We start from the raw sequence: 144,179 nt of genomic DNA, 5'->3' as shown, positions 1-144,179 counted from the left end.
GTAGGATGGTCTAATGCACTGGTCAGGGAAACGTTTTGGTTCTTACCTCTCTGGCTTTGATGAAGTGTAATTGGCAGATTCCCTTAACTGATGACTCTGAGGCATAAACTGCATTTTGTACTATTCTAGTATACCAACCTACCCTTTAGTTTCCATTGTATTTGACCACAATCCAAAAGCTGGTGGAATGGGTGCTGCAGCCCACATGTCCAGCAACACACCTTATTTTGATGATAAGGTAATTCACTTATAAGATGGGATTCTTACTTTCCGAATATACAAGCAGTTCAGTCTACTTTAAGGCAGGCTGTACTTCATATTAGCTCTCAGAAATGTAAATTAGAATCACCAAGATAAGGTATCAATGATGAATCATTTAAAGAGGGTTAATTAGACCCTAAAAGAAAGACGTAGAGGCTGAGAAAAATAGGCAGTTCCCCAGACAAAAAGTCAGGTAAGATCTTTCGTGGGTCTGAAGTGGTACTATAGAAAATTCATTCCACAATTTGCTTCCATGTACCTTTATGAATCTGGCCAATGGGAAAGATGCCAGAATGAGACCGACAGTTGATGAGACATTTTAGAGGCTAAAATGAAGTCTTTGCACTAAACAGCTCTGGTGTCCCCTGACTTTTCCAGACCTTTCACTGTCTAGACAGATGCCTCAGACACTGGATTAGGGGCAGTGCTCACCCAAAAGCTTTGAAATGAAGAACATTCAGTCTGTTGTTCCTACAGAAACATGAGCAAATATAAAGCCATATAATCCACCACTGGAATGGACTGTTGGCTATAAAATAGGCTTTAGGATCTGTTAGGCATACAGTTCTCAATGGTAAGAGATCACTCACTCCCATTCAGCAGAAGGAAGATAATATCAAGCACTGATTATGGGTCCTATTGCTACAGCTGTTCCTTTTCCATATTCAGTACCACCTCACTGTGCACCATCACAATGTGCTAGTCTAGCTAGGGTACAAAGAACTTCCTGTGGTCTTGAAGTTGGTGGGGTCAAATTACGGATGGGTGTCATCTGTACAAAAAATAATGATTCTATCAGGAAAATGGCTGAAAGAGAGAGAGTGATTAGGAAGAGGCATGTAGTAAACCAGTGCTGTAATTAGAGTGAAATGGAGTACCTCATAGAAAGCGGTATGGAATGTCTTTGGTATGGGATAATGCAGAGATGCAAAGAATAGCTACTGGTCCCTTTACAGAAAGATATATGCAGCCCAGGTAATGGGAAGCAACTGTACATCTGTTCTTTTTTTTCTAAGGCCAAAATAACTGCAGTATAGCAAAAAGTAGCTAGTTTGAAAATCTACAAGAGTCTGGAGCATTTTATGAAAAGATTTGCATACTGGGGTCAGAGCAGTCAACTCTCAGATGGTAGTCCTAGTTGGACGTGAATACAGCTACTGATATACTCTCCTGAGTAGTAATGATTTGTGAAATACTGGGAACGGATTGAAATTATGGGCCATTTGTAAGCTTATGAGATAAATATCCGGAGTATTTTGGTGCTGATGAGGAGCTGGTGGAAGGATATGAGGTTATGATACGGACAGTAAATAGGGGTAATATGTGAATGTGAACCCAAACTTGTCATAAATCCTTAGTTTTGTACAGTGGTGTGCACCTTAAAAGATGAATTAAGTCAAGTAATGCTCAATGCCAGCCATGAAATCAAAATTTGATATAAACAGGAGAAAATGATGTACTTAAAATCCATTTTAGAAGTTCTGCAGTGATTTATGGTAGTTACTTGTACTGTAGTACTGCCAGCATTACTGAGCTAAAACTGCCCACATCACACTTCTCTTGTTTTCAGTCTCTATACATTAATTTTGCTAGTGAATACATATTATCCATGCTTTGTGAAATTTCTTTGGGAAGCATTGCAAAGCTGCTATGATATGTGTTATGTGAGGGCAGTTAGAAATGGGGTTATTTGCTCTTCTAAGTATTAATTCACTGTGATCTGAAATTGTTAAACAACATCCCTCAGAAAAATGTAATTTACATTGCAGCTGCTTTCATGTTTTCATGCTATTTATCTGGTTCTTAATGGTTGTATGATTACTACTTTAGAATTTTTAAGATCTTGTTATATAAAAGTGGTTGTGAAACTCTCAGCAAATGGAGAAACTTTCAGCAATACAATTAGTGTAATTTTGGTTTCAATATTTACAATAGTACATTGTTTTTTTTTCATTTTTGTAGTAAATAAAATGTAATCACGTACTTTTGTAAGGTACTATTTTATGATTAACATTTGACCTGTTTGTTCATTAGCCATTGCCCTAAAACATCTGCAGTTGGACACTGGATTTTAAGAAAGATGAGTATATTTATGCTGTGCAAAGTCTATATTGTATACATCAAAGAAACGTACTCCACAATAACATATCAGAAAGTTCACTCAGCCTCAGTATTGCAGAGAACTGACTCAACCACAGAAGTACAAACTAGCTCACTCAGCCAAAATAGTGAAGAGAAAATACAGCTGTGTTAAATCTTACCATAACAGTGATGTACTTCTCTTCACTATTGCAGTATTCCTTACAAAAAGGATGTCCTGCCCTGGGCAGTGCATTGCTCAGCCATGGATAAGCTTGAAAAGGATCTTGTTTGCACCAAACGTCACTTTTGTGCTTGTTGTACAAAACATAGGGCATAAAAGGAATGTACTTACACAACTACCCAGAACTGATTGCCCCAGAAGAGAACAATCGTCATAGGGCCAAGAAGTCCATGCACATCCAGAAGGAAAAAAAAAAATGCAGAATAAACTAGAGGGGTTTGGAGGGTGGGAGAGAATACTGCAACTTGGAGGAGAAGGACATCTACTGTTATGGTAAGATTTTTATAAAACTGTACTATGTCCTTCTATATCACTGTTGCAGTATTCCTTACAGAAGAGAGAGTAAAAAGCTCAAGAAACAAATGGGAGGTGGAAGGCTGAGAAGAGCCCTCAACAAATCCACATAAAATGGTTTCAGCAAAATGTGCTCTGGCCCTAGAAACCATATCCAACTTATAATGCTTAGTAAAGATATGCACTGAAGACCAAGTAGCAGCTTCAGGGATGGAACTGGTGTCCAGCCCCCTGAAGAAAGCACCAGAAGAGGCAACAGCCCTAGTAGGATGAACTCTAACTGAAGCAGACAGATACTTACCATGAAAAGAATAACAAAAATAAAAGGCCTTAGATATCCAGGAGGAGATGGTTTGCTTAGAAACAGCCAAACCCAAAGACCTAGGAATAAAAGGAAACAAAAATTTGATCACACTTACGAATATTCCTAGTTTTATCCAAATTGTATCTGAGCTGTCTGTGCAAATCCAAGGTATGCAGGACCCTCTCAGCAGCAGACTGAGGAGAGGGGAAAAGGACGAGAGTTGTACCAACTGATTAAAGGACAACTCATTTACCACCCTGAGCATAAAAAAAGGACTAGTATGAAGGTTCCTGTGAAAAAATAAAAAAGGATAAATAACTATAAGGGCGTGGAGCTCAGAAACCTTCTGAGCAAAAGTAACAGCCAGCAATAAAACAGTCTTCTAGGTAAAACGTTGCAAAGAAGCAGACACAGCAGGCTCAAAAGGAGCCTGAGTAAATTTCTCTAAAACAAAATTAAGGTCCCAAGGAGGAGGAATAGGTTGGAGGCATAATATACAGGACACCTTTAAGAAATCATTTGACCTCAAAATGAGAAATCAAAGGAGGAATCAAGGGCAGACAAGTAGAAATGGGCTTTCACAGAAGAAGAGGCCAAGCCAGACTGGAGAAACTCGCACAAATAAGAGACAACCGAGGTATCCCCACTAAAAAGGGGTCTTGGTTATGAGCATGTCACCAGACCAAAAATATTTTCCATTTGGGCATATAAGATTTTCTGGTTGAGGGTTTCCTTGCCTCCTGTAACACCCTGAGCATGTCCTCAGAAAAGAGGTGCCTGAAAGGGATCAAAACCTTATCACTCACAATGTCAGTTGCAGAGTGGACAAGTGGGGTTGGATGAGATCCCCCTTGCCCCGTGTGTGGAGATCCAGCAAGTGAAGATACTTGTGAAGATTGCCCCAGGGCAGATCCATTAAGAGGGAGAACCAGTGCTATTTCAGACAAAAGGGAGTCACTAGCAAGGTTTTTGGAGAGTCCAGCTGAATCTTCTGCTGGAATCTTGGAAGTAGAGGAAGAGGAAGGAAAGCATAAAGAAACATCCCCTTTCACGGAAAGGCTAGGGAATCTGTCTTCCAGGCCAGATGGTGTGGCACTCTGGAACAGAAGAGATGAAACTGCCTGATAACAGGGCAGGAAAAATGATCTACCCAAAGAATGCCCCACCAATGGACAATCTGTAGAAACACATTTCTGTGAAGCATCCATTCATGAGCCTGTGTTTTGGATCTGCTCAGAGAATCTGCCACAAGACTATGCTCTGAAGGAATATATACTGCCTGAAGATTTAATTCATAACTAAAAGCTATAGCCTAAGCTTGAAGCACCATCCTGCAGAGGAAGTAAGATTTCATGCCCCCGTGCTTGTTGACATACCACATCACTATAATGTTGTCTGTTTACACCTTCAATGGGCCCAGAGAGAACATGGGGTGAAAAACCTGAAGGGCCAGAATCAGTGCCCTCATCTCATTGATGTCAGTATGGTCTGACTTCTGATGGGGAGGGCAAAGAGTCTGAACTTTCCGGTGACCAAGAGATGCCACCCCCCCATGTCTTTAGCATCGGTGAACAGCTCTTGATAAGGGACTGGAGGGTTAAAGGGCCAGCCTGAGTTGAGAGTGAACTGTCAAATCCACCACTCAAATTCCTTCTTGAGACAATGAAGGGGAGGCACACTTAAAGTCGGAGGGTGATGATGCTGCAGCCAAACCAACTTGAGGTACCACTGAAGTTTCTGCTTGTGCAGTCTGGCAAGAGAAAGCATTGGAATAGAAGAGGCCATGAAATCTAGGGCCTGTAGAAACTCCCTGGCTGGCATGGTAGTCGGGGGAAGAAAAGACTGAAAGAAGGCTGTCAACGACAATACCTTTAGAGACAAAAGAGAGGCCAACATCTGCTCCATCAGAATCCTGCAACCCAGATACACATAATCCTGAATTGGAGTCAGGACAGACTTCTAGAAGTTGATAGTAAACCTTGGACTTTGCAGTAGAGAGATGGTGAACTGCAGATCCTGCAACAATCAGCTAGGAGAAGGTGCCTGAAGCAACAGTTCATCCAGATAAGGAAACATCTGAATGCATTGGAGCCTGCAGAAGGCAATCACAGGAAATAGGCATTTGTGAATACCTTTGGTGCATTAGAGAGACCAAAGGGCAAAGCAAAGCAAAGAACTGAAAATGAGAGAAAAACACAAAGAAATGTCACAACTTCCTGAAGACAGGTTGACTAGGGATATGATGGCAAGCATCTTTAAGATCCATAGATACCAAAAAAGCCTGGGGTAATAAAAGAGGAAGCAGAGTATGAAGAGTAAGCATCCAAAAAGAAGGGATCTTGAGAAAGGTGTGAGGCAGGAGAGATCCAAAATATGTCTCCAGGTGCCCTCCTTTTGAGGAACCAGGAACATCCTGGAATAAAAAACCCATTCCAATTGGGAAGGGGGGACAGGTCAAAGGGTCCCTTGGTTGAACAGGGACTCAAGAACCTCCAGGAAATGAGGAAGTTGCTCTAGAGGGGGTTGAGGAATCCCAGAAAAAAGGAGGGAGAGATTTCCATACCATGAAGTAACCCTGACAAATGATAGAAACAACCCAAGAGTCTGAAGTAATGAAACACCAATTTGGAAGATGAAGGGAGAGCCAAATGGACAAAGGAACCTAGTCTAAAAGTGGGGTGGTGTGAATTTTCAAAGAGAAGCAAGCTTATCAAATAAAGGAGGCTTCTGGGCCACAGAAATCTGAGAAGCCTTAGCAGAGGGTGCCTGCCTCCTACCCTTCCTGCCCTTAGAGCCCCTTTGTGGTTGCCTGAGAACAAAAGCTGATAATTCCTCTGGAACTTAGGGATAGGAGAGACTAAAATATGTTTAAGGTCTTGCAAGGATTTGACTTTCTCCTGAAGAGACTTAAAGAAGTTAGCAGTCTCAAAAAGATGAGTATTAACCAAAGGACTATCCCACAACTTGACCTTAATATCCTCAGGAAAAGACTGGAGATGAAGCAAAGAATAACGCCTCATGATGGACCAAAAAGCCACAGCCCTAGAAAAGGTGTCATCAGCATCATAGCTACATTTAATAGAGTGGCAAGCCAGTTGAGAAGCAGAACCTAAAAAGATGAGACAGAGTATTTGCCATCAGAATCAGGGAGACAGAGATAACCTAACAATTCTGAGCACTCGAGGTCAGAGCATACCTGGTCATGTGGGTCTGATAATTAATAGCCATAAAGGCCAAAGTAGTGGCAGTATAAACTTTTTTCTAATCCTCTCTATCACCCTGATATCCTTATTAGAAGGCAAAAGCTTAGAAGGTTTGTCAGAAGAAGACTGACAGCACAGTAGGATAAGCAGAAGGACATTCAAATAACAATTGACGATCCTCATGAACCTTATGAAACCTATCAGGTTCCTTAGGAGCTGGAGGCTGAGAATCAGGAGACTTGGAAGCAGCAAAGAAAATATATAACAAGGCAGCCAACACTTGAGGAACTGACAATGGTTTAGGAGTATCCACCTGAAGCAACTCATAATATCTTCTCTGAACATCCGATACTTGAGGAGAATCCCACTTAAAGAATTCCATTATCCTAGCAATTGTGTCCCCAAAGGACAATTCCTCAAAAGGAGACTCAGGGTTAATAGACTCTTCATCAGAACTATAAGCCAAATGTGAAGGCATCTGTGAAGAATAGGACAAAGACCACTCACCAAACAGGGAATCCTCATCCGAGGAATTTGATTCCCTAAAAATTTAGGAAGGGTAGTGGTCCAAGGAAGACAAGGTGCTGAAACCCCTTGAGAAGGCTTTAGGGCCATTAAGGCAGAGAACAAGCCCTGAGTAAACTCCTGCCATTCACTTTGAAGATCCATAGGACAGGCTGAAACATGCTTCAGTTTTTGTCTTTTCTTAGAAGAGACATCAGCCCTAACAAATACTGGAGGATCTGACCCTTGGCTAGATTTGAGAAGAGAACCCAGAACTTCCTCTAGGATGAATATCTGCAGACTCTCTCTAGGACCCTCTGAGATAATCAACCATGGCTCCTCCTTGACATCTGGAGCAGATGCCTGCACAGCCACAGAGGACATGTGAAAATACAGATCTATGCTGGCCTCCAGCAGGGTCATGATGGATGAATCCGATGTAAACACTGAATGACCTACAGAGCAATTACCTGCTTCCAAAGGGGTGTTTGGTGGAGGCTGAACAGCTAAAGAATCTGAGGATCTTGGGATTAAAGGATTCCTTCATGGAACCCTGGTCTAAATGTCTAAGCCATTGGTTTTCAAGATAAATGACCAGGGAAGACAAATGGCTTTTGAATGTTTTAGGCGCAAATGCCTTACAGATACTACAAGAGGTATGGTCAAATTTAGCAAAGCAACAAACAGTGCACTCATGAATCCTTTCTTGCTACATTTGCTTAGCATGATGCAGCAGTTTAAATGTGTGCAGTGCATCAGTTATAGCAATGGCACTCGGTCATTTTACTGGCTCCTCCTTTTCAGCAAATGCCTTCAAAATACAAATATCAAACGTGTGTGTAAATCATTTAATAAAATAGCCATTCTCCTTATTCTGTCCAGTGGCATGAGGTGCAAGTTATCCAGCCACTCCGTTAGTAAAAATTAATTAGTGGCCAAATCACTGAAGGGGCATTTCAAGAGAAGTGAACCACTCATTACTGTTTCATTTTTTCTGGGGTGGCTAATGACCACTCAGTGTCACAATAACCCCCCCCAGGAGAACTTATGGAAAGGTCTGGGACACAAGTCACACAAGACTATTAACCTTATCTATTTTGAAAGTATGTGATTTTTTTCAAGCATAATTTTGCTGAGCTGCAATTCTTATACCATTTTGTTGAAAAAGTTGCAGTGTCTTATTTCAGAACATGTTTGTAGCAGACTGCAGTTAAAGCATGAGCATCCTTGGTCAGACTTGAATAAGTGGAGGAACATAAGCCCATTTATGGAACTCTTGTCTCAAAAGACAGTAAATTGATGTTACTGACCAACTGGTGATCTCAATGAAGGTCACAACTCAGTAGATGGAAACCAAAAAAGGTCTGGTGCAAATAGCTTTTTTAATTTCAAGGCACAGTTAATCATATTTCTAACCACAAAACATTTTTAAACTAAAAATAACTAAAATGCATTTTTGAAGGGAGCAAATTCGCTCCTAGGTCACACCACTTCAGAGAAGAGGACTATCCTGTCAGGCTAAATATGTTTAATAGTCCATGTTACTGTAACTAGAGACTTGTCCTGAATAAAACAAGCTCAGAAATGCACTAGAACCTCAGACTCCTGTGACAAAGAAAAATTCTAATTCCCAAACTCAAATATGCACTCCTTATGGCTGCTGCTAACTACCAAAATACCTTATCCTTGCAAAAAGCTTTCCTTGCATTTTGTGGATTCATTTCATTGCAGTATTTGACTACTTTATCTATTACTGTCTCCATCCTATCAATAGAGGAGCCTCCCTTCTTCTGTCTTCCACAGTCTATAAGCTTCTATTCCTCACCATCTGCCTTCCTTTAACTATCAAGCTGCAAACTCTTACAGCCTCTTTTTCACTTAGATCACATGACTCAAGAACTCATTTATTTACCCATATTTCTATTTTTCTATATCCAAAAGAACTTTTTATTAACTTGTTCCTGCAATGTCGAATGCTAAATCTTCCAGCATTTAGATTTATTACATTCTGGAAAACTTTTGGAAATGTCTTGTTGTACTATAAGGGCTCAACTTAGACTTCCTGTTCCATTATCCTACTCCCCTCCCATACACACACAATTGTTTCTGTCCTCACTAGCTTGGTTAGTTCCCTGTCTTGTGCTATCCTTCTAAACCTTTCAGGCATTCTTACTCCCCCTTAATTTTATAACGTTTTATAGTTGTTCTGCTTCTACAGGTTAGACCAAGGCATTTGAAGACACTGTGTGTCTAATCTGCCTACCTACTGTAAAGCTTTTGTTTGCTAAGCCTATCAGTTTTACACTGTCTATGTTTTCATAGTTTTTCTTCTATTTACTGAGGAGAATATGTAAGCAACAAATTTAACTCTTCCTCTCTTCCAGGTCACTTCTCCTTCGACCATATGCACTGCCTTTCTGATTAAGTATTACTAAATGTGTAAGCTATAGATATGTAAACTATCTGTTGGCAGGCTATGCTATGTATCTTGCTTTACTTTGTATTCTCAGCTGTCTCTGAGCAGTGTTGTGGCCAAAAATAGTCATTTCATCAATTTACTTACCTAATTATTAAATGTTAAAGAAGGAAAATCAGTTACACATGCAATTAGATAAAAACAAATGTAAGATGCTTATATGTGTGCAGGATAGATAGCCAACTAAAAAAATACCAAACAAAAAGAAATGGTTTCTCTTAATATTCTTGTAGGTAGAATTATTTTTCATTATTTATTTTTATTATTTATTATTGCACTTTTGAAATTGTGAACATTGGCTGTAGATGATTGTCACTGTTGAAGTGACACCCAAAACCCATGTGCAGAAATGTGAAAAGGGGTTGTTAATGCATGGATGGATTTGTTCCAGGTATCTCTCTCTCCCTCTCTCTTTGTTCTCTTCTTCTCTTACTCTTTCTGTTTTATGTGCACATACATAAATATGTGCACATAATGTACATATGTACAGTATATGTACACAGATGGCAAACATACACATTGCATTCATCTTCTAGCTGTAGGAGCAGGTAAAGGTTTGCACTCTCTCATAAGCATTTGCTTTTGCATTAAAATGCAGTCAAGAGCAATGAAGTCATAATATGTCCTCCTTTACTGTTAACTTTGCTGTTAATGTTTGTATTTCATTAAAATTACTGAACGAAGAACGACCTCATATTATGCTGCCCTAATTTCAGATAGTTTGTCAATGTCATGATAAGCCCATCTACATGTTGTACATAAAAATATCATGCAACTTACTTTGCAGTGAGGTAGAAATAAATATATACACACCAAAAATATAGTAAATTAGAGGCAGTGTGTACATAAAGGTTCAGCTAGTATACCAATAATGCATCCTGAGTTCAGAAAGAAAGCAGGAGATCTTTAGCTATGCATTCAAACTAGATCATTTGAGATGTGAGGCCTAACTCTAAAATAAAATGTATTATAATGCCCAATTATTGTGCAGGCCTCCAGCCAGCACAGAATAAAATAATATTGTGATACTGAATTAAACAGTGCATAATTCAGAAAAGGGAATGCTGTAACAGTGGGTGATATAAGCATTTCAGATATGGTATGGCATAAAATGTGGTCAAACAATAAATTATAGTAGTAATTTTGTGATATACTCCACATTCAAAGGTCGAAACAATTAATTAAGGAACCAAGCAGTGAGAACAAAGAACATTGCACACTGTATTAATTGACACACCTGACAAACTATTAGAGCCACTGTTATCTATTGTGGGAGAGTAATCACAAGCCGCAAATGTGACGATGCAGACAAACTGACCAACAAATAAAGGTTTGTTAGTGGCAATTAATTTCAAAAGGGCAAATGCTGAAATAATAAATTAGGAGGCAAGGAATTAGAAATGTGCATTTGATTTCAGTAAATTAACTCTGCATGAGTGCCAGAGAAAGGCTTTTCCTGAAGTCAAATAACAGAACTAGAAAGGAAATCAAATTAACACAGGTACAAGTACAAATAAATGTCGGTTTATCACATACATGAAAATAATGCTAATAAAAATAATGCAAATCCATTAGCATACACAAACCACAAATAGGAAGGTGATAAACTGTTTAGGAAAATGCAGGAAGTAAAGTGGTATTCTGCATGTCACATAGCCCAAGTAATACAGAGTTCTTATTTTCTACTTGACAGTAGGATGAGAATATAGCTAGGATTCATAGATGACTAGCACAGTAAATATTAGTGCTGTTAGTAGCAACAGACAATGTGTGGGGATATAAAGACCCACACAGGGTGGTCATACCTGGAGCAAAGCAGCATATGTGACATGGTAATAAGGGCATAATGACATGGATACATGAAACTCCATGCAAATGAGGCACACAACAAATGATGACAATTAAAACAGTGGACTGATTCTGAACTTATACAATGAATGTGCTGTACTGCTGTGCATACATGTTTTGAACACCATCGCTGATAGTATACATGATTGAAGCAGAGCTACAATTAGCAAGAGCAGTAAATCAGCAGCATGTGTTAGAAGTTGCCATCAGAACCAAAGCCTACAGTGCTGCATGCCACTGTCATTTGCTCCAGTGGAGGAGGTGCAAAGAGTACCTACTGTACCACCATCTCACAGACCAACAATGGACTATGTTCATTTAGCCAGACAGTATGTAAAATAGCTAATCTAAAACTGTGTCACCCACACATGAAATCAAGGGCGTGAATGATAAATCCATTTCTATAGATAATAAGGTACGAGTAGCCTTAACTATCTTAACAACAAGAACTTTCAGCATCCTGGAGCCACAGATTAGGTATATATTCATGAAGCCTAAACAAGACTGTCAACATTAATGCCACAATATGTGTAGGAGCATATTTGGTTCCCGGGACTGTAGAGGAAAGAACCAGCATCATGTGGGCATTTTACAACACAGCCCCTTTCCCCTGAGGTCCTGGGTGTCATAGATTACAAACACATTGTTATCAAGGTCCCACCTAGTTCAAATAGCTTACAAATCATCAGCAGGAATGGTCTGCATTTGCTAAAGTGCAAGATCATTTGTAATGATGCCTAGGGCTTTATTTATAATTCATCTGTGTGGCACTGAGGTAATTCCCACAATTCAAATATATGGCACTTGACCAACCTACACCAAATGTTCCATTGAGTAGATTTCCCACATGGTCATCTGGCTGATAGGTACACACTCACACACACACACCAGATAAACAAGTCTAAATGCACAGATACTTTGAAAGTACAAAACAGATCACATATACATTGTGTGTTACAAGCAATGCTGAATATGTCATAGACTACTGGATGATGACTTTCATCTACAGTCCCCCAGACAATGCAGGAAATGGCTTATAATGTAGCCAATGCAGAAACAAAATATAGTGGACTGTATATCTGGCTAGTTGAAGGGATGTTTATTTTGTTTAGACATGTCATGAGGGGCATTGCATTACAGTTTAGACATCTGCAGCTAAATTTATGTTTTGTGTACCTTACTTCACAACTCAGCACTGTCAGATGGAGCAGCAAGCAAACATCATGGCAGGGCCTTCCATGCCAGTCAGAGTAGTAGCAGATCAGTAGGGTGGGAGTGTGAGGGAAGGAGCATGCACCTGCAGTACCATAGCCAAGGCAGAGGTGGGTACAGTACATTACAAGAAGCAAAAAAAAAAAAAGTGGCATCTGGTCCACAACAATGAGCCATAACACAGAACACAATGCTGCATACGTACCACAACCAGGGTCTGGAGGTCATGGTATGTATTAGACACCATAATTGTGCAGGGTAAGATGTGGGGAGGGCATTATCATTATCAGAGGTTTAGGAACATGGTGACAAGTGGGTGCAACATTAGGAGATGGGAAGTGAACTCTCTGGAAGGTTGTGGGTAGTCAAGGACCACATCTTTCATATGTGAAGAGAAACTCCTGTAATCAGTCCACCAGTGACATTGGCTTATGGTGTTGTGACTTTCCCTGGCTGGGAAGCTGCAGAACCATGAGACCATGTATGTTTACCCTGAAAGGACACACTGCATGCTGATCCTGATGAATGTACAGCCTCTGCCTGTGTATGTACTATAGTCGTGGTCATATCCCCTCCGATTTATGCACCTGACCATACCTCTTAACCTGCAGACATTAAAAATAAGTACAGAGGCACTTGAAAATGGAGCATCAAGCCAAAAAAGTTCACATCTAATTAGCATAAAATTTGAATACCAAATAGTACAAACGTCTTTCCCCTTCCAATAGGAATGTGGCATACTAAGAAGGAACACGTTTAAAAAAACAGTGTATGACATTTATAGAAACATGTAAGCATATTATCAAATAGAAATATGTAGACTTTAATGAGCTGTACTGAAAAAGTGATCAGTTTCAGCATCAGAGGTGGGAAGGTGAGTGATACTGCAAGCACTACCTATTCTGGTGAGCAGTTCCAGCATCTGCACAGTGGCTTCAGGTGCAATGATGAGTGATAGCACAAGCACTATAATGACATGAGGGGAGTGGTGAGTGATGTGTTTAGCACTTCCCATTCTGGTGATCAGTTTCAGCATCAGTACAGTGACATGAGGGGGTGGTGAGTGAAACTTTTAGCTCCTCCCATTCTGGTGAACAGTTCCAGCATCAGTACATAAATATTATGTCATCTAGCCTGGTCTGTGTTAGCCATGTGGTGCATAGGGATAAAGCATTTACTGTGTGGCAGATGATCCACATTTGATGAGAAGCACTGGCACACACCTGTGAGGGGTGGATTCTAAAGGCCCACTGCAATTTGCTTCATATGGGCCTGGCCAGCTCCATGTCTCATCAAGGGTGAGCTTTTCAGCTAAGAGATGGCACATGTGTGGAAGCACACGTACACCTTCCAAGAGCAGCGATCATCATTAGCATACCTGGGGTGGGGCACATGGTATTAGGGTCTGGGATCTGAAGTAGTGCAGTAGAATCATTATTTCCATACCAGCATTTCTAAATATTGGTACAGATGAGAAATTAGAAGTCGGGACAGTTTTTAAAAGTAGAAAATACTTTTTTGTGAATAAAGAGTTAAGCAGCATGCAGGAACAGAACCTGTCTTGCCTCAGGAGAAATTAAGCAATGAAATTTTTAAGCATCAGCTTGAGGGGAGCTAGATCAGGCACTATAATAATAAGCTACAGCTCTGTCAACTGTGGAGCTGCCAAGGCTAGCAAAGTAAAGGGAGTTCAAACACACTGCTATCACACTCCGGTGTGACTCTTTACCACCACCCTTGATTTCCATCTCCCTCCTTGACAAGGGTTATATTGAGCTACAGAGGCTGAAGGGGGTCTGGGAGACCCAGTGAATGAAGAGAGGAACTTGAGCAGCTAATGATTTGCTGCAAGGGATGAAAACAGGAAATGACTAACCTAATCTTAAAATGCTTTAACTTGTTTTTAGTGTCAGTTTGGGCCAGTTTTCTATTACTTCTGTTTTGTCAGCTTTTTGGCAACTTGATACAGTGCATTTAAAATGGCTTAAACTTTAGGGAGATTAATTTCTCATTCTTCAGAAAATATTAGTATATTATCTGAGTAGGCTGCTGCATATCTGGTACAAGATGTAAGTATTTTGTAAATAAGCCTCTTTGATGAATGAATGAATGAATGAATGAATGAATGAATGAATGAATGAATGAATAAGTAAATAAATGTTTCAAGGGTTTTATGGGGACCAAAAGACAGGGTCCTGTAAGGGAAGAGTCCATCTGCTGTAGAAAATGCCATGTTTCACTTACCTTCTGTGGCTAATGGAATTCGCCAATGGCATTTGGTTATTTCCAAAATGGTCAGAAACCTAGCTTTGCCCAGTATTTCAGAGTTCATTAACTAGTGATTTGTCTGAAGTCACTGCAAACTGTAACTAGCACAGTCAGGCTATTCCACTCATTTTGACTTTATTCCATGACTGCAAGTTTAGGGATTTTTTGTACAACTTTCTTAACTATTTAGCATTTGGATTCTTGTGTTAGTTATGGTTTCAAATTTAACTTTCTGAATGTGTTGCAAAACCTTATAGGCCCAGCCAGCCTTAAGACCAGTAAAACTGGGATGTTCCACATGCTTTGATGCTGCTTTTGACACAGTGTACCATGGCATCTTAGCATGATTACAATCTTACTGTGGAATTTCTTCTACAGTTCTTAACTGGTTTACTTCTGAACTGTCTAACCATATCCATATAGTCTGCTCTGGACTCAACATTTCCTCTTTCTATCATTTTGAATGTTGGTTTCCACAAAGTTCTATTCTGGGTTCTTTACTATTTACAATGTGCATGCTCTGCTTAGGTGATCTACCGAAGGAAAGTGATTTTCCATGCCAGAGCTACTCTATTGACTTCACTTTTTCCCCATGATGCAATGGCATGTATCTACTTGTGACAAACAACCTTGAAGCCATACATACATGGCTATCTGTGGCGTTAGCTGCTTATTCAATACTGTGAAAGTCTTCTTACCTCCTTTGTCAAATTATATGTTGTACAGGAGTGATAAGCTTGACTTTGTCTTGACATATTGCTTGCATACATATCAGAACCAGGATTTAGCTGTAGTGATGTCATCACTTTCTCATCTGAAAATATTTCCAGAATTAAAAGCACTTAATGGAGAAGCTACTATCATTAATAAAAGGCACTTGGTTACAACCCAGAAAATGATAGAATGATCTCAATCAGATTATAGGGCAACCCATTCAATATTGTAGTGATACAAGTTTATATTGCGACAACAGAGATGTTTATAACTTGTTCATTTTTCATGGGAAGTTAAGAGCTTGTGTAAACCATTCTAGACCAGTATCATATGGTATGGTAGAAAATAAATATTTCATGTCGATAGTAAGAAAATTGGATATTGCCAAATTGGATATCACTAACCAATTGTAAGAAATTCCATGAATCCTGAAGGAAATGTATTTTGTCATCAAAAAAAGTGCTTTGACTTAAAACTGATATATTTAGCCAAGGGTTCCATCTTGATTTTTACATCTCATTTCATGGAGAATATTAAATTCTATTCTAGGTTTTTGGATGAAATATTTTTAATCTGGAATGACTCTGTGGACAGGCTACATCAGTTTTTATTATTTATTAATTCATCAAATTAATTTTTAAGTTTTACATATAGTTGGCATGCTGTTAGTATGAACAATTTGGATATATTATTATATAAAAATAAAGAAAATATGAAATATGAATCAATTATTTATTGTAAACCCATGTTTTCCAACTCTTATTTATTCAATAGTATTCACCACCCTTTCAGGCAAAAATATAGTTTAGTGAAAGGTCAGATGGTAAAACTATCGTGGATGGTATCTAAACCAAATACATTTTTGGAAGAATTAAATGGATTAAAACAGATGTTATTTCATAGAGGGTATCCTGCAAAAGTTTATGAGGATATAGAGAAGGAAATAATTTCTGAATGGGACACCAATTTTAACCAATTTTGGAAGAGGAAAACTGAGAAATGATGGTGCTGCTACCCCCACTGCTGTTTTTGATAAAGGTCTTACCATTTAATAACAAAAATAATAAAGCTAAGGAGATTATAATTCATAATTGGAAGGCAAAGGTTTATAATCATAAACAAAAATGAGATTTATATATAACAGAGTTAAAAATAGTAAAAATATTTTGGAAGGAAATGTTAGTGATGCTAATATGAATTGGACTATGGAAATATGTTGTAGATGTTCATACTGAAGCTTTTATTTATGTGGGTGATAAAATTAATATAACTAATTACCCCAAGTATATTTACTGTAAAGGTAAATATAATTGTAATACAGCAAGTTAATCTACTTGGCCTGTTGTAAATCTTGTCAGGCATTTCACGTGGGTAAAACTGAAAGACCGCTTATATGTAGAATTTATGAGCCCTTGTATATTATATGAAAGGGTGATGCTAATAATGCCCTATTTATGCATTCCTTATTATGTATTAATTTTGAAGCCTTCAGTTTTTTTAAAACTTGAAAAGGTTCTCCCTTCTTTAAAAGGGGGTGACTGGCAGACTTTTTTTAGAATATAGATATTATAGTGGCAACTCCTATTGGCAGCAACATTATTCCCTGGCTTGAATGATAATGTTTCAGTTAGCAGTGTGTTGAAATTGTGGTCTCTGAAATTATGATTTTTTTTATTTAATTTTTATTTTTATTTCAGGTATTTTTAAATTGTTAGTGTTTTTAATTTTGGACAATTTACTTATTTATTGTTATAACTTGTTAAGATAATATATGTATTAATTGATTAATTAAGCTGATTTAATGATGATGTCATTAAGGTTTTGTTACATATATGTGGGATGTTAGAAGTGTTGGTTATTCTGAAGAAGTCTTTCTACTTGGACAAAAGCACTTACTATTAAAGTTTGAACTTTTGACCTCACCATTCCGTTTTTCAGTGCTGGTTTTCTCCACTATTCAGAGTGTAGGAGAGTACTATTGACTGTAACTCTGAAAGTACTTGTTCACTGAGGTAATTATGGATCCATGGAAAGGCTACTGAAATGGGTGGTGCAAAGGAACTCTGTAAATGCATTTATAAAGGTTTGGGACAAGTGGAGGAGAGGGAGATGGGAGATGTACTGATTTTATGAACTGGCTAACACTGTACAGAAATCACACAGGAAACTAAAGCCCTTAGCAAAATGACAGCCTTTGGTATGCAGTAAGACAGAATGATTGTTTAATTTCTGGTGATTCTATGCCATATTGATTCTAATGGAGAAACCCAGCTTGTTGTAGATGAAATTTCAGTTTGCTTGGAGCTACTTTAACTTCAAAGTGAAAAGGCCACTGCTATGCCATGGCACATCCAAACACATTGTTCATACACATAAAAAGACACTAGTTTGTGACAGAATGAGACGTGTTAGTAAAAAGTCTGCAGGTGTAAGCCCTGTAAGCCCTTTGTATTTAACTGTGTAGGAGTATAAATTTATCTTTGTCACAGACTACAAGCCACATGAAGTTGTAGACTACAGCCCCAGATCAGAGCCATCTTTGAGGAAAGAAGGACTGTTCTTTAGCCTCTACTTGATTGACAACATCCCCACCCCGAACACCTTCAACAAACAGCTGTGGGACTAAAAACTTAAAAATGTGGTCATTAAAATAATTTATATGTGAGGCAAGGGCATTATAGGTTCATAGGTTCATAGGTTCATACTAGGCTATCTGCCCTAGGGCATTTATAAGCCTAGCCAGAATGTGTTTGGCTTTCGCCACCCATTTTAAATTTATTTTGCTATGCCCTTTTTCGAGGTTAGTATACTGTGCCTCTGTCTAACAGTGACACAGAAGTGATACCCGGGGTAAACCTATGATCTCCCATCCACTCATCAAGATTCCTCTTGAAGAGAGTCAATGAGGGACTCTGCCTAACCTGGACTGGGATTTTATTCCAGAGTGAAAGGAGCCTCTGGGTTATGAATCTGTCCCTCCAGCATGCCCTATTTATTTCAGTGCTGAGGTTCAAGTCTCTTGAGCGCGTAGCTCGATGGGATTTGGATTTTTTGAGGTGCAGCATGTCCATTAATTCCGGGTTGGACATGGCTTTATACGTCAGGCACAGATCGCCTCTGAACAGGTGGTATGCCACTGAGTTGAGCTGGAGTTTCTTTAACCGGGCAGCATATGGCATCTGTTTGAGCCCTTTGATCCTCTTGGTGAGGTACATTTGGGGCCTTTCCAGTTGCTGCAGGTGTCTGGTAAGGTACTTCCCAAAAGGGGCATTGTACTCAATTATGGGCCTGATGAGGGATGAGTAAAGAGGCACAATGACCTCCCCTGATCTAGATGTGAATCCCTTCATGATTAGGTGGGCTATATAAAATGTTTTTCTAACCACTTTGGCCACGTGGTTGTCAAATGAGAGATTGCTATCAACTTGGGTCCCCAGGTCCTTAATTACTTCTTCTGTACTTAATGGATTACCACCTATGTGGTAATATGTGGGCACTTTGTTTTTGCCAAAGGGGATGACTATACACTTTTTGGCATTTAGCTTGAGGCCATGGCTCTGGCACCAGTTGTCTGTTTCTATGAGGCCCTTTTGGAGGATGCTTGTGTGGTTAAACAATAGTTCCTAATCTCACCCAAATTCTCTAAAATCCATTCCTTAAAAGGATGGTTGGTCATCCCAGCAGAAGAAACTAGAGCACTGTTGACATATAGCCAAATACACCAAATTAGAAGATCTACAATCAGTATAACACTTAGGTACAAAAACATTCTTAGTCACGGGATGAGTAAAACATTTTTTCTTCAGAAATAGAGCAACATGCTTTACATGATCAGCAGGGAGACATCCGTAGCCTATCAGAGTGTACATAGTCACTTCTGTTACCATTAAACATAGCATAGGTTCATAGATTCATAGGTGTGTACTAGACTAATGGCCCTGGTGCCTTTACAAGCCTAGCTCATAGGATCACCCTGGCATATTGCCATCTGACTTTAGTTCCCAGTGCCTCTGTCGAGTAGAGCTACTGGAATGATCCCCAGGGTGAAGTTTCTATTTCCCATCCACTCAAGATTTCTGTTGAAGAAAGTCAGTGAGGTGCTCTGTTTGACATGTATGGGAAGTCTGTTTCAGAGCATGGGCAGTCTGTGGGTTATGAACCTGTCCCTCCATCTTGTTCTGTTGATTGTGGTAATGAGGTCGAGGTCTCTGGTGCATGTGGTGCGGAGGGATTGGGATTTCTTTAGATGTAGCATTTCTAACAGAGCTGGATCAGACATGGCTTTGTATGCCAAGCGGAGATTGCCTCTAAGCAGGCGATAAGAGATAGAGAATAGACAGAGTTATTTTGAGTCTGTCCATATAGGACAAGTGTTTAAGGACTAGGATCTTCTTCTTTGTGAGATACTTTTGCAGCCTGTTCAGTTGTTGCAGGTGTCTAGTGAGGTACATGCCAAATGGGGCATTGTACTCGATGATTGGCCTAATGAGGGAAGAGTAGAGGGAGACAATGACCTCTTTCCTCCTGGATGCAAAACCCTTAGTAATAAGAAGTGCCACATAGAAGGACTTTCTGGCCACAGTGGCAATGTGGTGGTGAAAAGAGAGGTTCCTGTCAACCTGTGTTCCTAGATCTCTTATAACACCTCTTGTGTTCATAACAAAGAAACCTTTTTAATGGATTGTTCCTATATGCATAGGTCAGACTATCACCCACAACATTCCTGACCTTAGCATCAGTTAAAAGTACAGGCCAGTGCTTGTTGATAATACCATGCACATTATGAATGTCACTAGAATAGGTCAAATTAATCCTGGTATTACCATTACGCCTCCTTAAGTGTGTATCAGATCTCCTATTCTTTGAATAGTATGGATGTACAACATTCTCTCTATCAACATGCTCAGTATTTATTTCTTTACTTATTTGCATTTGTTTACTGGGATGGTCCAGCTGGCCCAGAGGTGCCCATTTTCAGTGGAGTCCCGGGGAGAAAAGCTCCACATACAAGACATTTCACATATAATACAGAATTTACATTAATAAAGACATTTAGTACATATTATTTTCAGTTTATACAATTGGTGAAAAAAGACAGTGCATAAGTAATCATTCTCAAATCAAAGATATACAAGCAATACAGTGTATATACATGTGAACATTCCATAGAGTAGTTTTCAGCTAGCAGAATTTATATAGGACACTTCATGCAGTGGGTGCAAAGCAGATAAAGAAATTAATTAGAGACTGGGTACTTAAATTTTTCACATGTATAGGAAGTGTAATAGCTGAGCAATAGGCTGAGTCCTGTTGCGGGAATCAGCAAAGTCGGTAGATATTGTTGCAGATATAAGTGGTGATATGATATTAAGGTAGGCTGCGAGAGTACCTGAATGTCTCGCCTGGTTCAGTGGTAGTTTACATATTCTTTAACAATGTAATTTACATATTCTTTCACCTCAAACAATGAATAACCTCTCTCAGCAAACCTGGAGCAGAGGTCATCAGTGGCCTCCCTGTAAGCAGCATCTTCAGTATGCAGCGTAGACATCCTGCATACTTGTCCTTTCACTACATTCGAAAGACAATGTTGAGGGTGCATACTGCTAATAAATATCTATATATATATATATATATATATATATATATATATATATATATATATGTATATACATATATATAGCTGCCTGTCAGGTGCCAGGATCCGCCACATAATGCACGCATTCAGGTCACTCCACAACAAGTACAAATATGACTCTGTCATTGTCCATGTTGGTGTGAATGACCTGAGATGTACCTCCCTGGACTACATGAAAAGTGACATAGAGGAGCTCTCCGATCTTATAGCCCAGGCAGGTATGACCCTAGCCCTGAGTAGCATCCTGCCATCACCCAGAATGGTACCACAGTACAAGGAGAAAATGATTGACTTCAACAATTAGCTAAGCTTCTGGTGTCATTCTAAGGGGATCCAGTATCTGTCTGCCTGGGATGACAAGATCGACAGACCACAATGCTTTGCCAGTGATGGCCTGCACTTGTCGCCCTTGGGATTCCGGATACTGACTAAGGCTCTTGCTACCCCTATAGTGCCTTTTTTTAGGCAAGGTTCAAATGACAAATTCACCACCGTAACAGGTACAAGCAAGCAAAATCTGAGGGTAATGCTACTTAATGCTAGAAGTCAAAATGCACTCACTCAAGGCACTCCTTAAAATGGAGAACATCGACATCTGTGTAGTGTCAGAGACCTGGTTCAAGGCTCCAGAGAGCACCCCTGCATTACCAGGCTGTAATTCATACCACACCTTTCGGCCACCTAACCTGGACCGAAACACTAAAGGTGGAGGCGTGTCCATATTTATTAAGGATACCTACACCTCCAGGCTAGTTGCTCAGCATAATGCATCCAAGATTATCCAAGTGCAACTAACTCTGGGCAAGACCACAATCCCCAGGATTCCCAATTTCTAGATGCACTTGAAAATATTAGGGTACAACCCAACACCCTAATAATGGGCGATTTCAAGTACCCCACCATTAACTTGGAAAACTACTCATGTACCAACTCTTTTGCTCAACATTTTCTGGATATCATAAATTCCAATGCCTTGGATCAACTTATCCACACTCCCGCCAGGGGCAGCAAAATCCTAGACCTGGTCATTACCAACATGGGTGACCGGTGTTCCACAGCAAAGGTCAATTCCTCATTGGTCAGATCCGACCACAAGCTAATAATCCTAGACATCCACATCCTGTTCCCACCCCCCATTAGGGAAACTACCATAAAAATTTTTTCCAAAGCCAACTTCATGCTTCTTAAGACAGAAGTGGCAAACTTCATGACACCCATGCAGACGGACAATAGAGGTACGACTGCTGAATCCTACACAATTGCACTTTATAAGCACTTATATGAGTGCATGGATCATGCTATCCCTAACAGAACTAAGATGCTATCCTCCAAAAAAATGAAGCCAATCTGGTGGTCCTCTGCCATAAACAAACTCTACAACAGAAGAAAGAAACTGTTGCAAAAAAAGAGTAAAATCCCATGATTGGAGGAACACCCTGGCCAGCCTCAGTAAGAAGCTGAGATCCCTCATAAAATCCTCCAAAGCTAGTTATGAAAACAAAATTGCCACTGATTCTAAAGACAACCACAAAGCATTCTATAACTATGTCAAGAATCTCAATGGCAACACTCAGATCTGCTCTGAGTTACAGCACAATAGCACTAAATATACAGAACCAACTGATATTGCCAACATCTTGGCAGATAGGTTCAGTGCTAACTTTACCCCCCCTCACTCCCTAAAGGGCCCATCTCTATACCAGAAGAATGCAAAGTTCGTGTAATCACGGCTGCACAGGTAAAAAACACACTCTCCAAAGCCAAGAACACAGCATCCATGGGACCTGACAACATCCCAGGTTGCATTCTACATGAACTACAGAGCGAACTGGCACCCCACCTAAGTACCATGTTTAATCATAGCCTCACCTCATGCTTTGTGCCCACTGAATGGTGGACAGCAACAGTTATCCCACTCCACAAAGGGGGAGCCACCATGGACCCCGGGAACTACCGGCCCATTAGCCTGACGAGCCTAGTCTGCAAGGCCATGGAATGTATCATCATGGAACTTATAAACAAAGACATTAGTAATCTCCAAACTCTCGACCCTGCCCAGTTCAGGTTTGTAAAATGCAGATCATGTCTCCTAAACCTGATAGAATTCTTTGAAGCAGTCTCCAAAGCCATAGACGAGGGCAAGGTGGTTCACACAGATGATCTAGATCTTGCCAGTACTTTCGACACCATCCCCCACTCTGAAATTATAGATAAACTCACTAAACTAGGTATAAATCCCTATGTCAAAAGATGGGTTGCCAACTAGCTCACCTGCAGAACTCACACTGTAAAAGTAGCAGACACCAAATCCGACTTCAGACCAGTGACAAGTGGAGTACTACAGGGCTCAGTCCTGGGTCATCTCCTGTTTGGTATCTACTTCTCTGAAGTACATGCTAACAAAGATGGTCTTTGGCTAATGAAGTTCACATATGACTGCAAACTAGAAGCCATAATCAAAACTCCTAACAATGTGCACATCTTACAAACGGGCCTCACTGAGACAGATGCCTGGTGTCAAAGCCATGGCCTCAACCTCAGTGCCAAAAAGTGCATTGTCATCCCCTTTGGTAAAGACTCGGTACCCATGAACTACCACACAGGCGGTAGTCTACTTAACACCGAAAATGTGATAAGAAACCTTGGGACCAAGGTGGACAGTAGTCTTTCCTTTGATAATCACATCGCCACAGTAGTCAGTAAATCCTTCTACATGGTGCACCTCATCACAAAAGGTTTCTCATCCAGGAAAAAAAGAGGTAATTGTTCCCCTCTACTCATCACTCATTAGACCCATTATAGAGTACAATGCCCCTTTTGGTATGTACCTCACAAGACATCTACAACAACTGGAAAGGCCGCAGAGATAACTCACAAAGAGGATTACCAGCCTCAAACAGATGCCCTACGCAGACTGTCTCTAAAAACTGCAGCTTTACTCTGTCGCATATCGCCTACTCAAAGGCGATCTCTGCCTAACACACAAAGCTATGTCAAACCAAGAGCTTTTAGACATGCTCCACTTAAAGAAATCCCAATCCCTACTCGCTACACGCTCTAGGGACCTAAATCTTGTCACCACAATAAACATAACATGCTGGAGGGATAGATTCCTGTCCCAGAGACTTCCCATACCCTGGAACAAACTGCCTATCTATATCAAACAAAGCTCCTCATTTGTACTCTTCAAGAAAAATCTTGATGATTGGATGGGAGATAGGAAATTCACCCCGGGGATCATTTCTGTGGCTCTGCTCGACAGGGGCACAGGAAAATAATTTTCTTGGGTGGCAAAAGCCAGGGTACATTTTAGCTAGGCTTATATAGGCCCTAGGGCCAATAGCCTAGTACCTACCTATGAATCTATGAACCTATAGGTTCATAGGTAGGTACTAGGCTATCTGCCCAAAGGCATTTATAAGCCTAGCTGGAATGTTTTGGCTTTCGCCGCCCCCTTTGATTAGTTCCCTGTGCCTCTGTCCAGCAGAGCCATTGAAGTGATCCCCAGGGTAAACTTTCTGCTTCCCATCCACTCATCAAGGTTTCTCTTAAAGAGAGTTAGTGAGGAGCTCTGCCTAATGTAGATTGGAATCTGCATCTACATCTAGAAGGTTTTGAAAAAGAACGTATTGCTCGTAAGAAGGATAAACTGCAGAGGGATATACGTGATTATGAACGGAAGTCTGTATTCAGTGTTTCAACTAGCCAGTCAAAGTAATGGCAGAGGGTGAGATTTCAGCAAGAAGCAGGAAGGAAAGTAAACAATGGCGACATTACATCAGCAGGCAGTGAGTCTTCGTTTGTGAATGATAACAGCGATGAAGAGAACAAGTTCCCAGGACTTCGTGAACCAGCTAACATGGGCTATATGGTCAAGAATTGTCGTGAACCAGGGAGGAATTATGGTAAAAAGAGGTCCAGAAACTATGAACATGGACAGGACAGTTATGGGGAATATAACCCCAACTTCCAGACATATAAAAAAGGCAAGCGGTACTGAGTTAAATGTTGTAAATAATGATTATGTAGTAAATTTGTCTGGATGTACTTTATCAGATACTGATGTAGTACTGTTAAACAGAGGTTTAAAGTTCATTCCCATGGCTTTTCCTAGAGGGTATGAACTGAAAATTAAAGTGTTTAAATTTATTAGAAAATTGTACTTAAAATCTTTTTTTGCACAAGATACACGTGTAATTCATGAAAACAATGTGGACAGTGAAGATGATCTAAGTGAAATGAGCTTTCATTCACGAATGTGACACAAAAGTGATTTTATTCCTGTGTGTAGGGTATACAGCAATTTTCTTCTTTCAACAGATAAAGAGCTTGAAAAGTGAATAAAAACAAGAAAGAAGGCAAATATAATTTAAGTAGAGAAGAATGGAAAGGTCTATTAAAGTTAAGTGAAAATAGGGAATTGGTGTTTAAACCATCAGATAAATGGGGTAAACTAGTGGTGCTTCATTATAATCAGTATCTGAATATGCGTTATGCTCATTTAAAGAATGTTAATGTTTATGCCTTGGTAGAGCTGGGATGTTATCAAGAAGCAGTAATTAAATACAACGAACTGCTAATGAAGGGGTTAAGACTAAAATATTGCTCAATATTGCTCACAAGAGGATGTATATAAAACATTTGCAATTAACGATAACACTATGGTATACTTCTTTTGTGTCCCTAAAATACATAAAAGTTTAGTGCATCCACCAGGACATCCCATAGTCTCTGCATGCAGTTATTTTACACATAACTTAGCTCTTTTTTTACATTCCTACTTGGAAGAAGAAGCAGAAAAGCTAAGGTCTTACATCAAATATTCCTTTGATTTTTTAAGTAAAATCAGAAATGTAAAGTGGAAGAAGGACATGTTTTTCTTTGTTATGGATGTTACCAGTTTATATACAAATATTGAACATGTACATGGCTTACAAGCAATATTATTTTTTATAAGGGCTTGCCTAAAACACATTTTATTATTGAACTAATACATTTTTGTTTAAACAATAACATCTTTGAGTTCAATGGGGAACTTTATAGGCAGCTTCGTGGAACAATCATGGGAGCAGGTTTTGCCCCCATGTATGCATATCTTTCATGGGTATGTTTGAAAACAAATATATATACAGTAATTAATTTTTTAGGAAATATGCCATAAGTTATTATCGATTTATAGATGATTTAATATTCATTTGTGAAGGGGAGTGGGAAGAAGTGAATACATTTGTTCAAAAAATTCAGATAAATCCCTATAATATCAAGTTTTATGGGATACATACAGGTGTTAAAGTAAACTTTCTTGATATAACTTTGCAAGGTATTAATGATGGTAGAATACAAACAAGTTTATATAGAAAATTTGAAGGGAGTGGTCATATAGTGCATGGGGAAAGCTGGCACCCCCCACACTATTAAATCTATCCCCTATGGGAAATTTCTTAGAATAAAAAGAATATGTAGTGATAAAAAAGAGTGTGAGAAGGAAATAGAAAAAACAGCACACATGTTTGTAACTAGAGGTTACAAGGAAACAGTGGTGGAAGAAAATAAAAGGAGGGTAGTACAACAAAATAATACTAAAAGCTGGTATAGCATGCAAGGCAGAGTGCATCAACAGGATAAACAAAAATTATGTTATGTGACCAAATATACAGTGTTTACAGAAGTTTTAATAAATTTGGTAAAATGTAATTGGGATATTTTAGAAAAAAAATACATTTCTTAATATAAGAGCAAATGAGTATCCCATGTTTTCTTATTTGAAAGGTAGAAGTATAAGAGATTTCTTGGTGCTTGGCATGTTTCAGATGCCTGTAAGTCATAAGAGTTTGGGGTAGGTGCAACAGGTACTTTCCCTAGTGGAAAGTGCAGTTGTTGCCAGTATGTAGTAAAAAGTTTTGATAAAATTAATGAAAATTATTTTACTTGCAAAGGGAGATTTTCCTGTGACAGTACTGGAATAGTTTATGGTTTGAAATGTTCCTGCGGTAAGGTATACATGGGGAAAGTAAAAGAAGTTTCAAAAAAGGTTGAAGAAACATGTTAGGGATGTTAAGAAGGGCAAAGAAGAAAGTCCTGTTGCATCACATTTTAAAGAATGCCACAGTGGAAATATACAAGGCTTACAAGCTACAATCTGGGGGTAAGTACAACAAATGTATGACTTTGATATTAAAAGACAAATTTGGAAGTTAGAATCTACTTTAATTCTAAAGTTTAACACTGGTTCTATACGGAATGAATCAAGAATGCCATTGGAAATGTTTTCTTTAATTAATTTAAGTCCATGATTGGTTACTTGTTTGTAATCATGCTATTTAAAGATAGAATATGTGAAGTAGGGATTTATTCTGTAAAGGCTGAAGAGCCGAGGTGCTAGAGGAGTCTACATTTTATGCTCTGTATTTGCTGCTAACCAGATTTTATTGGATCCAGTGTGTGCTTATTTTACCTGTTTTGTGGGACTGCATTGTGGATCTACTACTGGACTGGACTATAATTTTAATAAAATATAAAGGTAATCACTGGCTTCTTTCCTTGTGTGGTGGTGAGCTGTTCTGTTTCCAGTTCGTAGTGAAGTAGAAAAATAGACAAAGGTTCGATCAACCACCCACAACCAGAAACAATTGATCACATTGGTGGTTGTGTCAAGTTTTTATGAATTTTAAGTACCCCATATAAAGTTGGTAAAACAGGTTTTTTCACTAGCAAATATTTATATAACTCATAATCAATAAGTCCATCCATAAGCAAATCATATATTCCCAGGATTAGTGCATAATATAATAAGTGATTACTCTTTACTGAAGGGTTAAGGAGTAATATCATCTTACTTCAGGATTAATGAGTAATGTACTCCATCACTGATTACTGCAGGATTAATGAGTAATATAATTTGTGATTAAGGCACAGTTAATGAGTAATACCATTGGTGATTATTCCACAACACTGGATTAGTGTGTAGTATAATCAGTGATTACTCTTTACTGAAGGGTTAAGGGGTAATATCATCTTACTTCAGGATTAATGAGTAATGTACTTCATCACTGATTACTGCAGGATTAATGAGTAATATAATCTGTGATTAAGGCACAGTTAATGAGTAATACCATTGGTGATTATTCCACAGCACTGGATTAGTGTGTAATATAATCAGTGATTACTCTTTACTGAAGGGTTAAGGAGTAATATCATCTTACTTCAGGATTAATGAGTAATGTACTCCATTACTGATTACTGCAGGATTAATGAGTAATATAATCTGTGATTAAGGTACAGTTAATGAGTAATACCACTGGTGATTATTCCGCAGCACTGGATTAGTGTGTAATATAATCAGTGATTACTCTTTAGTGAAGGGTTAAAGAGTAATATTCTCTTACTGCAGATTAATGAGTAATGTACTCAATGATTACTGCAGGATTAATGAGTAATATAATCTGTGATTAGTGCACAGTTAAGGAGTAATGTAATTGGTGATTATGCCATAGCACAGAATTAGTGTGTAATATAACCAGTGATTACAATTTGATGCGGGTTTCATAAGTAATATCATCTTTCTGTAGGATTAATGAGTAATGTACTCCATCATTGCTGCAGGATTAATGAGTAATATCATCTGTGATTAGTGCACAGTTAATGAGTAATATAATTGGTGATTATGCCATAGCACAGAATTAATGTGTAATATAACCAGTGATTACTATTTGATGCAGGATTCATAAGTAAGATAACTATTCAGTGCAGCGTTAATATTTTTTATAATCATGATCACTCCGTACCACAGGATCAGTGTGCATATACTCATGATTGCGGTTTCCTCCTGGGTTAATGTGTATTATAATCAGTGATTACTTTACTCCTTACCACAGTATTAGTGTGTAATATAATCAGTGATTACATCAGTAACTTCATAACTCCTCTTGAAGGGCTCATCCTAGCTCAGAAGCTCGAGTAATTGCAAAACCTATGTTGGTCCAATATTTCATGACCTTTTTTTTTTTTTTTTTTTTTTTTTTTGCAAACAGTGCTAAATATTACCTTATACCAAGGTAAATCATCATTTGGAAGCAATATCTTAAAATTATATATGGAGCTAGTAAGATCTAGGTATAGTATAACAAATACAACTTTCTTGATTGTTGCCAAATATAAACTCTTCCACACTCCAAAATTTAGAAAAACATCTTTCGGCACAAAAAAGCAACTTCATTAGAAACCAGGAACAGTAATAATATAATAACAGATTCCAAACCTAAGACCTCTTCTGGACAAAAACTGTATAGCTATTTACCAGCCCTCTCATGGAACAAACTTCCAATGTCCCTATGAAAAATAAACCAGACTCTTGACTTCAATAAAAGCTCTAAAAGATTATCTAATTCCTACGTGAACATGTCATTGTAAATATCTTACTTGAACTCTCTAACCTCTTCTGTAATCCAGCTCTCACTCTCTTCTTACTATGTTTTTATACATTCTCTTACATATCATCCCATCTGCTTCTTCTTAGCCCAGCTGTCCCTGTATTCTTCTCCACTATACTCTTTAGCCAACCTTCTCGCTAACTTTATCTTCTCTTCCACTTATTATTTACCTAACTCCTATTTCCCCTACCTTATCTCCCATCAAAATTACTTACATGCTTAATCTCCAGCTCCATAAGCTGTTGTCCTCTCCTAATTAACTCTCTACTAACAGTACCTCTTCCTTGCACTCTGCATAACAAATGCTGTTCACTTCTACTCTTTGAACCTCTGTTTTTACCAAAGATCACTGCAAAATTGTTGTGTGTAATAGTGTTATATCTGTAAAATTCAGCATATAGTATTAATGTTTTCTACTATTATATCATACCAGTAACTGTGATTTCTGTACGAAGGTATTGTATCTGTTATGCCTGCATATAGTATTTATGCATTCTACTATTGTACCTTACTAGATATTGTTACGTAATAATTTGTTGTACTGTGGAGCTTTTCTCACCAGGCCTGAGCTGAAAAACGGCTTTTGCACAGTCGGGCTATCCTGGTTAACAAATGTCAGATAAATAAATAAATAATAATATAATCACAATCTTCTCATTACCACAAGGCAGAAGACTTTACTCTGAAATGTAAACATGGTGGAAAGGTGTTTAGGAATTATAAAGGGGAACGGGAGGATATCTATTTTGTGACTCGTTATGCTTCATTTGTTGAAAGTGTATCACGTATCTTGAGGAAATATTGGTATATTATTACATTGGATGTGATATATAAGAATTTGAAATTGAATATTTCACATAGCAATTCACCTAGCATAGCAAGTAGAATTGTACATACACATATGGGTAGTGAGGTTTTGGAGTCTCAGTGTAAGGGTTGCACTACTTGGAGTCACATGGATCAGGGAACTACCCACATCATTAATGGGAAGCTGTTCAAAGTTCAAGAAGTATTTAATATTTATCAAAAAATGGCGATTTATGGGTTACTTTGCCTTTGTAATAAGTTTTACATTGGTAAGACCATATGTCAATTTGGATAAGGATACATGAACACACCTGAGATATCAAAATAATTGTCCTACCAGCCCTGCAATGTCACATTTTTTCAAATATCATAATACTGATTCAGATTTATTGACGTTCTTTATAATGTGTGTGTTGACATGTTTTGATGTATATTTAGATTCTTCTGATATGTTTTTACATAAGGAGGCTTAGTTTACTTTCACTTATGATACTTTGCAACCAATGAGCCATAACAATGAATTACTTATGAAATATTTAATATAACAATTTTGAAAGTATCTTGGAGACTCATTTCATAGAAGTTAGGATATGCGTATTTTTGTATTCGGCTGGCTTATTGTTATTATTATTTTTGTTATAATTATTGTTATTGTATGAACTCATTTGTTTCAACTGAATTATTTTTGTTTATACACATTCTGGTGCGTTCTGTTGTTCTACTGTCCTATTTAGTAATGGTCTAATTGATGAACTATTTAAGTGCTTTACTTTGTTTAAAACTTTTGAACCTTGAAGGCATATGCCGAGCCACTAGTTCATTTTTGGTTTATACACATTGTGCCTGGTTTCTAATAAAGTTGCTTTTTGTGCCAAATGATTTTTTTCTAAATATCTAGGCATAGGTATTATTTTTCATCAGTAAGGATACATATGCTGTGAAATAAACTACTTGTGAGGAAAAAAATGTCAAAAAGCCTCAATATTTTCAAATCTAATATTGATGTATGGATAGGAGATGGTATTTGATCCAGGCATGGTAGAATCAATGTTATTAGCTATTGCTTATTCCTACACTGCTACTTTTCTTATAAACTAAAATATTAAACACATCATAAAGAAGGTAAAACAAAGCTATGAGAATCATTACTCCTTTGAGACATTCAAAATGCAACAAACCAAGCCAGAATAAAAGCAATTACGTATGACTACGTTCTAGAGCAAGACTGATTTAAAAATGCTAAGCAGTTTATAAACTTTTTCCATTTTAATCCATTCACCCCTTGATCAAGATTTATATATACAAATATTTAGCTACTAGTCTAACAAAACTAAATATTTGCAAGAAAAGAAATTCTGAAGTGAGTTTAAGACTGATGCACTGGAGAAAATAGTATCATTGCTAAGTTTTTATTTTCTAATCCTGGTAATTCATATTAACATGAGTTTTTTAGTTAAAAGTAATTTATTATTTTTCCTTTTCTCTAATCAAGGAGATCAGAAATCCTTCCCATATGTATCCAATTATAGATTAATCATCAGAATTTGTCATGCTTTGCCATGTTCATTCAAACACAGAAAGCCATCTAATAGCAGGAAGTGTGTTTCAAGATTAGCACAATTTATCACTTATTTTACTATTTATTTTATAAAATAACTTTTTTCCTACTCTGTTCCATGTTCTTACTTACTTCTTAATCTTTCCTAATGACACATTCTGTTAAAGGTTAATAGCTAGTCTAGCAACTTCATTTGGGCTCTTATATTACACCCCCCCCCCCACAAAAAATATCCTGAAAGACAACTTATCCCCAAACAGCTCATTTCTCCTCATTCTTCCTTATCCAGTATATATTTATAATCTTCCATTACATTTTCAGAGGCTGTCCCATTATGCAAGGTTAATGCTAAGCCGTTTCTAGGAGAGCTGGTAATTCTGTAGAGTAGATATCCCTAAAGAGATACTTACTGATGAAAGCACACCCCTTATGACAATTGTACCATTCCCTAAAGAGATACCAACTGAAAAAAATTGCATCTGTTATGTCAGTGTTATCCCTAAAGAGATAGTCACTAAAAATGTCCTACCCTTTATGTCAGTGGTACCATTTGAAGACTGATGATTTAGCAGAGAGGTTCAGTAAAATACTAAAACTGATGTTAAGAAAAGGAATTATGCAGTTGGTAAGAACTGGGATCAGTTGTTACCATACTTGCTGTTTGTGATAAGTGAGGTGTCATGAGCTTCAACTATGTATACCCAGTTTGAACTCTTGCACTGCGGGCATCACAGAGGTCTCTTTTATATTGCTAAAGAGATCTGGTAGGAAGAGAAGATACCATGTAAAACGTGGTAGAATATTATACTGGTTTTTATGATAGACCAAAATTGGCTTTGCCCATAAAAAAGGCACCCATGTCGAAAGTCCAATAGAAGTAACATAGAAAAGTCACCCATGTCGAAAGTCCGATAGTGGTAACATAGAAAAGGCACCCATGTCGAATGTCCAATAGAGGTAACATAAAAAAAAACACCCATTTGGAAAGTCCAATAGAGGCAACACTGACTGTATAAGAATGTGTAAGAATATCTGTCTTGGACAGTTAAGTGCTGTGCAGAACGTTATCAACCTCCTTGGAGAAGAAGCACTGAATGTAGTGAGATGCATAAACAACAAGAAAAGAGAAAAGTGGAGGAAATTGATCACCTTAATGTATTGAAAGCCACAGACTAATGTAGAATGCTCTATGATTATCCTGCAAGCTGTAATTCATAAAAGAGAAAGCACAGAAAGTCTTCCTGAAGTACATCTAGAGGGAAACATATTCAGAAGTACAAAATCAGGCAATGTAATTGTTTTTATTAGGAAATAAAGAAGCATTCTAATAAATGTAAACAGAAAAGAACAAGCCTTAGTCCGGAGCTACCCTTTGCAGATGAAGATATAGCAGATGTTCCAGTGCCATTTTTTTCATTGGGGGGGGGGGGGACCTTCCACATCAAGGCAACATAATGAACTTAGAGAGACAAGATTAGCTTGAAACCTCAGAAAGTACCAAAGTCAAAGAAATGACTAGCAAAAGAATTTGCTCAAAAGATGCTCAAATTAGGCCTGCTAAAAGAACCACAGAATGAATAGAGAAGCCCAACAGGGCTAGTTCCTAAACCTGATGAAAGTGTAATATCTTTTTGTAAACTAAACTGAACAGCATTTCAAAGTCTGATAATTTTCTCATGGCTGGAACTGTTGAAGTGATAGAAATCCTAGTAAAAGGTAGAAACACAGCAGCTTTGGACCTGTCAAAGGGGTATTGGCAAATATCACTTCACCCCTCTGCTAAAGAAAAAACAGGCTTTATAACCATTGAATATTCATTTTATTAAACAGTACAGCCATTTGGCCTTCATGGAGCTTCAGACATTTTTTTTCAAAACAGACAGCTAAACTCCAGAAGTCCTGCTGTCAATGTGCTACTGTATAGCTGGTCTTTGAGTTCAAGACCAGCTATACAGTAGCACATTGACAGCAGGACTTCTGGAGTTTAGCTATCTGTTTTGAAAAAAATGTCTGAAGCTCCATGAAGGCCAAATGGCTGTACTGTTTAATAAAATGAATATTCAATGGTTATAAAAACGACTATGTTCTGAATCAGTGTTAATGACTCCAGATTGTACTAATGGCTTTTCTTTGTAAACAAATGCATAGGAAATAGGTTTAAGAGCGGTATTGTCCCAGGATATTCAAAATAAGGAGCAGCCTTGGTGCTACATCAGTCAAACGTTTAGGAATATTATTGAAAAGTGGACTGAGATTTTGAAAACAAATGCTTGGTTGTAAAGAAGGCCTTGTCTTCTCAAAAGTGCTACCTGTTAAGTATTTTAATAAGGGATTTATCAGGGCCCATTACAAGGACTGACTAAACAGCAGGATGGCAAAGTAAAGCTGTGCATTATATATTTATTAATTATTTGCATTTCTATTATACATAGTACCCCACCAGCCAAAAACCCCTTTTCGATCACCTACATCCCCCGGAGTCTTTTTAAAGTCCTTGTCTATTCCTTCTAGCATGTTGAGGGATCAGTTGCTAGTGTCCTCTCCTGCTCAGCTGGTGAATCTGGGAATATTGAGGCAATGTTACAATTGTCTCATGTACACGGACAGCCCTCTCCTTCTCCCACAAAACACAAATACATGCGAGAGATGCAACTATATAGCCAAACTGGAGGCTGAGCTCTCTCAACATAGGACTGGCAAGACCAGACAGGAGGAGAAGGTAACCACACACACCACAAACCCAGTCTCACATAGTACTATCACAACTTCAAATCATACACATAAATACACAAAGACATACTCGGAGGCTCTGATCAAAAATCTACCAAAACAGCAGAGGCCACCAAAGCAGACACCCAAACAACTGCCACCTCAGGACACAACACATGCAACACATAGACCACATAGTCAGTGTGCCAAACAGTCACAGCCCTTAAGGCCAAATGCAATGCCAGACACACTCATCATTGGTGACTCCATAGTCAGACACACTGACGTCCCGCTCACCAGATTGAGTAAGGAGAAGGTCACAGTAAGCTGCCTGTCGGGCGCTAGAATCCACCACATAACGCAAGCACTCAGGTCTCTCAACAGCAGGTACAAGTACGACTCAGTCATTGTCCATGCTGGTGTGAACGACCTAAGACGTACCTCCCTGGACTACATGAAAAGAGACATAGAGGAGCTCTCTGATTATATAGCCCAGGCAGGTATGACCCTGACCTTGAGCAGTATCCTACCTTCACCAAGAATGATGCCACAATACAGAGACAAGATGATCAGCTTTAATAATAGGCTTAAACTCTGGTGTCATTCAAAGGGGATCCAATGTCTGTCTGCCTGGGATGGCATGCTGGACAAGCCACGCTGCTTCGCAAGGGACGGCTTGCACCTGTCACCCCTGGGCTTCTGGATATTGGCAATGGCTCTTGCCACCCCCATAGTGCCTTTTTTAGGCAAGGCTCAAATTATAAACCTACCACCCTAGAACAATAAAAAGGAAAAAAACTAAGGGTAGTGCTGCTCAATGCAAGAAGTCTCAACCTCAAGATGCACGCACTCGAGGCCCTTCTCAGTATGGAGAACATCGATGTCTGTGCTGTGACAGAAACCTGGTTCAAGGCTCCTGAGAGCACCCCGGCACTGTCAGGTTTTACCTCATATCATGCGTTCCGGCCCCAAAATCCGGACAACACCAAGAAAGGAGGGGGGGGTGTCCATATTCATCAAGGACACCCACACCTCAAGGTTGGTGGCAACACACGATGCATCGGAGATCATCCAGGTGCAATTAACCATAAGCAAGACTGCTCTGCAACAAGCCACCCTCTCAAACTCAGGAACCTCACATAGCTTTCCTGAAAACACTGGAGGGGATAAATGTATCTCCAAACACCATCATACTAGGTGATTTCAACTACCCGAATATAGACTGGGATCACTACTCAAGCCCCAACACTCTAGCCCAAAGGTTCCTAGAGTTCATAAACTCAGATGCCATGGAACAACTAGTCACCATCCCCACAAGAGGAGAAAACATACTAGATCTCATCATCACGAACATGGGGTCACAATGTTCAACACCGGAAGTATACCCCTCACTGGTGAGATCAGACCATAAACTAATCTCACTGGAAGTCCACATCCCGCCCCCACCCAAGATAAAAAAGACCACAGTGAAGAACTTCTCAAAAGCCGACTTCACACTTCTAAAGACTGGTGTGGTCTCTTTTAAGGCCCCCGAGCCTGCGGAAACCATTACTCAAGCCGCTGAATCACTTACAAATGCCTTCTACCAGCAGCTACAGGACTGCATGGATCAGGCAATCCCAAACAAAACAAAGACTCTTTGTACCAAAGGCAAGCGTCCAGTCTGGTGGACCCCAGCCATAAACAAGCTATACAACAAAAGAAGGAAGCTACTACAAGATAGAGCAAAATCCTTAAAAGGAAGACACCTTTGATCATTTTAAGTAAAAAACTAAGATCTCTCATAAAATCATCCAAGGCAAATTTTGCGAGAAAAGTCGCTAAGGACTCAAAAGACAATCATAAGGCCTTCTTTAGCTATGTTAGAAACCTGGGAGGAAACTCCCAGATATGCTCAGAATTAGTTCAAAATGATGTAAAAATTACTGAACCTACAGACATTGCCAACATACTGGCTGACAGGTTCAGTGCAAACTTCTCCCCCCCAAAAGGTGAGATATCTATACCAGAGGATTGTAGCCCCCCAAACATCTCTAATGCTCAGGTGAGAACTGCTCTCTCCAAGGCAAAAAACACAGCATCCATGGGACCAGATGGTGTCCTCGGTTGTGTGCTCCATGAACTCAATGAGGAATTAAACCCGCAGTTAGGGCAGCTGTTTAATCTTAGCCTCACCTCAGGATACGTGCCCAAGGAGTGGCGTATGGCAACAGTGGCCCCACCGTGGACCGTGGAAATTACCGTCCCATCAGCTTGACAAGCCTGATCTGCAAAGCTATGGAGAGGATCATAATGGAACTCATAAATAAAGACATAGGGGACTTGCAGACTTTGGATCCGACCCAGTTTGGCTTTGTCAAAGGCAGATCATGCCTTTTAAACTTGGTTGACTTTTTCGAAACAGTCACCAAGGCCATTGATGAGGGAAAGGCAGTCCACACAGCCTACCTTGACCTGGCAAAGGCTTTCGACACAATACCCCACTCAGGTATCATTGAAAAACTCATCAGCTTAAATGTAAACCCATACGTCACAAGATGGGTTGCAAACTGACTAAGTGACAGAACCCATAGGGTCAGAGCCTGTCACAAGTGGTGTCCCACAGGGCTCAGTCCTGGGCCCACTCCTGTTCGGCATCTACTTTTCAGAAGTACAAGCAAACACAGGAGGATTATGGCTAACAAAATTTGCAGATGACTGCAAACTAGGCGCCATAGTTGATAACACATCTGACACAGATATCCTTCAGAAGGGTCTTATAGAAATGGATAACTGGTGCCAGAGCCATGGCCTAAAGTTAAACGCCAAAAAATGCATAGTCATACCCTTCGGGAAAAACAAGGTTACCCCTAGCTACCATATAGGCGGCAACCCACTAAGCACAGAAGAGGTTATCAGGGATCTGGGGACCCAGGTTGACAGTAACCTTTTGTTCGACACTCACGTTGCCAAAGTAGTTAGGAAGACCTTCTACATTGCCCACCTGATCATGAAGGGATTCACATCTAGATCAAGGGAGGTCATCGTCCCCCTGTACTCATCACTCATCAGACCAATGATTGAGTACAATGCCCCATTCAGAATGTATCTGACACGACACCTGCAGCAACTGGAAAGGCCCCAAAAGTTCCTCACCAAAAGGATAAAGGGTCTCAAAAATATGTCCTATGCTGCCTGAATGAAGGAACTCCAGCTCTATTCAGTCGCTTACTGTCTGCTCAGAGGTGACCTGTGCCTGAAATACAAGGCCATGTCCAACCCAGAATTGATGAACATGCTTCACCTCAAAAAATCTAGATCCCTCAGAACTACAAGGGCGGGAGACTTAAACCTGGACACGGTTATTAATAGGACATGCTGGAGGGACATATTCATCACCCAGAGACTCCCTATGCTGTGGAACAAAATCCCGGTACATGTGAGGCAGAGCACCTCGCTGGCTTTGTTCAAGAGAAATCTTGACCAATGGATGGGAGATTGCAGATATACCCCGGGGATTATCTCAGTGTCACTGCTTGACAGAGGCACAGCAAAATAATGGGTATAGTATCCTCCAAACTAAAGGGGTGGCGAAAGCCACAAAACTCTGGGCTAGGCTTATAAATGCCCTTGGGCAGATAGCCTAGTATGAACCTATGAACCTATGAACCTATAAGAGGGTAAGTGAGATGGGATGGTTAGTGGCCCTTTTCAGGGACAATCCAGGATCAAAGAGCAAAACATAAAAATACAATGCATGCTATTAAAGTTTATAAAGAACAGTACAGAAAATATAAAGCTCTAAACAATTAAAATAACACAACAAATAGGGTTAAATATGTAAGAATTATACTAATGTGAATACATTCAGAATAGCAATAGCAACTGATTTGTTAAAAATAGATCTACGTCTTCTTCTTCTTTCGGTTGCTCCTGTTAGGGGTTGCCGCAGCAGATCAACTGTTTTCATTTCTTTCTGTCCTTGACATCTTGCTCTGTCACACCAACCACCTGCATGTCCTCTCTCACCACATCCATAAACCTTATCTTAGGCCTCCCTTTTTTCCTGTTACCTTGCAGCTTCATCCTTAGCATCTTTTTCCCAATATACTCTGCATCCCTCCCCAGCACAAGTCTAAACCAATGTAATCTTGCCTCTCTGGCTTTGTCTCCAAACCATCCAACCTGGGCTGACCCTCTAATATACTTATTCCTAATCCTGTCCATCCTCATCACACCCAGTGCAAATCTTAACATCTTCAGCTCTGCCACGTCAAGCTCTGACTCCTGCCTTTTTGTCAGTGCCACTGTCTCCAACCCATATAACATAGCTGGTCTCACTACCCTCTTGTAGACCTTCCCTTTCACTCTTACTGGTACTCGTCTGTCACAAATCACTCCTAACACTCTTCTCCACCCACTACATCCTGCCTGTACTCTCTTCTTCACCTCTCTTCCACACTCACCATTACTCTGAACTGTTGATCCCAAGTACATAAACTCATCCACCTTCGCCACCTCTACTCCCTGAATCTTCACCATTCCTTTATCCTCCCTCTCATTCACACACATATATTCTGTCTTAGCCCTGCTGACCTTCATTCCTCTTCTCTCTAGAGCATATCTCCACCTCTCAAGGGTCTCCTCCACCTGTTCCCTACTCTCACTACAGATCACAATGTCATCTGCAAACATCATAGTCCACTGGGACTCCTGTCTGATCTCGTTTGTCAACCTGTCCATCACCATTGCAAATAAGAAAGGGCTCAGAGCTAATCCTTGATGTAATCCCACCTCTACCTTAAATGCATCTGTCACTCCCACTGCAGACCTCACTGCTGTCACACTACCCTTGTACATATCCTGTACCACACTTACATACTTCTCTGACACTCCTGATTTACTCATACAATACCACAACTCCTGTCTAGGCACCCTGTCATATGCTTTCTCTAAATCCACAAAGACACAAGGCAACTCCTTCTGACCTTCTCTATACTTCTCCATCAACACTCTCAGAGCAAACATTGCATCTGTAGTGCTCTTTCCTGGCATGAAACAATACTGCTGATCACTAATCATCACCTCCCTTCTTAACCTAGCTTCCACTACTCTTTCCCATAACTTCATGCTGTGACTGATCAGTTTAATCCCTCTGTAGTTACTACAGCTCTGCACATCACCCTTATTCTTAAAAATCGGTACCAAGACACGTTTTCTCCATTAAACAATCTAGTTAAAAACTCCACTGCCATTTCACATAAACACCTCCATGCTTCCACAGGTATGTCATCTGGACCAACAGCCTTTTCATTCTTCATCCTCTTCATAGCTATCCTTACTTCCTCCTTGCTAATCCACTGCACTTCATGATTCACTATCTGCACATCATCCAATCTTCTCTCCCTCTCATTCTCTTCATTCATCAACCCCTCAAAGTACTCTTTTCATCTGCATAACACACTCTCCTCACATGTGAGTACATTTCCCTCATTAACTTTTATCACCCTTACCTGCTGCACATCTTTACCAGCTCAGTCCCACTGTCTAGCCAATCAGTACAGGTCCTTTTCTCCCTCCTTAGTGTCCAACCTTTTATACAACTCTTCATATGCCTTATCCTTAGCCACCTCTCTCTTTGCCATGCACCTCATCTCCTTATACTCTTGTCTACTTTCTTCATCTCTTTGACAATCCCACTTCTTCGCCAACCTCTTTTTCTGTATACTCTCCTGTACTTCTTCATTCCACCACCAGGTCCCCTTGTCCTCCTTCCTCTTTCCAGATGTCACACCAAGCACCTTTCTAGCCATCTCTCTTACTAGCTCTGCTGTAGTTACCCAGCTATTCGGTAACTCTTCACTGCCACCCAGTGCCTGTCTTAACTCTTCCCTGAACATCACCTCACAATTACCCTTTTTCAATTTCCATCATTTGATCCTTGGTGCTGCCCTCACACTCATCCTCTTCTTGATCACCAATGTCATCCTACAAACCACCATCCTATGCTGCCTAACTACACTTTCCCCTGCCACCACTTTACAGTCTCCAATCTCCTTCAGACTGGCCCTACTACATAAGATATAATCCACCTGTGTGCATCTTCTTCCACTCTTGTATGTCACCCTATGCTTCCCCCATCTTGTTGAAATATGTATTTATCACAGCCATGTCCATCCTTTTTGCAAAATCCACTACCATCTGACCTTCTGCATTCCTTTGCTTAACACCATACCTACCCAGCACTTCCTCATCCCCTCTGTTCCTTTACCAACATGCCCATTGAAATCTGCTGCAATCACCAGGCTCTCAGCCTTGGGTACAGTCATCACCACTTGATCCAACTCACTCCAAAATGTTTCTTTCTCATCCATTGCACACCCAACTTGTGAAGCATATGCACTAACAACATTCTTCATTACACCATCAATTTCCAGCTTCATAAACATCACTCTATCCGACACTCTTTTCACCTCCAAATCACTCTTAGCATATGGCTTCTTTAAGGAGGTAGTCTTTCAGTGATGCTTTAAAGGCCTCCATTATTTGCTGTCTTTTAAAATCAGTTGGAAGGTAGTCCCAAGTGGCTACACCTAACCTGGAAAAGACTGTATCACCTATGACTGTTTTGAAATGTGGCTGCAAGGTTTTCATTGACTACCTCTGAGCAAACAGCCTTGCTTTTGAAAAGTCAGTTGTACCATTAATGGGTGATAGTATCCAGGCTTAATAATTTTGAATAACAGTATGTAAAGAAGGAGTGATTTCCTATTTTAAACTGGAAGCCAGTTATAGCCTTTTAGTATGTCACAGTGGTGCAGTTGGTAATCTGCTAACAATACAGTTTTACATATTGTTTTTTGACTATCTGAAGCCTTTGAGTATTGAAGGATTAGTGAAGATAATGTAATGAAGATAAGAAGTGTAAATAATAGAAGTTCATGTTATAACTTGGGATGAACAACATTGTTTACAATATATATGTATACATCTGTTAAGAGGAGCTGTGAATTCCTATAGCATAACTTCAGCTAGGATAGAACTTGATAAGCAATGTTGTCAGTATGTGCTGTGAAGGTTAAGGAAGGATCAATGATAAGGACCAGATATTTTTCTTTATTGACATTAGATATAAAAATGCCTTGATTACCAGTAGATAGAATTGGTTGCAGACTGGATAATTCTAGAGATATTGAAAGCAGCATAGCATTTGCCTTTTTAAGACTTATAAGCTCTGAGCACTGGACGATGTGCACATGTTAGAGAAATTGGTTTGTAGATATATTACTACATCTGAATGTGCTTTACTACATTCAGTAAATGGTAAGTCATCAAGATACTATCAATATTCAGTGAAGGAAGGTCATAAGTCAGGTTGTGTAATAAGAAGGGAGAAGAGTAGGAGGCTTAATATAGAGCTTTTGTGAAGTTCCATGTTGTGAAACTACCACTGAGAAGATGGTTTCAGTATATAGCTGAGATGTTATCATTCCACAGTTGATATATATAAGTAGCAGGGGGTGTGGGTGGCGCAGCCCCCCACATGGGGGGTGCATGGGGGCTTGCCCTCCTGCTTACACTTGGTGGAAAGTGTTATGATTTATGTTGTTTAAACTCAGTATATGTATGATATGGGTTTTCAGTGTTTTGAGTTTAAGTGTTTTGAGTTTTCAGTGTTTTGGTCTTATATATGTATATGTGTGTATATAGATATATATATATGTATATGTGTGTATATAGATATATATATATATATATATATATATATATATATATATATATATATATATATATATGTGTGTGTGTGTGTGTGTGTGTGTGTCTGTATATATATATATATATATATATATATATATATATATATATATATATATATATATATATATATATATATATATATATATATATATATAAATAAATACATGTACACACACATATATAAATAAGGGGTTTCCAATATTTTTCAGTTGCCACCAAATACTGGTCCTTAGGAAACATTTGTCGAGTACTCAACAAATTATCGTGTTTTTTGGGGCTACAGTGTATTAAAGTACTGAAAGTGTGGAGCTTCTTGTCTGTGGCTGTTTCCTAAGGACCAGTATTTGGTGGAAGTTTGTTTACTTTGTTGGTTCCTAGTTTTTGTGTTTATCAGTTGCCACCCTAAGAAGTATGATGTAGTTTGTTGAACTTGATACCTGATGATTTTTAGCTTCAATAATAAAGATGTTAATGTTTTTAACAATTATTTTGGAGAAATAGTAGACAATAGCATATGATACAAGAAAGTAAAGTTGTAAGGTCACATTATCATCAATACTTAAAGGGACAGCTGATGGTAAATTAAATGTATCTATTATTTTTGCATTGCTGAGTGACTAAAGTGCTTGCAGTCTGTTAGAAAGTTAAGATTATCTTTGATGAAACTGTTAGCAGAAGTGTGCATTAGATGTATAATATGCCTTGTTAGTTGTTTAATTTATGCCCTATTAGTTGTTGCCTTTGCAATAATGCTATGCATTTCTTCCTTTGTAACAGTACACAGCCAATATATGATGTTCCAGGCATATGTTCCCCCTCAATGAACATATCCTAGGCCAAAGTTCTGTCTTTTAGAACATCACAAATCATGTGCTGCGTATCAATTAACTTACTAATATAGCATGCAAATATGTTGACATAATTTATTTAAAAGCAACAGTTCTATTTACACAGTGCAGAGACATAATGCAGATTCACAATGCTTTGAACCAAAAGAACTTAAAATACAGCCTTTCTCCTTATTCATAGCTATTTATAATGTCTCCATCAGCCTTATTCACCATTTTGTTTAGAATCACTACACTGTGTTATAAGGAAATGTTACTGTCTAGTTCCAGAGAACTGTAGTTTACTATGCCTACATAATAAAGGCACTGAAATGGTCCCTTAGTTTAAATATTTTAACTTATGGTTTGATTCCTTTTCCTAATATCTAGGAATGACACACAAAAAGAATCTGCATCTAAATAAAAGCAGTCAAAATTATTTATTACTGTGTGATTACTGCTGCAACTCTCTTTTCTATTTATCCTTCTGTCTACCTTCACTGGATCTTTCTCACCTAGCAGTCCAAACTTCAGACACCTTAACATAGAACTTCATATCTTTCATTTCTTCCCATCCATTAGATCACTGACTTCCTCTCTTACAGAGATTAGAGCTCATTGCTTCAGCTGCGGTCTTGTTTTGAAAATTCCCCATCCTTACTACTGCATACTCTCTGCTTATACTGTCTCTGTTTTTATAGGCAGGGAGAGCCTTATGTTCATCTATCTCATGTAAATTTACCCAATGACCTCCCTGCATTTGCTTGCCTGAAGTAGCAAGGCATTTTCGTAGACACTGGAATGTTATCCATTCTGTTACTATCTTTCTGTTCATTTTCACATTATTCTCAGCTGGAACAAACTCATTCTTTAATGATGTTGTTGTTGTTTGTCTTTCAGCTTTTTCCCGGTAAGGGGTCGCCACAGCGGAACTCCAGTCCGCTAATGATTGGCAGTAGATTTTTTTATGAAAAGCTGAGGTGCCAGCTCGACGCCCAACCTTCAACGAAGGCACGCCCATTTACGCACGCATGTCTTTCGAACGCTACCCAACCACGGGGAGGACATGTAGACTCCACACAGAAGGCACTCCCAAGCCAAGCCGAGAATCGAACGGGAGAACCTCTTGCTGTGAGGTAACAACGCTACTGCCATACCACCGCGGTATTCAAAACTCATTCTTTAATAATAAACCAAATTGTGCCTGTTATTTGATTTGACTTAACTATGTGCAAATTTCTGGTACTGCATTTTTTGTTTTGTATCCATGTTAAATGCATTGCATGCCATTGTCATTGTTTAATGTATTTTTAGATAGCACTACAAATGTTCTGTTCACAGAGTTTTCCCAGACTTTGGCTGGAAAGGTTCTATGTACATTAGTCCAGCCACCTAATGTCATGTTTGGGGACAAGAGGTAAATGAAATAGCTGCATTTCCCCTCTGCATTCTGGCTAAATAAATCCTTACACATATGTAGTATATGGTGAAATAGCAGGATGCATGACATGGCTGTGTTGTAAAAAGGGCTGCACTTTTTGCAGGTATAAAATAAGCACATATTGTACAGCATTGATTCAAAGTCTACTGTAATAGATGAGCCAAGTGGATGTACAGTTTGCTGCATTGCTACTAAAAGCCATCTGTTGAAACATATTACTTTTGTCTTCAGAAGCAACTTAGGATCCCATTCTGTAACATGGGGCAAGCAATGGGCCAGTGAAGGCTCAGGTACAGTGTGTCAGCTACTTATGTATAATGTGTCAGCTATTTATGTACAGTGGGGAAGCTACTTATGTATAATGTGTCAGCTATTCGTGTACAGTGTGCCTGCTGTTTATGTATAATGTGTCAGCTATTTATGTATAATGTGTCAGCTACTTATGTATAATGTGGCGGCTATTTATGTATAGCATGTCAGCTACTTATGTATAATGTGGTAGCTATTTCTGTAAAGTGTGTACGCTACTTATTTATAATGTGTCAGCTATTTATGTACAGTGTGTAAGCTATTTATGTATAATGTGTCAGCTATTTATGCACAGTGTGTAAGCTATTTATTTATAATGTGCCAGCTATTTATGTACGGTGTGTAAGCTACTTATATATAATGTGTCAGCTATTTATGTACAATGTGTAAGCTACCTATGTATAATGTGGCAGCTATTCATGTACAATGTGTCTGCTATTTATGTATAATGTGTCAGCTATTTATGTATAGTGTGTCAGCTACTTATGCATAATGTGACAGCTACATTTACTACCTTCTTTTTCCTTAGTCACAGCTTAACCATTAGTTATTTCACACCTATGATTTCTACCATTCAGGAGTGTCCATCGGTTCTCTGAGAAAAATAACTCCCACTTGCCTCAGTAACAGCAATTGCTAAACATGCCTGGCCATCAGATAAATCCACAAGAAATTCTTACTCATAAGGTTACGCTGCTAAACCATTTTCTTTTACAGTTTTTTATACAATGCCATATAATTTATGGGTGAGTTTAAAGTCATCTCAGAGATACCTATAAAAAGCAGCACTGCTATGCAGTGACCCCAACAAGAAATTAACATAATATACCTGATATTAATCTCAATATGCTTACTTAGTTTACATCTTACTTCGGTACTTTTTTAAATTAGATCTCTACACTTGGAAATGTAACATCTTTCTGTGCACTTCTTTAACCAATTCCTTACTTCCTTGTCTTTGCAAAATCCCATTAGCTTAACAATTTTGACATTGAGGAAAGAATGAAATGAGAAAGAAAGAAAGAGTTGTTGCATTTGTTTTTTTTTTTTTATGACCAAGTTTTGTAGATGACTGCAAGCTAGGAGCAAGACTAGCTAGGACCCAAGACTGATGGAGAGAGGTAGCTCCTAAATACTTTATCTCATGCATGGGTCCCTTCAAATTATCTTTGGTATGATCCCAGTTATTCTCATTGGGGTGATATATAATTACCAGCAAGGGCAGCTATCCTAATGCTTATCTGTGACCTTATTAACCATCTAAGCCCACTAGGCACATATATCATTTGATACTCCACGATCATTCACTCCACTTCTGAACCCTTTATATTCAAGAAGTGTGCACAATAAAAAAGAACACATTTATTGACAATGAGGGTGCAGCATACTTACAGAAAGAGCTGCTTCTTATTCTTCTAATGGCACTGATATTTCTGAGTAGTAAAGACAATAACTTGTATGTTTTAACAAGAAATAGCTGTCATTAATAATTTAATAGAGGCTGAAGTTGCATATCTTAGTGCACAACAGGAAATTTAGCAGTAAATGGCCAGGTAATTGAAAAAAAAATGAAAAACTTCCATTAGAAAATGCAACCCATTTTCACATCGAGGCTTTAGTGAATACATTTTAGTATGGAATAGTTTCAGCATGTCTAAGAAATGCAAAGCTGGCAACTTATGTGCTAAGAGAAAATCAGCTGGTAAAGACTGCAAACATTTAAAAAATCCCTGTCAGCTGAATATTTTAGAGGCTTTGAAGTATAAAGGCTTGCCATTCATGCTTATGTGAGCTCAGCAAGTCAATGATGGTATCCTTTTTATGAAAGCCTTCACCCCGGCAGGTTATGTCATTTTCTCTTCACACTGTACTTGTGGTACCAGCAGACTGTGCAAGTAGTGTACTAAACTGTGGGAGACTTTTGATCCTTTCCAGAAACTTCCTTTTATTTTATTATTACTTTTTTTTTAAAATTTTTTTGGCTAAGGGAGCTGAGAATTCCGGAGGGAAAAGTATTACAAATTGGTGAGATTTAATTCAGCAAATGCAGGTAGCATGCAGCTGTTAATATCCTGTGCTGTCTCATAATGGTAAAACCTGCTGAGTGAAGTCTGACTACAGTCTGTACAGTAAGTCTTTGCTGCTTTGCTTCCTAGGTGCCCAGTCATGCTGTGCTACTCTGTAGGTGTCATTCAGAGGCATTAGGCAGCTGACCTCATACTTAAACAGTGTTCTGCTTAAGTAGGTCTTAAAGCAGTGCAGCAGACAGAGTCCTGATGAAGAAATTGTACCTAATGGCTGGCAAACTCATAGCACTTTGCACGTCTGAAGCAGAACTGTCTGGATCTTGTAAACCATTTCCTCACTGCATGCTATTTTTGATTAATTGCTATCATTATGTCAGTTGTTGCATATATATGAACAGATAAAATATAACTATGGAATTATTCGCCATTGTTGAAGTCTCATTTTGGCATTGCATATCATTGCTAATGCCCATGATTTTACCCTAGCTTGCTGACACAGCAAAAATATGCTGTTTGATGGAGTGAATATTTCACTTACTGACCATTTCAACAGTTTGCCACACATCCAAACAGCCATATCCCTTAGAATTATTTTATACACTTTAAAAATAAAAAAGAGACCCATTGGCATAATGCTTAAGATCTTTGATTCCCACGTACAAGGTTCAAGGTTCAATCCTGACCTAAAGTCAATCGCTGTATGGAGTTTGCATGTTCTTCCTGTGTCTCTGTGGAGTTCATTCCACTTCCAAAAACATGCTGAGCATTTTCACCTCAACTTTACCCAAAAATGGAGGTGTAGGCAGCACCACAGACTCTAGATAGTGCCCTGTGATGATATGAGGTACTGCCATCTGTGTCAGGTAGAGCAGGACAGTGCATGTGCAATATATGTCAGCATAGCTAGCTGGAGTTCTGTAAAGAATTTTATGTCATTTGACTATCACACTGATTTGTACAGATGCTTGTGTTAAAAATGCATCATCATAGGTCTTGCTGGACAGAAAAGAGATATACATGTGTGTCAGAGAGTATTATTATAACTGATTAAATGTATATGTTTTTAAGCTTTGGGTGTGTATTGCACTAGAGTCAGGTGACCAGATGTGATGTCATTCTATAAACAGCACTGAAATAATTCTTTAGATATTAGTGAGAGATATGGTGGAACTCTTGCAGCAGCACTTTGTCTTCTGGAACCAGACAGGAAAGATCTCTCACACAACCTCACACCTCATCTTGCCTGGCTGTATTAAGCAGCCCAACACACTTCATCTTGCTTTGCTTTAGTTGGTAACCAGGTATCAGTATTTCTTTAGTCAGTCAGGAAAATATAGTGAGATTAGTTAAATTTTTTTGTGTCTGTGTGAATTTATCCAACTGTGTTATTTTTTATATCTCCTGTGAATGAAACTCTGGTGTTTATTGTAACTAGATATTCCGTATTCTCGTGTTTTCTATTTTATTATTTATTATTAAATGTTTTTATACCTTTCATTGTGGCTGGTTTTCTAACGAATAATTTTAACATCTTGAAAGTGCATATGCTTATTTTAGTGACATTGTGGATGCTCCTGAAAGCCTTGCTGCAATGGTCAAACTCTACCATTTGTGTACTAATTTTACTCAGTATATTTGAGTACCCTTGTAAGAAGAGTAGCTGACTGGTGGCAGCATAATTTCATTATAGTCTGGGCAGAGGGGGCACAGCTGGTAAATCTGTGCCAGCCTTTCCCAGTTGTGGTGCATGTGTGTGTGTGTGTGTGTGTGTGTGTGTGTGTGTGTGTGTGTGTGTGTGTGTGTGTGTGTGTGTGTGAACTAAATATTCAAGTGCGTGTGTCAGCTATCTGGAACTGGGACACAGAGCTCCAAAGCGGTCAGTGTGGAGTCTTGTTTGGGGCCGGGAGAGAGACAGAGAGTCCAGCCCCAGGTCTGGAGTGTGTTCCCTGTGTGCTCTTTAAGGAAATGGTGCTTGGTGCTTGATACCGTACAAACTTACTGGTACAGTCTCTGGCGATTGGCTAATTCTCTTTCTTCATTCTGTTTAAGGGTACAAAATGCTGAAATGCCAACTGGACTTTGAGCCATACCCCCCATTATGACATTCATTGCTAAGGTCAACAAATTTTGAACTATGAATAGGATCCTGAAAAAGCTGAATGAGACATATTTTAAATGTTTTGCATAATAATGCGGTCAAGGAAATTGGTCTATAACTTTTGATCAGAGAAAACAAGATACAAAGTAAAACCACAGTCGATGTACTGAAGTCCGAATAAAAGCAAGAAGACTGGATAATGCAAATTATTTTTTAAGAGCAAAGCTTTCAGGTCAAGAAACCCTTCATCAGTGTATAACCAAAGTTAAAACATTTAACGTATATATAATCACACACAGCCCATAATTAATCAATTAACAATCAATCAAAGTTCAATTAAAACCTTAAAGTAAAACACAGCTACTGCAAACACATTTGCAAGTGTTTTAATACTGATTTTAATGAAACATTCTGATTAATACCTGGTGGAACATCAGCATTCATTCTCAGTATCCATTCATATTCTTTAATTTCCAACTTATTATTTAAAATGCCTTTTCTTATATTAATAGTAACCATATCTATCACCATAAAAATAAAAGTATGGCCATCACCAAATTCATTAGTATGTTTCGCTAGGGAATTAGTCATAACTAATGAAGTAACATGAAGTCGTAACTTTGCAACAAGTGCAACTATAACAAAGAAAAAAATTCACGACACTGCCAAAAGATACACCAGCCGTTTATTACAGCAAAGACATACTGAGCGCTTTCACCCATCATTCCATGGGCTTCTTCAGAGTAAAGTGCCTAAAAACAAAACTGCTTTTATAAGTTGTGGATTTTTTTCTTATTAGTTGGTGATTTTGGCTGTGGAAGTGTTCTTGACTTTATCCAGACCTGACAGGGTTCCTCGCTGTGATATTGTGCCCTATTGTGGGTTTAAGGAACAAATTTGGTCTACAGTGTGGTTCCTGTTGGGACATGGAACAACTTCTCAAGCAATATGTGGATTTATCTACACAAATCCTTGGGTTGCTGCAGAACAAGGTTGGAAATACTGAGGTTTCGAATGCGTCTTTAACCTCCATGCAAGAAGAGTCGCTTACTTTACATACACCCCCTTTTAGTGGGGTTAATGCAATGCAAATGGTTGCTAACAGACTTCACACTACAAATCCCTAGGTACAGAGCGGCGATGTCAGAAATATGGCAATTCCGGATTTTGAGTTGCTTTTAGAACCACCTACACTTCATCTAAAGTCAGCAATGCTCAATAACATCAATCTGGGTACTTTTAATACGCAACTTATTCATTTTGAAAAGTTAACAAAGAAATTCAAAACCTTGCAGATGGATAACGCATTTCTCGAGCATTCCATTGAGCTGCATCAAGTGCCAAAGGGGCTAAGGATATTTAAACTATCTATGGGCAGTAGTGAGGATTTGGAAGCATTCCAGGACTTAAAAACTCTGACTGCCAGGTATGGACATGATGTTTAAAATTGTCTAAACTTAAAAATGAACTAGTTATCTTAAAAACAGTATTCAAAATGATTTGTTGTTTACTGTTAATAAATCTGATTTTGATAAGATATTTACTGATGTTGACACATTTGTGAAGGTTGATTTAGAGAGAAAACAGGGGAAAATTCTTAAAGACACTAATGACTACAAAGTGAACAGAGCCTACCCTACATCTAAGTCCTTTAGGGACAACAGGGCACCAGTGGGACACAAAAATGGTCAGTTTTCCACAGATGGGGTTCATGGATTAACTGTCATTGATGCACAAGAAGAAAGTGAGGTTTTTTTAGACCCCCCACCTCTGAGGTATTCCGATTGTATAAGGAACTGCAACCAACAGCAGAATGGGAAAGGGCATGAACAACTATGGGAGGGGGAGATGGGGGGGGGTCAGAGGTATGCTTGCCACAATCAATGGCACAACTCTGGCTTCCAGAACAGCAGTAGAACCAGCCACAATTGAGTGACCATGATGGTCGAGTTATGACCTTTGTGACTGATTCTTTTAATGGTGATTTTTCTATGTTTGAAAGGATATGTATTGAATCTGTTGATGAATACAATTGCTTTGGAAAGACATATTCAAATACCTTAGGCTGTAAGCACATTTGTGTTAACAATGTTTCGATTTACAACTTTACTGATTTAGAAATTTCCACAGATTATATTACATTGTTTCAAAAGAGATTTTCCTATATACCTATGTTCAGACACGATGTGGGGAGGCTGCTTATACAATTAAAATTATGCACTAGATTGTTGAATTTAAAGGTGTTTTTTGCTAACAATGGCAACCCCTTGGTTGACCATGTTTTAAATCTCAAGTGAAGTAGTACATTTATGCCACCCTGTAACCCCAACATTATGGTGTTTGAAAAATTATGTGAGAGTCAGATCAGGAGATGTGTTTTGTCAGACAAGATGAATATAAATAATTTAACTAATGGTGAAACATTTTGTTTGAAACAACTCACAGGATCAAATACATATAGAGTAATGAAACCAGACAAAGGTTGGAGTGTGGTGATCATGACCAGTATAGATTACACATTAAGAATGGAGGAATTGTTGAATGACAATAATACTTATGAAAGAGTGTCAAAATTTGATGTGTACCGAGCATACGCAGAGATAGATTGGCAGCTGTATGAATACCTAAGTGAAAGGATCATTTCGAAACAACAATACAAATACCTTATGGTAGATCATCCTGTGATACCCCACATTTTTGGAATTCCAAAAATACATAAATGTATTAATTCACCTCCATTTAGACCAATTGTAGCTGCCAAGGGGTCTAAGACAGAAGCTATGGCTTCGTTTATTGATTCGAACTGTAAGAGAATTTTGGAAAAGACCCCCTATATACTAAGGGATTCCTGGCATTGCTTGGACACTATTTGAAATATACACTTAAAAGCTAATGAAGCGTTTATATTTGTAACAATTGATGTCATCGATGTCATAAACCTTTTTTCCATTATTCCCCATGAGATAGGTCTGGAATTTTTTGGTAACAGCATGAATGTGTTTGGGGAATTACACAATGTTTTAAGAGAACTAATGGTAGAATTGATAGAGATGGTCTTGTTGAACAATGCCCACTCCTTTTCCATTTCTGCATATTGCAACGCCACACAGATCACCCAAGAGTCACCAGAAAAGCATGTGTGGTCCACTAAGTCTGCATTCAGCAAAAAGCTCTTTTCAAATCATACATTATATATGAGTCACCTCTTCAGATAGACATGGTCATAACAGACAAAGATACTTATGTGGACACTTGTGTCTCATTTGATCTGCATGTTTCCACCATAATGACAAAATCTTTTCATCTGGCTCAGTTAATTTCTAAGAGAATATCTTCAAGATCCAATTTGGCCACTGTATCCTTCCCTTACCTTTGGTATGCATAAATCAAAGCATATTGCTTAACCAGAAAAGACCCAAAGTACCTTACCAAGAACAGTAAAGGCCTTAAGTTCTTCAGCTATCCATATAGATTAGCACTATTTGTCATATACTCAGGACCCTACATACTGTTCTCAGATAATCTGAGTCTCAGTTTTCAGGTCACGAAAGCCCCTATTATTTGACCTTTTGTTTCTTTACAAAATCAGTGACTCTACAGGTGCCCACACTAATAACCTAAATCTACACCAACAAATAAACCTGGTTTACTGGAAAATTAGATTCTTAACTCAAAATATTTTCAGCCTATTGAATGTTAGTACTACAGGTCAGAAAAGTGCTACTTTGACTACTTTTGAGGCTCATCTTGATGACACAAATTTACAACAGGATTGTCATTTACAGCACTACTAAATGTTTAAGATGAGAGGTATGAACTTTCTAGTGTGTCTACTTTAAAGTATATAATCAACATCATCAAACCCCTTTTTTCACATTTTTTACATGGAGTCGTCATCTTTCTGGATTCAGTGCTATTCTCCTACCTTTTTTGTCACAGGTCTTCTCTCACCCAGTCTATCCATCTCTTTGCTAGATGCCCTCATTTCTTCTTGCTTTCTTCTGGTCTGTCCTAAATCTTCTTCACCAGATTGCCTTCTTCTTTTCTGCACATCTGTTCTCTTTGACCTTCTCTGTGACTGAAGCTACTTTGGGTGCTGTTCTGATGTCCTCATTTCTTTGTGTTTCCCATGGTGTACATCCTACCACCCATCTCACGCAATTAATCTCCATGATCTCTAGCTTCCTCAGCTGCTCTGGCTTTACTCCCCAGGTTTCTGTTTCATACAGTAGTAGTGCTGGTCTCACCACTGTTTTGGGCACTTTCAGCTTCTTTGGCATTTTTTGTTGTAAACTACTCACTACTCAAAAAAAAAAACTAATGTCAAGAGACATAAATGGCACAATCACATACATTTTTGGAAAAACAGACCATATATAGGTTCATAGGTAGGTACTAGGCTATCTGCCCGAGGGCAGTTATAAGCCTAGCCAGAGTGTGTCGGCTTTTGCCACCCCATTGATTAATTAACTGAGCCTCTGTCAAGCAGAGCCAATGAAGTGATCCCAGGGGTGTACTTTCTGTTACCCATCCACTCATCAAGGCTTCTCTTGAAGAGTGTTAGTGAGGGGCTCTGCCTAATGTAGTTAGTAATTTTGTTCCAAAGCATGGGGAGTCTCTGTGATAGGAATCTATCCCTCCAGCATGTTCTATTTATTGTTGTGGCGAGGTTTAGCTCACTAGAGCGCGTGGCTCGCAGTGACTTGGATTTCTTTAGGTGGAGCATGTCCATCAATTCTGAGTTGGACATGGCTTTGTAAGTCAGGCAGAGATCACCTCTGAGTAAGTGATATATGCCACTGAGTACAGCCGGAGTTTTTTCAGTCGGGCTGCATAGGACATATGTTTGAGGCCAGTAATCCTCTTGGTGAGGTGTTTTTGTGGTCTTTCAAGCTGTTGGAAGTGTCTTGTGAGGTACATCCCAAATGGGGCATTGTACTCTATGATGGATCTGATGAGTGATGAGTAGAGGGGCACTATAACCTCTTTATTTCTAGATGCGAACCCCTTAGTAATTAGATGGGCCACATAGAAGGATTTCCTAACTACTTTGGCAATATGATCGTCAAAGGAGAGATTACTATATACCTGGATCCCCAGATCTCTTATTACCTCTTCTGTATTAATATATTATATTAGAATTAATATTCTGTATATAAGGCAATAATTCCACATAATATATTGTCCGGTCTAGGTACTCATTACCAGATATCATATATGCTTTGTCTTTTAAGTTTCCTAATCTCACATATAGGCTATTACACTCCCATGACCTGCCTCAAACAACCTGTTGACTTCACCATTACGCAGCATGTTAAAATTTATTGTTTAATTTGAAATTAACCAGATCTGACTGTTACAACCAGATACTATAAATGTGATTAGAACATGAATGTCAAAACCAGAAAGTGTAAATAAGGATGACCTTGTTGGATCTAGGAGAGATTTCCATGGAAATACTGGATAACATGGAAGGGCTTCTTGACTATAGAAAGAACAAGAAGATTGAATTAGAAGCAAGTGTCCACATAAGTACTCAGGTCTCTTACGAATGTACCTGATTCAACAGGAGTACCATATATAACATATGAAGTGGCAACAGCTTTTTTGCTAAATGCTACTATGCTCCACTTTTTTATGTTTAACCTGAGACCATTTTCAGAACATCAGGCATGTGTATATTCGAGCTATACTAGAGCTGTTTGATATCAGTGGATGAGAAAATAAATAAATAAATCAAGATAAGCAATGCACATTGATTGACTACTGTTCACAGCTTCTCTAACCCTTTTATATAAATGTACTTGGTTTTCAGGAGACAGGTATAGTAAGGAAAATATATAAGGGAATATGTTTATCTGTAAAAATATAATCTAGTCAGTTAATGAAGACTTAAGAAAAGACCATTTATCTGTCACTTCCATTATTGTATTGCATATTCTAGTGTATTCTAACTATGCATTAATAAAAATATGGCTAATGGCCAGAACTCTATACAGCTGACCTGTTATAAAGGAGTACAACTAGAATTCTGCAGTTTAAAAGGCATTATGTGAGTTTTCTGAATAATAACATTTTTATTTTTCTACTTCATTCAGCAAATGTTAACAAATTAATAGCTAGGTGCACAAATCTGTGATAATCATCAGCAGATCCTCAACAAAGTCTAGGAATTTAGTGTAACAATTCTTTTGGTTTATTGGACTAATTTCCCAGTTTTGAGAAAGTGATGAAAGTAAAGGATTTAGAGCTAAAATAAAAAAACGTGGTATAAAGAAAATTCTTTGTGTGCATCTATATGGCCTAAGTATATTACTCGAATTTATACAAATAAAATGTGGAGAAGATTTAAAGACGACTTCAATAAGAAAAATATAGTAGTTTAAATATTTTACTTTTTAGTCAGATATATTATCTATGTTGTCAAATTCTTAAAAGACATTTGCTGTAATAAGAGCAGTATAAGTGGCATGTGGATATGAATTCTGTTCAACATAAACTGTGATCATTTACAAAATTTTATTAAGAGATGACATTCATTTGATTTCCAGAAATCCAAACTGAAAGGAGCAAATTAAGTGAATAACACATGGTTCTATTTAATAATTCATTTTTGCACTGACTTCTAAATCAGTATGTAATAAGGTGATAAGATGATAATTACATTATATTTATGGATACTTGTGGGGATTTAAAATCATTATTTAAATAGCCAAGTTCTAGTATTTATATACTGTTGAGATGGGATGAGACATATATGTATATTCTTAATGTATATGATGCTGTTATATCTATAAATGCATTGCAGAATGTAATATGTAATTGTTCAGGACCAGGACCTCTGTTATTATTATAGATATAAATGTTTTATAAAAGTAGTGTTTAATGCAAAAGAGGTACAAAGTGGTTGCATAGGACCAAAATTATCTGGGAATTGTTTTAACCTTTATAACATCTTCAGAGATGCCTGAATATAACTTACATAAAGTTAAGAAAATAAAACAACAATTGGAAATCAGATGTAAATATGTGATGTCTGGATTAAACAGTATTAAACTTTGATTTTTTTCAAGTTTCAGTATATATTCAGTATACATTCTTAAATGTAACTTTATACACAATTTCAAGTTTAATCCTACATAATATATATATATATATATATATATATACACACACACACACACACACACACACACACACACACACACACACACACACACACACACACACACACACACACAGACACACAAACAAACACACACACACACACACTCTGTAATTAATCTTGGCTTCCTGTTCTAATTCTGAGATTCATATTCATGAGTCATGGAATTCTGAAGAATAAACAAAATAACTAAACAACTGCAGTGAATGCTGGTAATTACCCCTCTCCTTTAAAGTTATTTTTTGCAAGCAGCAAGCTCAATGTACCTTTACATCCCTGTTGCTTTTATATAATAACTCCAAGCCTGATATAGCCCAGAGAAAAGGGAATAATCACAGACATAGCAGTCTGAGAAGTAATATATGTAAATTGACAGTTTTACACATTGAGTCTCTCTGTTTCAAGACTTGCACTTAAGTTTTGAAATTTCAAATAATAGGCTTCTCTGTTTATTTTTTGAGAGTTAGAATGTTTTTTCCCCTGCTTCTTCTTGTGTACTAAAGAAAAAATAATTATTTTTACTTTGTTGAAAGTCAGGTTTTGAACACATAAAGGCAGAAAAATGCTCTGTTACCACAATGGATTTCTGATAGAATTAAAAGATTTCCTCGGAGCAACTACTTTCTTCCTCCCTTCCTTTCTTCCTTTCTTTTTTCTTTCTTTCTTCCTTCCTTCCTTTCTTTTTCTTTCTTCCTTCCTTCCTTCCTTTCTTTTTCTTTCTTCCTTCCTTCCTTCCTTCCTTTCTTTTTCTTTCTTTCTTCCTTACTTCCTTTCTTTTTCTTTCTTCCTTCCTTCTTTCCTTTCTTTTTCTTTCTTTCTTCCTTACTTCCTTTCTTTTTCTTTCTTCCTTCCTTCTTTTTCTTTCTTTCTTCCTTACTTCCTTTCTTTCTTTTTTTATCTTTCTTTCCTTCTTTCCATCTATAGTCATTTTTATTTCATTACCTAGATAGAACACTGATCAACAAATGAACAACTGCAGGCTCAGCCCAGGGAGAAAATTAACAAACAATACTTAGTTATACTGAAATTAAATGACATAAACAACAAATAAACATTGCATAATCATTAACTGTATGGATATACGCATTTATATTGTGGGAATAGGCGGAAGCTATAAGGAGGTGAAAAGGGTGTGCAAGCAAAGCCAGGATGTTTTGAATGAAGAGCTAAGTGCAGAATTAACTTACACAGAAATTAGACTCCATAGTTATTTGTGTGTGTCTGTGTGTCTGTGTGTGTGTGTGTGTGTGTGTGTGTGTGTGTGTGTGTGTGTGTGTGTGTGTGTGTGTGTGATGCATAAGATTCTGAGAAGATAGTTACAGTAGTTTGGGTGATAATTAAATATAGTAGTAATAACTCCAAGTCTAAATGGTGGGTATGTGAATGAAGGAGTGAGGAGTAACTAGAGACGTCTTGTTAAGGATAAGGTGAAGACTTATGAGATATGCCCTAGTGCTTGTCAGCTGTAGTCATACTGTTTTCTTAGAGAGTGTTTGAGTTGATGCCTGAAGAATGAATAGTCTGAGAGTTCAACTAAATCTTGAGCAAGAAATAGTCATAATTTAGAGGCAATGACTGAAAAGCTATTAACAGAGGAAAGTAGTTTGTTATATAGAGTTTGGGGCCACACATGGATTGGCTTCTAAGTTGTACGTTGTAGTACCCATTATGTTTCATTCCATGAGGACAGGATGTTTCTTGATGAAGTTGTTTGAAGATAAGAGAACTGAGTAAGGGTCTGGCAACAACTTGGCTTTTGAACTCCAAGGGGAGGGGCATTGGTGATGTACTCAAGTTGTGCAAGAAGGATACCTTTGCATATTATGGCTCTAGTAGGGAACAAAAGAACTGGAATATTTTATTGGCCCAGAAAAGTAGGTGCTTTACTTTGACATATACCTTCTGCATGTGCTCTTGGTACATAAGGCATCTGTCCAATTAAATGTCCAGGTATCTACAGTATTTAGTAAAAATCAGTTGGGTTACTGGTTTTACTAAGATTTATTGATTGGTGGGTTCTGTTTAGTCTTCCATGGTTCCAAAAGAGCATGGGTTTGAATTTCTTAAGGGTAAGCAAGGAGATTTTTGTATCTCAGCCAGAAGTGCATGCCATACAGGTCTCACAGGAACTGGGTTTTGAATATATTTTGTGGGGTATTGGACGTCTAGATTGCCATATCATCTGTGTAGAGAAGTAGATAAAGATGGTGAAACCCAAAGGGTCGTTTATTATTGAACATGGGAAAGAGGATTAGAGCAAGTATACAGTCTTATAGTACACATAAGGAAGTAAAGGTAGAGTCAGAGACAGTAGAGCCCATGTTAACCTTGAAGGTTCTATTGGATAGGAAGTCCTCAAACTATCAGGTGGGTCTGTTGCTGACTACAGTGTCTTAGCAATGGAGAATTGCTATAGAGTGGTTAATTGTATCCAAGGAATGCATTATATCAATGAAACCCAGTCCAGTTACATCACTGCTTTTATCAGTGTTGATTAGAATGTCATCAGTCAGGATCCATAGCACAGTATGTGTGCTTCTTCCATCCTGCAAGATTTACTCTTTTTTTTTTGAAGAGCAAGTGATATTTTTATAAGTAGGATTTGAGCAGATTGTAGATATATTTCTTTAGTATTTTGCCAGAGTCAGAAGGATGGCGATAAGGTGAAAGTAAGAAGGCTTTCCAGATGCTAGGTATAATGTTGCTGGTGAGGCACAGGTTATAGATATATTTTATTTATATTTGTTCACTGGGGTAGAGAACTGATCTTTATGGTTCAGACTCAGCCGAGGAGCACTGTCCGGTTGAGTGGCTTGCCCAGAGTCACATAGTTAGGCAAGAGCAACGGGACCAAACCCTGGATCACTGGAATATAGGAAATAGTTCATTAACAGCATCTTAATCCTCTGCACTGTCAGACATATGATATTTTACTGGAATGATAATGTAGTCTTTTAAGTAATAGAGGAACCAGAGGTTAGTGTCATCCGGCCCAGATTATGAGTCAAGATGTATGTGTTCAAGCAATAGCAGGATTTGTAGAGGTTATTTTCTAGAAATAGAAGGGTGGTATAAACTCATTTGGGTTTGAGTTTGATTTATGTCTTCTAGAAGTGTGACTGTGTTGCAAGGGGAATCTGGAAATTTCTCTGAGATGTCAGAAGATGTCAGGTCTCCTGAGGGCAAGGTGTATAAGCAATATTGGCTGCATCCTTTGGGGGATATCTTCCAGTTATATTTTTGATCTCAGTCCAAAACTGTTTTATGAAGTGAAGGTACAAAACCCTTAGTCCTATTGGATAGTCTATTTGGGAGATTTTGTCATGGTAGTGTAGCATTTACGGTTGTTGGGGGTAGGGTGTTGTTTCCATGTTTTCCAAGTGTCATCATGAAATTTTATTAGGTTTTAAGTTCCTTTCTGAGCCAGTCAGGCATGGAACCTGTAAATAATCTGGAGACTATGGGAACGTGGGTGCCCTGGAATGAGAGTAATTCTGTAAATCTGCTGCTAACTCTATCAGCTTCATGAAGTGTGAGATTATAGGGGACCACTCAATTTGGCCAAGGGGGGGGGGCATGTAGCTTGGGAAGTCTGTGTGGAGGCTTAGGTCTGAAAGAGAATAGTTTGGGTGAGAATAGTTTGGGTGGGAGTTTGAATTTTCTGTTTTGTAATATGAATGTTACAGGACAGTTGTCATTGAAAGTGGAGGGATGGGTGGAGATAGAAAAACTGTTGTTTGGATAGCAAGTGGTCACAAGGTCAAGTACAAAATGTAGAAAATGTTTTTTTAAGTTTAAGTTGGGCTGGGCCAAAGTCTTATAGATTCGGTCTAGTAGGGTTGTTAACCATTTAGATAAGTTTTAGGTCAATTTATTAATGTTTTGCTTAAGTGGACTTAGAAAGTTAAGATTAAAGTCTTTTAGGATAATTGTTTGTTTGGCTTGATGTGGGAAAGTATGGTAAGAAGTAGGGAATAAAATATTGTGAGAGAAATTAAACATTGAAGGTAAGCAGCTACTAGGTATAATTGATCTGAGTTTTAAATGAGCAGTTTAATGAGGAGCTAATCTGGATCAGAGTCGTTGGTTTCATTGGCTTGGGAAATGACAGAGATGCCAAGAGAAGATCTGTGCAGTAATATTACACCATGTCCAGACCTATTACCTGGGTAGATATCAGAGGTATAATGTCATTTGGCAAAAAGTAGTATGTAACTGCTAATTCCTTTATGGCTAGTATGTCTGGAGACTGAGAGTTCATAGGCACTAATAATGCCTAGTTTATGCTTTTATCACTGAGTAATGTGCAGGAGTGAAACTGGTTTAGCAGTAGCTGTAGGGTTAAAAATGTGTAAAGTAGACAGGAAGTAGTAATTTCTGATGGGAGGCTTCAGGTATGGAGTTGGTTGAAATAGAGGGTTGTTAACAGAGTAAGAAGTTAGAGTCAGTACTTGAATGCAGTGAGTTAAGCTTGGATATAGGAACACTGGGATAGCACTGAGTTTAGCTGATGTACATTTAGATAATTTGTGTGTTATTAATACAGAAGCTTGTTTTACAGTTAGAGTAATGGAAATTACAATGAAAAGGAAGATAATGATGTAAGTTATTGGTCATTAGCATTTTGCTGGTGTCATATTACTAGTGACTTAATCATTTTAGCAATATAGTTTTAAGAGGGAGTGTGCAGAAAGGTAAATTGTGTGCGTGGAGCTCTGAGTGTGTGGCAGTTGATCTGCACTTGCACAGTGCAACAGTGGGGATCACTCACTTAAGTGGGTAAGTGTTAACTGCAACTGTTTATTTAATAAAAGAGACTGAGTAAGAAATATATGCTAAAGAAAAACAAAAGTAAAGGAACAGCTGTTCTGCAAAGCTGTCTAGCCAAAATATGCCTGAGGCAAGTATGCATTCACTATTGTTTATGACAGCTCTCTTCAGTGTCGAGGTTTAGCAGCTTTATGGAAGCAGCAGTGAAATAGGAAGCTATCAGGGAGTGAGTTAAAATATTGCTATGTCCAGGAAGTTCAACTTGTTCACAGTAAAGAAAAGGAACTTCCCTTTTCCCTTTGCAAATCTGCCATGCCTAGATAGAAGAGATAAAAATGAAAAAAATGTGATAATAGGAAGACTGAGGGATAAAGGGCTTTCCTCAGGTGGGACTGCAGACACAGTTTTAGTGGCTAAATGAGATTGATACAGTTACTGAATGAATGAACAATACAAAAGGACCTGCCTTGTACACTTTAAGCAATTAATGGAAGCAGGGAAGACATTCAGTATACAAGAATTACACAACCTTCTATTCCACTAAATGTTTGTATGTAAATTCAGCAGCTAATCGGTCATCTTCATTCTGTGGTTTATTAGAGATCAAGCAAAAAGAGAATCTGGTAAATCCATTGACTGTGGTTACAAGAACCACCCAGGAAAAGAGACAGAGAATGCGAATACTTTGGACAGCAAGTATTAAAAAATAGCAGTTGAAGGCAGATTATAATTTAGATAGCAAGTGTTGAAAATTGGCAGTTGTAGGCAGATTATAATATATTTACCTCTGCTTTATTACTGCTGGCATAATATGATTTATTTTCTGATAAAATTAAAATTTGATTATCGCGACCCTATTTAGACAAGACTTTTGTGGATCTAAACAAGTAAAATATAAATTATAATCTGCTGTTGAATCTGGGCAACCTGTTGTTTAAATTGTTTGGCTAGGGTTCATGTACCCACAGATCAGCTCACTGCTGCTTGGCCTGCTGCTTTAGCATATCCACAAACCACGGATTACAGTGCCGGGATTTTGCTTAAATATCAATAGGTTAAATCATAATCATCTTTACTTGGCTCCCAAGTGTTTCATTTTATCATGTACTTCTCTGCTGTAAATATTTTATTTTTCTATGTATTTATAAAACATTGTAAAGAAAGCATCTGTAATTATTTTGAAATATCCTGATTACGCTGTTTATAAGTGCTATTCCTATGTTTGTATTTGCAAAGGCTAAATTCTAGTTGCTAAATGCTCAAATGTATTCAGAATGTATTGTGCACATTTTGGAATATATTATCAGCAGTTCCTTCTTGCTGTAGTTTCTCTTTAAAAAAGTGATTTCTCTCATTTTTACACAATTCAGATTTCTGCTGTACAGAAATCTCCCTATATGCCACATTCTAAGAAAATACACCTACGCAGTGCTGACTCGCAAAATAATATTGTTTGGACATCTTCAAAATCACAGGTGAGAGACCTATAACAGGACAAAGAGAATTTACTACTAAAAAGTTGTCCTGTTTTCCTGTTTCACTATTTATTACATTCACAAAACTATGTAATTGTTCTGCTGTTCACAAGACGGAGAACTATTTAATTTTCTTCCTGAGGGAGAAGTGTAACATTGTTTATGTAGAATTATTCAGTGCTGTTTCATTTATTATACATATTTTTAATGGTTTATTATCAGGACACAACAGACTTTGACCATGGGGTATAATTCTTTCTTGCTAATGAGCATTTGCTTTTTTTGCACTGATGGGTTTTTCTTGAGCATTCTGGAATTTAACTTATTATCCAGTCTGTGAGATTATTTTGTCAATTAAATGATTTGATCTAAAAACTTATTTTCTTGTTGTGAAATCTTCTGAAGATTCAGAATTAGATATTCCTCTGTAATGTTTTCATCAAGCATCAGTTCAACCTACTGAATGCTGAATCTGTTTAGCATTATGCTGCAGATGGTACTGACCAAACAAAGTGTATTATGTTACATTATGTTAAAACTCAAAATACATGCAAGCATGAAACTCCCTCTTTGGTGGTTACTGCTGGGATATTATTCATCACACATAGTACAAGTATATTAGATTTACAGATTTTGAAAAGGAAACTGCAGTTTATATGTCATTTATTGATGTTATTTGTACATTTGTTAACCATATAGGTGTACTGGTCCATGGGCCCCTTTCAGTCATGACTTGGGATATAAGCATTACTCATAGAATACAACAACTTGCCATAGATTATTTGCAACAGCTGGAGAACAAAAAGTTCAATACAATAACTTATCTAAAACAGTTGTATGACAATGGATAACTACACATTGTTTACAGGAGTTGGAGAAGAATAACTCAGAAGCTATGTCTTTAGTGTTTATGAATAGTGTGAGGGAGGCTATATATAGAGGATTATGATCAGCCATGCAATTGTAATGTGTTTATTATATGTTCAAGACATGGCGAGTGCAATGTGCTTATTATATGTTGAAGACATGGGGATTGTAATGTGTTTATTATATGTTCAAGACATGGCGATTGTAATGTGTTTATTATATGTTCAAGACATGGCGATTGTAATGTGTTTATTATATGTTCAAGACATGGCGATTGTAATGTGTTTATTATATGTTCAAGATATGGATAACAAGAAATTCATTTCAAGAGCGAAGCTTGAGGGATGTCTTGTAACATCCATGTCAGGAACAGATAATAATAACTTATAGTAAGAGATCCAATCATAATTTTTTAGTGCAAGGAGATTTATCTGATCCATGCACTACTAGTTGCAGAAAAGTGAAATTAAAAACAAAAAAAGGGAAATGTGGTGCCATCTTTGAAAAGTTGGGAAAGTGGTTTATGTCCTTACATATTCCCAGTCTAAGGGAAGCAGTTTGCTCTGAAATAGTAGCTGTAATGTAGCAGATAGCATACAGAAATGGTGATAAAATTAAGCCATTTCATGTTCTACTGCTGCTATTTACTGGTTATTACTGTCAGTGTTTAGTGCCAGGCATGATCTTAACAATTAATGGAAAAATAAGAAAACCACTGCCTGTAGTAAAGAAAAAGCACTCACTTTAATGTATCCACAGTATAAAAATGTAAAATAAATTAACATACAAATTTTATGGACTAAGGGCTTTTGCCTGATAAAATATTAAGGCATCATTAGAGTCAGTGAAAACATCTTTAAGCACTATTTAAATAGCACCAGATCTTAAAGGCAATCATTACGTCATTTCCTGCCTTGTCAAATTATGTAATATGAAGAATAAAATATTTAATAAATAAATAGTAAAAATGTTAAAACAGTTAAAAGTTAAAAATAAAATATCTGGAATGCAACTTTAGCCTGTTATAAAATGGTAAATGAAACAAATCTTTGCAAAAGGTAGATCATGAACACTTTAAACCAGATAAAACATACAAAACATATCCATCAGGAATAAACTTCACATACAAAAACCAAACATCTTTTGCTCTCCTTTAAGTATTTCCTTGATACTGCTGCCCCTGCTGTATACAACTTTAGGTTTTGCACCTAATTTGTTTTTCAGTTCAGCGTCAAGCACACTGTCCCATATCCTACATAAACTTTTTGCCAAATCTGGAGCTAAATGATTGTATTGCAAGACCATAACATCATTCTTAGGTATTTCTATATTCACCATCATTACAGTACTCATCCCATCACTTAAAATGGGGCTAAATCTCGTAGAACGATTGTTTATTACTTCTTTCTTAACTGATGTCAGAAGCTTAATGGGATAGCCGCTTTCTTAGAACATTCCAATCAAAACATACATCTCAAGTAAAAATTAGGCTATCCCATTAATAAAGTTGTATACAGCAGGGGCAGAAATATCAGGGAAATACCTGAATGTGACAATGAAAGGTTTAAAACGACATACATCTCTAGGATGAGCAAATGTGGGGCATGCAGTAGTTGTAGGTTTATTAATGATAGTCCTTATGTAACTATTGAAACACACAACAGGACACTGCAGTGTCCTGGACACTGCAACTGCAATACAAAAGGAGTTGTATACATCTCTACATGTGTGTCATGCCCTGCGTTCTACATAGGCAAGGCCATTAGGAATTTACATGACAGAATTCTGGAGCACAATAGGGATATAAGAAAAATAAGAGAGACTAGTGCTTTATCTGCACACTAGAGAATGCAATGAATATAAAAAATTTATATTTTTTGTGATAGTCAAAACAAAAGCAGGAATGAGAGGGGGTGACCCTGAATTAGAACTTCTAAACAACGAGTTAGAATGGCAACTTAGATTAAATGCCAAACAGAAGCCAGGCATTAATGACAATATATCGCTTTTGTGTATTCTAAAAAGGAGAGCAAAAGAAGTTTGGTTTTTGTATGTGAAGTTTACACCTGATGGATATGTTTTATATGTTTTATCTGGTTTAAAGTGTTCTTGATCTACCTTTTGCAAAGATTTGTTTCATTTACCATTTTATAACAGGCTAAAGTTGCATTCCAGATATTTTATTTTTAACTTTTAACTGTTTTAACATTTTTACTATTTATTTTATTCTTCATATTACATAATTTGACATGGCAGGAAATGATGTAATGATTGACTTTAAGATCCAGCGCTATTTAAATAGAGCTTAAAGATGTTTTCACTGACTCTGATGATGCCTTAATATTTTATCAGGTGAAAGCGCTTAGTCCGTGAAATTTGTATGTTAATTTATTTTATATTTTTATAGTGTGGCTACATTAAAGTGAGTGCTTTTTCTTTACCACAGACAGTGGTTTTCTTATTTTTCCATTTTTTTGTGTTTTAAGTTGTCTGTGTGGTGGTTTGGAGCAGCTATACTTCATGATCTTAACAATTGTTAAACACCATTCTAAGTGTTGGTAACCTTGGGTCTTGTGCTAGAGCAGTGTTAAATCAGGATGTTGTTTAACTGTTACTGGCGTGTAATCATGGTATTCCATGTGCTACGGGGCAGTAACTTACACTGACCGTGACATACTTGTCAATGCGGAGCATGCTAAATTCAGCAAGATGGCTGTAAGGAAAAGACAGGGTGCTTCAGAAAATAGCAGAAATGTCTCTTTGTACTGGTAGTGTGGTGTTGAATGTACAATGAAATAGTTATTCATTAAGTAGTTGATTTTAGTGATTCCTACTGAGTAGAAAATTAGATGAAATAGGTAGGTAAAGCAACACACATGCAAAAGTTTAGCATGCACTTATGGAATGTTTAGCATATGTACTCAGGAATATATGTTTGCTAGTTTTAATGCATTGGTCAGTAATATTAAGCATAAGAAAGAATGCTGAGCAAAAGGAAAACATCAGTAACTGACTGCGAAAATTAATTAGTTTTGCACTATTAATAGATACGGCATGTAAGCATCATAACCAGATTAAATAAAAAAAATCTAATTAGTATGCACATCTGCAAGCAGATAATTTACATGACACATATGATATACTTTATTTTATTTTACTATTTTCAATGTGGACTTATAATGGACTAGTCTCCTTTAAGAGGCTGAACTTTGTTTTTCAATTACTTAATTGGGTAGGAGGTGCTGAAGTTGATTCCTGCAATGAATTTGGTGAAAGGGAGTTTTTAAAGGTCACAAGCAACCTGAAACTTTTTAAATTGAAAAAGTCCTTTGTAAGGATGAAAGAGCTCAGTTCTTGTTTAGTGTATCTGCTTATTTTATTAAATTGCTGAAAACCAAGCTTTACTTTATTCCTTTTTTGTACGTTGAAGTGTGCTTTCTATCTGGTTATGCATTTGTGGTGGTAAATGGTGCCATATTTACTGAACCTGGCAATATGGAGAACCTGTTAGCAGACAAATTCAGTTCCAAATTTACCCCCCTCTCAACCACAATCATCCCTTCAGTAATACCTCAAAACATAACCCCTCTGGCTATAACTAGAGAGCATGTACTGGCTGCACAAACTAAAGCCAAGAACACAGCCCCAGTGGGCCCCTATAACATCCCAGGATGCCTCCTGAATAGTCTAAAATATGAATTATCACGACCCCGGAGTCATTATTTAACTATAATCTTAAAACAGGTTTTGTGCTACTTGAATGGAGGACAGAGACGGTCATTCCCCTTGATAAAGGAGGACTTTCAGCAGATTCTGGAAACTATAGACCCATTAGTCTGACTAGTCGTATTTGCAAAGCCATGGAAAGAATTATCATGGAAATTATCAACAAGGACATAGAAGATCTTTAGATTCTGGATCCATCCTAGCTTGTTTTTGTCAAAGGAAGATCATGTTTACTGAATCTGATGGACTGCTTTGAAAAGATAACTCAGGCAATAGAAGAGGGAAAAACTGTGTATTCGGCCTACTTAGATCTGGCTAAGGCATTTGATATAATAGCCAGCTCAGGCACTGTCAACAAACTTATAGAACTAGTTATAAACCCCTTTATAACACACTGGATATCTAGCTGGCTTACTGATAGGATCCAGCAGGTTACAACTGGTGTGACCACCTCCACAAAGAAGCTGGTCACCAGTGAGTTCCCCCAAGGTTTTGTGCTAGGCCCATTCCTCTTTGGCATCTACTTCTTGGATGTCAAAGCCAATGGGAAAGGCCTCTTGCTAATCAATTTGCAGATAATTGCAAACTGGGAGCAGTCATTGAGTTCCCAAGATAAGAACACCCTTCAGGAAGGTCTAATATAGACAAACTCTTGTTGCCAAAGCCATGGATTAAAACTCAATGCCAAGAAATACATTATAGTACCTTTCAGGAAGTCTATCACCCTGGGTAACTACATCATCAATAAAACACTCCGAAATTTGAATTAACTAGTCAGGGATCTGGAAACTCATGTAGACAGTAAACTAGCCTTCAACCAACATGTGTCTAGAGTAGTAAGAAAACCTTCTCTGTTCAACTTTTAAGCAAGGGTATGACATTAAGCAAGGGCATGGCATCTGGGTTCAGAGAGACCAGCATACCACAATTGACTGCACCTGACCAGACACATGCAGCAACTGGAACATCCACAAATGTTCCTTAAAAAAGAATACAAAGAGTAAACACAGCATCCTATGATGATCACCTCAAAGTCTTGTCTCTTTGCTCCATATCATACAAACTTCTGTGAGGCGATCTTTGCCTGGTATTCAAGGCATCCCTGGATCCTGTTTTGATGAATCTTTGGCACACCTGAAAAACAAGCAGCATCACAACTACTACATTAAAAGACAAAAACTTTGCTTGCAACATAAACAGGGCATGTTGGAGAGACAGATGTGTTGCTCAGGGAATTCCCATGCACATTGAATCAGGGTTCCTCCTTATCCCTATTTAAGCACAAATTGGACCAATGACTGGGTAATTGGAAATTCACGCCTGGACTGGCTCCCGATGGACAGAGACAGTCAGTAAATCCACCCCCCATAAATCAAATATAAATCAAATTTGTAGGTTACATTTAGTTTGCATGGCTAGGCTTTTAAGGACCATACTGTTTGTTAGCCTACTATACAGCTATGAAGCTATGAAACCAAGCATGGTTTGAAGTTCATTGTTGATAACAGAGATTATCTTATTTACCAGGATAATGATAGAATCATCAGCATATCAGTGTTGTATCACCACAACTCTCCTCCTTCCCGTTAATGAACACATAAATAGTGAGAGACTTGTTGAACATCTGTGACTATTTGTGGAGTTAGTTGAGTGCATCTTTCCATTTCAAGTGAGCCTTCTTCAGGTGCTCAGGGTTAGCCTATATGACACTTAATCTTTCACAAGGCAACAATATCTGGCTGTATCAAATAGCTCATAAAGATCAAAGGGTGCTTGTTTGACAACTTTGCTAGATTTTACATTCATACATATATGTTGAATAGCATCATAAGAGCTGTATTAGTCTGATCCATGACAGGACTGGCTAAAGTCCTGATTGTGGCACAAATGCTGGAGGATGGAGATGGAGATGGTGGCAGTGAATGGTTTGTGCTACTCAGAGCATCCTGGGCAGGTAGAGGCAGCTTGATCCACAGCAGTGGGTAATCATAAGAGAGGTCAGATGCATCACAGCAGGGAAGCTCAGGATTGAATCACTTCAATCACTTTGTACTGTAGCTACAAATGGTACATATATTGAAGCATGCATGTGTCAGGGAGGGGAGGGGAGGGGGCATAGTTGGCTGCGATCAGGTGAGGTCGGTGGCAACCGCTGTGGAAAAGTGAAGAAGTAAAGTAAGCTAACAGTAATGTTACACTATTAATAAGCTATTCAAAGTTAATGTAATGGATAATTTCCTATATTTTAGACAGACATCAGTTATATGCCATTGATATATGTTGATGGCAATGACAAGAGTTGTGAAACTGAAGTGTTGCTTATCAGAGGTGAGCATCTATGGCAGGGTTATTTATACAGGAAATGTATGGTGAGCTGTCATTGAACATTTCATTGTATGCAGATCTATTTTCATGAACATATGAAAACACTGGAATTGATAAATGCTTGGGATACCTTTTCATCTGTGTGTAATGATGTGGAGCTTAGTAGTAAAAAAGGTTAAAGAAATGTTCTTTTCTGAAGTTTGCTTCACCTGACTTATATGGAGTTAGTGTGTTGTCAGGAAAACTCAAGGAAATGGTTACTTATGCAGTAGTAAGTCCTTTTGTTACTGATGCTATGATTTTGTTTGGAACATAGAATTTAGCATCTTCTTATGGTGCTGCAGGTGTGGGTTTGAACTGCATTAAGGAGTAAGGAATGCTGACATTCATCTCCTTTGCTGCAGGGTGATAAAAGGTTTTCATTTTTTAAACCAAGCTTCACTTGGGTTACTCATGTATGAAGTTTCAGGTTAATGCATCATGCAGCAGCAGGGATCAAAACAGAAAAAAACAATTTTAGCCCTGAGGAGACATGCATTCTTGTGGGGGACCTCAAGACATAAGGCAAGAGCATTTTGGAAATGAGGATGCAAAACAAGCTGAGTTAGCAAAGGTATGGAACCAAGTAGTTGAGGATGTAAATGCCCTTAGGGGAAGAACTGCAACTGCACATTGGCAGACCATAGAAAAAGGGACAATGATATGATAGGACATGTCAGAATAAAGGCATGGTAGAATGCAGTCACCCAAAGCAGTATTGCTGTGGAACCTCCTACACTTTTCCCTTCAACAGCCAATGAAGAATACCTCCATTGTACACAGGGAGATGACTATGACACTGATGGGGATGGCATAAGCATAATCAGAAGTGGTACAGACACTAGCAGTTACCCACCTTAACATCATCCAAACACGTGCTCAGGAAGGTTATCTGTCATGGCATATTCATATACTGGAGATGACTCCAGAGGTTAACTGATTACACATGACACTGTAACTCCAGCCCCAAAGAACTGATTATGTGTAACACCTGCAAAAAGTTGTGCCAAGTGCAGGCACATGACTCAACTACATCTACAAACAGAAAAAGCACTGGCTACCCAGCAGCAAATGTGCCAAGAGATTATTCATGAATGAATTTATCTATGTGTCCCAAACAAACTAAAGTTGTAATCTCAATGCTGGAGATGGCTGTAATAAAGGAGAACCACAAAGACCTGGATGGTAAGTTTGATTCTCTTAGAGAGAGAGTAAAAGTCTTTGAACAATCCATTAAAGAACATAAGCTAAAGAAGATGAAAAAAGATCAGGATGACAAGGATGACCCAGAGAGACTTAATAAAACAAGAGACAGGAATAAAGACAGTGGATTTTTTAACTACAGCTATAGACATGGTAACAGAAGATTCAACAAATACTAAAAAAGGGTCTGTGAGTTTCAGTAAAGGATATTCCATTTGTAACTCAACTGTGGACTTACTATTTTTGGTTCAATTGTGGACTACCTACTATTTTTTATTTGATTATTTTGGAGCACATATTTTATAGTTATATCTTACAGTTCGATTTTTATTAAGTGAACTAAGTGCATAACATAATTTAGAAAGTGAACATCACACCCTCCACACTGCAAAGTTTCTTCTTGGTTTGTTTTGGACCCAGTATAGGTTGCATACTGGGTTTTTCTGCGACTTTGAGGGATACCATGGATTTCTCTTTTTGGAATTTATCTATGTGCCGTACAGCCTTCTGTGTGGACTCTGCATGTCCACCCCATGGTCAAATGACGTTAAAGACATGCAGGTAGGTGCTTGCATGAATGGATGTGCCTTCTTTAAAGGTTGGGTGTCGGGCTGGCAACTCGGCACTGTAAAAAAAAAAATCCACCACCAATCATTAGCGGACCGGAGATCCACTGTGGTGACCTCTAACTGGGAAAAGCTGAAAGACATTAGTTTAGTACCTCAACAGACAACATATAATTATTTCTTATTTATCAGACACAAAATGTCCAGAAACATTACATCATAGAGAATAAATGTGATATAAGTTTCCCTTCCAGTGCAAGGTAGTTCTTCGTGAAAACTGTAAGTTGTAATACAGCACCAGTACATCTTTAAAAACATAGAATTTCTTCTGCCAGTTCAGTCAATAGTGCATTACCAGTTTTCCGTTAATGAACCTTCCAGCAGAAGTAGTATGTGCATATGTAACTGCAGCCCTAAACAAAACACATACAGCAATACAGTACAAAATGTACTTATTCCTTATATTATGTCAATTGTTTTTAGTCCACAGATCTGAGGGAACAATCAGGAACAGAAAAATATAAACTATAATAGTAATTTTACTATAGAAAAAAAGAAATTTATTTAGAGATAAGGAACTGTGTGATGAATAGTGTCAGTAGGCTATGCACCACAAAGCAAAGCCTGCATATGTCACTGCATGCATCAGTTGTAGTAGTACTAATCCACATTTATGGAAAGAACCACTTCAGCTAAGTCAAGTTTCTGAACTACCTTGCTCAACTGTAGCCACTGACATATTCGAGTGGAACAATCAACATTACTTAGTACTGGTAGACTCTTATTCAAATTGGTTTGAGATCGATCTACTATCTAATCTAACATCCACTACTGTTATTACCAAGTTGAAACGTCATTTCTCAGTCCATGGAAGTTTACAAAAGCTTATTTCAGACAATGGTACCCAATTTACCAGTCAGGTGTTTCAGAAATTTGTAAGAGACTGAGACTTTGTACATGTTACTAATAGTCCTAAATGTTTGCAGTCAAATGGACTAGCTGAACATGCAGTACAGAGTGCAAAGCAATTACTTGAGAAGTCAAAGCGTGACAATACTGATGTCTTTTTAAACTTACTTAATCTCAGAAACATACCCAGTGATGATATACTTGGCTCACCTGCTCAAAAACTTCTGTCTAAGCAAACCAAAACAATATTGCTTATCAGTTCCGGTTTATTGAGGCCTAAAGCTAAAAACAACAAAGCAATCAAAGCCCAATTGTTCAGAAAGCATTCTTTCCAAAAGTCCAGCTACGATAAATCAATCAGATTTCTTCATTCGTTGAAAGAAGGAGAGACAGTGAGGATACAAATTGTTAAAGGTTTCAACCGGCTTGGACAAGTAACAAAAATATGCGAAGAGCCAGGGTCCTAGCTTGTGAAATCTAAGAGTGTGGAGTATAGGAGGAATCACAGACATTTACCTACTGTACCAGAACTGTTATTGCAGCATTGCTCCTGAGATACAGACTCTAAATCTCAGAGTGATTCAGACAGTGTTCCCATCCCAGAACATGTCTTAATACCCACTACCATTTCTGATAATGTTCATAACATTCTTAAGGTTGAACATTCAGCAGAAACAATCCCAGTTGCTAATCACAATTCCATTTTATACGTCATACAATTTGGCCGTATCTCCAGGCCCAGTGTGAGATATACAGCAACTTGGATGTAGTTCATAGGTTCATAGGTTGGTACTAGGCTATTACCCCTAAGGCCTATACAAGCCTAGCCATAACAATTCCCTGGCTATTTCTTCCCACAGTATTTACTTCCCTGGACCCCTGTCTAGCAGGGGGACTGACATGATCCCCGGGGTGAATTTCCTATCTCCCATCCAATCATCAAGGTTTCTTTTGAAGAGGGCCAAAGCTCTGCTTGACATGTATGGGCAGTCTGTTCCAGAGTCTGGGGAGTCTCTGCGTCAGGAACCTATCCCTCCAGCATGTTTTGTTCATTGTGATGACAAGGTTTAGATCTCTGGAGCATGTGTCTCTGAGGGATTGGGATTTCTTTAAGTGTAGCATGTCCAACAGCTCTTTGTATGACATGTTAAGCAGAGATCGGCTCTGAGTAGACAATATGCGACAGAGTATAGCTGGAGTTTTTTTATACGGTCAGCATAGGGCATCTGCTTTAGGCCTGTGATTGTTTAGTGAGGTATTTCTGCGGCCTTTCCAGTTGTTGCAGATGTCTTGAGGGGTACATACCAAACGGGGCATTGTATTCTATAATGGGTTTAATGAGGGATGAGTACAGTGGGACAATGACCTCCTTTTTTCTGGATGAAAAGCCCTTAGTGATGAGGTGTGCCACATAGAAGGATTTCCTGACTGTTGTTGTGATTTGGTTATCAAAGGTGAGACTACGGCCCACCTGTGCCCCTAAGTCTCTTATCACACTTTCGGTGTTTAGTGTACTGCCACCTATGTGGTAATTCAGGGGTACATGTTTTTTTTCCCAAAGGGGATAACTATACATTTTTTGGCATTGAGCTTGAGCCCAAGGCTCTGGCACCAAGCATCTGTTTCTGTAAGGGCCTTTTGTAGAATATCCTAATTATTTGGGGATTCAATAATGGCTCCCAGTTTGCAGTCATCTGCAAACTTTGTTAGCCAGAGTCCCTTAGTTGCATAAATGTATCTAGTTTTGTATAATTACATGATGAAAAATGCCTTTGTACCTATAGCATGTCAGTCAATGCTGTCTATGTCATTTTTCAAAGAGGGAGGATGTAGAATAACAGCTGCATTGTATCTTTAAAAAGCATTTCCAAGACATGAACATGCAGTATAAATAGCAGGCAAGTGCTATCTTCGGTGCCATTTTGTGAGTACAGCCAGAGTGTGAACAACCATGCATGAGACAACTAGTTTATATATATATATATATATGTTTGTGTTTGCATATAATAAAGCTGCTTGAACAGAACTCACAATGTTTGTCTACTTCATCCTGACTAGAAGAGCAACAGAACACAAGCAGAGTAATGTAGTCTTTGGTTGCCTGCTTTAATGGAACAAGTTAATGAATTATATAACACTCTTGTCTTGCATAAATACACCATCAACAAACAGGAGCCACAGTAAAGCAGAACCCATACTGAATGATAACACAAAAAAATGAATTCAGCAATGTACCACATGGATTTAACAGAAACGGCAAAGCTTTCAGGTTTACAAACATACTTATCACAATTCCTTTAAAAACATATTCTTGTTACAGCACAACCAGTTGCATACAATGTCCAATTAAGCAATCTGCATGCATACAACTAATCATATGCAAAGGACATCTTTTTATTTTAAATAGCACTGTCGATATTTAAGAACTGGTTTAAGGGTTACTTTGATTGATCCCTGGGGGGGGGGTCAGCCTGTAATTGCAAAATTCATTCATATTTTTTAATCTCATGTGAATTGTTCAACTCACCCCCCCATATTCTTGTGCACCATATCAGTAACCCTAAAGTTTAAAACATGTATTAAACCATTCTAATTAATATCTAATTCTAATTCTCTAATGCACTGGGTGGGGCATTTCTTTTAATTTCTGGCCTATGTTCTATTAGTTTATCCTTTAAACATCTTGTTGATTTATCCACATAGAAACTGGGACATACACTACAAGTTACAAGATATATAACATTTGTAGAAATAGATGTAGCAGAACATTTGAATATGTAGGCATTCTTCGAAATAGGATGTACAAAGTTCTGGTCCCCACTAATTTATTTTTTTATTTATTATATTTTACATTTGTTTACCAGGAAGGTCTGACTGGACACATGTCCTTTTTCAGCAGAGGATGGGGAATAAAGCAACAACAGTACAGTGCAGATAAGAAACAAAAATCTTTGCATAAATGACACAGTATTTATAACGTCTTGAAATGCTTCACAGAAAAAATTCTAATATGTTACGTATTGATACTATATACATTTACATATGGTCTAAGGTTTTAACAATGTACAATGATAACAGTCAAGTGACATACATATAGGAGGTATACTTTCTTTTATTGCTTAAGATAGTCCTAGCTAGAGAGAGTGGCTGCGGTGGTACAATGGTTAGCATTGCCATCTCACAGCAAGAAGTTCTCCGGTTTGATCCTCGGCTGGAGTGCCTTTTGTGAGGAGTCTGCATGTCCTCCCTGTGGTCGTGTGGGTTTCCTCCAGGTGCTCCAGTTTCCTCCCACATCCCAAAGACATGCTGTAGGTGGATTGGACACTAAATTGGCCCTAGGTGGTGAATGCATGTGTGTGTGTGCCTTCGGTGGAAGGTTGGGCTCCGACCTGGCAACTCGACACCGTAAAACTCCACTGCCAATCATGGGTGAACAGGTGATCCGCTGTGGCAACCCCTAACTTGGAAAAGCCAAAAGAAAAAGAATAGTCCTAGCTAGAGAATTGTGATAATAGATAAGGTAGAAGAGGAACTGGAGAAAAGCAAGTGGAGATGTAGAGATAGTTATCAGCCAGGAGTCATGCATGGGCAGATCCAGTTGCTAAGTAGATAGTTTTTTAGGGCTGGTTTAAATGTTTTTAGAGACGATATGGAGGTAAGATTAGATGGTAGGGTGTTCCAGAGTTTGCCTATATATGAGTAGAGAGTATCTGCTGCCTGATTTTTGGCTATATAAGTTTGTATGTGGTTTCTGTTGGAGGATCAATGGGGTCTGATACTAGTACAACAATACTTGTGGCATGGATAGGTGCCCATCTTATTAAAATGTTTAAATGTCAAGCAAGATTTAGTGTCTTTATAACATAACATTTGTTTTAGGCTAGGACAATTATGATAGGCAAACCTAGGTTTATTACCTACGATATTTTGTATTTCCAGTACAGTTGTCATTATTTTCCAATTATTTCTTATAATTTTCTTCACGCCATCTGTAAACCTATTATGAGTAGTAAAATAACATAATATATTGTCACCATTAGACACGGTCATTGGTCCACTTACTACCATCTCATCAATAAAATACGGCTTGGCTTGAGTATCCCTCATTCTTATAACATCATTACTCATACTCCCTAATAGTCTCTCATCATAATCTCTATCCCTAAACACTAAATCTGCTACATGTATTTCTACGAATGTTATATATCTTGCAACTTGTAGTGTATGTCCCAGTTTCTATGTGGGTAAATCAACAAGACATTTAAAGGATAGTATAATAGAACATAGCTCAGAAATTAAAAGAAATGCCTTAAGCAATGCATTAGCGAAACACTTTAATGAAAATGGCTTAATACATGTTTTTAACTTTAGGGTTATTGATATAGTGCACAAGAATATAAGGGGGTGATTTAAACAATAAACTTGTTTGCTTAAAGCTGCAGTGAGTTAGGCCTTCTGCCCATGCCCTGCTGTTTTCCCCAGAAAAACTGCTGTGAGACTACAGAAGATAAGTGCTTATTTTCAATGGTTTTCTGCTCTTCTGATTAACTAAAACAATATTTGCTGCATATCTGTTTAAACTGTGCAACTATATTTTAGGCTTAGTGAATTGAATCCATACCTTTGTTCTGATCTTTGTCTCCTTTTTGTTTCCCTGCTTGTTCTTTTCATTTTACTTGTTGCTGCACTTGAAAAAACACTACCATAGACCTGAATCTAGTACTGTTTGTGACCTTTGGAGCTTGTAATACAGCTATTTTTTGTCTAGCAAGGCCTAGCTGTTGCTTTGTGGGATGAGGTTTCAGTTTGGTCTGTTCTGTCTAGAGTTACTGATACAGGGTTCTGTTTAAGGGTTTTTTTAATTGATAATTTGAACTTTGGCTGGTTCCTGTTTCTCTGCTGTGAGACTACAAAATATAAATGCTTATTTTCAGCTATTTTCTGCACTTCTGATTAACTAAAACAATATTTGCTGCATATTTGTTTAAACTGTGTAGCTTGTTGGTGGCTTTTGAGTTGCCCTCCTCTACTATAAATTTGATATAGAATCCTCCTACCAGTCCCATTGCATCAGCTCATTCTACTGAGTCCAGTGAGATCAGTTGTGAAGGCCCACCCATTGCATCAGCTCATTCTACTGAGTCCAGTGAGATCAGTTGAGAAGGCCCACCCATTTAGCTCCTTAACTTTGAATTATCTTTTGTTTCTTCACTTTCTACTAAAAAAAAAAAAAAAATATATATATATATATATCTATATCTATATATATATATATTGTGCCTCTTCCTACTTCATTTTGCTTGTACTTAGGTGTTCAACTGCATTTAGTTTGCCGCATTTTTTACTGCCTGTTGGTAGCCTGATTAAATTGATGGCAATTGCTGCTGCTGTGTCTTTCGGCTTATCCCGGTTAGGGGTCGCCACAGCGGAACTCTAGTCCACTAATGTCTGGTAGTGGATTTTTACGTGCCGAGTTACCAGCCCTGACGCACAACCTTCAACGAAGGTATGCCCATTCATGCATGTCGCCACACAGAAGACGCTCTAGCTGAGAATCGAACGGGACAACGTCTTGCTGTGAGGCGACAACACTACTGCAGCACCACTACCATGGGATATTAAATTGATGACAGTATTCTACTGAATTGCTGCATTATTTGAGCAGTTTTTTACTGTTGTGCTTGTGAGCTAATTTATCACATTTGCACTGTTTTAAAGGAGTTTACTGATTAGCTGGATTTCATTACTGTTTAGCTGGATTTCATTGCTATTTACTGCAATTCATTACTGCTTGACTGCATTTTACTGTTTTTGTCTGTAAGTGGATAATCTGTGAGTTTTGGGAGTTTTATGGCATTCTTAACACTGAAATTGAGTAACATAGTCTGGATACAAGTTTGCTGCATCCAGAGCTGTTTGTTTTTGCCTTCTGTGTTTCTTGCAACCCTCTTGTGTTTGTGTTCTGTATTACTGGCAGCCACCTTTTGTTGGTAGGAGCCTATCTTCTTTGCTAGTGACTGTAGCAGGGCTGCCTGGGCCTTGTCTGGCACAGGCTGATTGATAAAGAAAACAGGGGCTAGCAGGATTGGCTAGATTTCTGCATTACTAGAATCGTCTATTTTTTGTGGTATTTAAACCCTCCTGTTTGAGCTGGTTTGGTCTTGTTTGCAGATCACACACCGCAGCTGTACTGCTTTTAACCCATTGTGATGTATTCTCACTACAAACCCTATGTCTGAGCTGGTTTGGGCTTGTTTGCATGTCACACACCCCAGTTGCACTGTTTTTAACCCATTGGGAGGTATTCCAGCTACAAAGTTTCCCTTAAAAGTACTTGTGTGATCACCTAGTAGTACTCCTCTTAGACCTTCAACCCTTTACCCCCTTAGCTCTCTGTGGCCTCTCTCCCTCAGATTCTGACAAATATGGATGGAAAATTTCCTATGGTTTCTCCTGCCAGTCTGGTTGATATGGGTAACCTAAGACAGTGTAGCAACTGCCTCAGGTACACGGACAACCCTCTACTACTACCACATAGGAACACAATTTGTGAGAGATGCAATTACATTAAGAACCTAGAGTCTAAGCTCTCTCCCTCACAAGCCAGTATATCTGGCACTGAGAAGGTTGTCAACACAAACACCACACCTAAAACACCACTCACACCTACACAACACCCATCCACCCTCATATGCGGAGGTCCTCAGCAAAAATATACACAAAAAAAAGAACTCCGAGGCAAAAACACACATAAACTCCACTGCCCACCACACCACACATCACAGAGAGCCCATTCACCTGTGTTTCACAGCCACTAGGGCCTAAACTTAAACCCAGCATATTAATCATAGGAGGCTCCATTGCGAGACACACAGATGTGCACCTCACCAGGAGGAGAAAGTGATGGTTAGTTGTATGTTAGGTGCCAGAATCCAGCATATCAGCCATGTACTCAAGTGTCTCAACAATAGGTACTGTTATGACTCTGTCATAGTTCATGTTGCTGTGAATGACTTGAGATGTACCTCCCTGGACTATATGAAGAGAGACATGATTGAACTTGCTGAATATGTGTCCCAGACAGGTATGTTCCTAGCCTTAAGCAGCATTCTAAAAGCACCCAGAATGATGTCTCAGTGCAAACAGAAAATGACTGCCTTTAACAATTGGCTTAGTTTCTGGCATCATTCCAGTTTGATCCAGTACCTAACAGCCGGAGAAGACATGATCAACAAACCAGGATGCTTTGCCAATCATGGCCTGCATCTGTCTTCCTTGAGCTTCAGGCTTCTGGCAAATGATCTTGCCTACCCCATTGTGCCTTTTTTAGGCAATGCCATGAGGTCAAAATTAACAACATGAAAATGTCATCTAAATGTAAATTAATGCTCATGCTGCTAAATGCTAGGAGTCTGAACATGAAACTACACTCACTGCAAGCATTCTTATCCCTGGAAGACGCTAACATTTGTTCAGTCACAGAAACCTGATTCAAAGCTGTGGAAAGCACCCCAGCCATACCAGGTTACTCATCCTATCATACATTCAGACCCCAAACTGTGGGCAGCAAAGCAAAGGGAAGTGGAGTTGCAATATATATTAAACATATACACACCTCCAGGCTGGTCAAGCAGTATGATACACAGGAAATGCTCCAAGTGCAAATTGATATGGTGCACAAGAATATGGGGGGGGGGGGGGTGAGTTAAACAATTAACTTGAGATTAAAAAAAATATGAATGGAGTTTACGATTACAGGCTGACCTCCCCCTCCACCCCCCAGGTATCAATCAAAGTAACCCTTACACCAATTCTTAAATATTGACAGTGCTGGTTAAAATAAAATGACGTCCTTTGCATGGTATTAGTTGTATGCAAATTGCTTAATTGGACATTATATATGATTGGCTGTGCTGTAACAATGATATGGTTGTAAAGGAATTGTGATAAGTATGTTGTAATTTGCACTGAGGAAGGGTTTTGTAAACCTGAAAGCTTTGCTGTTTCTATTAAATCTGTTGCTGAGTTTGTTTGTTTTGTTTGTGTTATATGGGTTCTGCTTTACTGTGGCTCCTGTCTGTTGATGGTGTATTTATGCAAGACAAGACAGGAGTGTTATATAATTCACTAACTTGTTCCATTAAAGCAGGCAACCAGAGACTACATTACTCTGCTTGTGTTCTGTTGCTCTTCTAGTCAGGATGAAGTAGACAAACACTGTGGGTTCTGTTCAAGCAGCTTTATTATGTACAAACACAAACATATATACAAACTAGTTGTCTCATGCATGGATGTTCACACTCTGGCTGTACTCACAAAATGACACTGAAGATAGCACTTGCCTGCTATTTATACTACACGCTCATGTCTTGGAAATACTTTTTAAAGGTACAATGCAGCTGTTATTCTACATCCTCCCTCTTTGAAAAATGACATAGACAACATTGACTGACCTGCTATAGGTACAAAGGCATTTCTCATCATGCAATTATACAAAACTAGATACATTTATTCAACTACATTCAAGTTGCTGTATATCTCACAATGGGCCTGGACATATGACCAAATCTTGTGACATATAAAATGGAATTGGGATTAGCAACTGGTATTGTCTCTGCTGAATGTTCAACCTTATGAACGTTATGAACATTATCAGAAATGGTAGTGGGATTTAAGACATGTTCTGGGATGGGAACACTGTCTGAATCACTCTGAGATTTAGAGTCTGTATCACAGGAACAATGCTGTGATAACAGTTCTGGTACAGGAAGTAAATGTCTGTGATTCCTCCTGGCTCGTCACATATTTTTGTTACTTGTCCAGTCCAGTCAAAGCATTTTGCCATTTGTATTCTCACTGTCTCTCCTTCTTTCAATCAACGGATAAAGAAATCTACTTGATTTGTTGTAGTTGGACTTTTGGAAAGAACACTTGCTGAACATTTGAGCTTTCATTGCTTTGTTATTTTTAGCTTTAGGCCTCAATAAACTGGAACTGGTAGGCAATGTTGTTTTAGTTTGCTTAGACAGAAGTCTTTGAGCAGGTGAGCCAAGTATATTGTCACTGGGTATGTTTCTGAGATTGCTTTGCACTCTGTACTGCATGTTCAGCTAGTCCATTTGACTGTGAGTATTCTGGACTACCAGTAACATGTACAAAGTCCCATTCTTTTGCAAATTTCTCAAACAATTGACTGGTAAATTGGGTACCATTGTCAGAGATAAGCTTTTGTAAACTTCCATGGACTGAGAAATGATGTTTCAACTTGGTAATAACAGTAGTGGATGTTAGATTAGGTAGTAGATCCATCTCAAACCCTTTTGAATAAGAGTCCACCAGTACTAAGTAATGTTGATTGCTCCACTTGTATATGTCAGTTGCTACTGTTGACCAAGGTAGTTCAGGAACTTGACTTAGCTGAAGTGTTTTTTTCTGCAAATGCGGTTTAGTACTATTACATACTGAACAAGAAATAAGTACTCTATCAATGTTTTTTTGCTAGAGAAGTCCAAAATACTAGTCCTCTCGCCCTTCTTTTGGTAGCTTCGGACTCTGGGTGACCACAATGCAAAATTCTTGTTGTAAAGAAGCAGGAACAACAATTTTAAGACCTTTGAAAATAATACCATCTTCCATCAACATCTCATCTCTGTAAGGAAAGTAAGGTTACACATCAGGTGGTGCACTAAATTGCCTTGACATCCAACATTAATGTAGTGGTTGAGCTTTAGAAAAACGGGTTCAGTCTTTGTATGGTCTCTTAGCTCATCAAGTCTTGTGGTAGAAAAATTATGCACTTCCATGACATCGAAGTCAAAATATTCTGCGTCAGGCTGTTCCATTCTATTTCTGGGCAATCTGGATAAGGTATCAACCAGATAAAGAAGTTTGCCTTTTGTATAGACCATTTTGAAATTGTACTTTTGCAATTTAAGCATCATTCTTTGCAATCTTGCTGGAGCTCTGTCTCCCAGCTAAGGAAAAAGGCCTTTATTATTCCACTTCATAAAGGGGCAACAACAATAACATCCATAACTTCTGACCTATCGCTATCTTATCCCATATTTCTAACCTTCTCAAAAAATGTATCCACCTACAACTTCTACCCTATCTCTTAAGTAATAACCTTCTTACTCCTACCCAGCATGGTTTCCGACCCAGCCACAGTACCACCACCGCTCTCCTCTCTTTCCTAGAAACTGTTAACAAGGCCCGAGACTCTGGTCACATTGTGTCCACCCTGCTCTTAGACCTTTCTAAGGCCTTTGACACCATCTCTCACAGCCTTCTCCTTACTAAACTCTCCAAACTAAACCTATCCCTCTCTGCTATCAACTGGTTCACCAATTACCTATCTAACAGGCAACAAGCAGTCAAGTGGAAAAAAGCTATTTCACCTTTCCGAATTACTGCCACAAGTGTGCCCCAAGGTTCTATTCTAGGACCTCACCTATTCAATATTTTCATAAATGACTTCTATCTTGCCATCCCTAATGCTAAAATCCTCCAATACGCTGACGACTCTACAGTAATCTGCTCTGCCACTTCTGCTTCCTCATTAGTAAAATTAACTCAGGATGCCTTATCTTCTACTGAACAATGGATACTAGCAAACCACCTGGCACTCATTGGAACCAAGACTAAACTAATGATATTCTCCTCTTCTAAAAACACCATCCTAGATAAAGATTCATTTTCTATCACCAGCCAAAATAACACACCTCTCAAAATAGTCTCCACTGCAAAACTATTAGGAGTCCTCGTTGATGACCAACTAAAGTCTGATAACCATCTACAAGTAAACATAAAAAAAACACACAAGAAACTTGGCATGCTCTACCGCCACTACTGCTACATCTCTCCTTCCACCAGGATCATTCTTGCTACTACTTACCTCATCCCTTCCCTCTTATATGGTGCCACTATCCTTACTAATCTACAATCCTCCTTCAAGTCAAAACTCTCCTCCTGCTACTACCAAATTTCTAAATTTGCTACTGGCCACAGATCCGCTACCCATCACTGTACATCCCTACACCAACTGAATTGGCTTAAGCTACCCAATTATCTCACCTATACTCAACTTATCCTAGCACACAAACTTATTTTTAGCCCCCTCTCTTTGCCCCCCCCCTTACCTCTACCTTCCAAATGCATCTACCAAATAGATATCTAAGATCCAGCTTCCAAAATTTAATTAAGCTACATAAACCTGTCCGTCTGCCAGGCACATATCTTCTATCCTTCTCTGTAGCACGCTATTGGAACTCTCTCCCACCACACATCCATTCCACTAGCAGTCTCTCTGCTTTCAAAACTTTACTCCACTCCCATCTAAACTCACAATGGGAATTATCCTGCTCCTACCCTACATAGCTTTCTCAACCATAGTTACTCTCCACAAGCTAATACATCTGCTATGAGCTTCCTATTGTCTTATATTCCTAACAATAACTGTTGGAACAATCTTATTTTACAAGAACTGTAAGTTGAATTTTTATTGCAACGTGATTCTTTGTATTTTTTGTATTTCTATTTGTATTGAATTCGTCTTATTTGTATTTGTATTTTGTACTTCTCTGGAGCTTTTCTCCCCAGGACTCCATTGAAAATGGCCTTCTTGTGGCCAAATGGACCATCCTGGCAAACAAACTGAAAACAAATAAATAATTAAATAAGCTGAATGCATAGGCTTCTTTAAAATAGTAACCAGAGTTTGATGATCAGTTGCAATCTGAATATCTCGACCATAGATATAATCATGAAACTTGGAACATGCAAACACTATTCCCAAAAGTTCCTTGTCAATCTGAGCATATTGCATTTCAGTCTGGGTAAGTGTTCTAGATGCAGAGGCTAGTGGTCTATCCTCTTGAAGAATAACTGCACCAAGACCAAATTTTGAAGCATCGCAGGATAGAGTTACCGGTTTGTTGACATAGTATCTTAATGTAGGTGGAGTAGCTATTTTCTGCTTAAGGTCTTCAAATGCTCTCTGGTGATGTTCTAACCATGACCATGTAACATTCTTACATGTTAGCTCTCTCAAAGGTGCTGTCAACTCACTGAGGTCTGGTATAAACTTGCCTAAATAGTTGACCATACCAATAAAACCTTGTAGAGCTTGAACATTATCTGGTGCTGGCATCTCAAGAATAGCTGCTTGCTTGGACAGGTCTGGTCAGAAGCCAATACTAGGAAACAAATGACCTATGTATGTAACTTCTGGTAGCCTGAATTTGCACTTTAGAGGATTGAGCTTTAAGTTCACTTCATGTGCTCTGTCTAAAACACTCTTAACATTTCTTTCATGCTCTGCTTTACCATTGCCTCCAACTAACAAATCATCTACTATTATGGCACAAGGACAACCTGAAAAAATTTGCTCCATTGCATGCTGAAAGACTTCACTTGCAGAATTTATTCCAAATGGCATCCTAAGAAACCTGTATCTTCCAAATGAGGTACTGAATGTAGTCAGTAATGAAGATTTGCGATCAAACATCACTTGCCAAAATGAACTTCTTGCATGTAAAACAGAAAAAAACAGTGGCATTTGATATTAGAGCTGTGACTTCTTCAACCGTATGCATGGGATGATGCGGTCTTTTTAATGCTTTTTTCAAATCTCTTGGGTCAATGCATATTCTGAATTCATCTGAGCCTTTTTTGTGAGCTGCTATCGTGGATGACACCCATTCGGTAGGTTCAGTAACTAGACAAGTTACACCTTGCTGCATCATTTTGTCCAACTGAGCTTTGACTTTATGCTGCATAGCTATTGAAACTTTTCTTGCTGGTCTGACTACTGGACTGATCTCTGGGTCTAACTTCATAGAATACACAACTGGAAGTTTGCCCAACCTGTCATCGAAAACATCAGCATACTCTGAAAAAATAGTGTTAGTGAAGCTGAAACTGGGACGTACTTACGTGATGAACTTCTTTGGTAAAAGAAAGCAGATTCATTCTCATACTGTCTCTGAGACCCAATTATGACTGCATAGGTCTTCAAACTACATAGAATAACAAGCTGTAACAGTTCTTGGCCACATAACATGAAAGCACTACTGAGCCTTTGGTTTGAATTTCTTCACCTCCATAAGCAAAAAGTTTTGCACAACTAGTCACATTTAGTGGTTCGCGAGCTCTCACCTTAGCAAAAGTATCTGCAGACATAACATTATACTTTGAACCAGTGTCTACTTTGAGGTCACTGGGTTTACTATTTATCTGTACAGTACAAAATACTTCATTCTTTGCCAATAAATCTACTGCATCAATCTTTTCACCAATTACTGATACACCATCTACATAGAAAGCAGTCTGTTGCAATTCAACTTGATCAATTTGCTTTTCCAAATGACCTTTCTTCATAACAGTGTGAGGCTTACTTGATTTGCAAAATTTTAAAAAATGGTTCCATTTCTTACATTTATGTCATTGCTGACCAAATGCTAAGCACTTGTCTCTTTTACACTCATGGTTGACACCACAATTATGACAGTTAACAATAAAGCTTGATTTGGGTTTTGCTGATTCACCCTTTTACAGCACTGAACATGCTAGTCTTCGAACTTTCTGGAAGGTTGCGGGACCTTCTAGAAAAACTCACAGGGGCAGCAGCTGCCACATGCTTAGGCCTGTTTCTGCTTGCCATATGTTGCATACTGTCTACATTTGGTTTGGACCCTGCTGAAACCATGCTGTTATCACTTACAAGCATATTTGTGTGCCTTTCAGTAACTTCATGACAGCGGTAGCCTTGTTGCCTCACTGCAAGAGATTCTCCTGTTCGATTCTCGGCTAGAGTACCTTCTGTGTGGAGTCTGCATGTCCTCCTTGCAGCTGCGGTCGAGTGGCTTCCGAAAGACATGTGTGAATATGCGTGCCTTCGCTGAAGGTTGGGCATCGGGCTGGCAACTTGGCACCATAAAAATCTACTGCCAATCATTAGCGGACCGGAGTTCCGCTGTGGTGACCCCTAACCGGGAAAAGCCGAAAAGACAAACAAACAAACAGTAGCTTTCCTCAGTGTCATATCACTGTCATGAAGCAAAATCTTTCTCACAGCAGCATTATTAATACCATGTACAAGCCTGCCCTTTATTAACTCATGTTTTAAGTCACCAAACTTACACATTTTAGGTTTATTTCTCAGGTCAGTAATATAAGCTGCAAAAGTTTCACCTTGCTTTTGATCTCTCATGTAAAACAAATGCCCCTCTAATGTAACATTGGTCTGGGGGTTGCACATTTCTCTAAATTTGCACTTCAAACACTAGGGGTCTTCACTTGATTCAGCCTGCACAACAATATGACAATTATCCCCTTCACCTTCATATACTGCTGGTGCATATACAAATGAACACTCTCTTTCTATGGTCTATGACCCTGCTATATTTAGCAAAATGAATGTCTTGGTGCATGCGTCTTTATCAGAATAAGCTGCTTGTATGAATATATTTAACGCTTGCAAAAAATATTCTGATCAAAAACAAGTGGTAGCAGTTTGCAAAAGCTATCTGCTGTATTATTACATCTCAGTGAAGACTTTTGTCAGTATGCATGAACAGACACATGTACATATGCCTGAAATTTATGTCACTACTTGTAACTAGGGTTGCCAGCTGTCCAGTTTTTGACCGGACTGTCCGTTTTTTTTTTTTTTTTTTTTTTTTTTTTTTTTTGTGCAATCAGATTCAAAACACAGAAGAATTCTCAAGCAATGAAAAAGCTTTATCATTAGGTCAACGGAAAAATAAGACTGAATGTTTTAGTAGTAAAATCTATTTAGCGTTAACAAAACAACTTGTTTTGTTGTTACGCTAGATAGATTTTACTGCTTAAAACATTCAGTCTTATTTTTTCATGTTAATTCCACTTTTACAGACTAAATTTAAGCTGAACTGTCTTCTCTTTCTACATACATGGTACTTACTTATGACGAGGACTGAAAAGTGAAAACTGAAAACATACTCTTATAATGCACAGTGCAATTATCGCCGCCCGTGTTCTCTCCCCTTTTCCTTTAAGTACGGCTTATTAGTCATCATCAATCAGCTGCTCATCATGCCATGCGTGCGTGCTTATTCCACCACTCACCAGTGTGGAACGGAATAATCGAGCGGAAATTGATACAATAGCTCATGGTCTGCGGAGTAGTTATCTTCCTTGCACTATTGCTGTACATGCTATGGCCAGTGCACCATATGTGTCTGCTACTGGATTTCCTTCTAGCAGACCTGGCTTCAGAAAGTGTACCAAACAAGAAGGAAAGCAGTCAAGGGTTCCTCTGTTCTCAGGATAGCACTTAAACATTTGGATGAATAGGAGTGATTCTTAAGGTAGGGGAATTTTTATGGAGAAAAGTAGTGAATTAATCTTTGTGCCTTTCCACTAAGTCATTGCTGTCATTTGGAATCTCTGGGAGTTATGTGGGAATTTATTTTGAACAGATGATAGCACCTTTTTCATAAGGGCCGGGGAAAATGTGCAAATATGTTAATTTATTTCTTAATTTTCAATATTTCTGTGGGTCTAAGTGTTCCATTTGTGTTTCTGTGTATGACCTTTAAATCATGTGTGACTACTATATATTTTGGTGTCAGTTATATAAATTGTTTGAATCAATACAACTAACTCCATTTCCCAACATTCATTCCGTCTGATTTTGAGACTGTTGCTACATGTGGTATGAGTCCTAATGTGAGCCAATTGAAAGGTTGTCACATTCATTTCACAGTTATGGGCTGGCACCACTATATGTGCATCTTTATGCTTTAAATTAGAAATGAAATAGGTGATTACACTGTCTGTTCTTGAGACTGATAAGGTTAGAATAGCATATAATGACCTAAATGCAATCTTCCCCTGGATCTGAAGTTCTTTTCCTAAAATTTTATGATGACCATTATTTGCTGTGGAAGCCACTTGAGGTTTTCAATTAAAGATTGTCTATGCCTGCCATTCTTTTATATTTATGCCTATCTCAGTATGTATTATTTGCCTAGAATGCAAAATATAATTGAAGCATGGCAGTATCAATTTATTTGTACAGTGGTTAGAATTTCAATGCCTTAACTTGTTTAATGACAGCATTTGTTTCTAAACAAATTACAAAAGATAAGCTGAAATTTATCTTGATAAGAGGGTGCTGAGCAACTTCCCAGAAAATGGTTTTGGAATGGAAGACAGAGTTATGGAAGGCATTACAGAATAAATATTTATCTTCATTGCTGTAGGCATGGATTTGCATTTATAACGTGCATATACTTTGAAATGTTTGCACTTCAGTTGTGGATAATAAATTTTGCTTGTGACATAAATAGGCCATGTGATGTTGATGAGACACAAATGTGTCTCAGAGGGTCCCCATGCACTGGAACAAGCTTCCCATCCATGTGAAGCAGAGTCCATCTCTAGGCTAGCCCTATTTAAGCATAACGTTGAGTCTTTGAACAATAGGTGGGAAATTGGAAATCACTCTGTTGCCATTGCCAATGCGCAATGCCACTTATCTGTTTTTTTCTGGACTATCCACACAAATCAAATCAATTCTCTGCTCTGGACTGGTAGTCAGGAAATTGGGAAAACACTGTACAAACTCCATTTTTCTGTTTCACAAAAAGAAACAGACTATCAGTGGTTATTACAATTGGCTGATTTACAATGCTTTTTTACAGAAAAGCATAGTAAATCGGCTGAAAGCAGGCATCCAGAACAGAAAAAGAGGGCGTCCCCATCAGCTGATGTCACAGTGGTATCACAAAACGGGCGTGGCATTGATGGGAGAGTGGGTGGTAATGGGTGGAGTTATGGGTGATGTGAGGGGCGTGACCTTAGTCCGGTTTTAGCCACAAAGAAATCTGGCAAACCTACTTGTAACTACACCCAATAGCACAAGTCTCTGTATAACTGAACTTTGTGAAATACATTTCCTGGCCACTGTAATACTCTTGAAATCACTGTACTGTTAAAGTCACTTATCATCATTTTAAGAAACATTTTAAATAAGTGCACTGTGTGAATAAACTGGATAGAAGAAGCTCAGAGTAAGAAACATTTCAAAGTAATTGCACTTTGCGAATAAACAGTACACAGCACACAGAAATTTCCAGAAAATGGCTGCACTTTGCTAAACAACTCTGTATAGTGCAAGAAACACTCTGTAATGGCGACAGTCTGTGAATAGACACACCCAGCACAAGAAACCTTTCAAAATGGCTGCATTTGACTGCACTTTACGAAACAGTGGCACTTTGCATGCAACAAACTCTTCAGAAAAAATACACAGTACTAAACACACACTGTAAGCACTTTTACATACTTTGAGATACTTCAAATAACTCTAATTACACTATCCAGAGTTCCAGTCAATGCAAAGTAGAAGTTTATGCCAAAGTAAAGTAATTTGCAAAAAAACATGCAGTCGCCTTGCATTATTTATACTTAATGTGCCCATTTTGCCCTTTGTTACATTTGTTTTGCTTATTTAATCTCTTTTCATGCCCATTATATTTTCTTGTGCTCATTTTAACTCTAAACATGCTTGTTTTGCAATTCTGAGGTAATTCTAAACCCTTTATGTGTGTTCTGTTGCTTGTTTTATCAAATCTCTTAATTTCAAAGATTTTACTTAATTAATAAACCTTTTCATGCTTTTTGTTTGCTTAATAAATGTTTTTGTACTATTCGTTTGCTTTGTAATGCATTTTGTACCCTTGTAATGCTCCATTATATCTTTTTTATAAAATGAATTGTTTGTGCAAGTTTTCATTACCTTTAGTTTATTTCTGGCACTTTTTTGCATTCAGTTCACTTAGTTCATAGGTCCATAGATTCAGAGGTGTGTATTAGGCTAATGACCCTGAAGCCTTTACAAGCCTAGCCCATAGGATTAACCTGTCTTCGTGCCATCCGACATTTGTTCCCAGTGCCTCTGTCGAGTAGAGCCACTGAAGTGATCCCCGGGGTGAATTTTCTATTTCCCATCCACTCATTAAGATTTCTCTTGAAGAGGGCTCTGTTTGACACATATGGGAAGTCTACTCCATAGCATGGGCAGTCTCTGGGTTATGAACCTGTCCCTCCAGCATGTTCTGATTGTGGTAATGAGGTTGAGGTCTCTGGAGCATGTGGTGTGGAGGGATTGGGATTTCTTTAGATGTAGCATTTCTACCAGAGCTAGGTCAGACATGGCTTTGTAAGTCAAGCAGAGATTGTCTCTAAGTAGGCGATAAGAGACAGAGAATAGTTTGAGTTTTTTCAGTCTGTCCATATAGGACAAGTGTTTAAGGCCTAGGATCCTCTTTGTGAGGTACTTTTGCAGCCTCTCCAGTTGCTGCTGGTGTCTAGTGAGGTACATGCTAAATGGGGCATTGTACTCGATGACTGGCCTAATGAGGGAAGAGTAGAAAGAGGCAATGATCTCTTTCTTCCTGGATGCAAAACCCTTAGTAATGAGATGTGCCACATAGAAGGACTTTCTGACCACAGTGGCAATGTAGTGGTCAAAACAGAGGTTACTATCAACCTGTGTTCCCAGATCTCTTATAATGCCTTCTGTGTTCAGTGGACTACCACCAGTGTGGTAATTCATGGGAACTGGGTTTTTTCCCAAAGGGGATGATGACACAGATTTGGCATTGATCTTAAGGCCATGGTTCTGACACCAGTCGTTGGTCTCAGTAAGGCCTTTCTGCAAGATGTCAACATCACTTGAGGAGATAATAATGGCTCCCAACTTGCAATCATCTGCAAACTTTGTCAGCCAGAGTCCCTTTGTGTTGGTCTGGATGTTTGAGAAGTAGATACCAAACAGGAGAGGTCCCAGGACTGAACCCTGTGGGACTCCACTTGTGACTAGTCAGCAGTCTGACTTGGAGTCAGCTACTTTCACACTGTGGGTTCTATCTGTGAGCCAGTTTTCAACCCACCTAGTGATATAGGGGTTGATGCCTAGCTTAGTGAGTTTTTCTATGATTCCTGACTGGGGAATGGTATCAAAGGCCTTGACCAGATCAATGTAGGCTGTATGAACCTCCTTGCCTTCATCCACAGCTTTGGTGACTGACTCAAAGAGGTCGACCAAGTTGAGCAGGCATGATATACCCTTCACAAAACCAAATTATGTGGGATCCAGAGTTTGGAGATTCCCTATATCCTTGTTTATTAGGTCCATGATGATGTGTTCCATAATTTTACATATCAGACTTGTCAGGCTAATGGGGGCGATAGCTCCCAGGGTCTGTAGTAGTCCTTTGTGGAGAGTTCACCTTCACTGCTAACTCTGCACCTCGTGGCTCTGAAAAGCAGTCTCTGGAATTCCAATTATGACACCATGTCACTTGTCTAGTCAGGATAAAGTAGACAAACATTGTGGGTTTTGTTCAAGCAGCTTTATTACTGCATATACAAGCACAAACATATATACAACATAGTTGTCTCATGTATAGATATTCACACTCTGGCTGTACTCACAAAATGGCATTGACAATAGCACATGCCTGCTATTTATACTGCACGTTCATGTTTTGGAAATGCTTCTTATAGGTACAACACATCTGTTATTCTATATGTTCCTTGTGGGCATTGAAAAAATTTACGTTACTTGTTAAATTTATAGAGTTTTCAAGTCAAGTACTTGAATATGCAGCAAACTGTCATAGTGTTTCTGCTTAATATGAAAGGGACTGTCACAGTCTTAGTCTTTAAGTAGTTGTGCAAGAATGGAATCTGTACTTGCTTAGATTCTTTAAGTCAATTGCCATCAGGCAGATAGGTACTCAACAAATGAATTTTTAGCAGGCACATAGTGTAAATATAAATTAATTTGGTTAACTTCTTGGTTTATTACATTTTGTTCACTTTCTTACAAAATTCATGAACATCTTGATCTATTACCAATCTCCAACAATATAGCAAAAATGCAATTAAAATAGCAAAAGTTAAAGCTGACTGTTATTCCTCAGCAATTCACAGCAAACTCCTATGCTCCTAAGCCCCGTGCTTGGTATCGCACAAAAAATAAATAAATAAAATAAAACTACACAGCTGATAATGTCCTAGATATCATCTGAATCTCCACTTTTTGGGTGCCAGGAGCTTTTCTTTTATGCTACATTATCGCCTATAGATAAACATAATCTGGAAGTATGTAGCCAGAAATCTGGCACAGTTTTTAAAAAAAAAAATGAATTTTACCTGTTAATGGATAAAGGTGTTCATGAATTCTATAACTGAGTTTGTCACCAGTTCATTGTAATATCTTACAATAGTGTACTGTTTCCTAATAGATATGAGGACATATATATATATATATATATATATATATATATATATATATATATATATATATATATGGATCTAGGACTATTGAACAAAAGTTCAATAGTCCGAATCCACAATCAGTGAACACACTGTAATAAAAGTGCTTTCACCGAAAAAGCACTTTCGTTAAAGTGTGTTAAAAAAAAATTAAATTTACATTTTTGCAGGGAGGCAAGCCCCTCTGCACCCCCCCCCCATGTGGGGGGCTATGCCACTCACACCCCCCTACTTTAATATTCTCACTCCGAGGTCGCACTACAGTGGGGAAAAGGGAACTTTCCCTTATCCATACAGTAGTATGACCTCCGCAACAGGCATACTTACGTGAAAGTGCTTCTTCGGTGAAAAGCACTTTCGAGCAAGTATGCCCGGACAAATCTGTTTTGGTGATGTTGCCATTCGGGGATCTGTATCGATCCCATAGATATATATATATATATATATATATATATATATATATATATATATATATATATAGATATATATATATATATATATAGATATAGATATATATATACTCCTGTTATAGCAAGTGGGATTTAGGCCTGCTTAAACTAGAGAGTGCTCTTACTTCCCAATTAAATACAAATAACCAAACTAATTTAAAAGAAGTAAAATAAATAACAAATAAAAAATAAAAAACCTGATTTTGAAGAGATAAGGTAAGTTATTAGAACTAAGAAATACTTTCAATCTAAAAGGAATTTTACTGCCCCTGTAATTAACTACATTTCCCAAATTCTCCCTTTCTCCTGCAACCTAATCTTAGCTTACAAGGATGACATTTTTTGATAAAGTTCCTGATTGTTTCTAGCAGACTCACCTCTTGGCTGGGGTTGCCCCGCTCCATTCGCCCTCACTATGCTCGGGCTCTCTATGCTCCTCTACCCTACCCCCATTCCCACCCACCTCCACATCAATGACCTTTATAGTTATCCAGACTCCTCCCCCACACTCAATTGAACTACACCCCCTAGCAACAGACATCCACACACCAAATCTCTTCCTAGCCCATCCCCTTTCTTTCACCTTACACTTTAGATACATCTCCACCCCCTATACCATATCTCCACCCTCCTACCTTAGCCTGGTATTACACCTATACTTCTACACTTACACCTCTTATACCTTCCACATCTATCTCACCTACATAATAATTTTACTACCCTTATATAAGATTCTCTCCTGAATTTAACCTACTACTCTCAATATGTCCTTCATGCACAAACTGGCTCTCATTATATTTACATCTTATCTCTCTTTACTTCTTCACCTCTCCCCTCCTCACCAAGCTCTTATATCTCACACACCATCGTCTTCAACAACCCCTCACTTTAGCTTCCTCCGAAGCTACTCAGCAGTCTGGTCCAGTCTGTACACCAACAATCCAATCCTACAGTCTAAATTAATAATCCTTTCCACACATAATACTATACCTAGCCCTATTTAGTATCAATCCAAAAACCAACAACATTTTTCTCATCCAAAATCCTACATCCCCCTTCCCATTCTACTTCTAAGTGGTGATATACACCCTAATCCCAGCCCTTCTCCCACTTCTCAACATACCCTAAATGACAAAAAGTCCCTCTACTTCACTAACATTAACATCCAAAGTATAAGAAATAAAATACCCCAACTACATGGATGGCTAAGCCAATACAAACCTGACTTTACAGACATCTCTGAAACCTGGCTAAAACCATATATAAAAGACACAGAATTTCTACCCCCAAACTACTCCTGTCTAAGAACAGACAGGCTACGCAAGAAAGGAGGGGGCATAGCCCTACTATATCCAAACACCTTCACAGTGATTCCCTACTCTAAGACTTCTCCCACCTTCTCCAATGCAGAATTACTCATTTCCTTCCTAAAACTAAACAATCAAAAGAACCTATGTATCATAGTTATATATATCTTGCCAGGCAATAACATTCCACTTTTAGAAGACATCCTTGCCTGGACTGCCAACAACATAGAAAATGAAACAATCATCCTAGGTGATGTCAATATTAACTGGTTATATATCTCCAACAACAAACCATCCTTAGGCTTAAACCTTCATACCTACACTCAACTAATCTCAGATATCACAAGACCAAACAAACAAAATAGCAAAGGTACAATTCTAGATTAGATCATGGTATCAGACCCTAGAAATATCTCCACCTCAGGTATGCTCCCAGATAGTATCAGTGACCACTCACCAGCGTTTATGGTACGCAAGTCCACCAATATACCAAATTTACATCAATACAAGTATACCAGAGATGTATCCAATTTCTCCCCCACAGCTCTCATTGAGGTATTGCACAAAATAAACTGGAATCCCTTAAAATCTCTCCCCTAAATGAAGCAGTAGAGTCCTTTAACTCCACATTTCTCAGGATCCTTAATACTCTAGCACCCCAAAGACAAAAAAAGAGTAAAAGCTAATCCTGCTAATTAGCTTACCTTGACCACAAAACAAATCATGGCCTCTAGAGACAAAGCCTGAAAATCCTGGCAAAAAAACAAAACAGATTCCAGCCTGACTCTATACAAACAACTTTGCAATCAAGCCAAATGATTAGTTACTAAAAATAAAAAAGATTATTTCCAAAGAATCCAAAATCAACACTACCATAACCCCAAAAAATTTTGGGGAGCAGTCAATGCCCTTCTACACCCTGGGACACACCATAATCCATCCCCAAACCCTGACAAATCACCCTCCAAGCTAGCCTCACTGTTTAACTCATACTTCATAGAATCCATCAATAAACGTACTACCACCTTCCCTCCCATTGACACCAATCCACCAAACAGCAATGTATCTCATCCGCCTTCCACTTCTATTCCTACTTTTTCTCTCTCTCCTATACCCACCTCAACCATAAAAAAACTCCTTCTCAAACTAAAACCATGCACTATTGCCCCTGATAACCTATCTGCTGAATTCTTACAACAATCAGCCTCTTCAATAGCATATCCCATCGGCATCCTCATCAATAGATCTATCCAAGAATCATGCATACCTGATATCTGGAAAAAAGCATATGTTCTTCCACTTCATAAAGGTGGCAACAACTCTGACATTTCTAATTTCAGACCCATTGCCATACTCTCCCCCATTTCAAAAATACTTGAAAAATGCATCCAAACCCAGCTACTCAATCACCTAATCACACAACAATTGCTCACCCCCACCCAGCATGGCTTTAGACCAGGACATAGTACCAACACCGCCCTTATCTCATTCCTAGACATTGTTAGCAGAGCCCATGACTCTGGATCCATAGTATCTGCACTCTTTCTCGATCTCTCAAAAGCATTTGATACAGTCTCACACCCCCTCCTACTATTTAAACTATCCAACCTTAGCCTATCTCCCTCTACTCCCCAGTGGTTCTCTGACTATCTTACCAACAAGCAACAGTCTACCATCTGGCAACACTGCTTCTCCCCGTTCATAAATACCAAAGCAGGTGTACCCCAAGGTTCCATATTAGGACCCCTCCTCTTCAGTATATTTATCAATGACTACCATACTAGTCTTTCAAACTCTACTCTAATACAATATGCGGATGACTTCACTATCATCTGCTCCTCCAAATCTTCCTCCCTACTACAACAGCTTACCCAAGAAGCTTTTTCCTCCACTGAATCATGGATGTCCCAGAACCATCTAGCCCTAACCCCCAACAAAACAAAACTCCTTATCTTTACTCCAAGCAAAAACTTCCCAATAAATAAATCAGAAGTCACTGTTCAGTCCCAAAACAAAATGATCATAGACGTCGTCCCCAACACTAAGCTACTTGGTGTCACCAGTGACAACAACCTAACCTTTGACCTTCATATCCATAATAACATAAAAAAAAAACATCAGAAACTAGGATCCCTTTCTAGACACAACCACTATCTTAGTCCTCTGGCAAAACAAGCTCTCGCCTCAGCATACTTGCTTCCAGTCCTCCTATATAGCGCACCCATCCTTACAAACATACAATCCACTCTAAAAACAAACTAAATTCATGCTACAATGAAATTGCCAAATTTGCCACTAATACTAAATTCTCCACCCATCATTGTACTACACTGCAAGAACTCAACTGGCTTGAACTCCCCCACCATCTAGCATATCTACAACATACCATCGCCCACAAACTTATTTATTTCCCTGATGCCTGTCCATCCCTCACTAGTATACTGACCATCTACCACCCAAACCGGCAACTTAGATCTGAAAATAAACTACTACTAAATGTTGATAAACCTAAGCTTTCCACTGGCCATATGTTATACTCCTTTTCTGTCTCCAAACTATGGAACAATCTTCCCCCTGGACTTAGAGCAATCACTAATCCCGTTACCTTTAAAAAATCATTTAAATCTCATCTCACCACACAATGGATTTGTTCCTGTTGCATACCAATAACCATAAAACCTGACCCTCCCAACTTATTATCTCTTCTTCCTCCTATACCACTTGCCATACACTTCTTCTTCTCTCCCTAGCTCTCCTCTCTCTATCCTAACTATCACTATTTTAGATTGTCAGCCTTTCTCTCTGCCTGTCACCTCTGGAGATCTCTTACTCTCACTTCATTGTATAAAAATAAATAGTTGCCATATCCCAAAATGTCTGTTATTCCCTGTATCATTTATAATGTTGATTACATATGATTACTGTATTGTCTTTAAAATTTTTGACTGTTCAGACAACTGTAGAGCTTTTCTCCAAAAATAATTTTACTGTACTGTTTCAAAATTTTCTGTATATATAACTGTGGAGCTTTTCTCCTCAGGCCTCCACTGAAAATGGGTTTGTCAGGCCCAGTGGACTTTCCTGGTAATGAAATGCAATAAATAAATACAAATAAATATATATATATATATATATATATATATATATATATATATATATATATATATATACTTGATTGCAGTTTTATAATCAAATAGACAGGGCATTGCATATAAATATTTATGTTTTAAGCTTTTTTTTTCTTTCCTCTTTTCTTGAAATGAAAGTTTTAATTCTATCTATTTTTAGAATCACTTATTTTATGTCCAGGGATATGCAAGTGATATGTACCTTCAATTGACTTGTCTTAGGACTGACTCTCCTCTTAGTGCTTTTTGATTCATGTGTTCATACTATGCTAACAAGCACCAAGATCTTTACTAGCCTGACCAGGCAACTGAATACGTATATCAAGAGGTATGTTAGTAAGGAAGTAGCTAAGAGTTATGTGTATGTGTGTGTATGTGTGTGGGGGAGGGTGGTGTTATTTGGGGATTCATTTACTTACTGTCAACTTTTATCCATCAGAGACACGGGGGCCAAACTGAGGGGGATGGTTGAATTTGTGATTTCCCATCCAATTACCAAGGTTTCTTTTGAACATGGTAAGGGATTAATTTTGCTTCATGTAGGTAACATGTATCTGTCCCTCCAGTATGTCCTATTTATGTTGCAGACAAAGTTTAGGTCCTTGAATCTAGTATTTCTGGTGTTTATTTTGTGAATATGCAAGAGATTCATCAGTGCTGCATCTGAGGATGCCTTACATGCTAGGCATAGATCTCCCCTCAGTAACCTGTAGGACAGTGAGTACAGAGGTAGGACCTTAAGATGATTTGTGTAGGACAAGGCATTCTTACCATGGATTCTTCTGGTGAGGAAACTTGGAGGGCATTCCAAATGTTGCAAGTGCCTGGCTATGTACACGCCAAAGGGGGCATTGTACTAAATTGAGAGTCTGATAAGGGCTGAGTAGACTGGTACTGTTACTTCCTTGGACCTGGATGCCATACCCTTGCTTATGAGTTGGATGACATAGAATGATTTTTCTTACTATCTTTGCTACATGTTGGTCAAACACTGAATTACTGTCTACATATGTTCCAGATCCCTAATTATCACGTCAACTCTTAGGAGTGTTTTATCAATGAAGTAATTAGCTTGGGTGGATGCATTCCCAAAGGGCACTATAATGCATTTCTTTGTACTGAGTTTAAATCCATGGCTTTTGCACCAGTCATTTGTTTGTGTTAGACCCTCTTGTAGAATGTTGGTGTCATAGGGGCATCTATGATAGCTCCCAATTTACAGTCAGATGTGAACTTGGTGAGCCAGAGACCTTTGACATTAGCCTCAACTTCCAAGAAGTAGATGTTAAATAAAAGGGGACCCAAGACAGATTCCTGGGGTACTCTGCTGGTGATCAGTCTCTTGGTGGAGGTGGTCTCACCAATCCTGACATCTTGGGTCCTATCTGTGACCCAACAGACAATCCACTGAGTTATACAGGTTTTAAGCTTAGTTCTGAGAGCTTGTCAACAATACCTGAGTGGGGTATTGTATCAAACACCTTGGCCAAGTCAAGGTAGGTGGTGTGCACCATTTTTCTCTCATTCATAGCCATGGTGACCCACTCATAGAAGTATACCAGTTTGAACAGGCAAGATCTTCCCTTAACAAAGCCAAACTGGGATGGGTCCAGTGTATGTAGGTTGCCAATGCCCTTGTTTATCATTTCCATAATAATTCTTTCCATGGCTTTGCATAGTAGACTTGTCAGATTGTTGGGTCTGGAGTTCCTGGGGTCAGTTGATAGTCCACCCTTATGAAGAGGAATGACCATTGCATCCCTCCCTTCACCTGACAAGTAACCTGTTTTGAAGTTCTAGTTGAAGAATGCTTCAAGTGGTCCTGCTAGGCATGTTTTAGGCTATCTGGGAGGCAACAACTGATATTGCCAGGGCCCATTGAAGCATTGTTTGCAGCCTTAGTGAGCACCTGCAGGACCTCTTCCCTCCTTATAGTTGAGGGGATATGCTAGAAGGGATTTCAGAAGGGTAGTGGGGGGTGGTGGTTAGAGGTCAAAATATCAGCCAGTAGATTTGTTGTGTGACTTTGGTCAGTGAGGTTTGTATAATTTACCACCAGTTTTGCATACTATCAAGTATTATCTTTAAAATTCATGACATAGCTGAAGAAGGCCTCGTGATTGTCCCTAGCAAGGGAGGCAACCCTGACCTTGTAATTGGCCTTGATGCACTTTATTAGACTTCTTAGTCTCTTATATATTTGAATCAGAAAACTCCTGTCTGTATGACAGTTGATCTTTCTGATTTTGGCATTACTTTTTTTGTTGTTATATAACCTGTTAAGGTAAGGATTACATCAGTGTGGTTTGTTTTTGGTGTTATGTCTGGGCTTTCTGTAAGTAATTCTGCATAGATAACTCTGTTCTTGGGGTTTGGGGATTGACAGACCTCTACCTTTAACCCCAGTCTGTGCTGCTGTTGGTCTAAATATGTGGAAGGTACTGTAGCCTTCCACTGCCAGAGTACTTTCTGTGGCTTTCAACCAAGTCTCAGTAACAGCACAAATGTCTACATTCTGCAGAGTGAGGAGAGCTTGTGGCTGTGTAGTTTTTTGTCTAGGCTACTAGCATTAAGCAGTAACCCCTTAAGGCTGCTTTCAGTTTTTTTTCACTATGTTGGTAGTTGTGTCATTCTGACATTGGCTAATAAAGGCTGTAAGGGGACAGTAGTGCTAGGTAAAGTGTTTGTTTGTCTAATGGGCTCTGTTCTTGGTTGATAATTTTTTGTATGTTTATGTGCAGTATTAAGTGTTGCTTTTGTTGTGTGTTTTAGTGATTGTTGAGGGTAGGTGTTGCAGTTTGATGGCTTAAAAGGTCTTTGAGGTTTGGAGAGGTTTCCTTTAAGGTGCCTCAGCGTAAGAAGGTCTGGTGAGTGGTATGTGTGAAGGATGTAGTATGTGTGCATGTGTTTTGGCAACCTAGTTGCTAAGCAAGATGTTTGCCTACAGGGAAGTTATGCATGTACATCTCTCACATACTGTGTTAGTTTCTTTAAGAATTAAAAAGGTTGTCTTAGTACATGAGACAATTACTACATTGTCTCAGGAAATTCATATCTACCAAGCTGACCACAAAGACATTAAGAAATTGCAAACTGATGTTGTCTGGACCTGTATTAGGGTTCGGCTATTATGGTTTAAGGTCTTGGTTTTACAGGGCTCACCTGAGTGGTGTATAGGGTAAAGGCTAGACGTTAGATAGCACTGTGATCTTGGTGCTGTATGACCCTATCTAGTTGACCTAAACTTAGCTCCATGCAAAGCCTTTCTTTGTTACAGGTTAAAGTCCTAAGCAGTAGCTTTATAGGTTTGCTACTATATAGGGTACTGAGAATCACCACTGAGTGGGGAACTGCTCTACGAAAACATGCCTAATGTATAGCAGACAGAAAAAGCTGAAAGCTGACAGCTGTGCCCTATGGCCAATAAATGGCTGCACTTTAGGTTCCCTGGAGTACCTCCCAACTCAAAGTGACCAGGCAAGGACCTTCAGCCACAAGATGGATGATTCTGGAAAGTCTTAATGTAAAAGCAGAGCAAAAGTATCCCTCAGGTGCAGACTAACATGTAAATAAATTCCTAAAAAGCTCTCTGGCTGATGAAACAATCTCACATTAAGCCTCCCTGGGTGTTTCCCAACTCGGACTAACCAAGCTACTTTACTAGTGTCACTAGAATAGCAGTCCCAGTCTTGTTAATGTAAAAACACACTTTGGTTGGCCAAAGGCCAAAAGGTACTAACTAGCTACAAGTAATTGTCACTTTAGTTTCCCTTGTGCGATTCCCCAGGCTACCTTTCTACTACTCACACTAGAATTGCAGTCCCAGTCTTTTTAATGTAAAAAAAAAAACACTTTATTTAGCTGCAAGTGAGAGGTACCAGAAACAAGCCTACCAACTAACTACAAGTAATTGCAGGGCAATTCAAAGGCAGACAAGCCAATAATGATGAACACACATACTACAAGGCAATTTCAAAGTACGCTAACAGTCTAAGAGACGTCCTTCCCAGATTTTCTCTTGTAAATAACCAGTAGGATGAGTAGAGGGGATAAGATGGGAAGGAGCTTCTAGGGCCAGCTATACAGTAGGGGCAAACAGCTCAAAAGCCCCCAAGCCTAAAAGCAAAACAGTGACTGGGAGGGAAAGCACCAAGGCTTGGCACAGAAACCAAAAAGCAATGCAGACTATAACAATGCCTTAAATTAATAGGTTAACAGATTTTTTTCTTATATTCTGAAAATGTTTTTACTGTTCAAGAAATATCAGTTTAATTAAATAGTGAATATTTAGAAAATTTGCCTGTTTGAAGTCACTTTTTCATAATTTTCCATTACCCACTTTTGCTGTTCTAGACTCTTCATTGGTTAACAGAAACATTTTTTGCAGCCTAATTTAGAACTATTTTCTACTAGAAAAGCATAATTGTATAGCATATTGGAAATGGAGAAAGGTTGGTAAATCTTTTGACCTTGCAAAATCATTCTTGGGGACATCATTGAATCCTGGTAACTCTGCTCAAGTTAAAACTGACCTTTCCTTAATGAGACATTTTTTAGTTGACTGTCACAGGAAGAACAGATGGATTTAATTACTTCCATCCTGAACATGGATACCATATCATACAACCCTTACTTTAGCAGACTCAGATTCTGAGAAGACATAGGGCAGAATTCTAAGAATGAACAATAATTCCATTTTACAGTTTTGTCTTTGCCTTTTTATACCAAAGAAAAGTATCTTCCTTATTATAAATTATTTAGATTACTGCAAACACTATTATTTTGCTTTTCTCGTTTTATGCATCCTAGGCTATATTAGAAAAACCAAGACAACTGTAGTTTGTTTTGAATGAAGGTCTTGCATCATTCTAGGACATGCTTGATTACATAACCTTCAGCAAGTTATTACCTTCAGAGAGACACTGCCAGTGTCCTCATTATGTAATCTTGTCAAAGCAAGGAGTTTGCTAGCAGTCCTGTTGAACTGTCCCTCAGCAAGTTATTAACTTGAGGGAGACTGGAAGCCAAATATTACAAATGTGGACCTGTTGTATTATTCTAGCCTGTCAGTCTGAACATATTTATTAGATTCCAATGTTTTAACTTGTGCAACTTATTGAATGCAGAGGTTGTCTGAGCTACTGCCTTCTATATTTCTGCATCTTTTGAACTCTGTGTTAATTTGTATTCCGTCTGCCCATCTTGCTTTCTGTTTTTTCTTTTTCATGTTGGTTTGCTATTCTCTGGTGCCTTCTCAGTGCTGTCCTTCCTCTGTTTATTTGTGCAGTACTGCTTTAAATTTGGATACTGACATTTTGTCCTCATGAAGGTACTGTTCTCACCCGTCAGACATGTTTCCAGTTTCCTGTTTCTCTGCCATCTTTGACTGATTATCCCTTTCCCTTTTAGTTTTACTGCTGTGGCTTCTGCCAGTGCCTGCATTCCTGTTCACAGTGTTTTTTGTTGAGATGCTTGGATAACGGATCACCATAGCTACCAGCTACTAGCATTTTCTTTAAAGAATAAAAATGTATATATAATTTAGTGATTTTTTTTGTCTCAATCCTGCTGATCCATGTTTGCTTCCTAAGCACAGTCTGATTACCACTGAACGGAAGGTGTGAATACTTCATTCCCTTCACATTCCCAGTTTTACAGCCCCACCTCCACAGAGCTTATAATCCCTATTTCATGCCCCATCACTTCTCATGAAGGCATACTACTCTGTTACTCCTTTTACTATCCCTTCAACAGCCATCATGCTGCATTATGACACAATCCTTCTGCATTATGTTCCACTGTTTCCCCATTCACTTTTGCAGCAATGCAGCAATTCGAAATATATCATTTCCAATGTACCTGTATTGATGCAGTCATCTGCTTTGGAATGCTGTGCAAACTGGTCTTCTTTTGCTTTACTTCCTAACAAAAATCAGTTACAGATATCAGATGCACTAGAAAAAATCCACTTTAAAGTCCAAGTTTAAATCTTAACACCATTTCAATATTTCATTGTCTACAATGTTTCTCTTTGGACATATTCGCTTGGATCCCAATCTGGTAAAAAAATCAGTTACTAGACACTTCTGGTTTACCATCATAGACATCTGCAGCATCAATAATAAAAGGACACAATTATAAAACAAACTGAAGTCCAAACAAGTAACCAAAGAAATACGACCGGCTTTCAAGAACTACACAAAACCAAAGTCGATACAAAACAAAACGTAGTACTAGTTAATTAAATGAAGCAAGTACTTTTTTAATTAAGTAAAATGCTTTTCGTTGCTTTCATAAAGCAACTTCCTCAGACAATACACAAACTCAAAACACTCTTTAAATAGTAAAAACCGGTCATATGACTATGTCGAGCCGGTAACATTGGTTTGTTACAAAGGTACACTTTGATACATTTAAACCTGGTATAGTTTATATGGTTGAATCACAAGTTAAAAACTAAATACAAGACTATGCAAAGAGTGTTTAACAACTAAAGTTAAAATCAAAACAAAAACAAAAGTTTTTTTAAAAATTTTAAAATATATTAAACATATGTATGTATATATCCATACACCTAGTACTATTGAGGTGTTGCAAAACACTCCTTCGTTAATCTAAGTTAATACACCTAACTTCTGTGTCAAATAACATAAAAGTATGTTGTTGTATTTATTTATCTTCGGTCTAAACTTTTTAATTTTAACAAGCATGTTATATTGCAATGGTCATTTAGACCAGGTGGTACAAAGGCGTTCGTTCTGATCTGCCATGATAACTCTCTGTTGTCCAGTAATAGACTATAAGGACCTCGTCTGATGTTAGGTTGAATAAAATCTATTGCTGTAAACATAAATTTGTGTCCTGGATATTTCAAAAGGTGTCTAGCCAGAGCGTTCTCACTTTTACCCGTACTGATAGCGTATGTATGTTCATATACACACTCTTTAAATTTTCGCTCTGTCTTTCCAATGTAAAAAACATTACACATGGAACACAGAGCGACGTAAACTATCATTTTTGCATTACAATTAAAGGTGTTTTTCAAGTGATATTTTACTTTATTAATACTGACTGCCCTACCTATCGAAACATGTTTACACATGCTACAAGTACCGCAAGTAGTCATACCTACAAGATTAAATGGTCTTCGGTCACTCGTAGATTCCAATATTGTTTTTAAATTTCTACCTTTCCTGAAGACTATTTTTGGAGGCTCTTCGAAAATTTTTTTTTAATGTCCTATCTAGACTGAAAAGTCCCCAGTTCTTATGTAATATAGTTCTAACTAAAGTGGAGTCAAGACTAAATTGAGTTATAAAACTACATTCAAAGTTATTACTTGGAGGTAAATTAGAAGTTTCATCTAAGTGGGATGTGCCACTAATGAAGCTGTTCATATTGATTTCACAGGGGGCGGAACTTTCATGTTTGTGTAAAATAGGTTTGATAATGCCCATGAGTCTTTCCTGGTGCACTTCATGTGTTAGTGTTTCTACTAGTACTTTGGGGTAACCCCTTTGTTTAAACATTCCTGCTAGTAAGTCACATTCATTTAAAAAATCGTGGTTGTTGGACACCATCCTAGCTGCTCTAATTAGTTGGCCTTTGACAATCGACCTTTTTTGTACTTGAGGATGTGAACTTGTGTAATGTAAAAATGAATTACAATATGTGTCCTTTCTATGTATTTTTGAAATGTATTTACTGTTAATAACATCTTTGGTTAAACAAATATCAAGGTAGTCTATAGATTCAGTCTGGAAGTTAAAGGTGAATTTGAGAAATCTAGTGGAACTGTTCAAATAGTCAAGTAAGACGTTAGCTTGATCTGAGTCACCTTTAAATAAAATAAAAATATCGTCTAGGAATCGAGTGTAGAATGTAATCCTAGACATGTGAGTAGTGTTGTTAAAAACATGGTGCTTCTCCCAGTACGCCATCACAGTGTTGGTGAAACTAGCACCACAGGGGGAACCCATGGCAACCCCCTGTTTTTGTAAATAATACATGTTCTGAAAAGTAAAATAGTTATTGGTTAAAATAATGTCCAGTAGTATTTCCACTAAGTGAATCTCTTGGTTGTTGGCTTTTTTGTCATGTAAAAATAGGCTCACCCATTCTAAACCTTCCAGATGGGGGATTAATGTGTATAACTCTTTCACATCAATAGTTAAAAAGTTGTTATGTACGTCAAAGTCTAACTCATTGATGTTATGAAGAAATGACCAGGAGTCTCTATAGACTTGGGTTTCACTAGCCAAGTATTTTTTCAAAATACTGTCTACAACCTTAGCGCAGGGATAAGTAATCGACCCACATCCATCAATTAATGGTCTAAAAGGTGGGTTTGTTAAGTTCTTATGGATTTTTGGCACTGCAAATAAGGTTGGAATACGTGACCATAAGGTAGTCATGTAATTATGTAAATTCATGTCAATAATTGCCTCTATGAATAAGTCATTTATGTAACCCTTAATACGTTGGTATGCAATATTGACTTCGTTGACTGAGGCTATGTCATATGCTTCACACTCAAGAAGCTTATGAACTCTGGCTACATAATCGCTAGTGTCAAACACAGCTATACCACCACCTTTGTCTGATTTAATGCACCTAACTTGTAAAGATCTAAACAAGTTCAAAGCTAAATTCTCGTCCTGTGTGATGTTAACTATACAACCCTTGTTTTTAAATGACTTGTTAAATTGATAAAAATATCTCAAGTCTAATTCAATGATGTTTTCAAAAATATGCAATAATGGATGAAGTGGAGGGTTGTATATGCTTGAAACATGAAAGGTGTTGTCAACATGTTCAGAATTTCTAAGCAAAATCTGCAAGTTAAGTTTCCTCACAAAAAGTTTAACATCCTTTATTGTTTGAACTAGGTCAAGTCTATGACTAGGTACAAATGTATTTCCTTTGGCTAGAAGTTCAACCAAGGCTGGGTCAATTTCTATAGATGAATAGTTGTAAACGTGGAAATCACCCGCTTTGTTATTTAAAACAACAACTTGTTGTTGTGACGATGGTACTACCTCTTTCGTTTGTTGTTCCTCCGTTGTTGGTTTTTTTGAAAACGGTTGTTGAATTTTTTCGGAATAGCCCCAGATGATATTGCTTTGGAAAAAATTACAGTTTTTTCATACCCATTGTTGTTGTTAGAAGCGTTCCTCCCCCCTTGGTTATAGTTACTGTCTCTGTTGTTCGAACGGAGACGTTCACTTCGTCTCACTTGATTAGGTTCAATTTCAAGGGCTTCTGCCATAGTCATATTAGAATTCTGGTTGTTTATGTCATTACTGTGGTCATTGTGAATGGTATTGTTACTGCTATGGCTTGTTATAGAATTTAATAATGCAGCCCCTACTTGTGAGCTGTGTGGCTTAGGATAAGCAACACAGTCCTCATATGCCAACCTGTCTCTGTTGATTTTTTTGACTTTGTTTAATTTTAAATGGTCTAGTAGTTGGTCTATACTAGCAAAAGTTCTTTCGTATTCGAATTTATATCTACAAAAGTCATTGTGGTTGGTTACGAGGTTGTTGAGGTCAGAAACTTCACTAGAAAGTTGTGTAATTTGAAGGTTGTAATGTTTTACCATTAATTTAATGAGGTTGAATCCTTGCTGGTCAAACAGTGAGTTTAATTCAAGGCGGAAAAGAGAGTCAGCTATTAAACCAGTTGGATAAAGGTAGTGCCTTAAACCCTTGGGTACAATTTGTTCTTTCAGGCACTGTTCAAAATAGGTAGTTTCTAACTGAAGCTTTTTAAGTTTTAGTAATTTAACATCTAAAAGTTTCAACTGGTTAGTTAAATCAATGGAACCAACCTGTTTGTTAGATGCGCTGTTGGCCGGTAGTCCATCTCTGTTGTTTTCATTGAAAGTAAACTTTCTCGTATCACTAATTCATTCATGGAAGTGTGGACTTCCAATAAGCCCATCAATGCTAGAGTGGTTCCCCGCCTCTGTTCTCAGGGCATGTAAACACCTCGCAGGTGATTCGTTTTGCTGGTTCAGGTTAGTAGAGTCAATATCCAAAATGCGCGTTTGAGTACTAGGAATACGTCGAGGGAGCTGTTGACTTCCCGCTATGTTGCCGGTACCAGCATGTTGTTGACCCGGCGGTATTGAGCTGTTGAAATTGTTTGAAATATCTGTATTGCCCAAGTTAGAAAACTGTGTATCGAAACAAGCTGAAAGAACTTCCACTCGTTGAGATAAGGCATTGATTAAAGCCGTAAGGTTCAAATGTTCCGACTAGGGTTGTGTAGGGTTAAACAGTACCGGACTGCTAGACCCGCTAGAAGTTCCTGAAGCCATTAAACACAAAACAAACTGAAGTCCAAACAAGTAACCAAAGAAATACAACCGGCTTTCAAGAACTACACAAAACCGAAGCTGATACAAAACAAAACGTAGTACTAGTTAATTAAATGAAGCAAGTACTTTTTTAATTAAGTAAAACGCTTTTCGCCGCTTTCATAAAACAACTTCCTCAGACAATGCACAATTATAATCTTGGGCCTCCTATTATAATCCTAACATTTTTGCAGTTACTGAATGACCACGTGAAGACTCATCTTGGATTGCCCCTATTTTCCTCAAACGACTTCATGTTTACTGAAAACAGATCACATTCCAAACAAGGTGGGTGGAGTAATAATTTAAACTAACAAAGAAGCTAATCTCTGTCCTTTCCTATTACTACAAACACTTGCTCTCTAGTGAATGCTCACAATTGTCAGTAATTCATTTATTAATGAGTACACACAAAACTTTGTTGCCACTAATTACATTTCTCCCCCTGCTTTTATTTCTGTTTTGAGAACATAATTAAAGATATTATGGGCAGTACCAAAACAGTAAACTGATAATTTGAACCAATCCTAACCTAAACTGGAATTCTTCACACAAAGCTCCCCTTGATATATTTCATAAATCTTACAACCTCCCCAAATGGTTAATGGTGCAAGACATAACATTGTCACTAATGATTATTCACTTATTGACATTATCACTAACACTAGTAATAAGCTTGCTAATCTACAAATGCTCCCTAAAATCTTCACTGACCTTATCCTGTCTCTCTGGTCTTTCAAAGCAATTAAGGCAGTTCCTAGAGCTGTCACCCTGATCCTTTCCCAAACAACTTTGACTCCCTCTTAGAAAGTGAGTTACTTTTGATTGACTGGTCACATATTCCATCTTCTTTAACATTCTTATTTCTATACAAGAGATACTGTTTTATTTTACTAAAAGAACTGTAAAAGCTATAAATGGCGCACTGCTACAGTCATCCCTCAATGCAAAGGAGGAGCAACTACAGACCCTGGGAACTATCGCCCCCATTAGCCTGATGAGTCTGATATGCAAAGCTATGAACGCATCATCATGAGCCTAATAAACAAGGATATAGGGAATCTCCAAAGTCTGGATCCCACACAGTTTGGTTTTGTGAAGGGTAGATCATGCCTGCTCAACATGGTCAACTTCTTTGAGTCAGTCACCAGAGCTGTGGATGAAGGTAAGGTGGTTCATACAGCCTACCCTGATCTGGCCAAGGCCTTTGATACCATTCCCCACTCAGGAATCATAGAAAAACTCACTAAGCTAGGTATCAACCCCTATGTCAATAGGAGGGTTGCAAACTGGCTCACAGGTAGAACCCACAGTGTGAAAGTAGCTGACTCCAAGTCAGACTGCTGACCAGTCACAAGTGGAGTCCCACAGGGTTCGGTCCTGGGTCCTCTCCTGTTTGGTATCTACTTCTCTGAAGTCCAGGCCAACACAAAAGGACTCTGGCTGACAACGTTTGCAGATGTTTGATTGCAAGTTGGGAGCTATTATTAACTCCCCAAGTGATGTTGACATCCTATAGAAAGGCTTCACTGAGACCAACAACTGGTGTCAGAACCATGGCCTTAAGCACAATGCCAAGAAATGTGTCATCATCCCTTTTGGGAAAAACCCAGTTCCCGTGAATTACCACATCAATGGCAGTCCACTGAATACAGAAGGAGTTATAAGAGATCTGGAAACACAGGTTGACAGCAACCTCTCTTTTGACCACCACATTGCCACTGTGGTCAAAGTCCTTCTATGTGGCACATCTCATTACTAAGGGTTTTGCATCCGGGAAGAAAGAGGTCATTGTCTCCCTCTACTCTTCCCTCATTAGGCCAATTATTGAGTACAATGCCCCATTTGGCATGTACCTCACTAAACACCTGCAACAACTGAAGGGGCTGCAAAAGTACCTCACAAAGAGGATCCTAGGCCATAAACATTTGTCCTATATGGACAGACTCAAAAAACTCCAACTATTCTCTGTCTCATATTGCCTACTTACAGGTGATCACTGCTTGACTTACAAAGCCATGTCTGACCCAGCTCTGTTAGAAATGCTACATCTAAAGAAATCCCAATTCCTCCACACCACATGCTCCAGACACCTCAACCTCATTACTACAATCAACAGAACATGCAGGAGGGACAGGTTCATAACCCAGAGACAGCCCATGCTATGGAATAGACTTCCCATGCATATCAAGCAGAGCACCTCACTGGTCCTCTTCAAGAGAAATCTTGATGAGTGGATGGGAAATAGAAAATTCACCTCGGGGATCACTCCAGTGACTTTACTTGACAGAGGCACTGGGAACTAAGGTCGGGTGGCACGATGCCAGAGTAATCCTTTGGGCTAGGCCTGTAAAGGCTCCAGGGCCATTAGCCTAGTACACACCTATGAACCTATGAACCTATGTTCACTTGATTACACTTATCTTAAAGTCACTAATCAAAAAAAAAAATGGTTGATTAGAATGGAAAATGATTCTCTTAACTCCACCAAATGTAATGCTTTGCAAGAATTAAACATATACTCACCATGTCAAAACTAACAGAGTCAAATCATATTACTTTAGTTCTCTCCCACTCGCTCATATTAGAAATCCAGAAACTTTCAGGAAGTCCATAAAAATTCTTTTATCTCAAATAAGTTATTCCCAAACTTATTTTCCTTACTCCTGTCTCACAGCCAAATAGATAATATTGCTAATAATATGTCTTCTTCTATACATCCCTTCCTTCCCAGTTCAATCTCTTTAAAATGGCACTCATCTACTCCCATTACACAAAACACTTACCTACCACATTTCTACTTTAAATCTATGTTTAGCAAGATAATTTGAGAAACAGTTTTGTGAAATCAATTACAAGCTCTATCTACCCTTCCACTATCTGCATCATAAGTTGCCAAGCATTAAGCCTAACATGGCATCCAAACCCTCAGCTCATATTTTCAACTCACTTCTCACTATATCCCCCAAGTATGCCCCAATCATCCATCCACCTAATGGTCAACATCCCAAGAGATCAGCTGTCTATAGGCCTTCAGCAAATCTGCCCTTTAGCAAAAGTTATAGAATTATGATCTCTCTCTGTCTCTCTTGCAACCATCATGGCTTTCAACAAAAATACAGCACTCATGCTGCTATCTTTGTCCTAACATGAAATATGTTCAAATATTGAAAACAGCCAACTGACTGTTGCTATTTTCTCAGTCTCAAGGGAGCCTTTGAAACCATTAGCTTTACCCTTCTACTTACTAAATTAGCAGTTTTACTTACTAAATTAGCAGTCTAAGGTCTCTCCTTGACTCACTAATTGAAAAATAATTTACAACAGAACATTCTGCATATCTGTCTGAAATGGTTATTCATCATCTGGTTCTATTAACATGAGAGTTTCACAAAAATGTGTACCAGGGCCACTCTTCTTCTCTTTACACATAAACAGCGTTCATTGTGATGTGCCATATCTTAATATAATAGTTTATGCTGATGATTTCACCTCAGAAGTCCATCTGTCAAGTGGTCACTTCCTTACAAAATGACTTCTCCGTTATTTAGGAACTGGCCTATTCAAAATAAATTCTCCATAAACAATTTAAAGCACTCTGCTATGTGTTGTTAAACACATTCAAAAGGCTAAAAAAAAATATCATTCCTAATTCAACAAAACTTTATGGGAACCTTATCCCACTCACAAATTATCAAAAATATCTTGGAATTTTTATGGAGATAACACTCTTCTTTTAACATAATATTGATTGAGTAATTGCAAAAGTTTGTGTCTAACTTAAGATTGCCTACAGATTTTTTAATTCTGTAACTGTTGACGTTTGTTGACCTAGTTCCATTAATATGCTACTCCCGTGGTTTTCCCATTATCAAGTCAGAACTTCACTTCAAACTGTGGAAAATAAGGCCCTGAGAGTTATTTATCTTGCCAGGTTAAGCCTGAGCCTCACTACACCAGTACTTCCAAGGCTAAGAGGCTCACACTTTTTAATAATAGCTACTGCCCACTTGCGACTAATAGGACATGAACCCTCTTACACTTTGTATAATAGCACCAGCATACAACTAACCAAGCCTCATTTTCTCTTGCAGTCTATGAAAAGTCTTTCTTCATGGAATAGCATCCCCACCCAAATTATTATATTGATTGCAAGATGTCTGCTAGTTTATCAAAAAAAAAAAATTAAAGGAGCACTTGATGTATGACTCGAAATGCTTCTGTTTCACAGATGCTGATTAACTCTTTCACTCCACCCTTCCACTACAGAAATATTACCCTGTAATGTCAAACACAGTCATGTTACCACAGACAGTGATTTTATTTCTAATTATTATCTCTGGTTTCCTATTCTGTCACTGTTGTCACTTGCTTCCATTACTTTTTGGTATGCTTTTGTAGGTTTTTGCATAAACTGTAAACTACGTCTATGAGAATAAACAGGTGTTTGTGTGATTGTGTGTGTCTGCCATAGAAACAAATGCAACAACATTGCATTCACAGCCATATTCAGCACTAAGCAACCTAAGCAGTTTTCTATGGCCTGCTGGCCAGGGGCTGCCACAGCATTTAATTTTTAATTAAAAAAAAAAATTAAAAATTACATGTATGTTTTTTTTTAACAGTGTTGTTCTTCCTCCCTAGCTTGGTTCTGTAGCTACCTATCCTGTAGACAACAATCCATCAAATGGTTCTCATCCTTTTCACTTTTCCTTCCTGTCCCAACTGGAGTACCCCAAGGTTCCATCTTAGGTCCCCTCCTATTCAATGTCTTCACCAATGATCTCTATACATCTTGCAATCAATCTTCTCTCATCCAGTATGCTGACGACTCTACACTCATCTCTATCTCAAATAATATCTCCAAACTCCATACCCTAACCCAACAAGCCTTTCTATCCACCGAAAAATGGTTGTTTGATAATCTACTTATTCTTAACCCCAAAAAGATCAAACTCCTAGTCTACCTCCCCTGATCTCTTACTGACCATAAGTCTACCTTTGCTATCAAGTCTTCTAACAACACGATTATCCAACCCAATACCCATACAACACTCCTTGTGGTCATCATTGATGATGAACTCAAATTCAACCTGCACATACTCCAATGTATTAAAATAAATACACCAGAAACTGGGATTACTTTATCATAACAAGAAATGTCTAACCCCCAATGCCAGACTCATACTAGCACAAGCATTCCTCCTGCCCTCCCTCCTATATGGCGCCCCAGTACTCACCAACATTCAAACCACAACCCTGAACAAACTCCACCAAACATACCACAAAATTGAAAAATTTATCACAAACACTCCATACAAGGTTCATCACTGCATTGCTCTAAACTTTGTTCAGTGGCTCGAGCTCCCCCAACGATCTCAATTTCAAATGCTGCATCACATTCATTACAAACCTTCATTCTGCCCATCTGTGTCATCCTTTATCTCTACCTATAAACCATCTCGAACCCTCCATACATCTAACCAGCAGCTACTTGAAATATACCATCCCAAGAAAACTGTGGGCAAACTACTATACAAACATTCGGTTGCCCTTGCTTGGAACAAACGCCTCTTAGACATACGTTCCAACAACCTCTCATTACAGTTTAAAAATGAACTAAAGCATTATCTGCTCAACTCCAAGTCCTGCCCCTGTCAAGATCCAACATAAGCTCCATCTCACCCTCTATAAAGTAATAATTAATGCTTTAATCAATGAATATAAAAAATTTCTCTAGTGAATTTTTATTTGCTATGTAAATAATAATGTGTGTATTTCTGAAACAAACACCTTCTAGCCCAGCTTGGTGGTGACAAATAGGCTTGAGAAGTTCCAAAAGATGTGAAAATTTAATAAAATCCAAACGTAACACCACAATATAATCCACAGAGTTAAGCACTTTCATCCAGGTATTTTAAGTATGAAAAAAAAAAGGTTGTCACCAGCAAGCTGGGCTAGAAGGTGTTTGTTTCAAAAGTTTTGAGTCGATTTTCTTTTCACCGTTATTTTTGTGGTTGAATAATGTGTGCATTGCCTGATGCATGCATTTTACTATGTTCTTATTCTTGCTGTAAAATCTTATCTGTTTGAATTTTTTTGCCTATTGTCTCTCATATATGTATGTACAAAAAAAAATCATTTGAATTATGATTTTTCTATAACTGTCTATTAATGGAGCCTTTCTTCTTGGGTCTCCTCTGAAAATGGACCCAAACCCAGATGGACTAACTCAGTTAACAAATGTCAATCAATAAAGAAATAAGAATGCACTCTACGTGCATCAACACATGCACATCTACATTCCTGCTGGTTTTCTGTGTGTGTCAGCACAAGCACATCTACATTCCTGCTTCTTTGTGTGTGTCAACACATAACATTCCAGCTGCTTCTCTACATGTGTCAATGCATGCACATCTACATTCCTGCTGCTTCTCTGTGTGTGTCAACACATAACATTGCAGCTGCTTCTCTACATGTGTCAATGCATGCACATCTACATTCCTGCTTCTCTACATGTGTCAATGCATGCACATCTACATTCCTGCTTCTCTACATGTGTCAATGCATGCACATCTACATTTCTGCTTCTCTACGTGTGTCAATGCATACACATCTACATTCCTGCTTCTCTACATGTGTCAATGCATGCACATCTACATTCCTGCTTCTTTGCATGTGGCAATGCATGCACATCTACATTCCTGCTTCTTTGCGTGTGGCAATGCACACACATTTTAAACATTCCTGTTGCTGTTTCTCCTCCTTCTTCTTTTCTATGAATGGAATTGAAACTTGCTTGAGTTTCTTTATATGAGACTTTCATTCCAAGCACATAATGGCAAGGTAGGTGTGTGTGTGTGTGTGTGTCTGTGTGTGTGTGTGTGTGTGTGTGTGTGTGTGTGTGTGTGTGTGTGTGTGTGTGTGTGTGTGTCTGAAATACCCAGGTTAGGATGGCAGGTTAGTTAATTAACTTGATCAGGCTCAAGCCCTGTACCTTGGCTACAGGAGGCAACAGCCTGGATTCTCTACACCAGCTACCAGACTTCTTAAGAGTTTTGGTGCATTTTTCAAAGATTTGTGAGTTTCAGTGCATTTTCAAGGAACTGTGAGTTTCAAGGGAAGAGGAGTTTACTGTTGCTCATGCTGAGTCAGTTTTCAATGCACAACTATTTTCATTAGCCAATGGCCATCAGTGCTTGTTCTGTATAATTTGCAGGCTGTGTTAGTAGCAAAATAGGCTGTATACTTGCCTCAGGTGTAGAAGGCTGTGGGTTCTATTTCCATACCATTTGGATGGATTGTTGATACTGTGGTGAACTTTAGGGAGTGGTGCTTCCCATCTAAGTGTGTCCTCCTTTGGATGAGATGCCTAGTAACTATGAACCTATTGTCAGTTTGCCAAGCCATTCCCTATTGCAATATTACCAGTTTACCATTTTTTTATGTAATATAGGCAATTTATTCTTCAAGGGCAGCAGCCACTGTATTTGTTGATGAAACACTGAAATATAAAGTTATTTGCAACCAGCAACTTCTTCATTAGTTACAGATCTCTGTAATGTGGAATTATTCAGATGACATTTCCTTCTACAGATGTTATGCATATAGACTAACATAAGTTTGAATGAACTTTTATGATTGAAATGTTCTAAAATTGTACTTTTGCCATTATTGGGTCATACATTTTGTTTCTTTTCTTACTGGAAAAATGTTAAAAACTACAAATTTAAAATACAAACTCTAAGACGTGTTACTGTATTTTATAAGGAATATAATTTAATACAATCAGGAAAGTGAATTAAAGAACACATGCATGTATGCATGGCCCTAAAAATGTGTGCAGGGAGCCTATTTGAAAAGAGCTCAAAAGTAAACTTAATCTGCCACTGGCCAGATTCATTTTCTTTGACTGTGGGTTTCAATACTGTTTCAAGGGCAGAGGTTTACTGTACATGCTAAGTCTGTTTTCATTCTGAGACTGTATTGTTTATCAAGTGGCTATCAGTGTTTGTGGTATAAATTTAAAATAACAGTTTTAAATTAAATCCAAATATCTGTAATCATTACTGACATAAAGAAAATAGTATGCACACTGACAGGTTTGACCAGTTTTTAGGGTAATTGGGTAGAAATAGCCAAGTAATTGTACACTGGAATGGCTGTCTGGGGGGGGGGTCTGATCCATTGCCCTGCCTAGGGCTCCATTTGACCATGATCTGGCTCTGATTGCATTAGGTGGATAAGGGAAGTGCTTATTTATTTTTATTTACATTTGTTAATCATGTGGATCATTTCCAGGCTCAGCCCAGGAAGTACTAAATGAAAAATGATGATACATTGCAAAATGGAACTGCCACAATGTTGAATGGAAAATAAAAAAAGAAAAACCCACACCAACAAACCATTTAAATGCTCTATGCAGGGAGGCAAGCTCCCCCTGCACCCCACACCCCCGCTACTTAAATATACCAACTCCGAGATCGTACTACAGTGGTGGTTCGATTATTACGGGTCGACTATTACATGTTCGACTATTTCACCATTTGCTCACGTAATATAGACACTACAAAAAGCACTAGTGTAGAATTCTGAACAATATTAAAAAAAAATGAGTGTCATTCTGAACTGTATCGGATTAATTGTATACATGTATACATTGGAGAATACAGCCAAGTTTATAGCATGTGATTCTCTGGTTCTAAGATACTACATATAAAATAATATGTATAACAAAACCGGAAAAGGGGAAATAACAGAGGAAAGGGAAGAATCAATGAAAAATAGAAAGTTGAGAAATGGATGGATTGAGAAGGGGAGGTTTGTGTAATGAGAAGCAAAAATTGAGGAGGCATTAGTAGTGAAGGGTATTTAGCTGTTAATGGCTACACTACTTGGAGGAAGGAAAGGAATAGTTTGGGGGGTTGTTTTGATACTCATGTTAAATATACCCTGTGCTTGATAATGGTTGCAGGTGGCTTGTTTTTGCAGGTATCTTGTGTTTTAAGTTGGGTTCTGAGTTTCTTGAAGGATGACATTTCTGTTAGGCATGTTGGTAGAGTTTTCCAAGACTGTGGTCCTGCGTTTGAGATGCATTGCTTGGTGATGTGGATTCTGTTTCATAGCATGCTTACAGATCAGGTAGATTGTAATCATAGGTGGTCCTGCATTTGAGATGCATTGCTTGGTGATGTGGATTCTGTCTCATAGCATGCTTACAGATCAGGTAGATTGTAATCATAGGCTATAAGCAGTATTTTTTTGTCAAGTCAGCTTGCAAAGCAGCTGAATGCTTTTTGGTATTACAGTTTACATGTTTGTAATATGGGCAACCATTTTGCATTACAGATGAAATTGCAATCATGTTCTCTTTGGGAGCCAACATGATAAATTATTATTATCATTACTACTATTTATTATTATTATTAGTAGTAGTAGTAGTATTACTATTGCTATTATTATTAAAGTGCTATTAGATGTGATTTGCAGAGCAGATTTTTTTGAGGTGTCTGTTAAAATAGGGATCCTGTATTCAAATTGTGCTAGTAAAATTTCCTGACCTAGAAGAACAAGGAGTTGTTGTTTTTTTATTTTATTCACTTAATGTAAGAGTTGAAAGCTACATGATTAATCAAGTGAGGTTTCTAGGTACTTGAAATGAGGGGTGGTTTCAGTAAGTTTGTTATTGCTGCAAAGTATCTTCTGTTGTTTAGGCACATGGGAAAGCTTTTCCTAGTACCAAAAATCATGGTTTTGGTTATAGTGGTATTGCAGATCAGTTTGTATGGAATCAGCTATTGTAAAAGTAGGTTAAGATCATGTTCTTCATTTTAACAATCCAGAGATGTGGAAGTGAGCCATTAGATTCAGAAGTAAGTACTAGGCTAGCTGCCACTGTTTACCATTCTGGACCTTACCAAATTCCCCTTAATGAGAATCAAATTGTTCCACTCTTTACTGTGAGGTAAATATCTTAATCCTGATGCTAAACCCTAACCTTTTGATCCTGCAGAGATGTGGAAGTGAGCCGCTAAAGAGATTTTTTTAATCCTCCAGTGATGTGGAAGTGAGTCCTTAAAGAGCTTTCAATCCTCTAGAGATGTGGAAGTGAGCCACTAATGACCTTTTGATCCATGAAGCTCTTGCAAGCTGCCTAATTGTTAGTGAGCTGTGTAACACTTTGAGACCATAATAGTACAGTCCTAGTAGCAGCTACACAACTAACTTTTCTGGATACCCCAAAGTATACTAACCTTTTGTGAATAAATTACACACCTTTCTGTCTTTACGGTATTTAATCACAAGTGCTAGTTCCTGGCATCAGGCCTTTTCTTGTATTTTATTACTGCATGCAAATTATTATCAAATGATTTATGACCTTACAGGTCAATAATAATATAGTGCCTATACATTATAGCTCTCTGGTATACAATGCTATGGGCTAATCCAGAAAAGGGTGGACAGTAATAGTTGAATTGTCTACTAAAATAATAATAACACATCCATGAAATCCACTGTTAACCCTAACATAATGGAGCTGCATGACCTTTTGAGATGACATTACCAAATTTAAATGCCTGCAAAGCAGTTGTATCTGATGCCCCCATTTTGACACTACCATGTTGAATGCCTTAGTTATAGTTTTTATACCAATATCTCATTGACATAGAAGTCTGAAGCTTATTGCTTATTATTTTTTTAAGTTTAACAACAGGTCATTATATCCTGATGATCTGCATTTCTGAGTTGCTTATAGCTGGTATGAAATAGCCAACATTAATGAAATAATAAACATACTAAAATAGCCAAGGACATACTAAAATAGCCAAAGCACCCTATTATGCATAGACTATCTACATTAGTAAAGGAACTTGTAATCCATCACATGACAAATATTGTATTCTTTTAAGGGTTGACCACCTTCTTCTACATTTTCAGATATTGCATTTCACTTGAGGTTCTTCAGTAATATATGTGTTTCATGGCTAGGCGTTGTTTTGGCTCTTTAGCCATTGCAGTTTATCAAAATAAATACAAACAATTCTTATTTTGGTGAATTCCTTCCATATTATTTAAGCAGATTATTGAATAAATGTATTACTACCTCAGACAAAAATGTATGTACCTTGTCCTTCTGACTGGACCATTATTGGTTCTCCTGTCCCATTCCAAAGTCTGTTTCAGTAACAAAAAAAGTTTAATAAAATCTTATATAAAAATGAATCATCATCTTCTTTCAGCTGTTCCTGTTAGGGGTCGCCACAGCAGATCACCTGTTTCCATTTCTTCCTGTCCTCTGCATCTTGCTCTGTCACACCAACCACCTGCATGTCCTCTCTCACCACATCCATAAACCTTATCTTAGGCCTTCCTCTTTTCCTGTTACCTGGTAGCTTCATCCTTAGCATCTTTTTCCCAATATACTAAGCACCCCTCCTCAGCACATGCCCAAACCAATGTAATTGTGCCTCTCTGGCTTTCTCTCCAAACCTTCCAACATGGGCTGACCCTCTAATATACTTATCTGTAATCCTGTCCACCCTCGTCACACCCAGTGCAAATCTTAACATCTTTAATTCTGCCACATCCAGCTCAAACTCCTGCCTTTTTGTCAATGCCACTGTCTCCAAACCATATAACATAGCTGGTCTCACTACCCTCTTGTAGACCTTCCCTTTCACTCTTACAGGTACACGTCTGTCACAAATCACTCCTGACACTCTTCTCCACCCACTCCATCCCACCTGTACTCTCTTCTTCACCTCTCTTCCACAATCACCATTACTCTGAACTACTGACCCCAAGTATTTAAACTCATCCACCTTCACCACCTCTACTCCTTGCATCCTCACCATTCCTCTATCCTCCCTCTCATTCACACACATATATTCTGTCTTATTCCTGCTGACCTTCATTCCTCTTCTCTCTAGAGCATATCTCCATCTCTCCAGGGTCTCCTCCACCTGTTCCCTACTCTCACTACAGATCACAATGTCATCTGCAAACATCATAGTCCGATCTTGTCTGTCAACCTGTCCATCACCATTGCAAATAAGAAAGGGCTCAGAGCTGATCCTTGATGCAACCCCACCTCCACCTTAAATGCATCCGTCACTCCCACCGCAGACCTCACCGCTGTCACACTACACTACCCTCATACATATCCTGTACCACTCTTACATACTTCTCTGACACTCCTGACTTCCTCATACAATACCACAACTTCTCTCTAGGCACCCTGTCATATGCTTTCTCTAAGTCTACAAGAACACAATGCAACTCCTTCTGACATTCTCTGTACTTTTCCATCAACACTCTCAGAGCAAACATCGCATCTGTAGTGCTCTTTTCCGGCATGAAACCATACTGCTGATCACTAATCATCACGTCCCTTCTTAACCTTGCTTCCACTACTCTTTCCCACAATTTCATGCTGTGACTGATCAATTTAATCCCTCTGTAGTTACTACAGCTCTGCACATCACCCTTATTCTTAAAAATCGGTACCAAAACACTTTTTCTCCATTCCTCAGGCATCCTCTCACTTTCCAAGATTTCATTAAACAATCTGGTTAAAAACTCCACTGCCATTTCACCTAAACACCTCCATGCTTCCACAGGTATGTCATCTGGGCCAACAGCCTATCCATTCTTCAATCTCTTCATAGCTATCCTTACTTCCTCCTTGCTAATCCATTGTACTTCATGATTCACTATCCCTACATCATCCAACCTTCTCTCACTCTCATTCTCTTCATTCATCAACCCCTCAAAATACTCTTTCCATCTCCTCAACACACTCTCTTCGCTTGTGAGTATGTTTCCCTCATTATCCTTTATCAGCTTTACCTGCTGCACATCTTTACTAGCTCGGTCCCTCTGTCTACCCAATCGATACAGGTCCTTTTCTCCCTCCTTAGTGTCCAACCTTTCATACAACTCTTCATATGCCAAAGATGAATAAATGCACCAAATAATGTTTGATGTTGTTCTATAGTTTGGATGATGGAATGTTGACAGTTCTTCTTAATGTAGATGCAAAAAGAGACATTTATGCTGATGAAGAAAATTTACAAATATTTAAATATGGGATTACTATGTAAGAGTTTTTGTCTCTGTGAACTACACACTAATATCCTGAGGAAAAACTGTCTTATGATTAAATCATAATGCAATAATCTAATAGGACGTTTAGTATTGTTATAAAAGAAGTATATGATGGGTTTCAATTTTTCACTAAAATAAGGTTTGTCTTATTATGTGTGAACTTCCAGCCATCAAAAACTAATTTTTATACTTAACATTATTTCCCCTGAATGTTCTGCCCTTTCAAGACTGTGCTTTTAAAGTTATTTAAAGATTTTATAAACATTTCTGGAAATTAACCAGTTGGTAAGGACTCAGAAGAATTCAGGGTGAGCATGTTAGGTCACCAAAGGTAGTTTTTATGATCGTTCATTGAAACTTCAATTGGTGACAATGGAGTTTGCCTTTTTCTCCACTGTTGCGCAACCCTAGAATTGATGTATATATGGATATGGGGGGGGGGTCCAAAAATACTTTCCTCATGATGCTGGTTAAAGGTAGTTTTGGAGACCATTTTTTTCAATGTATTTACAATTACCAAAATTGCCTTCAGTGAGTCACTATGAATCCAATTCAGAACCTATACAAAATTCCCTCTTCAGTTTGACCCTTAGTTTTACCATATACCATGCAGTTTTCCCACCTCTTCCTCATCATTCACAGATGCTGACTAAATGTAGGCAGTGGTTGAACTTATATCTTAGATACTGCAATGGAGCTCTGAGTGTTCATACTCTTCCCCTCGAATGATTTTAACCTGAGTTATTTAATAAATCGAGTTATATCCTTACATTTCTAACAAATGTTCATATATTTGGAACCATAAGTTTTACTAAAAAAATGTAAATTACAAAACTGTTTAGCACAAATAAGTCCAAGCTGGAAGTTTTTATAAAATTATAAGTCTTAAATTAGATTTTATAAACCAAAATAAACAAAGGAAATATTCATTCTGTAATATTTGCAAACAACGTACAATATCTTAGTAATGACTTAAGCTACACACATACTGATAACAGCATTTTGATCACCCATTTGTGAGCTTTGATATGACATATGCAGTTTTAACTGTATTATATGATTGCTCATATATGTAGGGAAATATGAAGATCATACACACATACATACATACATACAAATATTTCAGACATGGGCATTAATGTCCCTCTAGCCTGCCAATATACCAAAACAGTTGTTCCCATAAGTCTCCAGGCTATTTTTAAAATTGTCTAAACTAGAGTTTACTTTAATGAAGTTTGGTAGTCTGTTCCAACCATCAGCTGCTTTCTGAGAGAAACATTTAGTACACTTCTCATTCTTATAGTCTTTTACATTGGTTGTCTGATAATTCTTTACTTCCTTTTGATAATCCCAAACATTCCCAAAGGTAGTTCTCTTAATGCCCTACAGACCTGATTAAGATCTCCTCTTAAATATCAGTATGACACATTATACAAGTTCAGATATTTTAGTCTTTCATAATAACTAAATTTTCACATCCATCAATGCCCTTGGTATATTTCTGTTGTACTCTTTCCAATTCACTCTTGCTTGTTTTCTTATAAGGTTTCCATATTGTTATTCCATACTCAGGTTTGGTTCTAATGTAATTAACAAACAAGGACTTCATCGTTTCTGATTTCCTAGACTTTATAAATCTATCATTAACCAATTGATTGATATGATTAGAAAAAAATCATAGCTGGATCTACCCATACACCCAGGTCCTTAAATGAATCTACAGTTTCAATCACTGTGTGGTGTATTAAATATTCATCTGTCTATTTATACCTCTCAAATCTCACATACTTAGTTTTTGATGGATTTATCAGGATATTATTCTCCTGTGCTCAAATTGTCAATTTAGTCAAGTTCTTTTGCAGATATGCCTTATCTGTAACAGATATAATCAGTTTACCCAATTTCAACTCATCTGCATACAGAATGTAGAACACCTCACATAAAAAAGGTAAGTCTAAAAGATACAATCTAAACAAGTATGGGCCTAGGACAGAGCCCTGTGGAACATCTTGACTTTAACCAGGAACTCAGCTGTCCAATTGCTTGTCATGTCCTATTTGTAAGCCACAAAAATATCCATCTTATCAAGACTACATCAATACCTAGTTGTGCTAATTTATTGATCATTCTTTTGTTTATGACCCTGTCAAATGCTGAAGTTAAATCTATATAAATTATATCACAGCACAATTTTTCATTCATAGCGGTTATTATATTATTATAGAACATCATGTTACAGGTGGTTATACATCTGTTTTCAACATATGGCTTAGTGGTGCAGCGGTTGCGTTGTCGCCTCACAGCAAGAGGTTCTCCAGTTCACTTCTCAGCTGGGGTGCCTTCTGTGCTGAGTCTGCTTGTCCGCCCTGCATCTGGGTGCTCCGCTTTCCTCCCATGTTACAAAGACATGCATCTGGAGCATTTCTACCAGGCATCTGCTGAAAATCGGCTTCATTCCAAGTCAGACTTTCCTGGTAAACAAATGTTAAATAAATAAAATAAATAAATATGCATACTGATATATGCTTTCAAGTCACAACCTTTCCAGTTCTGACAATAACTTATCCAGTATCACCTTCTCCATTATTTTTCCACTGCATGAAAGTAGACTTAAAGTCTTTAAGACTCTAGATTTGTTCTACTCAGCTTCCCTTAACGACCGGTTTAATAAGTGCATGTCTCCAATCTTGAAGAATCTTCCCATATTTTTATCTAATAAATAAAAGATATAATGGTACTGTAAGTTCTTGCTGAAATGTTGTTAGGTCATTATTACTAATTCTGTCTCCTCCATGTGCTTTGTTTGGATCCAGTTTGCATAGTTCTTTTCAGTATAATCTAATTTGATTTCAGTATCTGAGAATACCTGGATGTCAGCAGGACCACTTATCACCATCCTTTGTGGAGTGAAAGTATTTTGCATACGGTTTTGTAAATATAATTATAATCTTTTGTGTCTGAGAATAAATTTTACACTTTCCACACAGTTTATCTATTTGTATGTCTTTATTCCTTCCCCATCTTATGTATCCATATAATGGTTTCCTATTATGCTCAATATCTTTATATAAATTTTCTTCAAATTGTTCTTGATCCTGTCTGGCACTATGCTTAATATGTTTGCCTAGCTTGTTTATTTCAGCTTTCAAAGTTGAGGTTTGACCTCTTTTTCTTTTCTTATATTTTTTGTCTCACCTTAATCAATTATCTTGCTCTTATGTAATTATATCCCCCTTATGATGTATGCCTAGATTCTGATTTTAAACATTTTTTTATTTTTTGTACTGAAATGTTTACATTTTCAAAACTCTCCACATTCCTTCTGCAGTTGTTGCACTGAATGTATCACTCCAATTAGTTTTCCATAGTAACTGTTCTGTTTCCATATAATATGTAATTAATCTTCTGTGTATTGCTTTAGTTTGTTTTGGCAGAATTATCTAGCAGCAATGTAACCATTATGCCGTGATCACTGCACAACAATGTGTAAAATGAAAATCATTGGTAAGCAAATTGTCCAGCTTTTGGCATGAGGAAGACAGATCCATAGTATTATCAGGTGTTACCTTTAAATATAAAAAGCATTCAGTACACTATACAAGATGCTTGTGCTTTAACAAATCATTTATGTCATACTCACTGAAGGAATCCATATTCAACTGTAAACGAATTACAAAATTTTACAAGAAAAGAATAATCAAAATCAGTTACCACAGAATTCAAAGAGAACTTAAATCAGCTTCTATGAGAAAAACCACACAAACAATATACAACTAAACATTAAATTACAGCAAAGTTGTTGCTCAGATCATACAACTTCAGAAAATCACACAAAAGCTGGAATTCCTTTACATCATTCATGAATGTACACAGTAGCTTTTGCTCACTTCCGTTAACAGTAAAAATCACAAACCAAGACAGAATTGTTTAGAGAAGCTCCGGATTGTCCTATCTGTAGTTTGTGTGGATTTCTAGCTGACTAGAACCCTTAGGATGGCTAGAGTTTGCCTGTCTAAAATGTATATCTTTCTAACAATAAACAGTGAAAATTAAAGTTAAAACAACAAAATATAAATGAAAGTAAGTTTTCTTGTCTACAAGCCATCCCTTCCATCCTACAAACAGTGAAAAATTACGGTAACGAATAAAATACAAATTCAGATAAAACTTCTCTTACCAGGCATCTCCACAGTCAATCACAAACCAAGACAGGGTTGTTTAGTTGAGATCTAGATTGTCCTTTCTGCTGTCTGTGAGAATGTATAGCTGACTAGATCCCTTGGAGTGGCTAGAGTTTGCCTGTCTAACACCTAACCTTTTCTAACTGTGAAAATTAAAGGTAAAACAACAAAATAAAAATTAAAGTAGTTCTTGTCTTCCAGCTATCCCTTCCTTTCGACAAACAGTGAAAAACAGTGGTAAAAAAATAAAATATAAATTCAAATAAAAATATCGCTTACCAAGCTGTTGCACAGTCAATCACAAACCAATACAGGATTGTTTAGATAAGCTCTGGACTGATAGCAATATAAATAAATTGTATATGAACAGCAATTAATATCTCTGTAGCACCACTAGACAGAGGTCAAATATCAGTGCAATTGTGCTGCCATTTATATAGCCTTTCAGATGAAATCTTTCAGTAGCTTGTATGTATCTCATGTTTGAAATTATTAATGCAACTATGACAAGGCAATACCAAACACGTAGTGGAACTGACAGGATGAATCTGCAAAAACACCTAGAGAAATCATTAGGCTGTATTGAGTTGAATAAATTAAGTGAAGATGCTATTGCTAGCACTGACACCTTTCTGTTTAAATCCCGGTTTTAATCACTCCTACTGTACAAACATTGTCACAAATTTTAACATACTTTTTGTATTTATTTTTTATGAGTATCAGTTTCTATCAGTATTCTAAAGAAATAGTTATCTGTTTCCTTCCTTTCCTGCATACATAACCACATCTCCTGACATTAGATAAGCAATTTATGATAACCTCAGTAGTCTTCTTTGTTATGCAGCATTTCTTTTTTGGAGGGGTCGATGGCTGGATTAAAGATCAGGCCATGCTGGTTCATGTATGTTATACAATGCTAATATGTGTGAGATGATTTGTGGAATATGAAGTAATGAGTAGTTGGTGTTATTGAGCTGTTTCCTACAGTACAGTGGTCCAAGGTTTAATTGCCTCAGCATCCATTGCTTAAGTGCTTGACATTGAGCAAGTCACTTAACCAGACTGTGGTCCTGGAATGACTCTGAAAGTGGTTCATGGAGATTAGTGATGTACTCAAGAAAACAAATACAAATAAAATAAAGATGTACTATTTCTTTGTTTTGTTTTTCTTTGCAAGAAAGCTAACTGCATAGGTTAATAGGTTCATACATTAATACTAGGCATACTGCTCTGAAGGGCCATCAAACCCTATACCTTGAGTCTATGAAGTGAAGACCTTAACCATTATACCAAACCCATCTCCTAAATGGTGGTAACTCTGCTTATACATGTTATGGCATAGAAAGGAAACATGATACAACTAGTAACCAAAACATAAGTAACTATACTCAGATCAATATTCAGAATAATTTGTCCAAGAAGCTGTCATGCAATTAGATGTGGAATTCAAACCTCAAGCTGTGAAGCGCTAATTCCTATATATCCTCAAATATACCACAGCACCAGCACTGTATAATCAATTTAATTATATAAAATCATTTCTGTGGAGCTTTTCATCAAGGCCTCTGTTGAAAATAAAGGAAAGTAAGTAAATAAATGATCAAGTAATAATCTTCTTAACATTTTATTAAGATGAATCAAATAATTATAAGCATATGTAGATGATTACAGAGATAAATACACAAAATATTTGGTAAAGAGAGAGTCTGACTGACTAAGTAATATCTCTGTATTAGAGTCACTCTTGAGTTTCTGCAGAAAAGTGCTTAATTGCTCTTGTCTTTTCTTCACAAGGGAATAACATTTTTTAAATGTCAGTTCTTAATATTTAGATAGTCGCTATGAAGGTATTTGTAGTGAGAGTTTTGTCCTTACTGATGGCATTGTCAAATACATTCAAGGTGAGCAGTGTACTCCCACAAGGGTATGTATTCTCTTCCCTTAGCATAGACAGTTATTTTCATACTCCACTGAAGGTCTGTCTGAGGTACTTGAAATGTTCTTACTGTAATAGACAAGTTTCTGCTGTGATGAATTTACTTTAATAAATGCTTATTGCTGTCTGCTCTGTGGTCATATTGATATGTCCTACCTCCTCTCCTGCTTGTAAGTTTCATGGCTATGATATCAAAGTATGGCAAGGGTATGGGGATTTCCCATTTTGGGGACATGACTGTGATATCTTCTTTGGTTACAAATAATGTTGTCCTATTCACTTCAAGTGGCTGACCTTAAGCATTCATGCTAGTCAGTCACTGCTGAGTATAAAACAGCTGGGATGAAAATCAACACCTCCAAAGCAGAGGTCAGAGTGTTCTCCTGAGAAAGAATAGCTTGGTCTCTACAACTAAGGGGTTAGCTAGAGAAATTCAAGCATTTTGCAGTCTTGTCCATAAATGACAAAGGGCACCAAGATGTTGTAAAGTAGATGTGCACAGGGGAAACAGTACTGTATATATGTGGTCCCATAACATGGTGGTAAATTAACAGCTTCTAGTCATTGTCTGTCTCATCCTCACCAGCAGAGAATAGTTTTGGGTAGAGAACAAAAGGCCAAGATCAAAACTGACAGCTACAGAAATTAAGTTCCTCCATAGATAGTTGGGCTCACTGTGTGTGTGTGTGTGTGTGTGTGTGTGTGTGTGTGTGTGTGTGTGTGTGTGTGTGTGTGTGTGTGTGTGTGTGTGTGTGTGTGTGTGTGTGCAAAGAAGGAGATCAGCTCCTCATAAGAATCTCAAAGCATGACCACAGCTCTTGTGTGAATTGGTCTGAACACCTTACACAGATGTTCTGTAAGTTTGTGTACCACAATATGCACCAGACTCACCCCTATTGTAAGAGGAGGGATTCAATTTCTCAGTTCATGTGGAAACACCTGGGGATACCACACAGTAAAACAGAGATTGCTGCTGTGGATAGATAAGTCTGATTTACACTGCTCAGCTGGCTACTACTGTGACCATCACAGGACAAGCAGTACAGCTGAATAGTCTATAAACTGAATAAGCTAACACATGGAAATGTAGAAGGTTCTGAAAGGTTTTGCAGTCCTTGGTTACAAGTAATCTTATGAACTTCCAATAGAATAATAGATAATCAAATAATTCGACTTTACAGGCTGGTGCCCTCTGTCTGACGTAGCTCATATCTCAGAACATCTGCCAAATCTTCTCATTCATTCTTTTTGGATCTGTGTTTCAGTTAAACTTCTAGACAAGATCATTTTCATTAAATTACACTATTTTGTGCGTTCCTGTAAGGTGCTATTCATTTCTCCCAACCACTTCTGAATGGTAGTCTGTTATATGCTTAATGTTCGGCTGTGTACAACTCTTTTGGGCACAGTGGAACACTTTATCTATGTATTCTAGTGCCAGAAGCTCATACACAGATTCTGTCTACAAATACACTGTATCCATCTTTGCATATCCTCGGAGGCACTATAAACATATCTATCTATCTCTCTCTCTCTATATATATATATATATATATATATATATATATATATATATCTATGTATGTATATCTATCTATATTTATATATATATATATATATATATATATATATATATATATATATATATATATATATATACATATATTTATAGTGTCACCCAAGGTGTGGTGGTAGAACCATCTATGTGGAGGGGGCAGGTAGGCTTGCCCTCACTGAAAAAAAACACTTTTTACAAACTTGTAACCATTCACAGGTATTCATTCACTCAAGTGGTCAGGAGTGAGTTAGTAGCACTTGAACTGCTCATGTTTAAGTAAATAAAGTAGACTCCTAAACTTATTGAGGTATGCAACATGAACCAAATTTTCAAACAACATATCTCATTAGGAAATGCTTCCTGCAGTGAGCAATGGTAATCATCTTATTAAATTTTAAGCAAGACTTGGAGAGGTTTTTTTATTTTGTTTTATATTCGCTCTGCACATTAATTTGTAGTGTTATTTTAAGACACTGAGGTTGTTCAGATGCCTCTACTTGAGTGTTACTGTTAATAAAGCTCCACTTTTTTACCATTCGTGTGGCAAGATGCTTTGGGCATCTTAGAGCGGATTGTTTTTCATATTGCTCTACTTATTTTTGTGATGGGACGAGTGTCTGCTGGATGAGAGGTGTGAGGACACTTATTGGTACTCCTTGGTAATATTTCATAAGACTTGGAGAGGTGTTGGAAGACCTGAACTGTGAGCAACAAGCTTTTTCAACAAAAAGTAAAAAGAAAAAAAACCTTTTATTTCACTTTTGAGTTGCACTTAGTGACTGTTTGGTGATACTTTTTCCATGAATTAGCCAAAAACGTTTTGCTTGCATTTTTAGCTTGTTCTTCAACTTTAGTCTTGCAGCTTAAGTTGTAGTTATGTTAGAAGATTCTGTATGTACACTATACTGCACTTCTATCTCCATAAGTAGAATTACTTGTAAAAGCTTGCTGAGTGTATTTAGAATCCTGTCTGTGGCATTACTATCATTTGTAGTTGTGGCAGAACTATTTAGTTGTTTATTACTGCATGTTTCCATAAATAGTGTTACTGGTAAATTTCTGCATAATCTGGTGCCTTAGATAGTGGTAGAATTGTATCAGTGAGAGTATTGTGAATTTTGCTCCAAAACTGGTGCTTTACTGCTTTTACAGCTATTTGCATTCCAGTTTTGCTGGCAGAGTCTTATGGTCTACTTATAATTTGGCTGCTTAAAGTTGCATTTGAGTAACTTTGGGGTCCCTAGTTCTTTGTTTCTACTCCACCACCTATTGTGACATTAAGCTAAAGTGTCTAAAATTCTAACCAACCTGAGGTCATTGACTTGTAGCTTCTTGCAGCTTGAATTTCAAATACTGGCTTTATTTGATTGGCTTAATCTCCAGCAAGCCTTCTATATCTAGCACAAAGCTACTTCCACCTAGAGTCTTTTATGCAAGACTTTGGGAGGTGTGCAAAGCCCTGAACTGTGAGTAACAAGCTTTACAAAAAACAGAAAGAGAAAAAAATTGCTTCTGTTTAAATATTTTAAGTTGCACTTAGAGTGACCCATGTGATGATACCTTTTTGTATTTTTTGTTTTTTTTCTCTGTATTGGCCAACAAAGTGATCTGCATTTTTAGCTTCTTCTGGAACTTTTGTTTTGCACCTTTGTTTGCACTTGTGGGAAGAGTGTGTTTATACATTATACTGCAATTCTATCTCCATAAGTAGAATTACTTGTAAAAGCTTTTTGTTTGTGTGATGATATGATGTAGTGCCATCAGCACCAGGTAGAGTAGGCCATTGCATGTGTAACATATGCCAGCATAGCTAGTTAGAATTGTGTAAAGAATTTTATGTCATTTGACTATCACACTGATTTGTACAGATGGTTGTGTTAAAAATGTATTTGTAAAGTTGTTTATTTTAAACTGCTGCTGGACAGAAAAGAGATATGCATGTATGTCAGACAGTATTATTATAACTGATTAAATGTATATGTTTTAGCAGAAAATTCTGTAAGGGACGAGGTTAATCTCAGTCCACCTAATTTTGATAAAATAGGTTGAAAATTAAATGGGTTAGTTTAGGGCATAAAGATTTTATCTTACAGGTCTGATTGCAGCCAGAGACAAAAACGTCTGGGAAAACCAGGACTATGAATCTTACTGTATTGTCCTTAGGGATGAACTAATTGCTACCCCAGAAGGGTGGAAGTTTTTAAAATTGTTTTATAGCTTTCAGATGCTGTAACAGATCTTAGCAAAGCTCTGGGTTTGTATTATAGCAGAGACAGGTGACCAGATGTGATGTCATTCTATAACCAGTAATGACATGATTTTTTTACATATTAGTGAGAGATATGAGTGAGAGCTGTAGTAACTACAGAGGGATTAAATTGATCAGTCACAGCATGAAGTTATGGGAAAGAGTAGTGGAAGCAAGGTTAAGAAGGGACATGATGATTAGTGATCAACAGTATGGTTTCATGCCGGGAAAAAAGCACTACAGATGCGATCTTTGCTCTGAGAGTGTTGATGGAGAAGTACAGAGAATGTCAGAAGGAGTTGCATTGTGTTTTTGTAGACTTAGAGAAAGCATATGACAGGGTGCCTAGAGAGGAGTTGTGGTATTGTATGAGGAAGTCAGGAGTGTCAGAAAAGTATGTAAGAGTGGTACAGGATATGTACGAGGGTAGTGTGACAGCGGTGAGGTCTGTGGTGGGAGTGACAGATGCGTTTAAGGTGGAGGTGGGGTTACATAAAGGATCAGCTCTGAGCCCTTTCTTATTTGCAATGGTGATGGACAGGTTGACAGATGAGATCAGACAGGAGTCCCCGTGGACTATGATGTTTGCAGATGACATTGTGATCTGTAGTGAGAGTAGGGAACAGGTGGAGGAGACCCTGGAGAGATGGAGATATGCTCTAGAGAGAAGAGGAATGAAGGTCAGCAGAACTAAGACAGAATATATGTGTGTGAATGAGAGGGAGGATAGAGGAATGGTGAGGATGCAAGGAGTAGAGGTGGTAAAGGTGGATGAGTTTAAATACTTGGGGTCAATAGTTCAGAGTAACGGTGAGTGTGGAAGAGAGGTGAAGAAGAGAGTATAGGCAGGATGGAGTGGGTGGAGAAGAGTGTCAGGAGTGATTTGTGACAGACGAGTACCTGTAAGAGTTAAAGGGAAGGTCTACAAGAGGGTAGTGAGACCAGCTATGTTATATGGGTTGGAGACAGTGGCATTGACAAAAAGGCAGGAGTTTGAGCTGGATGTTGCAGAATTAAAGATGTTAAGATTTGCACTGGGTGTGACGAGGGTGGACAGGATTAGGAATAAGTATATTAGAGGGTCAGCCCAGGTTGCAAGGTTTGGAGACAAAGCCAGAGAGGCATGATTACATTGGTTTGGATATGTGCTGAGGAGGGATGCTGAGTATATTGGGAAAAAGATGCTAAGGATGAAGCTACCAGGTAAAAGGAAATGAGGAAGGCCTCAGATAACGTTTATGGATGTGGTGAGAGAGGACATGCAAGTGGTTGGTGTGACAGAGCAAGATGCAGAGGACAGGAAGAAATGGAAACAGGTGATCTGCTGTGGCGACCCCTAATGGGAACAGCCAAAAGAAGATGATGATTAGTGAGAGATATGATGGGTCTCTCACAGCAGCACTTTGTATCTCAGAACCTGACAGGGAAGATCTCTCACAGATATCTCGCAGAACCAGACACATTGTCTTGCCTTGCTGTAGTAAGCAAATCAATACACCTCATCTTGCCTTGCTGTAGTAAGCAACTCAACACACCATCTTGTCTTGCTGTAGTAGGTACCTTAAGTAGGGATAATTTTTTAGTCAGTCAGAAAAATATAGTGAGATTAGTTAGGAATTATTTTTCTGCATCTGTGTGAATCTATCCAACTGTGCTATTTTTCAAATCTCCTGTGATTAAAACTTCTGGTGTCTGTTGTAAATAGATATTCAGTATTCTCATTCAATGTTATTATTATTATTATTATTATTATTATTATTATTATTATTATTATTATTATTATTATTAAATAGTTCTGTACCTTTCATTGTGGCTGGTCTTTTAGAGAATACTTTTAACATCCTAAGAGTAATTATGCTTATTTTAGTGACACTGTGGCTACTCCTGAAAGCTTTGCTACATTGGTCAAACTCTACCATTTCTATTAGTATTAATTTTACTCAGTATAATTGGGTACCCTTGTAAGATCCTTAGAATAGCTGACTGGTGGCAGCATAATTACCTTATAGTCTGGGCAAAGAAGGCAAAGCTGGTAAATCTGTGCTAGCCTCTCCCAGGTGTGTGTGTGTGTGTGTGTGTGTGTGTGTGTGTGTGTGTGTGTGTGTGTGTGTGTGTGTGTGTGTGTGTGTGTGTGTGTGTGTATGTGAAAATCAAATATACAAGTATATATGTCAGCTACTTGGCATAGAGACACAGTGCACCAAAGTGGTCAGTGTGGAGTCTTATTTGGGGTCTGGAGAGAGAGATAGAGTCCAGACCCAGGTATTGAGTGTGCTCTTAAGGGAAACTGTGCTTGGTGCAGAGAGCTGCATCTGAAAATGCTGTGTGTATCCATTTTTGTTCCTAGCGGCTGTCCCTCACTGGTGTCAGTGGTGAGGATTGAAGTTCCTTGATTACTGGCCTGGAGTAAGGACAGTCACATATTGGTGGCAGCTGGGTGGGATATTAATTGAACTTCAGTAATCTGTGGGCAGTTGTCACTGAAGGTGTGTGTACTTTCAACAGCCAAAAGGTAAATACAGAGTTTCATGTTCACAATAGTTTTATTTATCTTTGTTACTTTAGTTTAGTCAGGGAAAGTTGGTAAAGAACAAGATGAACAAGGTGTGGAAAGCTAAAACACTGGTGCATGCCAACCTGAGTAAAGAGGAAATTATTTCAGCCTTAATCACAGCTGCAGAATGGGCAAGCAACCCGTAAGACAACTAGCCTGCTGATGGGGATATGCAGCCTTCTGAAACAGGACAGATCACCTTTTCCTCACTGGACTAAAAAACTCATCTGGAATTAAAAAAACTTGAACTGGAGGCCAAACATTTGAACTTAGAATCAGCAGAGAGACTGTGGCATTTGGAGGTCGAAGAAAAGGAGAAACAGTACCAAAATGACAGGCAAATGTTGATTCTTCATCAGGGTCATGGAGGTAATGGGAAAGGGAGTAGCCAAACTCCAGAAGCAATAAAGGTTAGTAAATGTCTTCCTGAGTTTGCAGAGGGTGATAATTTTGATAGTTTTATTCATATATTTGAAAGAGTATATAAACAGTATAATGTTGACCAAGGGCTCTGGGTACGGTTCCTGACCCCCTTACTCCATGGTAAAGCTGTAGCTGCTGTTTCTAAATTGTCTGATACTGGTTGTTTAAACTATGAAAATTTTACATAATGTTTATTAGAATTTTGGAAGTTAACACCTAAAGCTGACAAAAAAAGTTTCATGAGCATAGACGCAAGGCAAATTAAAGTACATGTGATTATTTTGCTGAGTTAAGCCCTTATTTTCATAGATTGGTGAATGGATGTCATGTCACCACTTTTGAAATGTTGGCTGACCTTTTGTTGAGGGAAACAGGCCCTTAGCACTTTGCCTGAGGACATGAGTCTGGTTGGCAGACTAGCAGTATAACACTGCAGATGAGCTGGGGAGAAAAGGGGATTTGTACTTAGCAAGTAGGGCACCACTGCACAAGAAGGGGATACTCAGTGTGGCACATGGATATAAGGGAACCCATGGTGACAGCCTAAACCACCCCAACAGAGTCCACCAGTAACAGGAGAACCCACTAGTTTAGGTACACAGGATAAAGGATTGGATGTCTTAAATATAACCAGAGGGGCCATGTAGCATACACATGTCCACTGAAGCAATGTTGGGAACAAAATGTGAGGGAGCCAGCAAGTGGGAATAACAGCATGCCACTGGTATGTTGTCTGAAGAGAACAGGGTTCCAAACTATCATCAGAGTTTGTATCCTATCTTAGTGGATGGAAGACAGGCCACTGCTAAGAGAGACACAGCCTCTGACATGACCATTGTAAAGCCTTTAGTCATTAAAGAGGAGCAGTAGTTGCTTGGGAAGTCTACTATAGTCAGAAATTTATGAGGGACCCCATTCCAAATACCTTTGGATATGGTTCAACTTGACTGGGAGGATGGAAAAGGAAGCAAGCAGTTAGGTATGTTTGAGGATATCCCTGCAGATGTCTTGATAGGGAATGATGTTGATAATGCAGTACCTTGTATGCATGCAGTTACACACAGTGAGGTTTGGAGTGAGGCATGTAGGTCAGTTAGCCTGGGGAGACCCAGACAGACCGCATACCTGAAGTTGGGGCTGGTGATGTGCCTATTTCAGGGAGGAAGCTACCCTGTAGCAGTGAACTTGAAAGTCAGCCACAGCTGCTGGTAGGTACTGATGTTTCCATGGACAGGGTGACTGAATGGACAGAGGCAATTGGTAGTATCCAGGCTGACAGTGAGACACTGCTGTTAGAAGATACCAGACTTCCTGTGGAAAGGGAGCTGGGAAGGGTCACAAAGGTAGAGTTGACAGGCTCAGCTTTTGGACCCTACTTTATAGGGCTTGATGGAGGAAGCTAAGGAGGTGCCTGATTCTCAAGGAAAAGGGAAGTCTGTATACTGGAAACAGGGTTACTGTACAGAGAGTGGACCCCTGAGGGAGGGCTAAATGGTGAGGTAATACAGCAGTTGGTAGTGCCCAGAGCCTACTGTCTGGCACGACTAGCCATAGCCCATGACATTCCTTTTGCAGGTCACATCGCCACAAAGCATACCAAGGGACATATTATGCAGACCTTTTATTGGCCTGGGATTGCAAAGGATATAGCAGAGTACTGCAGGACCTGTGAGCAGTGCCAAAAGGTAGACAAGGGAAGAGATAAGTTCAATGCTCCTTTGATGCCTTTGCCTGTAATAGAAGAGACATTTCAGAGGGTAGCTATGGATACTGTGGGTCTCTGAGTTCCCCAAGTTCCACAGGGAAGAAGTATATCCTGGTCTTAGTAGATTATGCTACTAGATACCCTGAGACAGTGTCTCTGTCCTTCATTGAGGCAGAGAAGGTTGAAAATGCTTTTTTAGAGATTCTCAGCAGGGTAGGATTCCCAAGAGAAATACTGACTGGCAGAGATGCCAATTGCATATCAGACCTGCTGGCTTGTTTGTGGAAGAGCTATGGGGTGAAGCACCTAAAACCCACACCCTACCATACTGAGACTAATAGTCATGTGGAGAGGTTAAACTCTGCACTAAAGACCATGTTACAGGCATTTGCAGGACAGGTTAAGACAGAATTGGACAAATATTTACCCCATTTGCTGTTTGCATACATAGAGATACACCAGCAATCCACAGGTGTTTCACCCTTTGACTTGCTGTATGAGCATAGGGTGAGGAGGACCTTTAGATTTAATTCATGATGAATTGGAGGGTGAGTGTAATCCCACAGGTAGTCTCTTGTGGCATATATCCTAAACCTCAGGACAAGGCTTAGGGAGCTCATGGGCCTGGCCCAGGAGAATCTAGCAAAGGCCCAACAGCTGATAAAAGCTCTGGTATGACAAGAATGCTCAAGCCAGAGGTTATGCTGTGGAACAACAGGTTATGGTATCGATTCCTGTCAGACTTATTAATGTCCAGGCAGTTTGGGAGGGAGCCTTCAAATTAGTAAGGAAGGTCAGTGATGTTAATTACATGGTAAACCTGCTAGGCAGGGGGCAGGGGCACAAAGAGTGCCATATTAATATGATGAAGCCTTATTATGATAGGGAGACCCCAGTGCTGAGCCCTTGCAGTGGATGGCAGGTGGATGCTTCAAACCATGGGGTGAGGACTGTACTCAGTCAGGTTTCCTCAGGGGGAGATGAGCACCCAGTTGTATATCTAATGTTACGCAGCTGTAAAAAAAGAATGTATAGCCATAGTATGGGCACTGCAAAAACTATGGCACTATCTATATGGAAGGAAATTCACTGTGGTTACAGACCACAATCCCTTAGCATGGCTACATTGTGCCAGCCAGCAAAATGTCAAGTCATTAAGGTGGACATTAGGCTTGGAGATATATGACATGACAGTGCTGCATTGTCGGAGGTCAGCAATGCCAATGCAGATAGGGTGTCAAGACAGGTATAGGTTTATGTGTTCCAAGACAGGCCAATTTGTCTCAAGCAATGTTTTTCAAGGGTCACTTGAAAAACTAACTTGAGTCTTCAAAGAGGAGAGAGACGTGATGATATGAGGTAGTACCGTCTGTGCCATGGAGAGTAGGGCAGTGCTTGTTAAACATATGCCAGCATAGCAATCTGTAGTTTTGTAAAGAATTTTATGTCATTTGATTATCACACTGATTTGTACAGATGATTGTGTTAAAATCTATTTGTAAAGTTGCTTGTGTTAAAATGCATCAACAGTGGGTTCTGCTGGACAGAAAAGAAATATACATGTATGTCAGACAGTATTATTTAAACTGATTCAATGTGTATGTTTTAACAGAGAATTCTGGAAGGGAAGAGGTTAATCTCAGTCCAGCTAATTTTGCAAAAATAGGTTGAAAATTAACTGGGTTGGTTTAGGCCATAAAGACTTCATCTTACAGGTCTGATTGCAGCCAAATACTAAAATGTCTGGGAAAACCAGGACTAGGAGTTTTACTGTATTGTCTTTAAGAGTGAACTAATTGCTACCCTGGAAGGGTGGACGTTTTTGAAATTGTTTTATAGCTTTCAGATGCTGCAACAGATCTTAGCAAAGCTCTGGGTTTGTATTGTATCTGAGTCAGGTGACCAAATGTGCTGTCATTCTACAACCACTACTGAAACATTTTTTTAGATATTAGTGAGAGATATGATGGAACTCTTGCAGCAGCACTTTGTTTTCTCAGAACCTATCAGGTAAGATCTCTCACAGGTATCTCACAGAACCACACATCTCATATTGCCTTGCTATAGTAAGCAACTCAACACACATCATCTTGCCTTGCTGTAGTAAGCAACTCAACACATCACCTTATCTTGCTGTAGTAATTAACTTAAGTAGGGAACAGTAATTCTTTAGTCAGTCAAGAAAATATAGTGAAATTAGTTATATATTATTTTTCTGCAGCTGTGTGAATCTATCCAACTGTGTTATTTTTTATATCTCCTGTGATTGATACTCTGGTGTTTATTGTAACTAGATATTCAGTATTCTCATGCTTTCTATATTATTTATTAATACATATTTCTATACCTTTCATTGTGGCTGGTCTTTTAGAGAATACTTTTAACATCCTAAGAGTATTTATGCTTATTTTAGTGACACTGTGGCTGCTCCTGAAAGCCTTGCTGCATTGGTCCAAATCTACCATTTGTATTAGCATTAATTTTACTCAGTATAATTGGGTGTCCTTGTAAGAGCCTTAGAATAGCAAATTGGTGACACCATAATTACCTTGTAGTCTGGGCAGAGAGGATACAGCTGGAAAATCTGTGCTAGCATTTCCCAGGTGTGTGCGCATGTGTGTGTGTGTGTGTGTGTGTGTGTGTGTGTGTGTGTGTGTGTGTGTGTGTGTGTGTGTGAAAATCAAATATCCAAGTCTGTGTGTCAGCTACTTGGAAAAGGGAGACCGTGCTCCAAAGTAGTCAGTGTGGAGTCTTGCTGGGACCTGGAGAGAGAGAGAGAGATTGTCCAGCCCAAGGTCTGGAATGTGCTTTCTGTGTGTTCTTAAGAGTAATTGTGCTGGGTGCAGAGAGCTAAATCTGAAAATACTATGTGTATCCATTTTTGTTTCCTTTAGCCATCCCTCACTGGTGTCAGTGGTGAGGATTGAGGCTCCTTGATTACTGGCTCAGAGTAGGGACAGTCACATATTGGTGGCAGCTGGTGGGCTATTAACTGAACTTCAGTAGCCTGTGAACAGTTGTCATTGAGGGTGTGTGTATTCTTAGCAGCCACAAGGTAAACATGCAGTGTTTCATTTTCACAACAGTTTTATTTATTTTTGTCTCGTTAGCTTAGTCAGGTTAAGTAGGCAAAGATATCAGCAGAGGATTATGGCAATCTGACAAAGAACCAGTTGGCCAAGGTGTGGGAAGACAAAGGACTGGTGCATGACAACCTGAGTAAAGAGGAAATAAATTCAGCCATAATCACAGCTGCAGCATGGACCAGCAACCAGGAAGACAACCAGTGGTGATGGGAATGTGCAGCCTTCAGAAACAGGACAGATCAGCTTTCCTTCAGAGGAGTTAAAAACCTGTCTGGAGTTAAACAGACTTGAATTGGAGGCCAAACATTTGGAATTAGACTCAGCAAAGAGACTGTGCTGTTTGGAAGCTGAAGAAAAAGAGAAACAGTGCCAACATGAGAGGGAAATGCTGATTCTTTGTCAGGGTCATGGAAGTAATAAGAAAGGGAATAACCAATCCCCAGAAGCAATAAAGGTTAGTAAATTTCTTCCAGAATTTACAGAGGGTGATAATTTTGATAGTTTTTGTCATATATTTGAAAGAGTTTGTAAACAGCATAATGTTGACCAAGGGCTCTGGGTATGGTTCCTGACCCCCTTACTCCATGGTAAAGTTGTAACTGCTGTTTCTAAATTGTCTTATACCAGTTGTTCAAACTATGATAAATTTAAGCAGTGTTTATTGGAATGTTTTAAGTTAACACCTGAAGCTTACAGAAAAAAAAAGGTAAAAAAAAAAAAATGGCAGATGAAAGTACATGTGATTATATTGCTGATTTAACCACTTATTTTCATAGGTGGTTTAGGGAAGTCAGGTCACCACGTTTGAAATGTTGGCTGACCTTTTGGTGAGGGGAAGAAGCCTCTAGCACTTTGCTTGAGGACATGAGAATCTGGTTGCCAGACTGAGAGTTTAACTCTGCAGATGAACTGCAGAGAAAAGGAGATCTCTACTTATCATGCAGGGCACCACTGCACAAGAAAAGGATGCTCAGTGCTGCACATGGATATAAGGGAACCCATGGTGGGCAGCCTATACCACCCCAACAGAGTCCACCAGTAATAGGGGAAGCCACTAGTTCAGGTGCACAGCCAGGATCAAGGATTGGATGTCTTAAATGTAGCCAGAGGGACCATGAAGCATACACATGTCCACTGAAGCAAGGTGAGAAACAAAAGGTAAGGGAGCCAGCAATTGGGAATAGCAGCATGCCAGTGGTCAGTTGTCTGGAGACAAAAGGGGTACCAAACTATCAATGGAGTTTGTATTCTACCTTAGTGGATGGCAGATAGGCCACTGCTAAGAAAGACACAGCCTCTGACAAAACATCTGTGAAGCCTGCAGTGGTTAAAGAGGAAAAGTACTTGCTTGAGCAGTCCACTCCAGTCATAGTTTTATGAGGGACCCATTTCCAAATACCATTAGCCAGGGTTTACCTTGACTGGAGGGTTGGAAAAGGAAGCAAGCAAGTAGGTGTGTTTGAGGATAACCTTGCAGATGTCTTCATAGGGAATGATTTTGATAATGCAGTACTTTGTATGCATGCAGTTATATGCAGTCAGGCTTGGAGACAGGCATGTGGGTCTGGTAACCTGGGGAGACCCAGACAGACTCCACACCTGAAGCTGGGGCTGGTGATGTGCCTATTTCTGGGAGGGATCTACCTTGTAGCAGTGAGTCTAAAAGTGAGCCACAGCTGCTTTCTTGGTACTGATGTTCCCATGGACAGGGTGACTGTAAGAATAGAGGTGATTGCTATTAGCCAGGCTGACAGTGAGACACTGCTGTCAGAATATACCAGACTTTCTGTGGAAAGGAATCTGGGAAGGGTCACAAAGATAGAGTTGAGACAGGCTCAGCTTTTGGACGCTACCTTAAGGGTCTTAAGGGAGGTTAGCTAAGGAGGCATCTGATTCTGAAAGAAAATGGAAGTCTGTATCTTGAAAAAGGGTTACTGTATAGAGACTGGACCCCTGAGGGAGGGCTAAAGGGTGAGGTACTACAGCAGTTGGTAGAGCCCAGAGCCTACTGTCTGGCACTTCTAGCCATAGCCCATGACATTTCTTTTGCAGGTCATATGGGCATAAGGCATACCAAGAGATGCATTATGCAGAACTTTTATTGGCTGTGATTGCAAGGGGCATAGCAGGGTACTGCAGGACCTGTGAACAGTGCCAAAAGGTAGGCAAGGTAGGAGATAAGGTCAAAGCTCCTTTGATGCATTTGTCTGTGATACAAGAGCCATTTCATATGGTAGCTATGGCTATTGTCGGCCTCTGAGTACCCCGAGTTCAACAGGGAAGAAGTATATCCTGGTGGTAGTAGATTATGCTACTAGATAACCCGAGGTGGTGGCTCTGCCCTTTATTTAGGCAAATGCTTTGTTAGAGATTCTTAGCAGGGTAAGATTTCCATGAGAAACACTGATTGACAGAGGTGCCAATTGCATGTCAGACCTGCTGGCTTGCCTGTGGAAGTGCTGTGGGGTGAAGAACCTAAAGATCTCCCCATTACCAGCCCCAGACTAATGGTCATGTGGAGAGGCTAAACTATGTATTAAAGACCATGTTAAGGGCATTTGCAGACCAGTTTAAGAGTGACAGGTACAAATATTTACCCCACCTGCTGCTTGCATACGGAGAGGTACCCCAGGAATCCACAGTTTTTTTTCTGTGGGACAACAGGCTATGGTACTCATTCCTGTCAGACAAATTAAGCTCCAGGCAGCTTGGGAGGGACCCTTTGAATTGTTAAGGAAGGTCAGTGATATTAATTACATGGTAAACCTGCTAGGCAGGAGGCAGGGACACAAATTGTACCATGTTAACATGATGAAGCCTTACCATGAGAGGGAAGCCCTGGTGCTGAGTACTTGCAGTAGATGACAGGTGGGTGCTTCAAACCATGGGGTGGGGGCTGTACGCAGCCAGATTTCCTCAGAGGGAGAATAGCACACAGCTGTATATCTAGTGTTATGCAGCTGTAGAAAAATAATGTATAGTCATAGTATGGGCACTGCATAAACTTCACCCCTATCTGTATGGAAGGAAATTCTCTGTGGTTACAGACCACAATCCCTTAACATGGCTGTGTTTTTCCAGTTAGCAAAATAACGACTTATTAATGTGGAGCCTAGGTTTGCAGGCATATGACATGACAGCACAGTAGTGGGGGTCAGTAATGCTAATGCAGATGGGCTGTCAAGACAGGGTATAGGTTAATGTGTTCCAAGACAGGGCCATTTCTCTCAAGCAATGTATTTACAGAGTCACTTGAAAAACTACCTTAATTCTTCAAAGGGGGTGAGATGTGATGATATGAGGTAGTGCCATCTGTGCCAGGGAGAGCAGGGCAGTGCATATGTAACATATGCCAGCATAGCTACCTGGAGTTTTGCAAAGAATTTTATGTCATTTGACTATCAGACTAATTTGTACAGATGGCTGTATTAAAATGTATTTGTAAAGTTGCTTGTGTTAAAAATGAATCAATAGTGGGTTCTGCTGAACAGAAAAGAGATATACATGTATGTCAGACAGTATTATTATAACTAATTAAAAATGTATATGTTTTAACAGAGAATTCTGGAGGGGAAGAGGTTAATCTCAGACCAGCTAATTTTGAAAAATAGGTTGAAAATTAAATGGGTTGGTTTCGGCCACAAAGATTTTATCTTTCAGGTCTGTTTGCAGCCAGAAACTAAAATGTCTGGGAAAACCAGGACTAGGATTATTACTGTATTGCCATTAGGGGTGACCTAACTGCTACCCTAGAAGAGTGAAAGTTTTTGAAATTGTTTTATAGCTTTCAGGTGCTGCAACAGATCTTAGCAAAGCTCTGGGTGTGTATTGTAACAGAGTCAAGTGTCCAGATGTGCTGTCAATATAAAACCAGCACTAAAATATTTTTTTAGATATTAGAGATATAATGGAACTCTCATAGCAAAACTTTGTTTCTTGGAACCTGACAGGTAAGATCTCACAGATATCTCACTGAACCACACACCTCATCTTGCCTTCTATAGTAAGCAAATCAACACACCTCATTTTGCCTTGCTGTACTAAGTTACCTAACTAGGGAACAGTTATTCTTTAGTCAGTCAGGAAATTTTAATGAGATTAGTTAAGGATTGTTTTTCTGCATCCGTGTGAATCTATCCAACTGTGACATTTTTATATCTTCTGTGATTGAAACTCTGTTTACTGTAACTAGATATTCAGTATTCTCATGTTTTCTATTTTATTATTTACTATTAAATAGTTCTATACCTTTCATTATGGCTGGTCTTTTAGATAATACTTTTAACACATTAAGAGTACTTATGCTTATTTTAATGACATTGTTGCTGCTTCTGAAAGCCTTGCTGCATTTGTCAAACTCTACCATTTATATCAGTATTAATTTTACTCAGTATAATTGGGTTCCCATCTAAGATCCTTAGAGTAGCTGATTTGTAGCAGCATAATTACCTTATAGTCTGGGCAGAAGTGACACAGCTGATAAATCTTTGCCAGCCTTTGTGTGTGTGTGTGTGTGTGTGTGTGTGTGTGTGTGTGTGTGTGTGTGTGTGTGTGTGTGTGTGTGTGAAAATCAAATATCCAAGTGTGTGTGTCAGATACTTGTTATAAGGACACAGTGCTCCAAGATGGTCAGTGTCGAGTCTTGTTTGGGGCCTGGAGAGAGAGAGAGAGAGAGAGAGAGAGAGAGAAAGAGAGTCCAGCTCCAGGTCTGGAGTGTGCTCCCTGTGTGCACTTAAGGGAAATTATGCTTGGTGTAGAGAGTTGCATCTGAAAATACTGCATGTATCCATGATTGTTCCTAGTGGCTGCCCCTCAATGGTGTCAGTGGTGAGGACTGAGGCTTGATTACTGGTCCAGAATAGGGACCATCACAACTTGTATTTTGAATCATGTCTATAGCCTTTGTGTTGTAGGCCCTTTCTTAGTTGTGGCAGAACTGTGAACTGCTGCCGACATATTTAGTCATTTATTAGTGTATTTTTCCATAAACAATGTTAGTGCTAAATTTCTGCATAGTACCATATAGATGGTGGTAGAATTACAGCTGTGAGAGTATTGTAAATTCTGCTCCAAAACTAGTGAGTCATTTCTTTTTCAGTTGTTTATATTCCAGTTTTGTTGCTACAATTTTATATTGTGCTTATTATTTATTTGCTTAAATTTGCATTTCTGTGCCTTTCTGTTCCCTATTTCTTTCTCCGATCCACCTCCCACTAAGACATTAAGCTAAAGTTTCTAAAATTCTAACCTACCTGAGGTCATTGAGCTGTAGTTTTTTGCAGCTTGAATTTCCAATATTGGCTTTATTTGATTGGATTCATCTCCTGCAAGCCTGCTACAACCACCACAGAGCTATTTTCACCTAGACTCATTTATACAAGTCTTGGGAGGTGTGAAAAGCCATGAACTGTGAGTAACAAGCTTAAAAAAAGAAAGAAAAAATATTTTACTTATGTTTAAATGTTTTAATTTGCACTTAGAGTGATCCATTTGATGATGCTTTTTTGTACTTTTTTGTTTTTTTCTTTATTTTTTTCTGATACTTTAGTTTTGCAGCTTCATTTGCACTTGTGGGAACAATGTGTTTATACATGATACTGCACTTCTACCTCCGTAAGTTGAATTACTTGTAAATGCTTTTTGTTTGCATTTTGAATCCTGTCTAGGGCCTTAGTGTTGTAGGTCCATCCATAGTTGTGGCAGAACTGTGGACTACTGTCAGATGTGAGCCAAATGTACTCATTTATTAGTGTATTTTCCACAAATAGTATTAC

This window comes from Protopterus annectens, chromosome 7.part0 (assembly GCF_019279795.1).
Source record: "Protopterus annectens isolate FY-2018-M chromosome 7.part0, PAN1.0, whole genome shotgun sequence".
In the NCBI taxonomy this organism is placed as follows: domain Eukaryota; kingdom Metazoa; phylum Chordata; order Ceratodontiformes; family Protopteridae; genus Protopterus; species Protopterus annectens.
Note: the sequence above shows the minus strand (reverse complement) of the source record.